Consider the following 144,179-nt stretch of genomic DNA (forward strand, 5'->3'; position numbering starts at 1 on the left):
TCTGGACAGTGCAAGCAAGACAGGTCATTTGAAAACAATGAGTGCCAATTCTACCAAAATGTGAACAGAGGAAAAACAAATACAGAACGACCAAACCCAACGAAAACAAAACTCTTCTGGAGTAAATATGGGAAGAAAGACGGTACCACAATAGAAATGCCGAATGACTGAAAGACACGAAAGAAGAGTTACAACACATCGAAGAGGGAACAGTGAATGAAATCAGCAAGGAAGATGTATTCAGCAAACAAACGTGCCAGATTGGATGACAAAAGGTACGGCCACACTGATACAGAATGACACATAGAAAAGAATGTTCCCTAGTAACTATTGCTCGATCACATGATTACCCAATATGTGGAAAATATTAACAGCACAACTGAGGGAAAAAATCTGCCACTCCCTGAATAATCCCGAGGAACAAAAAGAATGCCAAAAAAAAAAAACAAAAAAAACGAGGAACACATGGTCTGCTATATATAGATCAAATGATCCTAAAAGAGGTAAAAAGAAGGAAAAAGAATTTGGCCTAGCAAAAATTAAAACCTACGACAGCATCCCTCAAGCCTAGATAATAGAATGCTTAAAAATGTATAAAATACCAAGCAGGATCATCAATGTGATAGAAAATGCAATGAGAACATGGAGACTGGAATTGACAGCTGATGGAAAACACAAAAAAAAAAAAAAAAAATTAGAAACCAAGCAAATACACAGAGCAAGCCAGAGAGCTGAAAGAAATATGGATGATGAAGAAAATAAAGATAATGCCTATAATAGTAGGAGCACTAGGAACAATCCTGAAAAACTTTGAAAAAGAATTAGAGAAATTGAAATCAGAGGAATGGCTGGAAAGATACAGTGAACAACAGTTATGAAAATGTAAATGAAGCAATGAAATATGTGAAATGTAAGAGCATCACAGAAAAGAGATGAACGCCAAAATAGAAATGAACCAAGATGGATATAAGATGGTAGAAAAAATAAGAAAGGATGTAAATTTGCTTGAAAGAGGTTGGAAAGGACCTTTGGGTGCGAGGAAGACAGGGAACTTCGAACTTATTAGTACAGAATGAAAAGAAAGGGAAAAAAACCCAGAGGAGAGCAAACAAAGAATGCGAGCAAAAGTGCAAAAGTGAAGAGATCTCAAGAGAGAACTCAATAGTGCAGAAAGAATAGATCATTAGGCCAGAAGAAGCTTTATGAAGTACTTAATAGATGATAAAATTACGTAAATGAAGTATCAAATTTAGAAGAGTGTACAAAGTTTTGGAGCGATATTTTAAGTGTAACAAAGAAACATAATGGAAGTACTTTGTGGCTGGAAGATGTGAGGAATGAAACACAAAGTAAGTTAAATCAACATCAAGATGTAGTGAAAATGAGCAAAGAGAAAGTCGGAACAGATGCTGTACATGGGTATTGGTTAAAAACCTTTACAACCTTGCATGGAAAGATTGCATCGCAAAGTGATGGAATATTGACATGTAATTCCTGAATGGAGCACATGTGGAAGAATAGCACTTTGACAGAAGGATATTTTAAAGGGCACTGTGGTTGTTAACTATCAGCTTATTACCTGCCTTTCACTGAATTTGAAACTGCTGACAAGCATTTGGCAGATGAGAATTACAAGATGAACAGCAAGAGATCTTACCAGAGGAACAAAAGGAATGTAGTAGAGGGGCCAAGGATCAGTTGCTTATTGATAGAATAATACTTCGGGATTGTTAGAGAAGATTCATGCCATGGATAAATTACCGCAACACATATGATTCGGTTCCACATAAGTTACGTTCAGAAATGTATTGAAACATATGGAATAGCGATGAATGTGGGAGATTTCTTGCAAAAAATTGAAAGTGTCACTAACATTAAACAGAGAAGATTTCACGAAGCTTATATAAAGAAATGAATTTTTCACGGGGACAGCTTGTCGTCATTGTTGTTTGTTTTGAGTATGGTACCCTTGTCGTTCATATTCCAAAAGTTAAATGCATGTTACAAGTAAGGAAAGAAGTTGTATGCAAAGAACAATGACCAACTACATATGCTTGTAAGAACTGTTCAAATGTTCAGTCATGATATAGATATGGAATTTTGCATGAAGAACAGTGGCGCCTTGAAATTGAAAAGCGAAAATTGTTGAAAGTAAAGGAATACAACTTTTAAATGGGAAAATGATAAAAGAGTTGGAGAAGAAGGATATACCTCCTTAGGAATTGTGGAATTAGATAAAATAATAGAAGCTGAAATAAAGAATAATAGAAAAATAATACAAGCGAAGACCATGGTTGGTTTTTAGTTCAAGATCGAATGGGAGAAACAAAATATCCACAGTAAACACATAGGCAGGAGCTATATTTCGATATGGGACGGGTATGGGGCGGGTATTATTGAATGGAAAGGAAATTAACTAAAAGATATAGACAGGAATACAAGGAAAAGAATGACTTTGAATGGAGCTCTTCACCCAAAGAGGAATGTTGATAGGTCATATGCAGGTCATATGTAAAAAGAAAAGAGGGAAGATGAAGACTAATAGGTGTAGAACGATGCGTAAAAGGAGAAAAATAGTCTGAAAGTTTACATTTCCAATTGTAATGAAAAGTTTATAAAGTGTGTATTAAAATTTGAAAAATTGCAAGAGAGCGAACTAGTAAGAAGCAAGGAATTTAAGGAAATAAATGAACAAAAAATGAAAGACAAGTGGATTGAGAAGAAGATGCATGGCCAGTTCAGAAAAGATCTATGAAAGCCAGTGGACCAGGGAAAACCCTGCCCATGGTTGTCAAAATGTGATTTGAAGATTGGGACAGAAGGCCTTATATGTGCCACGCAGGAGCAAGTGCTCAGAACAAATTATGTGAAGTATCACATTAATAAAACTGCTAAAAACCCCTATGTCAACAATGTAGACAGAAAGATGAGAATGTGTAATGCGTCATCAGTAGTTTTGAGAATTAGCTCAAAAGAAATACAAGTTATAGTATGACAATATTACAAGAAAGGCCCATTGGAATACATGCGAAAAAAGAGGGTTGGACTTCACTGAAAAATGGAACGAGCATGTTTCAGAAAGGGTGGTGAAAATTATTGTGGGATATAAATGTGTGTATGTGATAATGTGATTGAAGCAAGGAGACCAGATTTAGTCTTGTTGGCAAAAAAAGAAAACCAAGACGATGATCATATAGCAGTGCCAGCTGATGCGAATGTGAAGGAAAAAGAAAAGGTGAAGGTCCAAAAGCATCAAGACTTGAAAATGGAAATAAAAAGATTGTAGAAGTTGAAGAAGGTGGAAGTTGTACCTATCGTGATGGGATCCCTGGTATGTGTAACAAACGGATTTGACAAGTGGATTGAGAAAATTGGGATTTATTGCGATGTTGGAGTACTTCAAAAGACTGTTTTGTTGGGAATCGTCAGAATCTATCAGAAAAGCTGGAAGACTAAGAAAAGAAAATGCTGATAGCCTATTTTCATTTGTTATGATCCTCCTGTCAGTATAAAATCGGCAATACAAACAACCAGACCCGAAATGTGAAGAATGATGATGATGATGATGATGATGATGATGATGATGATGATAATAATAATGATGATGATGATGATGAACAATTCCGAAAAAACTTCGAAAAAAGAATGTCAGAAATTGGAATCAGAGGAATAACTGCAAAAGTACAATGACCAACGATAATGAAAATGACTGAAATATTAAGAAAAACCTTGAATGCGGAGAATAATACAAGACAATATAACGAATAAGCGTTACAGGCTATAAAGAACACCGAAACTGCATATTTACAAGTTCTACACCCCCATCATGCATCCTCCCTATTATTTCATCACCGCCCCCCTCCCTCAAAAAAATGATACCAAAGGGCCAAGAAGGGTCAATAAGGACTGAAAGACCGAGGAGCGAGCGCCAATCAGACCTCGGCTGGACAAGCACAAAGTGAACTGGGACCTTGGGGAGGCTGAGTGCCACTTAAATTCCAGTATAAACCAATGGCCACTACCAGCGAGAAATCAATGGTAAGCGGCTGTTGCGATGATGTAAATTCATTTGTAAATGCTATCTAAGGAGGTGGAGAGAGCTGGACGTCTGGGGAGACTTGTTGTCATTCAGCTTCCAGAGAACACTACAGATTTCCAATCAGATCGTTTGTTGACTTGTGTGAAAACTCCATGTGATCCAATAATAATAATGTGGCATCTCGACCAGAAGATCAGAAAACTCATGATTATGCAAAATGTACTACACACAAAGGATGATACTGGCTGACTATGTGAAGAGGAAAGATGGAGGAAGAGAACTGGGTTGTATAGACCACTGTTTAAACATAATGCAGGACACTGAAAGAATAATGACCGAAGCAAGAAAACTGAAAAAAAAAAAAAAAAATAGAAAAACAAGTGAGGGAAGAGAAAGGAAAGAAATGGGGAGAGAAAAAGCTATATCGGCGATTTATAAGGTTTACAAATAATGAGAAAATAACAAAAATACGGCAAAAAGGAAACCTAAAACGAGAAACCTGTATCCCTAAATACAGCCACACAAGATTACACAATTAGAACTAACCACATCAAAGCAAGGATCGCCAAGACACGAGAAAGCAGCAAATGCAGACTCTGTGGACAAAGGGACGAAACAATTAAGTATATAATAAAAGAATACAGCAAATTAACCCAAAGAGAATATAAAAAGGCGATCAAGTGAGGCAGTACACTGGGAATTATGCAGATTACTGCATCTTGAAAAACCTAACAAATGCAACAAGCACAAATCCGCAGCAATTCTTGAAAACGAAATTTACAAAATCCTATGGGACATGGATATACAAACGAATAAACCCATCCAAGCAAAAAGATCGGATATCATAATAGTAAGCAAGAAGGAAAAGTCCCGCCAGATTGTAGATTTTGACATTCCAATGGACCACTGAGTCAGGATCAAGGAGAAAGAGAAGTGAGCAAATACACGGACCTAGTCAGAGAACCCAAAACAATCTGGAAGATGAAGAATGTCAACCTTACTCTAATAATAGTAGAGGCACTAGGAACAATCTTAAAAACTTTCGAAAAAATAATAGGTGAGATTGCAATCGGAGGTATGGCAGAGAAGATAACAATAATGAAAATGGCTAAAACCTTTGAGTGCGAACACGTGAGCTGCAGGTGCTAACTGGACATAAACAGTGTGTATCGCTTTATTGTAGGTCAATATTATTTTAATTTTGAAATTACTATGAAACGCAGAGATGTAAAATTTGGAACACTGGAAGAGCATAACAAGGTGCCTTATTTCCCTGATTTTTATGGAATTTGAACAAATATTTTGAAAATTATGCTACATTTGATATTTTCTGATAAGTGTATTAAGGCCAGCATTTAATCAACACTATCAGTTCTGCCTGCTTTAATGGCTACAAACTCTAGTATATATATATATTATATATATTATATACATATATCTATATATCTATAAAACTGAAAGTGTCTGTCTGTCTGTGTCGGTCTGCCTGCGTACATTTCCCTACATAATAACTCTGTCAGTTTTCAGTCTACAGACTAGAAATTTAATATACAGGGTATGGAGATTTGGGAAAATCTTTGTAATCCGTTTTCGGACAGAAATTTGGCTGTTAAGGGGTCAAAGTTCAACGATTTGACCTTTAAGAACTCTACCACACTCCTCCGCCAAACTGGGTATAAACAATTGAAATTTTAGATATAAGTTCCTTGGATATGGATCTAACTTAATAACTTGATTTGAGCCCAAAACAATAAATGTTAAGGGGTCATAATAAGGGTCAAATTTAAAAAAAATTGACCTCTGTGTCTCTATTAAATTACTCAGACAATTTCTGGTCTAAACATTTGAAATTTTACATAAAGGCTATTCAGAGATAGGGCAAGCTTTTAAATCGGTTTGGGTCGAAAATTTTAGCTACCAATATATAAATGTATGTATGTATGTATGTTTGCATGTCTGCCTAAAACTTTCGACAGAGGTGGTGGATTTTCAGAAGATCAGTATCGTTTTGAAGCTCGACCCTTCAGACGACAAATACCGAAAAATTGGCTAAAAACATTCATTTCTTCACCCTCAACTGGACACTTTTCTTCAGGGAGGGGCCGCTTTTTTCATCGATATTATCGAAAGTCATCCCCTATTTTCGATTGTCTAGCCTTAATTTAAACCTACGTCACTTCCGATTTGCCGGTGGTCGTAACAGCAAAGAGGTCACGTTTTTTTTCACGTTCTCTTCCTCCTTAACGGTACGGGTTCGAGCCTGCCTTCCTACTACCACTTTTTTTTTGCTCAACACACACATCCAAACACCCAGGCTAGTATATATATATGGGTGTCCATTTAAATAGACATTCCGACGAGTTATTTACGGGCATCGATTCCATGGTCGAGTGGGAGAACTGCCGACTGTCAACACGACGTTTCTAGGTTCAATCCTTGGCTTGGGAGAGATGCTAGTCTAGCGGCACTGATGATTTGTGATACAACAAAACAGGACTGTATGTCGATGACTAGAAATATATATATATATATATATATATGTATATATATATATATATATATATATATATTAGATTGGTTAAGAAAGCTCTTGCGGAATTTCTAAATTTGATTTCAAATGATGTATTTTCAAATAATTTTTCGTTATAATACCTTTACTTTATATATAATTTCAAAGAGCGTTTCCTGCTTTATCTAATCGTTTTAATTACAATTGTGTTAAAAAATTATGCTTGTTTTTAGGAGGTTGAATGCAAGATGGAAAAAAGCACATTCGCACAATTTTTTTTATTTCAATTCAAGCTAGGTTAAAAAGCTGGTGAAACAGCTCTCGGTAACAACCAACAACTGAACGCACAAAAAAATTAAAAAGAACTGCCACGAGATGATAAGCGTAGTGGTCGGCCATCGGATGCTGACAACGATAAATTTAGTTAGAGCCAATCCACGCACAACTGTTCGAGAACTTGCTTCTGAATTAGATGTAACGTATACAACGATTTCCATCTACTTGAGAGAGATTGGAAAGACAAAAACTTAATAAATGGATGCCTCATGAATTGAATGACAACCACAAGAAACGTCGTTATGAAGTCTCAATCTTCCTTCTTTAACGCAACAAGAACAACCCGTTTCTTTACTGAATTGTAAATTACAATGGCAAGTAGTTTCTTTAGGACGCTCAACTTAGTAGTTGGTGGCCGACGAAGCTCCACAACACTTCTCGAAGCCAGAGTTGCACCAAAATAAAGTCATATTGAGTGTTTTTTGTGGTCTCCAACCGGTCTAATTCATTACAGTAATTTGAGCGTAGGTGAAACTATTACGGTAACAAATGACTGAAATGCATTAGAAACTTCGAAAATAACACCCAGCATTAGGCCAAATTCTCCTTCATGAGAGTGCACGACTGCACATTGCTAAACTGACCCTGCAGAAGTTGGATGAATTGGGCTACGAAATTCTGTCTCATCCACCATACTCTCTAAACCCCTCACCTACTGACTACCATCATCTCAACAACTTTCTGCATGAGAAACGATTCAAAAACCTAAGCGAGAACAAAAATGCCTTTAGCAAATTCATCGCCACCAGAATGCAAGATTTTTTTACGTTACTGACATGAATACATTTGCTTTGTGTTGGCAAAAATGTGTTGATTCTAATGGTGCTTATTTGGATCAATGAACTTTTGTTTGAGCTGAGATATGTTATACACAGCAAGAACTTTCTTTTCATCCTGGTATTTACTCTAGGTTATAGTTATTCAAAAGTGAAAGCCAATGACTTTAACAACGTTATTAAAAGTGCTAAATAAAAGAAGAGCAAGATATATATAATATAAACAAATTTACAATAAATTTGTTTATATTAATAAAAACACACACACACACACACACACACACACACACACACACACACACATATATATAATTATTTATAACAATAATTATTAAATACCTACAGACACTGGTGTTTCAGCCTTTCGTGAATCATCAGTGCAGGGTATCACGATTAACACCAGTCGATAGATCCGAATCCGCCTACAGAAGGCATCCTTGGATTCATTAGCAAGGACCCAATCCATTCAGTTAACCGCGAGAAATCCTGTTGAATTTTAAACATTTATTTTTTAAATGCTACTTATCTTCTGTCAGAGTGATCTAATCATTATATGATAATCTATGCATAAGAGCTAAATTGACCGACTTTAATTCCACTCAAAGTGCTCAACGATTAAAAACTCGTTTCTTAAAGGGGCTAACATAATTATTTACTATTAAATACCTACAGATACTAGTGTGATATATATACTTATTTATTTAGGTATTTTAAAAAAATATATATATATATATATTGGATTATTTATCTTCCACCAGACTATCCATTCATGTGTAATCACCTTTTTCTTCACCATATTCCCTCTGCTTCACTTTTTTTGTTTTCAAGTAAGATCTTTGACTTACTTGTTGTTTCATCAAATACTTTTGCATACAAATTCGATCCCGCATTTCTACCCTCTGATGAGAAGGAAAGTATTTCTTCGAAACTCCGTGGATTAAGGACTATCCACTTATATAGTGTTTCCTTTTCAGATAGAATATGTTTTTAACTCATTTCAAAGTGTTTTTTAACATGTTTTATTAACTGTTTGCTCGTATATATATATATATATATATATATATATATATATATATATATATATATATATATATATATATATATATATATATATAATGTTAAAAGTCCTCGTATGTTTCTAGAATAGTGATTTAAAGGTTATGGGGTTTTTTGAAGCATGAAAACGATGTTACTTTTTGTATTTAATATTATTATTGCTATTTTTTATATTTCAAGCGGACATCCGCTCTTGCTCACAAAGAAGTATCGAAATTTACAAGAAAGCCGTTGAAAAAATTGGAATTTTGTAGTATGGACAGCATTCATTCCTGGCAACAATGTTCGAAAGATATGCTCATCAACATTATCAGCATTACATGGACAGAAATATACATATATAAATACACACATAAAGATATCATAGAAGCACATACATATAAATTATATACACATATGCACACACACACACACACACATATATATATATATATATATATATAAATTATGATATATATATATTTATATAAATTATAAATAATAAAATTAATGCATATATACATACAAATAACAATAAAAATATTGAATACAAAAAGTAACACCGTTTTCATGCTTCAAAACCTCTAATTTAAATCAATATATATATATATATATATATATATATATATATATATATATATATATACTAGCAAAAGTACCCGTCGTTGACTGGGTTCAAAAACAGCATACAGAAAATGGACTCTGATTTATGAAAGTATTATAGGTTATGAAAAGGAAGGGTTCTAAATTTGGGTTGAATTTGGGGGTATCAAAACCAAAGCAAAATATGATGAAAGTAAAAATAAAATAGATAAACCCCATAATTTATTATACCATACCTGTTCACACTGAAACACTTATCACAATATTCTGTGCATCTATATTAAAAAACCCTGTTAAACTTTGTGACATATTTCCATTCTATAGAGGTCAGGCGCGAACGCAGAGCCCACAATTTTTATTATATCATCCCTATTTAAGTTAAAACATTATTTATCAAACTATTCTTATGTACATCTATATCAGAAGCACTTGTAAACGTTTTTTTTTTAATTTTTAAATTTTTTATTTCAATACTTTGTAGACCATATATATATATATATATATATATATATTTATATATATATATATATATATATATATATATATATATATATATAACTTGGTAATAGTTGTTTGTCATATTTTTTCACAGGGTTGTGAACATTTTTCTATTTTTAGAATCTCGATTGAAATTATTTTGTTTATTACAATTACTTAATAAACGTGCAATTTTTATTACAATTACTTAATATACGTGCCATTTTTTATTACAATTACTGAACAGAGTGCCATTTTTTACAATTACTTAATAGACGTGCAATTTTGTATTACAATTTCTTAATAGACGTGCCATTTTTATTACAATTAATTAGTAGACGTGCCATTACTTAATAGACGTGCCATTTTTTATTACAATTACTTAAGAGACGCGTCATTTTTTATTGCAATTACTTAATAGAGGTGCCATTTTTATTACAATTACTTAATAGAGGTACAATTTTTTTAATACAATTACTTAATAGACGTGTCATTACTTAATAGACGTGCCATTTTTTTTATAAAGATTACTTAATAGACGTACCATTACTTAATAGACTTGCTATATTTATTACAAGTACTTAATAGGCGTGCCATTTTTTATTACAATTACTTAACAGACGTGCCATTTTTTATTACAATTACTTAACAGACGTGCCATTTATTTTATAAAGATTACTTAATAGACGTACCATTACTTAATAGACTTGCTATATTTATTAAAATTACTTAACAGACGTGCCATTTTTTATTACAATTACTTAACAGACGTGCCATTTATTTTATAAAGATTACTTAATAGACGTACCATTACTTAATAGACTTGCTATATTTATTAAAATTACTTAACAGACGTGCCATTTTTTATTACAATTACTTAACAGACGTGCCATTTATTTTATAAAGATTACTTAATAGACGTACCATTACTTAATAGACTTACTATATTTATTACAATTACTTAATAGACGTGCCATTTTTTATTACAATTACTTAATTGACGTGTCATTTTTAATTACAATTACTTAACAGACGTGCCATTTTTTATTACAATTACTTAACAGACGTGCCATTTATTTTATAAAGATTACTTAATAGACGTACCATTACTTAATAGACTTGCTATATTTATTAAAATTACTTAATAGACGTGCCATTTTTTATTACAATTACTTAACCGACGTGCCACTTTTTATTACAATTATTTAATAGACGTGCCATTACTTAATAGACGTGTCATTACTTAATAGACATTTCATTTTTATTACAATTGCTTAATAGACGTGCCATTACTTAATAGACGTGTCATTACTTAATAGACATGCAATTTTTATTAAAATTACTTAATAGGCGTCTCATTACTTAATAGAGGTGCCATTACTTAATAGACTTGCCATTTTTTATTACAATTTCTTAATAGACGCGCCATTTTTTATTACAATTAATTAACCGACGTGCCATTTTTATTACAATTACTTAATAGGCGTGCCATTACTTAATAGAGGCGCCATTACATAAAAGACGTGCCATTACTTAATAGACGTGCTAGTACTAAACTGATATGCCATTACTTTATAGACTTTATAGATTTTTTGTTACAATTACTTAGGAGACGTGTGATTTTTATTCCAATTACTTTATAGACGTGCCATTTTTTATTACAATTACTAAACAGACGTGCCATTTTTTTTACAATTAATAGACGTGAAATTTTTTATTACAATTTCTTGATAGACGTGCCATTTTTATTACAATTAATTAGTAGACGTGCCATTACTTAATAGACGTGCCATTTTTTATTACAATTAGTTAATAGAGGTGCCATTTTTTATTACAATTACTTAATAGAGGTGCAATTTTTATTACAATTACGTAATAGACGTGCATTTTTATTAAAATTACTTAACAGACGTACAATTTTTTAATACAATTACTTAATAGACGTGCCATTACTTAATAGTCGTGCCATTTTTTATTACAATTACTTAACAGACGTGCCATTCTTTTATAAAGATTACAGGGTATGGCATGACGGTCTCCTCAGGAAAATCAGATTATGCGGTATCACTGGTAGAATACTTAACATAATTAAATCCTTCTTAGATAAGAGAAAAATCCAGGTTGTCCTCGACGGTCGTACATCTAAACAATATGATATAAATGCGGGGGTGCCCCAGGGTTCTATCCTTGGACCTTTATTGTTCCTGATATTCATAAATTACCTCCCGACAAAATTGCCTCTGAGATGGGTATATATGCTGATGACACTACACTCTATGGCAGGCACGACAGGAAGACGAATGAACACATTTCTAAAGAAATGGCAGAAACACTAGAGGAAGACCTCCAATCTGTAGTGGAATGGGGACAAAAGTGGTTGGTCGCCTTCAATGCTGCCAAGACTAAACTAGTTTCATTCAATAATTACAAGAAACCCTCTCTACCACCCATAGCAATGGCCAACGACTCTTTATCTGAGAGTCCATCTTTCAAACTCCTTGGCCTAACGTTCACAGGAAACATGAGTTGGAACAATTACATTGCAGGCATTGCCAGGGCCACTGCAAGAAAGGTGGGCTCTGTCTACCGTGCTAGAAAACTACTAACACCCGAAAGTATCCTGTACCTCTATAAGGCCACCATTCGCCCATGTATGGAGTATTGCTGCCACATCTGGGCTGGTGCATCTGCTACTAGTCTCTCGCTCCTTGACAAGGTTCAAAAGAGAGTCGTAAACCTGATAGGCCCTGAACTGGCATCTAAGCTTCAGCCTCTGTCCCATCGGCGAAATGTTGCATCCCTCTGCCTTTTCTACAAGTATTTTAGTGGTGAATGCTCTGACGAACTGCAATCACTTGTGCCCCCACGACGTGAGCACCCTCGACAAACCCGACAGGCTGCTAAATCCCACCCCCACACTGTAGAGATCCCTAGATGTAAAAGATCTTTTGTAATAAAAAAAACAAACTTAATAGACTTGCCATCTTTATTACAATTACTTAATAGACGTTCCATTTTTTATTACAATTACTTAATAGACGTGCCATTACTTAATAGACGTGCCATTACTTAATAGAATTGTTATTATTTAACAGACGTGGCATTACTTAATAGTCGTGCCATTTTTCATTACACTTACTTAATACACGTGCCATTTTTCATTACAATTACTTAATAGACGTGCCATAACTTAATAGACGTGACATTTTTTATTACAATTACTTAATAGATGTGCGTGCCATTAGTTAATAGACGTGCAATTACTTAATAGACATGCCATTATTAATAGACGTGCCATTATTAATAGGCGTGCCATTTTTTATTACAATTACTTAATAGACATGCCATTACTTAATAGACGTGCCATTACTTAATAGACGTTCAATTTTTTTTATTACAATTACTTAATAGACGTGCCATTACTTAATAGGCGTGCCATTACTTAATAGATGTGTTATTATTTAATAGACATGGCATTACTTAATAGGCGTGCCATTTTCCATTACAATTACTTAATACACGTGCCATTTTTCATTACAATTACTTAATAGACGTGTCATTAGTTAATAGACGTGCCATTACTTCATAGACTTGCCCTTTCTTAATAGACGTGCCATTATTTAGTAGACGTACTATTTTTATTACAATTACGTAATAGACGGACCATTACTTAATAGACGAACCATTTTCTATTACAATTACTTAATAGACGTGCCATTTTCCTTACAATTACTTAATAGACGTTCCATTACTTAATAGACGTGCACTTTTTTATTACAATTGCTCAATAGACGTGCTATTTTTATTAAAATTATTTAATAGACGTGCCATTACTTAATAGACGTGTCATTTTTCTTTACAATTACTTAATAGGCGTGCCATTTTTTATTACAATTACTTAATAGACATGCCATAACTTAATAGACGTGCTATTACTTAATAGACGTGCCATTTTTTATTACAATTACTTAATAGACGTGCCATTACTTTATATATGTGAAATTACGTAATAGACATGCCATAACTTAATAGACGTGCCATTGCTTAATAGACGTGCCATTTTTTACTACAGATATTTAATAGAGCTGTCATTACTTAATAGAAGTGCCATTACTTAATAGACGTGCCATTTTTTATTACAATTACTTAATAGATGTGCCATTACTTGATAGACGTGGCATTACTTAATAGACGTGTCATTTTCATTACAATTAATTAATAGACGTGCCATTACTTAATAGACGTGCCATTACTTAATAGACGTGCGATTGTTTATTACAATTACTTAATAGACGTGCCATTACTTAGTAGACGTGCCATTACTTAATAGGCGTGACATTACTTAATAGACGTGTCATTACTTAATAGACGTGATATTATTAATAGACATGCCATTACTTAATAGAGGTGCCATTTTTTATTACAAATACTTGATAGATGTGCGATTTTTTATTACAATTACTTAATAGGTTGTGAAAAATTCTCCCACTCTTTATCTGTGCCTAAATCAAAACGTGGATTCCATGAACAAAGCTTCTTTCTTTGAACTGCACGCCTGTGGAACTCTGTTTCGTCTGCCTTCTTTCCACCTGACTACAACTTGGATGTCTTCAAGTCCAACGTTAACAAATTCCTAATGAACCGCCCCCTTAAGTAAACACTTCATCAAATCTCCACACTAACGTAATGTACTTGCAATAACCCTTATCCCTGAGTGGCTTCCGGGCCTTGATAAGTGGTGACCACTGTGTAAAAAAAAATAGACGTGCCATTACTTAACAGACGTTCCATTACTTAATAGACGTGCCATTTTTTATTACAATTACTTAATAGGCGTGCTATTTTTTATTACAATTACTTAATAGGCATGCTATTTTTGTTACAATTACTTAATAGACGTGTCATTACTTAATAGACGTGTCATTTTTTTTATTACAATTACTTAATAGACGTGGTATTTTTGTTACAATTACTTAATAGACGTGCTATTTTTGTTACAATTACTTAATAGACGTGTCATTACTTAATAGACGTGCCATTTTTTATTACAATTACTTAATAGACGTGCTATTTTTGTTACAATTACTTAATAGGCGTGCTATTTTTTATTACAATTACTTAATAGACGTGCCATTTTTTATTACAATTACTTAATAGGCGTGCTATTTTTTATTACAATTACTTAATAGGCATGCTATTTTTGTTACAATTACTTAATAGACGTGTCATTACTTAATAGACGTGTCATTTTTTTTATTACAATTACTTAATAGACGTGCTATTTTTGTTACAATTACTTAATAGACGTGCTATTTTTGTTACAATTACTTAATAGACGTGCTATCTTCTCTTCTATTCTTCTTCTATCTTTCTTCTTCTTCTATCTTTTCTTCTATTCTTTTCTCTCTATCTTCTCTTCTCTTCTTTCTATTCTATCTTCTTCTATTCTCTTATATATATATATATATATTATTATTATTATTATTATTATTATTATTATATAAATAAAATGAACTCATTTTTTCCCGTCTGATTTTGACATTAATAGGATTAAAAATCAAGATATTTCATGCAAATATAATATGCACAAACGGCAGAACAATATCTGAGGTGTGTTATAGGCTTATTATTTCTCAAATTCCTCGATAATCTTAGATTTCTATACTTTTTCTGCTGAGAAGTCACGGCCAAAATCGGTTAAAATCAATGGAAGTGGTAAAATATTTTCTCTCTAATAAATTCCTCCTCCCCCTGCCACCAGTTAACACCGTTTAGGGATCGTTCACAAGGAACAGTTGAGAAGAGAACACCGGTTTGGCTTCGTAGTTCTTTCATGTGAAGTTATTTAAAATCACTAAACTAAGCTGCAGTGCTCTGTGGCGTAGTGGTTAGCGTGCTGGACAATTCACATTATATTTTCACGTTCGCGCCAACCTACCGTAGTCGTTTTTTTTTTTTCCTAAACAACTGGAATGGACTTTTCTTGGCGGCCGAACTGTTAACGTTGCAGATGTTTTTTTGTTTTTTTTCACACTTTATTTTCCTACTTTTACTCATGACTCCGGGTTTGATCCTTCCTACTTACCTACCATAACATTTTTTTAAAACTCCCCCCCCCCGTCCAGGAAACAAACACTCGGGCAACGCCGGGTACCCCCGCTAGTTACTTAATAGACGTGTCATCCTAACACTTAACCTTTTTCTTTGACCCTACGATACTTTAAATATTTGGGCTGGAAATTGTATTCTTCTAACCTGTATTAATTAGACGACTTCAAATATTTACTAATTCTTATACAACTGTCGATTCTGTTCTTAATTTCCAATTCCGATACAAGTACCGATTCCGATTCTTTTAAAATTCCTAGGCATTTATTTCAAGATTCGATGTTTTTTTTAAAATGTTCAAATGACTGTACACTGTAAGCGGGATTGATCACCCATTTTGTTGCACTTTAGTGTCATGTTGAATATGGCCAACTTCTAAAAATTGAAATTATGTTTGTTTCATTTTTTTATTGCCAAGAAAAAATAAAAGAGTCGTTTTCGAATCGGAAATTAAGCTAAATAATGTTATATTCCAATACTGATTCCGGTACTCAAAAAGTTCCGATTCTCGATTCTGAATAATCGTCCCAACACTAATATCTAGACCTCCATTGCAACATAGCGTTAAAGAATACTGATCACTATGTGTACTTCTATTGTTTAACATAACAACCGTTGTTAATTAATGTTAGTCTTAAATATTATTCTGATCTTTACTCGTACATATGCAAACGCACTATGGTTATTATAGTACACCTGACCATTTTCGTCATGTCTCACAAGGAAAGCCTGCAGTCTGTTCTTCTTGCAATCACCCTCACCAATTATACTTCCCGCTGTTTACTACTTTTCTTGTGTGCGTAATCTATCATGCCAACTTCTGGTAATTATATCTTTGTCAACAAGAGTCTAATTAGTTGAAATTCTTAAGTCATTCGGGTCGCACACTATTGCGCAGGTGTGCTGTATAGTTTAAATCCCTTGAGTGATTCTTGTTGCATTAAATTATTATCTCGCGCCCGTCCTTTCTGCACTGATAAAAGGGTGTTAGTATGTTCAAATAGTTGACTTATATATACACATATATGGCAGAAGTAAATAGACATACATATAAACTTAATTGATTCTTTCAAATAATAATTATATAGTGAAAATTTAAGAATAGGTACGCATACTAATACTTTACTAATACTTCGTTCTTCGTTGTCTTTCTCTTTACATTTTTTTACTACAAAAGAACAAGTCATTTGTTCACGGACATTATCTTCAAGGATTTCCAACCATGTTTCTTAAAAGCTCTGCTTTAATGTTTTTCCTTCGAATTATTATTACATTTTTTGTTTCGTTGTAGAATATGAATTTACATGGCTGTTTTCCAAACACGTTGAACTAAGGTCTATTTGTCTATTTACAAACGTCGTCTATATTTTCTCTTGTCTACTTTTCGACGATCCTACTTGTATTTTACTGCTAGGTACGGGTAATAATGGCGGAAAAATGATATAGACATAGTTCTGAAACCGATTTATCATATTTTTTGTAGGTTTCAAACTCCTTTTTGATTGTATTTAAAAGATTAAAACCTAAAGTTTATTTCCAAACGGAAAAAAATATTTGTACACGTGAAAAAAAAAAGTTATAACTTTCTTTTTCACGTGTACAAATATTTTTTTTTCCGTTTGGAAATGTTTTCACCGCGACATTCGAAAATTGACAAGTTCAGCTAAATTTTGAAGTTAAATAAATACATTGTAAAAATCCCTTAAAAGATAAATATTCGTTTTCTAAGGCTATTTCAAAGATAATTAGTAAAGTCCCAAGATATTAACTTAAAATACACTTTGTTTGTACAAAAAAGCTTAATTAGCTCCTAAAAACGAGAGATTTTGGCTTCACACAAAAACAAAACGAAGTCGTCTAAGCATGGACTTTACGGGGGAAAAATGGCAGAAAGATGACTGAAAATGAAGTTAGATAGTTGAAGGGATGTAAAGAGTGCTGGGTTTCTTTTTTTTTCCAGCCATGCATCCGTACATGCCTAATGTGAATGTTTGTATATTTTTTTTTTATCATTTTTAAAATTTAATTATTTGCCTGTGCTCCTACTTTTAAATAAATTCTTTCATTTTTTTTATATTTCAAGACGATATAAAAATTATGTTACGCTGAAAGTTACACATCCATTCAAACGAGGGAAATATTAGAATCTTGCATATAAAATTACGCAAAAAATGTAATCATAAAAAAAGACCAAATACTTTTTTGCAATTATAATTTTGTGTGTGAAAATATAGAATAAACAATGATTAATTCAATGATAATATTGGTAGTTCGAGAAATGAATTTTTCTTCAAGTTCATTAATACGAATTTAGGGGCTTTTTTATAATGTTCCTGAAAAAATATTTTTATTGCTACAATTTACGATGCTTTATTTTCATAAAAAAGCAAAAATAAATTTATTCAATTTTTTTTTTACTACTGAAAACCGTAACATTAATAAAGATATTTTTTGTTTAAAAAATGATACATTTCCATTAAGATTCCAATAAAAATAATGGATTCTTTATATTTTGTGATCATTATTTGATAAATACTGAAAATTTTATTAAAATTGGTTAATTTCCTGATGATTTTTGTAAAAAACCGTGTGAGTAAAGGAAGGGCTCAAAATGTTGATACATTTTGAGCATCGATTATTCATTTTGCACGTACCTATTTACTGCAAAGTTCCACACACACTGGAACCTTTAACGTGGCCAAATAATCTGAAAATCATAGATATTTCCGGAATCACAATGTTTCGACAATCCTGCGATAGCGACTTAATTGTGAAACATTAATCCATTACTTTTTAAAGGAGTTTGGAAAATTTCCTTTTTAATATCGCCTAGAGATGTTTAATAACATTCGTACCTGCCAACTGAATTTATCACGGGAGATTTTGATTTGCATTGTGATAAAACCAATATTATGCGTTTTTAGTAACAAGGAATCACACTTTCAATAAGTAAGTATTGACGCTTCATCATTGCCTCTGTTAAGCTCAATACGTCCCCGATTAATGCGGCACCAGATACCAAATATCAGGCTTCTGTATGAGAAAAAGATTTCTCAAACATCTCAATTTCCTCCCGCAGAAGCAAAAGAATCCACAAATACAAAAGCCATACCTTTTAAACTCGAAATTTATTCACAAGTAACAGCAATGAAAGTTCTTTGGTTCTGATATAGTCATTTGCAAAACGGTGGCCCGATTTTGTTTCCATATGCATGCAGCCTTTAGTTCGAATTCCTATTGTTGGAATGTTAGTTCGTTGTCCCTCGTAAGGATCCATGAATGTTCATGAAAAACTCGGCGGGAATGATGGCGCCTATAATTAGGCATAATATGAGCCCCTTAGGACTCAAGATGAAATGAGATAAGATCCAATATTTGGTAAATAAACGTGCAGAACTGTTCTTGAATGCCATCCTCAATTAGGATAAATACAGCAATATAAGTTGTCTCTGCTTGTAAAGATGTGGCCTTCGTTCACCAACTGCTTGGGGTTCATGAAGGAATTGTCTTAGTTCCCTCCAGTGTTTTGAGTCTATCCCGGTGCCGAGTTACTGCTAGACTGAAAAATAAAAGCATGATACAAGAAAGGGCGCCAAGCTATTTACTTGACTCATTCAAAATTAACCAATCACGAACCGGCTACTAGAACTGTGTGGCTGGCCTAAACAAGAAAGATGGCGGTTGTATATGAAATTTCTCACATCTGGTCATAGAATAAGTTCCATGATGAGGAGCCCGATCTGCAATAGAATGAATAGTGGTAGAATGATAAAACATGAGTCGTAACAAAATATATTGTTGATTACTTCAATCACATAACACAAAAGTAACTTTCGGTCTCTTTCTTTCTCTCTCACCCTAATTGCTGTTATTTATGGAAAACAATAGAAATTAGGCAATTTTATTTATGATTTAAATAAAATATTTAAATAGACATGAAACTCTTTTTTAGAAGTAAATTAAGGAATTGGCCACACGAGAAAAATACTTATTAGTTGAAATCCTTGAAGGAGTTATGTTTTAGTCGCCATGTACACCAGGCAAATGATAATAAAATGTCAATTTTATTTTTTGAAACACTGGGAGCCGATGTCAAAAAGGGGGCTTTGGTTGAGGGGACAGTTGAGGGTGAGTATGTACTGGTATTGTGTAATGGTATGTGTGGGGGTATAGTGAAAACCTCACGTTCTCCCTCACTTTTTTTCTTTATTCGAGAGCTAGAAGGAAACATGATTTGCTGATACTAATAATATTAATAAAAAAAAGATTTGCTGATACTAATAATATTAATAAAAAATGATTTGCTGATACTAATAATATTAATAAAAAATGATTTGCTGATACTAATAATATTAATAAAAAAAGATACGGGTTTGTATTACTGTACGCATAGATTCGAAAAAGTTGTCGAAAAACAAATATATAACAAATAAATGTTATCAAAGGCAAGATAAGTTACTTTTCTACCTAACTGGATATATATTTTGTGTTTTTATTCAATGTAACATGTTTATTCAGCTCGAAAAACATACAGTGTTTACCGATGTATTGGAAAATTCAAGATGGCGTTTGACTCCCTCTTTAACATGGTAAGTTTCGGAAAAAGTGTTATAAATAAAAAACTAGACAAAATACGGTTAAAAAACTGCCGAATATATGTCAACCTATGTCACGATAACATTTATTGAGCGAGTTTTAACAGTATTTTATCCAATTTTTTATTTATAACACCTTTTCCGAAACTTACAGTGTTAAAGAGAGAGTCAGACGCCATCTTGAATTTTCTAATACATCGGTAAACACTATATGGTTTTCGAGCTGAATAAACATGTTACATTGAATAAAAACACAAAAAATATATCCAGTTAGGTAGAAAAGTAACTTATCTTGCCTTTGATAACATTTATTTGTTATATGTTTGTTTTTTGACAACTGTTTCGAATCTATGTGTACAGTAATAAAAACCCAAAGATACATATGTGTGTGTATCTATGTCTCACATCCGGGGAACTGATTGCGGTTCCCAGGACGTTTCTCAAACTAGTAACACTCCGAAAAACGACCGTGTCATACTAGTATGTATAGAAAAGATAACATATTATTTATAGAATTTCGAACGAAACTTAATCTAATAAGTCAACGGGTGCGGGAGATTTGCAACTTGACTTATTTGTTGATGTTGTCAAATAAAAATATCTGAAAGCGGTTTATAATGTTACTGTTTTAAAAACAAGCAGATATTTAAAGGTGCCTGTGAATTTTATTTCCTTTTTGATTGATTGATTGGTTGGTGTTCGCCATCGAAAGTACGACCCTCTTGCACTTTAGGCAACTGGAAATTAGGAAGATAGAAAAGGGACAGCAGTCGTCTGACACCGGTTGAAAGAATGCCATTGATTGGATAGAGAAATTATGACATCATTTTATAAATAAATAATTTCTTAAACAATTTTTTACGCGCAATTTAAATTAATTAGAAACGATAAAAAGATACGATATTGAAATTGACAGTATTAGAAAACAATTTTTTTAAAAATAAATGATAGTTTTAGAAATAAATAAATACATGCATGATAAAAAGGTACTTTTTTTTATTTAGTATAAAACAGTTTTTTTAACCAACCAAAGATAATTATAACTGATATTGTTCTCTGATACATATTATTATACGCGGAAATATTTAATTTAATATAAAATATAGTTTAAAACAAAAGGAAAATAGTTCACAATGAGTCAGCGATCGAATTGCTTCTACATTAATTATTTTTATTATTAAATACTTATTTACAATACTTTCAATTCATAAATTCTAGCTGAACTTTAAAAAATTCTTTTAACTGGAAAACTAATTAACGTTTTTTAAATTTAAAATAAAAGTAAAATAGTTCACTATAAATCAGCGATCGAATTGTTACTTAAATGACTAACTTTTAAAAATGCTTCTACATTAATTATTTTTATACTATTATTAAATGCTTATTAAATTCTTTTACAATAATTTCAATTCTTAAATTCTATCTTAACTTAAAATTTTTTTTTTAATTTGTGCCAGTTGACACGATTAAGATTCGGATTAAAAATTGTTATAAAATTAAATACAATTCAGGCGCGCAGTATGATTATGATTATGTTGACGCGTAAAAAATAAAAAATAACTTCCACGCAAATTCCGGCGTGGCCTTATATATTAAATCGACTCAAAACTAGCGGACGTAGTACAGAGCACCCCACGTGATGTTTCCATCCAATGGGATTTCTCCAAGGACATTTTTCTAAACTTTTCTTTTTAAGCTCGCTGGGAGCCGGTCCAAATAGTATTTAATCACACACAAACATCAAATCGCTCTCTCCACTGCATTCTCATTCGGACGTTCCACGCGTGTTACTATCACTCTTCCATTTTTACCGCTCCGCGCGCTTCATACAATTTCACAGGCGAACATTAACTATTGCCTCTCTTAACATGTTTTAACATATGAACAGTTCAACAAAAAAAGACATTATCCTTTTTTTATATGAACACTTAAAAAGGACTTCTGAACTCATTATAAAGAGAATTATATTTTATTTGTTAATGGTTGGTTTCTGTGAATAAACCTCCGTTTGTTTTGCATGTAAGTTTTCTTCTTTTTATTTTTATTTATTTGTGAAGGAAGTTAGTATCTAAAAAGGCCTGACGACCCCCACAAGTTGGTGACCCGACTTAGAACATTGCATGCACAACGGAATCTCCTTACAAGCTACACGCGGTTTCCTAACCTACTTGCTATAGCATGCGTGCGGTAACACTCAAAGGAAGTAAAAAAGACGACGCGAATCTCAAGGGATGATACAAGCCGTCAAACGAAGCGTGGATCTCAGTAAAATATAGCAACAAATTAGCGAGTTATGCCGATAGTCGCTATAAAATCGAAAATTAAACAAATCATGTCTCAGCGTCAAAACAGCACTTTTGCTCATCAAGCACCCCCCAACAACGAGTTGGTAATAAATAACGCGTAATGAACACACACGGCTATAATTCAGCCGATCCAAACGTGAACACGAGCGTGTAAAACCCCTCGGAAAATAATCTACCATAATCTCGAATTTCACTCGGCAGTTTAACAGACCTCAGAAACACAGACCCTAGCAAAAGCAACATTTTTTTTCGATCACGATTTCAAGCTTCGCGTACTCGAAAACAAGTCTACCGACAGTTTAAAGACTTTAAAATCACTTTCAAACGAAAAACAGAAAAATGGAACCTCCCCATGCTGAAACACCTCTGGCTACATTAACGCTAAATATACCAGCTTTTAATCCCACCAATATAAAGACGTGGTTTATCCAGATCTAGGCCCTTTTCGACGCAAAACGGATTACGTCTCAGCGAACCAAGTATTGTTATTTGGTTGAAAAACTCCCGGCAGACGTCGTCAAAGAGGTGACTGATTTATTGGAGAACGTACCAGAAAATAATCCATACGATAAACTTAAAGAGGCCATTTTGAGACGGACTGGGTTATCAAACGAGACAATGTTAAGCAATCTCTTCACCCAAGTAGAATTGGGATATCACACACTGTCGCAACTTTTACGATACATGCGATCATTGCTAGGGGACAACAAAATATCCGAAAATATAATGAGAAGTTTGTGGCTGGATAAACTCCCAGACACAACAGTACAAATTATGGCACCCATAACGGAAGAGACAAGCACTGAAAAGCTCGCCGACATGGAAGACCGAATTCATGAAAATCTAAGGAACCGCAAAGTAAACTCAGCACAAGCACAGCCAAAACAGACGAGAGACGACGAAGTAGCCGGACTAAAAACTACGGTCAAAATTCTCACTCGTCAATTGTAGGAATTAATGCAAATAAACCGTCGTTACTCATGTAATAAACGACCTAACTACCGAAAACGAAGTTTTAGTAGAGGTCAAAGAAACACACGAGAACGAGCGAACGAAATCTGTTTTTACCACAAAAAATTCGGCACAGAAGCGAGGCGTTGCACTTATCCTTGTTCTTTTAAAAACAAGAACCAGGGAAACGGTCATTCCAGCCAGTAGTGACGACAACTATCGCTGGATTTTCCACTAAAGGTCGTCTATTTTTTATTCGTGACAGTAATCACGGATATAACTTCTTAACTGGAGCCGAAATAAGCGTGATACCACCGCTACGTAAACAGAAAGCTACTCCACAGCCTTACCACCTCCAGGCAGCTAATGGCACACAAATACCGACATACGGTGAAAAGTACTTAAGCGTCAATCTCGGACGCGTCGCACATTTTCGTGGATTTTTACCATAGCCAACGTGACGACACCAATATTAGGAGCAGATTTCCTAGCACAATTTAATCTATCAGTAGACATGACTAATCGCACACTGACTGATAACCAAACAAAAGTCGTAATTAAAGGTATCACCAAAAGATACTAGTCTAATGGGATTAGTTCTGCCTTACCTGAAGAGACGTACATTCGTCGGCTGTTTCAAAAATACCCACAACTTACTCAGCCATTCAAAGTCACGGATAATATTAAACATAATGCAATAAAACGAATAGACAACCAGTCTACGCCACCCCCAGACGTCTGAAGCCGGATAAGTACAAGATCGCAAAAGACGAATTTCAACGCATGTTACAACAAGGAATTATCCGACCTTCCAAAAGTGCGTGGTCATCTCCTCTACATATGGTACAGAAATCAGGCGCGACGACATGGTGTCCTTGCGGCGATTTCAGGAGATTAAATGCACAAACCGTACCGGATAGATACCCTATCCCACACATTCACGATTTCGCAATCGGACTGCAAAATGCCACGGTATTTTCCAAACTGGATTTAGTAAAAGCATATTACAAAATACCGGTGGCGGAAGAAGATATCCATAAAACAGCACTGACCACGCCATTTGGACTTTACGAATTCGTCAGAATGCCATTCGGACTTAGAAACGCTTGTCAAACCTTCCAAAGGTTAATAGACGAGGTTTTTAGGGACCTTCCATTCGTATTCGCATACGTGGACGATGTCCTAATTGCTAGTAGAAACCTCGACGAACATAAACAACACTTGGAACAAGCTTTCCAAAAACTGTCCGATTACGGTTTAAAATTAAACTTGGACAAATGTATTTTCGGTCAGCAAGAAGTAAATTTCCTCGGACATTCAATTGATAAGGATGGTATATCACCATTACCCGAAAAAGTAAGTGCCATTACGAATTTTCCACAACCTACATCTGTTAGACAAGTTCGTCGCTTCATAAGTGTAATTAATTATTACAGACGATTTTTACCCAACTGTTCCACAATCCTTGCACCGTTAACATCATTATTGAAGAACAAAACGAAAAACCAACAATTAAAACTCGAAGGGTCAGCTTTAAAAGCTTTCCATCAAGCTAAAACTGCCTTAGTCAATTTCACAAAATTGAATTATATTAAGGACAGTGAAGAATCGAAACTTACACTTACAACAGACACATCAGACATAGCTGTAGGAGCAGTTATGCATCAACTGACAGGGGATACAATGACCCCTATATCGTTTTTCTCAGCCAAACTGAGCAAGACACAGACAAAGTACAGTACCTTTTCAAGGGAGCTATTAGCAATTTATTTGTCAATTAAACATTTTAGACATCTGTTAGAGGGAAGAAACTTTTGTATTTACACTGACCATAAACCGTTAACATATGCACTGCATACACATGTAGATAAATATGGTCCAAGAGAAATCAGACATGTTGATTATATTGCTCAATATTCCACAGACATCAGATACGTCAAGAGACAAGAAAACATCGTGGCGGACGCATTATCACGAGCTGCAATAACTTCGCTAAATTCCAGTTCGCTGAGTATGGAATTTATTGCACAAGAATAAAAGGCGGACGAGACACTCACTGACGTACAACAGAAAACGTCTTTGCAACTGAAGGAAATGCCCGTACCTTTTAGTACAACAACATTTTATTGTGATACAGCAAAAAACAACCACGTCCATACATACCGCCAAGCATCAGACGACATGTTTTTCAACATTTTCACAATTTATCTCATCCAGGCAAACGAGCCACTGTAAAAATAACAGCAGACCGCTTTGTTTAGCCGAAAATGAATACAGATATTCGAAATTGGACCAAGACGTGTGTATCCTGTCAAAAGAATAAAATACACAGGCACACAAAGTCACCGCTGGGCACTTTCAGTACGCCCGATGCTAGGTTTACCAATATCCATGTTGACTTGGTGGGGCCATTACCCCCCTCAAAAGGACACACCCACATTCTCACCATAGTCGACAGGTTCAGCAGATGGCCAACAGCCATACCCGTGAAGGACACATCGGCGGCGACAGTAGCTGGAACAATACTAAAAGACTGGATAGCGATTTTTGGAGTACCGTCAGTACTCACAACGGACAGAGGCTCGCAATTTCAATCGAAACTCTTCGCAGAGTTCAACCAATTGTTGGGAACAACCCACATAAAGACAACGGCTTATCATCCTTGTTCGAACCGCCTCGTCAAACGCTTTCACAGACAGCTAAAAACTTCTTTGGCTACGAGTCTTAATAACGCAGACTGGTCAGATAATTTACCATTAATCCTATTAATGATCCGAAACACGATAAAAGAGGATTTACAAAGCACGCCAGCGGAGGTAGTTTTTGGATCAGCAGTCACACTACATGGACAATATTTTAATGCATACACAGACATTTCAGCCACAGCTACGTTTGTGACGGAATTAAAGAGAAAAATGTCTTCTCTCAAATTTACACCCACCAGGAGGGCTGACAAACAAACAAACATATATGCCGAATGACCTTCACACATGCAAATATGTATTTATTAGGAATGATACAGTCAAAAAGCCATTTTGTCCAAATTACACAGGTCCAGAGCAAGTTTTGGACAGAAGTGAAAAATATTTTACTGTCCAAAAGAAAGACAGGAAAGACAACATCGCGATCGACCGAATTAAACCAGCATACATTGAGGAATACCTTCAGACAATTTCCCCACCAGAGCAAATTCCCTTAGAACATGGGAGTCCAGCAGAAAATGACGGGAACATCAAACCTACGACAAAAACAGGTAGGAAAGTCCACTGGCCGAAACATTTCAAGGAATACATTACATATTGAAAAAAAAAATTTTTTTTTTTCAATCTGGGGGGGAGTATTGTGCCAGTTGACACGGTTAAGATTCGGATTAAAAATTGTTATAAAATTAAATACAATTCAGGCGCGCAGTATGATTATGATTATGTTGGCGCGTGAAAAATAAAAAATAACTCCCACGCAAATTCCGGCGTGGCCTTATATATTAAATCGACTCAAAACTAGCGGACGTAGTACAGAGCACCCCACGTGATGTTTCCATCCAATGGGATTTCTCCAAGGACATTTTTCTAAACTTTTCTTTTTATTAAGCTCGCTGGGAGCCGGTCCAAATAGTATTTAATCACACACAAACATCAAATCGCTCTCTCCACTGCATTCTCATTCGGACGTTCCACGCGTGTTACTATCACTCTTCCATTTTTACCGCTCCGCGCGCTTCATACAATTTCACAGGCGAACATTACCTATTGCCTCTCTTAACATGTTTTAACATGTGAACAGTTCGTATAAAAAAAGACATTCTCCTTTTTTTATACGAACACTTAAAAAGGACTTCTGAACTCATTATAAAGAGAATTATATTTTATTTGTTAATGGTTGGTTTCTGTGAATAAACCTCCGTTTGTTTTGCATGTAAGTTTTCTTCTTTTTATTTTTATTTATTTGTGGAGGAAGTTAGTTCCTAAAAAGGCCTGACGACCCCCACAAATTCTAAAAATACTATTAATTATTAAATACTTAGTTATTAAATTCTTTTCCAATTCTTTTTCAACAATTCCAATTTTTATCAATATTTTATAGTAATGACGTCATAATTTCTCTATCCAATCAAATTGCATTCTTTCAACCGGTGTCAGACGACTGCTGTTCCCGTTCTATCTTGCTAATTTCCAGTTGCCTAAAGTGCAAGAGGGCCCAACTCCATACTCAACCAGAGGTAATTAATGTAAGGAAAATCGTAAATGTTTATCTTTCTCTTTTTAATGCTGAGTAGATGTTCACAGACTAACAATTGTATTGGATACCAAAATAATAGAAAATAAATAAAATAAAAACATAATAAATAGACCGTTAAAGTAAGCGAAGTTTAACTGTAGCACAAAAGACGGACAACAGAAAATAGATACCGATAACTTACGGAAAAGGCAATTTCTATTCTGTGTTTCGGATGTCGGTCTCTAAGTGGCTCAAGGTCACTTTTTAATGCTTCGTTAAATATCTACACATCTCTCTCTATACATATCTTTATGATAATTATTACGTTTAGTGACATTAATTATTTTAAAGAAAAAACAAATTCAATATCAGTCAAAAGCAGTTGGTTTTGATTTACCTATTTGTGTGTGACTTATTTGCGTTCAAAATAGTAGTATTCAATAGACGTAAAAAGCAATTTACTTCCACATAAATAGCCACTGTTTGTAAAATAATGTAATAATGGAAATAGTTTTTTAATTCATAGTTATTGTTTATGATGAAAGCAATTACTTTATAATTTTTTAAAACTTAAATATTGTAAACACAAGTAGGTCAAAAATGATTAGGTAAAGTAATATATATATATATATATATATATATACGCACATACACACACGCACACATATATATATATACATATATATGTATATATACATATATATGCGTGTGTGTATGTGCGTATATATATATACTCTTCAGAATAGTTTTTATTTAACAATCAGTTGTTATGGAAACGTGAGATTGTAGGTTTACAAAATATTACTGGCAGTAATATTCTATAAGTTATCCCATCGAAACAGGAATTCCTCGATATGCAAAATAGAGCAAACAAATCAAATTGTAATTCAATGAATTTAAAAAAAAAACTCTCATTGAAATGAAATGAAGTGGTTGAGTTTGATATCAAATAATTTTTATTATTCTTAGCAAGACAAAGAATGCTTTAGAAAATTAATCTCCTTAACCTATAGGGTTTCGATGTCTACCATCTCAGCAGAGGAGTGAAAATATTAGCAAATACTTATAAAGGTATGCACCCTATTTGCTAAAGTCAGTGAGACATGGAAAGTCAAAGTGGAAATAATGCATTTATCAGAAGTCCTGTATCAGGAGGATTTGAGGAAAAAGGATATGAATGTTTCTTAGATCCAGCTTGCTTGGTAAAATCCATGTTATACGTTCTCTACATCCGTTTGGTAATAATGTCCAAGCTATATATTGGGTAATCCGCATAGCTGTGTAGATATCCGAATCGGGCAAGTGTTTGTATAAATTTGTTTGTGGGTCCAGCGATAATAATTCAATGTCTGTTGGAAGCCTTTTCATTAGAAGTCTATATTATTTTTAGTGGTGCGAAGTGTTAGGGAGAGTAGGCAGTGGTAGGAAGTGGGGTGAAACATATGTGCATATTCATCCCCATACATATATGAACACACATATACATACATACATACATACATACATACATACATATATACATACACACATACACATACACATATATATATATATACACATAGACACATATGTATAAACATATATATATATATATATATATATATATATATATATATATATATATACACACATACACACATACATACATATATATATAAATAGATATCTCTTCAAATAGAATTCAAAGAATCATAAAGTTTGACCGGTCGCTTAATTGAGGTCAGGTCGTGTACTAGATATATAGACTTAGTTCGGGAAAGGGAAGAGGGGAACAAAAAGAATATAGAGATAAGAACAAAAAACAAAAATAAAGATAAAATAAAATAAAATAAAAGGATGGGCCAAATACGTAAATGGAATAATTCGTTTTTTCCAGATTTTTCCTAGTTTCATCTCAAATCTCATTGTCAGTTTAAATTGTATTTGTTCCGTCAACTCAAGTTATATATACTGCCCATGAGGTGCTAATTATTATTAATTTTATACGTATCTATATTTCCCTTAGAAAGGAGGATTGACATAAGGTTTAGAATATACTAATGTTTATGAGCTAATTGTGAAACCAATCCTAAGATTATTGGTGGAACGTTTTATCTTTGTTTTATGATCCTTACGGTAATAGTTCAATGCTAAATAAGCTAAAACAAAGGTAATAAAGTAATGATAATACCTTACTGAAAAACGTTTAAAATCAGTAATATCCATAACATTATGCTATTTCATAATATTTAACTGGGGAAATTTTCTACAACTGCATTCAAATATACACAAAGTTACCTATAAATACATGAACACACACACACACACACACACACACACACACACACACACACACACACACACACACACACACACATATATATATACACGTACACATGCATGCACGCATACAATATATATTTTTACATACACGCACCCATTGACTTTAGCAAATAGGGTGCATACCTTTATAACTATTTGCTAATATTTTATCTCCTCTAATGAGATGGTAGACATCGAAACCCTATAGGTTAAAGAGATTAATTTTCTAAAGCATTCTTTGTATTCCTAAGAATAATAAAAGTTCTTTGATATGAAACTCAACCACTTCATTTCATTTCAATGAGAATTTTTTTAAATTCATTGAATTACAATTTAATATATATATATATATATATATATATATATATATATATATATATATATATATATATATATATAATTTTTGTGAAGTATTAAATTCATAAATAGTAATGATAAAGGGAAATGTTTAGAAATTCATGGTTAAAAGTATGGAAAAAAGGAAGTCCAGCTGATCGGTTTCGCCCGAACTCTTCTATAACTGGGTTGATGGATATTGTTATTTATAAAGCGATAAAAACCCATGATGGAAAGTATTAAGTGGCGTTATATAGAATAAACGGAGAGGAACAGCTAAAAAAAAAAAAAAACGGGGAGAAACTATATACCTAAAATAAACTACGTCTTATTTATGTAAATGATATAATCTCGTAGAGACTAATCACGTTCATACCTAAGAGGCATTCTTTCTGTTTACAAAAAGAAGATCTCTTCAAATGGACGTAAATGATCTCCAAGGTTTTCAGATGAAAGTCCGAATGAGTACGATTCAAAATAGTAAAAGAGTTTGTAGCGCATGACGGGGTTTTAAACAAATCACTATTGAAGACGCGGATGTGTTACTAATGCCGTAGATTTATGCTAGCGCATAAATTTTATTTCATAGACATTTAATACGAGGGAGACATTTATACTTACATTTTTTTAATAAATCTTCTTATATGGATACTTTCTATATCCATTGAAATTGGGGACGGGTGTCTCTATGCTCGACTTCGTATAAGCTTTGAAATAACATTGTTTAAAGTCTTTTCTGAAAATTAGCTGCTTAAAGTAGTCAAAATTTGACGCCCTGTAGAACCGAAAAACTGATTGTCGTTAAAGAGGATCCGCGTAAATGCTCGTGGAGGTATGTGAAGGCGTGTGACGGCATTAGAAGAAAGCAGAGATAGTGTTGCAACGGAAGAGACAGATGGCATATGTCCACAAAGGGTCATTTCCTTATAAAGCCTCTTCAATCCCTTCGATTTATTGATTGTACAATTTTCACTTATTAAATCTATTAGTGTCTATTATAATGGACCAGGCATTACATTCTCTTTACTATTACAATAAATTGGCAGAAGTCTATCATCTGCAACATATTAGAAATACAATGTACGTTCATCGGATCCAATTATCACAGCTCCCAGATTAAATAGAATGATATCAATTTATACGTGTCTGTCGGTCCTTTCATCTTTTCCTCAGAAATTGATAACTGGAATTTTTATATGCACTTTGTCATGATAAAATGTAGCAAAATAAATTATATCCGTTCGAGGTTAGGGATTAATAGAAATTAATATGTAAATGGGAATTAACAGCCGCCACACTTACCATAGAAGTTTTCTCTATGCTGACCCGCTTGAAATTTTGTCTAGACCTTTGTTATGATGGGGTGCAGCAAACTAAGTATTATTATATTCGTTGGATGCACAGTTACAGATCAATAGCGATTAAAAGTTTGTATTTAACTTTATCTAACCATTAATTCGACATAAGTACACATACTTATTCACCGACTATAACTTTTTTTAACAGGTAAAGAATGTATACATCCCATATATATATATATATATATATATATATATATATATATATATATATATGTATGTGTCTGTGTGTGTGTGTGTGTGTGTGTGATGTCACTTGAAGAATGTATTGATATTATGTAATCACTACATATTTTGGTTTATTTGCGACTAAACCAATTCTCCTATCGGCCTTGACTGTAAAGAAATAATAAGTAGCTAGTCCACTATTGTTACAAGCCGGCAGAGCCTAAGACCGTAAGGCAATTTCCCCTTTCATAACAATCTGCGACTCTGCATATCGTTCGCTATTAACCTTGCGTTGTTACAACACTTGATAAAAAAGATCAAAGGTGATGTCACGATATGTTATGACACTTTGTCTGCTTCATAGATGCTTTATCCTCATTCAACCGTTAATCGATGCCAACGAACAGCAAAAATAACAGAACACATGGTTAAAAAATGTAAAATGGATTGTATTAATATAAGGCAATTTATCCTAAGGGATTTCATCAAAACAAACTTAACATGCCAAGTGGAAGTTGAACAGGATTCCTTCTATGAGAAGCGATGGTATTATATATGGTATTATATATGTTATACGAACAAAAATCATTAAAATCGGACATGCAGGGCATCACATTAGTATGAACATTTAACCAACAGAGGATTTGAAGACAAGATGAAAATAATATGTAATTAGTTTTGTGAAGAAGAAAAAAAAAACCCCAAAACATCGGGTCATAAAGTCTTCTGTGAAATTTCTAGAAGATCGAATATGGAATCATAGTTCGTATATTGTCCTATCTCCCCCTTTCCTTTTTGTCTGTTCTTATTTAGTTCACCTCTCATCGTCCCGCTCTCTCTTTATATATATATATATATATATATATATATATATATATATATATATATATATATATATATATATATATATATATGATTTTCGGAGTGTGAGAGATTGTATATAATAAATTCCACAACGTCAACGTCGCTGCCCACAAGAGCCATGACAGTCAAAGAACCGGAAATCCAAGACTCGAGTTTCGCCCTCATTTGGGCTCATCAGTTAGACACAATATATATATATATATATATATATATATATATGTATGTGTGTGTGTGTGTGTGTGTGTGTGTGTGTGTGTGTATTCTTAGGTAGCAAGACATCAATTATATTTTTAGCAAGCAAGACACCAATTTACTATTATCCTTTCAAAAGTTCTAACTGGTTTAGATCTAGTTTTTTTTTGTTTTTTTTACACAAGAATCACCACTTATTAAGACCCGGAGGCTACGGGAGGATAAGGGTTTATGGGTATAGATTAATCAATGTTATTATGGTGCAGTAAACATAAGTAGTAGGCATTTTGTAAATAGGATTGCTTAGGAGGACGGTTCATCAAGAACCTGTTTACGTTGCACTTGAAGACAATCAGATTCTAGTCAGCTGGAAAGCAGGCAATCGGAAGAGAGTTCCACAGGCGTTCAGGTCTAAGAATGAAGCTTTGTTCATGGAATCTGTATTTAGGTTTAGAGACGGATAAAGAGTGTGGGAAATTATTGATAGTGGTTTTGGCTAGACGAGTGTTTTTCGTGAAAGTTTGGCGAGGGGGACCATGGATTGAAGCTCAGCTAAGCATGCTTACTTCCTTCAATATCGGGATTTATATAGTTCTCCGACCTTAGATTAATGTTGTATCTCTATTCTATGTTTGGAGTCGTTTGCGGTCGGGAATCTTCCATCTCGTCAATTCAGCTGGAAATCCTAACAGAATACTTTCTAGTAGGGTCATCTCTTGAGTTATTATTTCATGATGCTATATTGTCATCGCGAGGATTCTCAATATGCTGATTTAATATGAGAGTTTTAGGATAAAAGTTCATCTGACTTTCCGGCTTCGAATAGAATAATTTCAATAAAATTTCAATAAATTTCAATAAAATTTTTGGAAATTGTTTGGAGCGAGGAGGTCTCGGCGGATTGTTTAGAAAATGTTAACCATGATACTATCAATAAAAATGAAATGTGAAAAAAGTCCGGATAAAACTACATCTAATGTCAACGGCTATTGTAATTTGTACGCGCTTTTTACAGTTTTCAGCAGCTAACTGCCCAGGAATGGATCCAGTACAATAATCATCAGGAGGAACAGTTTCGGCCCCCACTCCTCCACTGCATTTCTGAAATGCCCCCCCCACAACCGGAGATCATATTGATGCTGGTGTAAGCCACTTTTCTCGCCAACACTCATCTTACTTTTTTAATCAGATCCAGTATGATGCCGTCTGCGCGTCAATTACTATTTTTTTGTGTTTGTTCAACAAAAACGATGTCGCAGAATGTTGATTGCTTTCGATAAACATATCCTCGAGTCCCTGCAGCCAAATAATAATATTTCACATTCCATCGTTTTTATTTTCTGGCACTCAATCACTATATCGATTGTATTTTCTGTCTTCTGCAGTTGCTAAATCATCCTCCCAACATGACACACTCTGGTCTTCTCTGTGTAAGGGCCAGTGAGATACATACGTATTCTGGATGTCTTGATGTCAAGTTCCATTTTTTTGCCATCTTTCATCAGTTAACTGTGTCCTTGAATGACTTAAAATATTAACTTGCTTAGTAAACTGTGATTAAATTAATATCTTGTAGCCACATGTATCTATAGAACAGCATTCGTTGTCTTGATTTCACTTTCTATAAGAAGGTATTGCTGGGATTTGCTTAGACATTGAGTATCCGCCTGTACCTCGATCGGGTAAATAAACGTTTCACTGCATAGCCATGTTCGATGGTTACTGGGGCCGGATTTTCACCGTTGGATTCGACGGCGAAATATACAACGTACATACAAGCATATAAGCGTATGCTTATTAGTTGACTGACCATAAAGAATTTTGAAAGATGTGTATTATTGGGATGATTCGGAATATAAATATTCTCACAACGTTTCAGCTGAAGTAACTTCTGTGTTTCTTTAGGCGTGTCTTATTATACATGTAGGAACGTATATACTGAACGCATGAATTTATAAGGGATTTTTAATGGAATCATTTATTTATCCAGTAGAGTAGATTGTTCTCGTTATACATAGAAACTAGACGTAACACATAAAAGCCGTGAAATATGTGTTACGCAAGCTCCATTATCTCTAAGTGAAAAACCTCTAACGGTTCGAAATAAACTTTCTTTCTCGACTGTTTACAAACAGAATCTTTCCACAGATTTAGATTACACACATTTTGGATTTTTAATTTGGATCTACCTGTCACCATCAAATATCCGACTTCTTCAAATGGTCATTTCGTGTTAAAAATATTTAAGTAATCCATATCATTTCATCTGGGATTTTAATCTTTAATTTTTATTCACTTTTTTATTTTTCATTTCCTTTCTCCATTTTAGAATCAAAGAATGCCGATTCAATTTATGCAAGTACCACCAAATTTGTAGCTTCGCTATAATATTTATTTGCTAATATCATTCCTCTGATGAGAAGAACGCATTGTTTTGAAATTTTCGAATTAAAAAATCATACTATTTCTTATTTGAATATCTTGTCGAACAATAAATTTATATAAAGTATAATTTACTGTCTATAATTGTATTCTTATATATATATATACTAGCGGGGCTACCCGGCGTTGCGCGGGACCGTATACACAATGAAAAAATTGAATTTGGTTTTGTAATATATTTATTATTCTTATGAGAGAGGAATTTTGTATGTTTATGCATCATTTCCTATTTCAAGCAAAAGAATATTTTACCTACATAAGACGGGTATTACACATATGAAATAATTGTATCTTACCTAGGGTAGGTAATTTACAGCATGTATATGCAAGGACAGGTAATATGCAACACATTTATCTCATCAAATTCCAAGCGATGCCAGGTATTTTGCTAATATATATTCTCACCTATTTATTCAATCCCGGGTAATGCTGAGTATTTTGCTACTATATATCTCAATCAATCTCATGAAATCCTGGGTGACGCAAGGTATTCTGTTAGTATATATTTCAATCAATCTAGTTCAATCCAAGGAAACGCCAAGTATTCTGCTAGTATATATTTGCATCTATCTCATTACATCCCAGCTGACCATGTATTCTGCTTGCATACATTTGCATGTATCTCATTGAATCCAGGGTGACTCCTGGTAATCTGTAAGTATATATGTTAACGTATCTCGTTGAATCCCATAATTCTTGGATTGTTACACATTTCGACAATTTAATCCACATTATCGCTCACCTGTCTAAAATAATAACGTTAAGACATTGTCTTGGCTCGTTTTTCATTACAAACACATCATCCAAATAACTCTTTCATCATTTTTCATAATTTTTTGATATGTTACTAATTTCAACAACCATGTCTCATGATTTAACTTACATTATCGCCTCCACTCTTACTAAAATAAAAACATTGATACATAGGCTATGGTATGTTACTAATTTCTGCTATCATTTTTCATGAGTAAATCCACATTATCGCCCCCTTCTATCACTAAAATAATAACTTTTAGACATTGTATGGCTGGTTATTTCATTACAAACCCACCAACAAAGTAACTCACATTATATCATTTTTTTAAATTCTTGAATATGTTACTAATTTCGAGGATTATTTTTAATGAAGTAACCCAAATAATCGCCACCTCTTGCTAAAATAATTACTTTCATAAATTGTCTGGTATGTCTACTTCATTATGAATATACCAATCAAATAACTCACATTTCATCATTTTTCATAATTTTTGGATATGTTGCTAATTTCAAACGTCATTTTTTCTGAGTTCAATCACATAATCCCTCTCCTCTTATTTCTCAGCTGTTTATTTCATTACAAACACATCAATAAAATACCTCACACTTCATCATTTTTTCATAATTCTTGGATATGTTATGAATTTTGACAATCAAATTTAATGAGTGCGCACATGTAATCACCCAATTCTTATTAAAACCATACATTTGCTACATTGACTGGGCTGTTTATTTCATTATAAACACACCCATCAACTAACTAAAACTTCATTTTTCATAATTCTTGGATGTGTTACTAATTTCGACAATAATTTTTCAAGAGTGAATCCACATAATCGCCACCTCCTATTACTAAAATAATAACTTTCAGACATTGTATGGCTGTTTTATTTTCCATTACAAACACACCTATCAAGTTACTCACATTTTACCATTTTTCATAATTCTTGGATATGTTACTAATTTCGAGAATTATTTTTAATAAAGTAACCCAAATGATCGCCCCCTCATTAACCGACATGATCCCGTTCCTCTTACAAAAATAACAACTTTGATACATCTTCTAGCCTGTCTATTTCATTACGAACACACCAATCAAATAACTCACATTTAATCATTTTTCATTATTCTATGATATGTTACTAATTTCGACAATCATTGTTTAAGATTTAACCCGCATAATCGACCCCCTCTTACTAAAATAAAAACTTTCAGACAATATCTGGGCTGTTTATTTCATTATATAAACACACCAATCAAATAACTCATATTTTATCATTTTTCATAATTCTTAGATATGTTACAAATTTTGACAATCGTTTTATTTTATTTAACCCACATAATCCCCTCACCTCTTGCTAAACAATAACTTTGATATATTGTCTTGCTGGTTATTTCATTATAAACACATCAATCAAATAACTCACATTTTATAATTTTTCATAATTCTTGGATATGTTACTAATTTCAACAATCATTTTTAATTATGTAACCCACATAATCGAACCATCCTTACTAAAATATTAACTTTAAGACTATATCTGGCCTATTCATTTCATTATAAACACATCAATCCAATAACTTACATTTAATCACTTTTCATAATTCTTGGATATGTTACTAATTTCGACAATCATTTTCGATGATTTAACACGCATAATCGCTTCTCTCTTACTAAAATAACAACCATGCGACATTGTCTAGGGTGTCTATTTCATTACAAATATGCACATCCAATAACTAACATTCCATAATTTTTCATAATTCTTGGATATGTTATTAATTTCGACAATCATGTTTCATGAGTTAACCAACATAATCCCCTTCCTCTTACTAAATTGACACATTTGAGACATTGTCTGTGCTGGTAATTTCATTACAAACACACAAATCACATAACTCACATTTCATCCTTTTTCACTTTTCTTGGATATGTTACTAATTTCTACAATCATTTTTAATGATGTAACCCACATAATCGACCCCCTCTTAATAAAATATTAACTTTAAGACTATATCTGGTCTGTCCATTTCATTATAAAACCCCAATCCAATAACTTACATTTAATCACTTTTCATAATTCTTAGATATGTTACTAATTTCGACAATCGTTTTTCATAATTTAGCCCACATAATATCCTTTCCTTTGCTAAAATAATTATTTGTGGCGTTGCTCGGGACCGTATAAACAAGGAGAAAATTGAAGTTGATTTTGAACATATTTGTTATTCTTTGGATAGAGAAATTTTTAATGTCTATGTATCATTAGCTTTTTCGAGCAAATGAATATTTTACCTACCCTAGGACGGGTATTACACGTATCAAATAATTGCACCATACCAAGGATAAGTAATTTATAGCATGTATATGAAATAATGTTACCTTTGCGGGGATAGGTAATATACACCACATATTTAAAATAATTTTACCTACCCTCAGACGGGTAATTTAACTACATACATGAAACAATTTCACATACTATCGACAGGTATAGTACAACATGTTCCTATTTACAATGCCTCCCCACGGGACACAGTTTGACACCAGGGTCTTTTTTTTTAACGTGGAGAAAAGGAACAAAAATTGTCTCAGTCGTGAAGGATTTCTCCTCCACTGACAGAACAAGAAATTGAAGTGCAGCATCTGAAGAACAGATACTTTGATTTTGTTTATATATTTTATTGCTTTTAAAATTTTGTAAATACAATTAAGTAAAAAACAAAAGATTCTTAAACAACAAAATTAGGCACAAGGCCCTACAAGAGATTGGGGAGGGGAAGGGTTCAGGGTCTTTGTGACTAAAGTGATTAAAAGTAATAAATGTAGACTTTGGAGTCTTACTCTTGACTGGCAACATTTACCAAAATACCTCATTCACTCTATGGATCTTAATCTAACTAATAAATCCCCAGCGTTTAAGAATCCCGAAGGCCAAACATGTTAAATAATTTCATTTAGCATTTAAATACATTATCTTTGTTAAAGGCAACCATTGCTTCATAAATTTCAACATTACTGGTTTTTTTCCTTCGTCACTAAAATTGCTCGGAATTGTATAAAACAATGAGAAAATTAAAGTTAATTTTGAACATTAAAACTGTCTATCCAAAGATTAACTAATTTCTATGCATTATTTCCTATTAAAAAAAAAATATATTTTACCTACTCTAGCATGTTGTCTGAGTGCGTAGAGGTGGTGTATTAAGGATCTTGAGCAGCAAAAACAGACCACTCCTTGTATAAAACTGCCCAGTTGAGGGTGAATGAATTAATGTTTTTCGCTAATTTTTCGATATTTGCTTCAAAACGATGCATGTTTGGTCACCTTCCGATGTGTCTGTCACGAGTTCTAAGCGGTGCTCGGAAAACTCGTCCCGGGAAAACTCGTCCCGGGAAAACTCGTCTCGGGAAAACCCGTCTCGGGAAAACTCGTCTCGGGAAAACTCGTCCCCTTTCGCTAGGTAGGAAAACTGGTCCCTTATTGAATAAATATCGATTGAAAACACATTTTATGATCGTTCTTGAAGGAGATATTGTTTTTTAAAATAAACTATAGCCCCCCCCCTAATATTTAAAAAAAAATATTTTTACTTGTTTAATGTTTTTTTTTTTTTTTTCTTTTTTTTTTTAAATAAAATCGATTTTCTAAGTGTCCGTTTTCTACCTAACCGGCTAAGTTCTTAGTGATTTAACTTATTTTAAAGCGTTTATTATGTTCATACAAAGTTAATTACAAATTTTTTTTTGTTCTTATTTTAACGATGTTTTTTGGAGTCATAAAAACAATAAAAAAAACAAAACCCAAAAATTAAAAAACAGGGAGCGATTCGATTCTTCGTTACGCTTTTGGTTTTGTTTTTTAATTATGATAGTTTTTTGTTGTTATGTTTTTGTTTTCTGTCATACCAAATGCACTCATGCGTTATTTAAAATTATGATTTTATCAATTATCAACATTTATTGTCGTCCTGTCAAATTTTGCAAAAATTAACTAATAAATTAAAAGCGAAATATTTTTTTGGCGCGAGAGATGCCATGTGTGCTAACAATCTCTCGTTAACTCATTTTTAATTTTTTAAATTTTTACTTCAAAATTCTAAAATCAATCATTAAGAGAGAAAGTAATCACTAAATAAATTTATTAATCAATTTTATTGAAAACTCCGCTATCGTTTATCAAGAATCTTTTTAATTTCATTTTTTGTTGGTTGCTTTTCGAAGGGAGGTTTTATCCCCCCCTCTCTCTCTAAATTATATTTTAAAAAATATTAAAATTTATTATTTTCTTTTTAAAACCAAATCTCCCTCAGTAATTTCTTTAATTTTCTATTTTTTTAGCGATTATCAAGACCCCCTCGTTCTCCCGTAACACTCGACCGACATGTTTTTTGTTTGTTTTCTGTTTTTTTTTTCTTTACCAAATAAACGATTCAAAATAAATTAAATAAACAAAATAGTCGGCGAGGTAGAAAAATCGATTTTACCCTTTTATAAGCAACAGTATATAAGTAAATTATTTTCATATTAATATAAAAAAAATATGCGGTCTCGTTTATGAACATAATAAACGCTTTTATTAAAAACACAAAAAAACATTAAACAAGTAAAAATATTTTTTTTAAAATATTAGGGGGGGGGGGGCTATAGTTTATTTTAAAAAAACAATATCTCCTTCAAGAACGATCATAAAATGTGTTTTCAATCGATATTTATTCAATAAGGGACCAGTTTTCCTACCTAGCGAAAGGGGACGAGTTTTCCCGAGACGAGTTTTCCGGAGACGAGTTTTCCGGAGACGAGTTTTCCGGAGACGAGTTTTCCCGGGACGAGTTTTCCCGGCACCGTTATAAATAATAAACTAGACAAAATACTATTAAAAAAAACACCGAATATATGTCAAACCTATGTCACGGTAATATATATTGAGCGAATTTCTAACAGTATCTTGTCTAGTTTATTATTTTTCGAATCTATGTGTACAGTAATACAAACCAAAATTTTAATATTTTTTGAAATATAATTTAGAGAGGTGTGTGTGGGGGGGGGTTATATCTCCCTCGGAAAAACAACCAACAAAAAATGAAATTAAAAAGATTCTTGATAAACGATAGCGGAGTTTTCAATAAAATTGATTAATAAATTTATTTAGTGATTACTTTTTCTCTGAATGATTGATTTTAGAATTTTGAAGTAAAAATTAAAAAAATTAAAAATGAGTTAACGAGAGATTGTTAGCACATGGCATCTCTCGCGCCAAAAAATATTTCGCTTTTGATTTATTAGTTAATTTTTGCAAAATTTGACAGGACGACAATAAATGTTGATAATTGATAGAATTATAATTTTAAATAACGCATGAGTGCATTTGGTATGAGAGAAAACGAAAACATAAACAACAAAAAACTATCATAATTAAAAAACCAAAACAAAAAAGTAACGCTCCCAATTTTTAATTTTTTTGTTTTGTTTTTTTTATTATTGTTTTTATGTCTCCAAACACATCGTTAAAATAAGAACCAAAAATTTGTTTAATTAACTTTGTATGAACATAATAAACGCTTTAAAATAAGTGAAACCACTAAGAACTTAGCCAGTTAGGTAGAAAAAAAAACAAAAAAAACATTAAACAAATAAAAATATTTTTTAAAAATATTATGGGGGGGGGCTATAGTCTATTTTAAAAATAATATCTCCTTCAAGAACGATCATAAAATGTGTTTTCAATCGATATTTATTCAATACGGGACTAGTTTTCCTACCTAGCGAAAGGGGACGAGTTTTCCCGAGACGAGTTTTCCGGAGACGAGTTTTCCCGAGACGAGTTTTCCCGAGACGAGTTTTCCGGGGACGAGTTTTCCTAAATTCGGTAACCTAACCAGCTTTGAATGCAACAGGTTTGCATTTGCTTTCGATTCTCATTGATGGCACCCAAATACGTAATGAAACTTTTTTTACTTTTGAAATCACAGGTCTATGATAATATATACGAAATCTGGACAAATTAAAATATATTTAAGAGTATTTTACGATCGGGCAAAGCCGTGCAACCCCATCCGCTACTATGAATAATTATTTTTAATACCTACAGACACTAATATTTCTCGATTTTGGAATCATCAGTGCGGTAGGTTACGACTGTTGCTAGTCGAGGGATTCGAGCTCCACAATGAAGTCACCTCTGTCTCCATTTGCAACGAACCCCATAGTCAGCATCAACTGTAACGATATTCAAGTAAGATTAAACATTTATAACGGCATAAACGTTATTAAATATCGATATACGGTGGTCAAGCGATCTAAGGTAAGGTAACTGACCGACTTTTCTTTCACAAGCAGTACTCCACTGCTAAAAAACATACTTCTTAAAAGGGCGGAAATAATAATAATTATAAATAATTATTTTTATTACCTACACTTCCGAAATAATCAGTGAAAGATGTTAGCAGCCATCTCAGTCTCCATTTGCAAGGAATACAACCCCAGGGCCACCATCAACCTCAACGATATTCAGGTGAAATTAAACATTTATCAAGGTATAAACGTCATTAAATGTCGACGTACAGTGATCAAGCGACTGGGAGGTCGCGATCTCGCACGTAGGCAAACTGACCGATTATTCTTTCACAAACTATAATCAACGATTAAGAAACATGCTTCTTAAAGATTACAGTAAGAGCAATAATATAAGGAACGAAAACAAGAAAGTCATAAGTGTATTACTTAATAATAATGCATGATTAGCAATGCCGTTTTTACCTAATAATGATTAGGGTGTAATATGATTAGCAATGCCGTTTTTACCTAATAAGGATTAGGGTGTAATGCATGAATATCATACAAAATTTTAAAAAATGTATATAATACTTTTTTAAAATAAAGATTAAAGTAAACAACATAATTTTATTTTACTTAAGGAGTCACTACTTATCAAGGCATGAAGACCACTCGAGGATAAGGGTTAATAAGTGTAAGGTGGTAGTGTAGCAATCGTTAATGGTGTGAATTGGGTAAAATTTGATTATGGGAACGGCTCAAACAGTGTTCCACAGTCGGGCAGTTCTGGGAAAGAAGCTTTGTCTATGGAATTCTCGTTTAGATTTAGACACAGATAAAGAGTGGGGAAAATAGTTGTGGAGTGTTTTTTGTGAAAGTTTGGCAAATGGGGGGTGGGGGCCATACATTGGAATTCAGTCGAACACTTGCCATGGAAATAATAGCAGAGACAGGCTCGAATATTTCTTTTGTGGGAAAGCGGCTGAAAGGAAGAGAATAGCGCAATACCTACTAGTTTCGAAGCTGGTTTGGAACTTTATAATTAGTTTTTTTAGACAAAAGTAAACCAACAATGCAAGAACATTTCATGTTAAACATCTCGATGGAGTAATATTTTATATACCATTAGGACTTTATTTTTAATTAATATGACAAATTCTACACAAAAAAATCTTCGTTTGAAGAAAATGGCATTATCGCTAACTATCGAGTTTAAATTGACTTTCATAAAATTCTTATATTGTTCGTAGGTTTGCCATTGTTTTTCATCGTGTAATTATCGGCTTTAAAACTAATAAAATGTTGGATGCAAACAGAAAATCAGCAAATTTCCAAAAACATCCCAAAAAAAGAAGATCGAAAAATTGTTAGAATAATTACAAAACATCGTTTTTAAACTTTTGCATTGTGCGATGATGCAGAAAAGTCATTGGAAATAAGAGGGTGCTTAATAAATATTAAACTTTGTTCACAATCAAGTATAAAGGTGATCGTTACGAAACGTTTGTTCAGTATTTTATTTCCTTTCACATTCCTCAACATTCACACCATGTTCACCATGTACAACATGGATCCTTCTAAAAGGAAATCCGAAATAACATTCCCACAGAGGAATCAAACTAAAGGCTCCATGCGTATGGATAACAAATTCAGCCACTGTTTTTGCACAGGATTTACCGTGACCAAAGAACTTTAATTTCTGATGCATTGTGAATAAAATTTGAATTTTAAAGGTATGGCTTTGTTTGTGGAATTTCATTTGCTATCTGCAGGGAGGAAATTGGGTGAGTGGGAAAGAAATTTCTTACATATAAAATTTTCTTTTCTGCCTTCTCGTCACGGGTTCGAGCCTGCCTGCCTACTACCATTTTTTTTCTTTTTTTTTTGCTCAACACACGCCCAGGAAACGCTGGACACCCAGGTTAGTCAGCTATAATCGAAACCCAAACCAAAACTTATGAAGAATTCTTGGTAATATTATTTATTACAAGAAATGGAAGTATATAACAATTAAACGAGGTGGATGTAATCGCGACACAGAAAATAAAACACATGCTATCGTATATATTATATAGATAATAATAATAATAATAATAATAATAATAATAATAATAATACAATCTCAAAATGGATATAATTAATTTATCGTTATTATAATTAAAAATTATCATTATGAATAATGATAAATATTGCTGTAATCAATGTGTGTATCCACCATCACATTCTATAATTAATAATTATTAACACAATTACAGTATCTAAGCATGGAATTACATTAATTATATAGATTTGGAGATGTTATTATTTTATTGCTATACAACTTTCAAAGCTTCGCGTAGTAAATAAGTTATAAGCTATGATGAGAGATGAGAGTTTGGGTGAAGGAGTAGACGGTGATAGGCGAAGAGTAGGAAGGAGAAAGTCATGCCTTAGAATCACCACAAATAATTATTCATGCTTTCTCCTTTTCATTCTATCTCTTTCCGTTTCTTTACATTCTCCCTTTCTTTCTTTTTCTTTCCTTCTTTTCTACCCTGCAGTATTTCCTTTTCTTCTCTATCTCTTTACCGCTGCAATAATGTATGTAGGGATGATAGTGGCGGGGCTGGCACATACAAGAGACAACATAAGTTGTAAAGTTTTAGACAATGTAAAAATATATAATCTAATTAAAATCATTTTATAACTGAATAACTCCGATTAAATCTGAAACTCCTTTTAGCATAGATATGTCCAAATCTACATTCTCCTGATGATTGAATCTATACACATTAGTATGTTAAAGATTTAGAGCAGCCACGCATACAAATACTATTTTTCAAGTCTTTCATTACCATCTTGATCTTTAACCCTTCATCATCTCCCATGCATAAGTTAACACAGACTAAAATCCGCGCTCAAATTGGGTCTTATTCACATACGACCAAATCTTATTTTTCACATTTGACAGAACATCCTGATATTAAATCCCTGTGATAAGAAAGACCTGCTATCTTCATTACAAACTTTTCTTTTGTATAAGCTGTATCGCCTGAAGAGGTCTCTAGTTACTAGTAACTAGCTGACGGAAAAATACTCATAACTGTGTAGAAACATGTTACTGCTTATGTAAAAACAAATAGAGTGTATACTCTGCCCTCGAGTTTCTTCTATTAACCTCGTTAAACTTCATTAACCTCTCGAAAACCTTTAGAACACACACACACACACACACACACATATATATATATATATATATATATATATATGTGTGTGTGTGTGTGTGTGTGTGTGTGTGTGTGTGAGTGTGTGTCTTGTTTACGAAAATAATTTCCGGTTCAGTATTTTAGAGTGCAAAATAGACTCGTTTTATTTCCTTGTCAGTTATTGCCTTTGGCTTCTGATGACTTCACTATTCTTTATACTTCGGTGGCGGAGATTATAATCACTACTTTGCAACTATTCATCCTCATCGTTTTTTTACTTGTTTTTATTTTTTTATGTATATTCCTTGCTTTCATTCAACAATTTTTTCATTGCTTTATTCATTTTTATAATCGTTGTTTTCCCCTCGTTATTCGCTATATTTTATGTAATTCATTCTTTCTCCTCATCCTATACACATTCTTTTGTTTCACTCATTTTCTCACTTATTTTGTTATCTTTTAGAACGTTTACCCCAGACTTTCATTAATAATTTTTCGTTATTTTCCTTTCATCTTGTTACTTATAAGATTCTTGCTATAGACACTATTAGATTTTGATTACTTCATTCTTCCATTTATTCATTTTTAGTTTATCTTCTTATTTCATTCATATTTTTAGTTACTTTGTTCTTCTTTTGTTATTTTAATTTCATTTTTCCTGATTCCCAGTCTTTCATTTATCCTCATTTCTACCATATTTCATCATACCTTCTTCCCTCTTTCTTTTTCTCATCTTTTATTTTATATTGTCTCAGATTTTACAATTACCTTTTAGTTCGTTCTTATATATCCCATGCTTATAATTGTTTCTAATTATTTAATTCTTGTTTATTAATTCATATTTTAGCGCTATTTTATAATTGTTTTTTCCTTCCTTTTTTATTATTACATCCTTTTTACATATTAATTATTTTGCCTCTTATTTTGCCAAATGCTTCATTCCTTCATTTTATTTCCAATTCATACTTTTCTCATATTTGTCTATATATTTAAATCCTTTGTTTTACCTATCACCTCTTCTATTTCGTTCTTTTTATTTCTTTACCTCATCTTTATCCATTTTGCCTCTCAAGTGCATTTAAATTTTTTATTTTGCTATGTTATAACCAACGGCTTATTTTGCAATTCAATGTTTCTGCCTCTGATTCCTTGACCCCGCTCAATTACCTTCTCGTCACGTCTCCATTCTTCTTTGTCTTCTCACCAATTTCCCAACTTTTTATCGATACTCAGACCTCGAAAAATAGATTCAACAATTTCCCCTTTTTTTCTATCGACATTCGCCTTTCCCCGACACTGCTTGTCCCCCCCCCCATGTAGCCTGCCGCAAACCATACGCTAGACAAGCAGTCGAAACACAACTGATCGGATACAGGTTCTCCGTAGGGCCAGGTTAGCTGAGAAATATTAAAACAATAAACACGCGTTTATTTATTGTAACTGGTTACGTTGTTACAAAATTATGAAGCTCTGATATATGTGTTAAACAGTAAAATATACAGTCTAAATTTTGTATGTGTTAAACAGTAAAATATACAGTCTAAATTTTGTATGTGTTAAACAGTAAAATATACAGTCTAAATTTTGTATGTGTTAAACAGTAAAATATACAGTCTAAATTTTTTATGTGTTAAACAGTAAAATATACAGTCTAAATTTTGTATGTGTTAAACAGCAAAATATACAGTCTAAATTTTGTATGTGTTTAACAGCAAAATATACAGTCTAAATTTTGTATGTGTTAAACAGCAAAATATACAGTCTAAATTTTGTATGTGTTAAACAGTAAACTATACAGTCTAAATTTTGTATGTGTTTAACAGCAAAATATACAGTCTAAATTTTGTATGTGTCAAACAGTAAAATATACAGTCTAAATTTTGTATGTGTTAAACAGTAAAATATACAGTCTAAATTTTGTATGTGTTAAACAGTAAAATATACAGTCTAAATTTTGTATGTGTTAAACAGTAAAATATACAGTCTAAATTTTGTATGTGTTTAACAGCAAAATATACAGTCTAAATTTTGTATGTGTTAAACAGCAAAATATACAGTGGTAATTTTGTATGTGTTAAACAGCAAAATATAAAGTCTAAATTTTGTATGTGTTAAACAGCAAAATATACAGTCTAAATTTTGTATGTGTGAAACAGTAAAATATACAGTCTAAATTTTGTATGTGTTTAACAGCAAAATATACAGTCTAAATTTGGAATGTGTTTAACAGCAAAATATACAGTCTAAATTTTGTATGTGTTAAACAGCAAAATATACAGTCCAAATTTTGTATGTGTTTAACAGCAAAATATACAGTCTAAATTTTGTATGTGTTTAACAGCAAAATATACAGTCTAAATTTTGTATGTGTTAAACAGCAAAATATACAGTCTAAATTTTGTATGTGTTAAACAGCAAAATATACAGTCTAAATTTTGTATGTGTTTAACAGCAAAATATACAGTCTAAATTTTGTATGTGTTTAACAGCAAAATATACAGTCTAAATTTTGTATGTGTTTAACAGTTAAATATACAGTCTAAATTTTGTATGTCTTAAGCAGTAAAATATACAGTCTAAATTTTGTATGTGTTAAACAGCAAAATATACAGTCTAAATTTTGTATGTGTTAAACAGCAAAATATACAGTCTTAATTTTGTATGTGTTAAACAGCAAAATATACAGTCTAAATCTTGTATGTGTTAAACAGTAAAATATACAGTCTAAATTTTGTATGTGTTAAACAGCAAAATATACAGTCTTAATTTTGTATGTGTTAAACAGCAAAATATACAGTCTAAATTTTGTATGTGTTAAACAGTAAAAAATACAGTCTAAATTTTTTATGTGTCAAACAGTAAAATATACAGTCTAAATTTTGTATGTGTTAAACAGTAAAATATACAGTCTAAATTTTGTATGTGTTAAACAGTAAAATATACAGTCTAAATTTTGTATGTGTTAAACAGTAAAATATACAGTCTAAATTTTGTATGTGTTTAACAGCAAAATATACAGTCTAAATTTTGTATGTGTTAAACAGCAAAATATACAGTCGTAATTTTGTATGTGTTAAACAGCAAAATATACAGTCTAAATTTTGTATGTGTTAAACAGTAAAATATACAGTCTAAATTTTGTATGTGTTAAACAGTAAAATATACAGTCTAAATTTTGTATGTGTTAAACAGCAAAATATACAGTCTAAATTTGGTATGTGTTTAACAGCAAAATATACAGTCTAAATTTTGTATGTGTTAAACAGCAAAATATACAGTCCAAATTTTGTATGTGTTTAACAGCAAAATATACAGTCCGAATTTTGTATGTGTTTAACAGCAAAATATACAGTCGTAATTTTGTATGTGTTAAACAGCAAAATATACAGTCTAAATTTTGTATGTGTTCAACAGTAAAATATACAGTCTAAATTTTGTATGTATTTAAAGCAAAATATACAGTCTAAATTTTGTATGTGTTTAACAGCAAAATATACAGTCTAAATTTTGTATGTGTTAAACAGCAAAATATACAGTCTAAATTTTGTATGTGTTAAACAGCAAAATATGCAGTCAAAATTTTGTATGTGTTTAACAGCAAAATATACAGTCTAAATTTTGTATGTGTCAAACAGTAAAATATACAGTCTAAATTTTGTATGTGTTAAACAGTAAAATATACAGTCTAAATTTTGTATGTGTTAAACAGTAAAATATACAGTCTAAATTTAGTATGTGTTAAACAGTAAAATATACAGTCTAAATTTTGTATTTGTTTAACAGCAAAATATACAGTCTAAATTTTGTATGTGTTAAACAGCAAAATATACAGTGGTAATTTTGTATGTGTAAAACAGCAAAATATAAAGTCTAAATTTTGTATGTGTTAAACAGTAAAATATACAGTCTAAATTTTGTATGTGTGAAACAGTAAAATATACAGTCTAAATTTTGTATGTGTTTAACAGCAAAATATACAGTCTAAATTTTGTATGTGTTAAACAGCAAAATATACAGTCCAAATTTTGTATGTGTTTAACAGCAAAATATACAGTCTAAATTTTGTATGTGTTTAACAGCAAAATATACAGTCTAAATTTTGTATGTGTTAAACAGCAAAATATACAGTCTAAATTTTGTATGTGTTAAACAGCAAAATATACAGTCTAAATTTTGTATGTGTTTAACAGCAAAATATACAGTCTAAATTTTGTATGTGTTTAACAGCAAAATATACAGTCTAAATTTTGTATGTGTTTAACAGTTAAATATACAGTCTAAATTTTGTATGTCTTAAGCAGTAAAATATACAGTCTAAATTTTGTATGTGTTAAACAGCAAAATATACAGTCTAAATTTTGTATGTGTTAAACAGCAAAATATACAGTCTTAATTTTGTATGTGTTAAACAGCAAAATATACAGTCTAAATCTTGTATGTGTTAAACAGTAAAATATACAGTCTAAATTTTGTATGTGTTAAACAGCAAAATATACAGTCTTAATTTTGTATGTGTTAAACAGCAAAATATACAGTTGTAATTTTGTATGTGTTAAACAGCAAAATATACAGTCTAAATTTTGTATGTGTTAAACAGTAAAATATACAGTCTAAATTTTGTATGTGTGAAACAGTAAAATATACAGTCTAAATTTTGTATGTGTTTAACAGCAAAATATACAGTCTAAATTTGGTATGTGTTTAACAGCAAAATATACAGTCTAAATTTTGTATGTGTTAAACAGCAAAATATACAGTCCAAATTTTGTATGTGTTTAACAGCAAAATATACAGTCCGAATTTTGTATGTGTTTAACAGCAAAATATACAGTCTAAATTTTGTATGTGTTAAACAGCAAAATATACAGTCTAAATTTTGTATGTGTTCAACAGTAAAATATACAGTCTAAATTTTGTATGTGTTTAACAGCAAAATATACAGTCTAAATTTTGTATGTGTTTAACAGCAAAATATACAGTCTAAATTTTGTATGTGTTAAACAGCAAAATATACAGTCTAAATTTTGTATGTGTTAAACAGCAAAATATACAGTCAAAATTTTGTATGTGTTTAACAGGAAAATATACAGTCTAAATTTGGTATGTGTTTAACAGTTAAATATACAGTCTAAATTTTGTATGTCTTAAGCAGTAAAATATACAGTCTAAATTTTGTATGTGTTAAACAGCAAAATATACAGTCTAAATTTTGTATGTGTTAAACAGCAAAATATACAGTCTAAATTTTGTATGTGTTAAACAGCAAAATATACAGTCTAAATCTTGTATGTGTTAAACAGCAAAATATACAGTCTTAATTTTGTATGTGTTAAACAGCAAAATATACAGTCTAAATTTTGTATGTGTTAAACAGTAAAATATACAGTCTAAATTTTGTATGTGTTAAACAGTAAAATATACAGTCTAAATTTTGTATGTGTTAAACAGTAAAATATACAGTCTAAATTTTGTATGTGTTAAACAGCAAAATATACAGTCTAAATTTTGTATGTGTTAAACAGCAAAATATACAGTCTAAATTTTGTATGTGTTAAACAGCAAAATATACAGTCTAAATTTTGTATGTGTTAAACAGTACAATATACAGTCTAAATTTTGTATGTGTTAAACAGTAAAATATACAGTCTAAATTTTGTATGTGTTAAACAGTAAAATATACAGTCTAAATTTTGTATGTGTTAAACAGTAAAATATACAGTCTTAATTTTGTATGTGTTAAACAGTAAAATATACAGTCTAAATTTTGTATGTGTTAAACAGCAAAATATACAGTCCAAATTTTGTATGTGTTAAACAGCAAAATATACAGTCTAAATTTTGTATGTGTTAAACAGTAAAATATACAGTCTAAATTTTGTATGTGTTAAACAGTAAAATATTCAGTCTAAATTTTGTATGTGTTAAACAGTAAAATATACAGTCTAAATTTTGTATGTCTTAAGCAGTAAAATATACAGTCTAAATTTTGTATGTGTTAAACAGCAAAATATACAGTCTAAATTTTGTATGTGTTAAACAGCAAAATATACAGTCTTAATTTTGTATGTGTTAAACAGCAAAATATACAGTCTAAATCTTGTATGTGTTAAACAGTAAAATATACAGTCTAAATTTTGTATGTGTTAAACAGCAAAATATACAGTCTTAATTTTGTATGTGTTAAACAGCAAAATATACAGTCTAAATTTTGTATGTGTTAAACCGTAAAAAATACAGTCTTAATTTTTTATGTGTCAAACAGTAAAATATACAGTCTAAATTTTGTATGTGTTAAACAGTAAAATATACAGTCTAAATTTTGTATGTGTTAAACAGTAAAATATACAGTCTAAATTTTGTATGTGTTAAACAGCAAAATATACAGTCCAAATTTTGTATGTGTTTAACAGCAAAATAACCAGTCCAAATTTTGTATGTGTTTAACAGCAAAATATACAGTCTAAATTTTGTATGTGTTAAACAGCAAAATATACAGTCTAAATTTTGTTTGTGTTCAACAGTAAAATATACAGTCTAAATTTTGTATGTGTTTAAAGCAAAATATACAGTCTAAATTTTGTATGTGTTTAACAGCAAAATATACAGTCTAAATTTTGTATGTGTTAAACAGCAAAATATACAGTCTAAATTTTGTATGTGTTAAACAGCAAAATATACAGTCAAAATTTTGTATGTGTTAAACAGCAAAATATACAGTCTAAATTTGGTATGTGTTTAACAGTTAAATATACAGTCTAAATTTTGTATGTCTTAAGCAGTAAAATATACAGTCTAAATTTTGTATGTGTTAAACAGCAAAATATACAGTCTAAATTTTGTATGTGTTAAACAGCAAAATATACAGTCTACATTTTGTATGTGTTAAACAGCAAAATATACAGTCTAAATCTTGTATGTGTTAAACAGTAAAATATACAGTCTAAATTTTGTATGTGTTAAACAGCAAAATATACAGTCTTAATTTTGTATGTGTTAAACAGCAAAATATACAGTCTAAATTTTGTATGTGTTAAACAGTAAAATATACAGTCTAAATTTTGTATGTGTTAAACAGTAAAATATACAGTCTAAATTTTGTATGTGTTAAACAGCCAAATATACAGTCTAAATTTTGTATGTGTTACACAGCAAAATATACAGTCTAAATTTTGTATGTGTTAAACAGCAAAATATACAGTCCAAATTTTGTATGTGTTAAACAGCAAAATATACAGTCTAAATTTTGTATGTGTTAAACAGTACAATATACAGTCTAAATTTTGTATGTGTTAAACAGTAAAATATACAGTCTAAATTTTGTATGTGTTAAACAGTAAAATATACAGTCTAAATTTTGTATGTGTAAAACAGTAAAATATACAGTCTTAATTTTGTATGTGTTAAACAGTAAAATATACAGTCTAAATTTTGAATGTGTTAAACAGCAAAATATACAGTCCAAATTTTGTATGTGTTAAACAGCAAAATATACAGTCTAAATTTTGTATGTGTTAAACAGTAAAATATACAGTCTAAATTTTGTATGTGTTAAACAGTAAAATATACAGTCTAAATTTTGTATGTGTTAAACAGTAAAATATACAGTCTAAATTTTGTAAGTGTTAAACAGTAAAATATACAGTCTAAATTTTGTATGTGTTAAACAGTAAAATATACAGTCTAAATTTTGTATGTGTTAAACAGTAAAATATACAGTCTAAATTTTGTATGTGTTAAACAGTAAAATATACAGTCTAAATTTTGTATGTGTTAAACAGTACAATATACAGTCTAAATTTTGTATGTGTTAAACAGTAAAATATACAGTCTAAATTTTGTATGTGTTAAACAGTAAAATATACAGTCTAAATTTTGTATGTGTTAAACAGTAAAATATACAGTCTTAATTTTGTATGTGTTAAACAGTAAAATATACAGTCTAAATTTTGAATGTGTTAAACAGTAAAATATACAGTTTAAATTTTGTATGTATTAAACAGTAAAATATACAGTCTAAATTTTGTATGTGTTAAACAGCAAAATATACAGTCTAAATTTTGTATGTGTTAAACAGCAAAATATACAGTCTAAATTTTGTATGTGTTTAGTAGCAAAATATACAGTCTAAATTTTGTATGTGTTTAACAGCAAAATATACAGTCTAAATTTTGTATGTTTTTAACAGTAAAATATACAGTCTAAATTTTGTATGTGTTAAACAGTAAACTATACAGTCTAAATTTTGTATGTGTTTAACAGCAAAATATATAGTCTAAATTTTGTATGTGTGAAACAGTAAAATATACAGTCTTAATTTTGTATGTGTTTAACAGCAAAATATACAGTCTAAATTTTGTATGTGTTTAACAGCAAAATATACAGTCTAAATTTTTTATGTGTTTAACAGTAAAATATACAGTCTAAATTTTGTATGTGTTAAACAGTAAAATATACAGTCTAAATTTTGTATGTGTTAAACAGTAAAATATACAGTCTAAATTTTGTATGTGTTAAACAGTAAAATATACAGTCTTAATTTTGTATGTGTTAAACAGTAAAATATACAGTCTAAATTTTGAATGTGTTAAACAGCAAAATATACAGTCCAAATTTTGTATGTGTTAAACAGCAAAATATACAGTCTAAATTTTGTATGTGTTAAACAGTAAAATATACAGTCTAAATTTTGTATGTGTTAAACAGTAAAATATTCAGTCTAAATTTTGTATGTGTTAAACAGTAAAATATACAGTCTAAATTTTGTATGTCTTAAGCAGTAAAATATACAGTCTAAATTTTGTATGTGTTAAACAGCAAAATATACAGTCTAAATTTTGTATGTGTTAAACAACAAAATATACAGTCTTAATTTTGTATGTGTTAAACAGCAAAATATACAGTCTAAATCTTGTATGTGTTAAACAGTAAAATATACAGTCTAAATTTTGTATGTGTTAAACAGCAAAATATACAGTCTTAATTTTGTATGTGTTAAACAGCAAAATATACAGTCTAAATTTTGTATGTGTTAAACCGTAAAAAATACAGTCCTAATTTTTTATGTGTCAAACAGTAAAATATACAGTCTAAATTTTGTATGTGTTAAACAGTAAAATATACAGTCTAAATTTTGTATGTGTTAAACAGTAAAATATACAGTCTAAATTTTGTATGTGTTAAACAGTAAAATATACAGTCTAAATTTTGTATGTGTTTAACAGCAAAATATACAGTCTAAATTTTGTATGTGTTTAACAGCAAAATATACAGTCTAAATTTTGTATGTGTTAAACAGCAAAATATACAGTCTAAATTTTGTATGTGTTAAACAGCAAAATATACAGTCAAAATTTTGTATGTGTTAAACAGCAAAATATACAGTCTAAATTTGGTATGTGTTTAACAGTTAAATATACAGTCTAAATTTTGTATGTCTTAAGCAGTAAAATATACAGTCTAAATTTTGTATGTGTTAAACAGCAAAATATACAGTCTAAATTTTGTATGTGTTAAACAGCAAAATATACAGTCTACATTTTGTATGTGTTAAACAGCAAAATATACAGTCTAAATCTTGTATGTGTTAAACAGTAAAATATACAGTCTAAATTTTGTATGTGTTAAACAGCAAAATATACAGTCTTAATTTTGTATGTGTTAAACAGCAAAATATACAGTCTAAATTTTGTATGTGTTAAACAGTAAAATATACAGTCTAAATTTTGTATGTGTTAAACAGTAAAATATACAGTCTAAATTTTGTATGTGTTAAACAGCCAAATATACAGTCTAAATTTTGTATGTGTTACACAGCAAAATATACAGTCTAAATTTTGTATGTGTTAAACAGCAAAATATACAGTCCAAATTTTGTATGTGTTAAACAGCAAAATATACAGTCTAAATTTTGTATGTGTTAAACAGTACAATATACAGTCTAAATTTTGTATGTGTTAAACAGTAAAATATACAGTCTAAATTTTGTATGTGTTAAACAGTAAAATATACAGTCTAAATTTTGTATGTGTAAAACAGTAAAATATACAGTCTTAATTTTGTATGTGTTAAACAGTAAAATATACAGTCTAAATTTTGAATGTGTTAAACAGCAAAATATACAGTCCAAATTTTGTATGTGTTAAACAGCAAAATATACAGTCTAAATTTTGTATGTGTTAAACAGTAAAATATACAGTCTAAATTTTGTATGTGTTAAACAGTAAAATATACAGTCTAAATTTTGTATGTGTTAAACAGTAAAATATACAGTCTAAATTTTGTAAGTGTTAAACAGTAAAATATACAGTCTAAATTTTGTATGTGTTAAACAGTAAAATATACAGTCTAAATTTTGTATGTGTTAAACAGTAAAATATACAGTCTAAATTTTGTATGTGTTAAACAGTAAAATATACAGTCTAAATTTTGTATGTGTTAAACAGTACAATATACAGTCTAAATTTTGTATGTGTTAAACAGTAAAATATACAGTCTAAATTTTGTATGTGTTAAACAGTAAAATATACAGTCTAAATTTTGTATGTGTTAAACAGTAAAATATACAGTCTTAATTTTGTATGTGTTAAACAGTAAAATATACAGTCTAAATTTTGAATGTGTTAAACAGTAAAATATACAGTTTAAATTTTGTATGTATTAAACAGTAAAATATACAGTCTAAATTTTGTATGTGTTAAACAGCAAAATATACAGTCTAAATTTTGTATGTGTTAAACAGCAAAATATACAGTCTAAATTTTGTATGTGTTTAGTAGCAAAATATACAGTCTAAATTTTGTATGTGTTTAACAGCAAAATATACAGTCTAAATTTTGTATGTTTTTAACAGTAAAATATACAGTCTAAATTTTGTATGTGTTAAACAGTAAACTATACAGTCTAAATTTTGTATGTGTTTAACAGCAAAATATATAGTCTAAATTTTGTATGTGTTAAACAGTAAAATATACAGTCTAAATTTTGTATGTGTTTAACAGCAAAATATACAGTCTAAATTTTGTATGTGTTTAACAGCAAAATATACAGTCTAAATTTTTTATGTGTTTAACAGTAAAATATACAGTCTAAATTTTGTATGTGTTAAACAGTAAAATATACAGTCTAAATTTTGTATGTGTTAAACAGTAAAATATACAGTCTAAATTTTGTATGTGTTAAACAGTAAAATATACAGTCTTAATTTTGTATGTGTTAAACAGTAAAATATACAGTCTAAATTTTGAATGTGTTAAACAGCAAAATATACAGTCCAAATTTTGTATGTGTTAAACAGCAAAATATACAGTCTAAATTTTGTATGTGTTAAACAGTAAAATATACAGTCTAAATTTTGTATGTGTTAAACAGTAAAATATTCAGTCTAAATTTTGTATGTGTTAAACAGTAAAATATACAGTCTAAATTTTGTATGTCTTAAGCAGTAAAATATACAGTCTAAATTTTGTATGTGTTAAACAGCAAAATATACAGTCTAAATTTTGTATGTGTTAAACAACAAAATATACAGTCTTAATTTTGTATGTGTTAAACAGCAAAATATACAGTCTAAATCTTGTATGTGTTAAACAGTAAAATATACAGTCTAAATTTTGTATGTGTTAAACAGCAAAATATACAGTCTTAATTTTGTATGTGTTAAACAGCAAAATATACAGTCTAAATTTTGTATGTGTTAAACCGTAAAAAATACAGTCTTAATTTTTTATGTGTCAAACAGTAAAATATACAGTCTAAATTTTGTATGTGTTAAACAGTAAAATATACAGTCTAAATTTTGTATGTGTTAAACAGTAAAATATACAGTCTAAATTTTGTATGTGTTAAACAGTAAAATATACAGTCTAAATTTTGTATGTGTTTAACAGCAAAATATACAGTCTAAATTTTGTATGTGTTAAACAGCAAAATATACAGTCGTAATTTTGTATGTGTTAAACAGCAAAATATAAAGTCTAAATTTTGTATGTGTTAAACAGTAAAATATACAGTCTAAATTTTGTATGTGTAAAACAGCAAAATATACAGTCCAAATTTTGTATGTGTTTAACAGCAAAATATACAGTCCAAATTTTGTATGTGTTTAACAGCAAAATATACAGTCTAAATTTTGTATGTGTTAAACAGCAAAATATACAGTCTAAATTTTGTTTGTGTTCAACAGTAAAATATACAGTCTAAATTTTGTATGTGTTTAAAGCAAAATATACAGTCTAAATTTTGTATGTGTTTAACAGCAAAATATACAGTCTAAATTTTGTATGTGTTAAACAGCAAAATATACAGTCTAAATTTTGTATGTGTTAAACAGCAAAATATACAGTCAAAATTTTGTATGTGTTTAACAGCAAAATATACAGTCTAAATTTGGTATGTGTTTAACAGTTAAATATACAGTCTAAATTTTGTATGTCTTAAGCAGTAAAATATACAGTCTAAATTTTGTATGTGTTAAACAGCAAAATATACAGTCTAAATTTTGTATGTGTTAAACAGCAAAATATACAGTCTAAATTTTGTATGTGTTAAACAGCAAAATATACAGTCTAAATCTTGTATGTGTTAAACAGTAAAATATACAGTCTAAATTTTGTATGTGTTTAACAGCAAAATATACAGTCTTAATTTTGTATGTGTTAAACAGCAAAATATACAGTCTAAATTTTGTATGTGTTAAACAGTAAAATATACAGTCTAAATTTTGTATGTGTTAAACAGTAAAATATACAGTCTAAATTTTGTATGTGTTAAACAGCCAAATATACAGTCTAAATTTTGTATGTGTTACACAGCAAAATATACAGTCTAAATTTTGTATGTGTTAAACAGCAAAATATACAGTCCAAATTTTGTATGTGTTAAACAGCAAAATATACAGTCTAAATTTTGTATGTGTTAAACAGTACAATATACAGTCTAAATTTTGTATGTGTTAAACAGTAAAATATACAGTCTAAATTTTGTATGTGTTAAACAGTAAAATATACAGTCTAAATTTTGTATGTGTAAAACAGTAAAATATACAGTCTTAATTTTGTATGTGTTTAACAGCAAAATATACAGTCTAAATTTTGTATGTGTTAAACAGCAAAATATACAGTCGTAATTTTGTATGTGTTAAACAGCAAAATATAAAGTCTAAATTTTGTATGTGTGAAACAGTAAAATATACAGTCTAAATTTTGTATGTGTTAAACAGCAAAATATACAGTCCAAATTTTGTATGTGTTTAACAGCAAAATATACAGTCCAAATTTTGTATGTGTTTAACAGCAAAATATACAGTCTAAATTTTGTATGTGTTAAACAGCAAAATATACAGTCTAAATTTTGTTTGTGTTCAACAGTAAAATATACAGTCTAAATTTTGTATGTGTTTAAAGCAAAATATACAGTCTAAATTTTGTATGTGTTTAACAGCAAAATATACAGTCTAAATTTTGTATGTGTTAAACAGCAAAATATACAGTCTAAATTTTGTATGTGTTAAACAGCAAAATATACAGTCAAAATTTTGTATGTGTTTAACAGCAAAATATACAGTCTAAATTTGGTATGTGTTTAACAGTTAAATATACAGTCTAAATTTTGTATGTCTTAAGCAGTAAAATATACAGTCTAAATTTTGTATGTGTTAAACAGCAAAATATACAGTCTAAATTTTGTATGTGTTAAACAGCAAAATATACAGTCTAAATTTTGTATGTGTTAAACAGCAAAATATACAGTCTAAATCTTGTATGTGTTAAACAGTAAAATATACAGTCTAAATTTTGTATGTGTTAAACAGCAAAATATACAGTCTTAATTTTGTATGTGTTAAACAGCAAAATATACAGTCTAAATTTTGTATGTGTTAAACAGTAAAATATACAGTCTAAATTTTGTATGTGTTAAACAGTAAAATATACAGTGTAAATTTTGTATGTGTTAAACAGCCAAATATACAGTCTAAATTTTGTATGTGTTACACAGCAAAATATACAGTCTAAATTTTGTATGTGTTAAACAGCAAAATATACAGTCCCAATTTTGTATGTGTTAAACAGCAAAATATACAGTCTAAATTTTGTATGTGTTAAACAGTACAATATACAGTCTAAATTTTGTATGTGTTAAACAGTAAAATATACAGTCTAAATTTTGTATGTGTTAAACAGTAAAATATACAGTCTAAATTTTGAATGTGTAAAACAGTAAAATATACAGTCTTAATTTTGTATGTGTTAAACAGTAAAATATACAGTCTAAATTTTGAATGTGTTAAACAGCAAAATACACAGTCCAAATTTTGTATGTGTTAAACAGCAAAATATACAGTCTAAATTTTGTATGTGTTAAACAGTAAAATATACAGTCTAAATTTTGTATGTGTTAAACAGTAAAATATACAGTCTAAATTTTGTATGTGTTAAACAGTAAAATATACAGTCTAAATTTTGTAAGTGTTAAACAGTAAAATATACAGTCTAAATTTTGTATGTGTTAAACAGTAAAATATACAGTCTAAATTTAGTATGTGTTAAACAGTAAAATATACAGTCTAAATTTTGTATGTGTTAAACAGTAAAATATACAGTCTAAATTTTGTATGTGTTAAACAGTACAATATACAGTCTAAATTTTGTATGTGTTAAACAGTAAAATATACAGTCTAAATTTTGTATGTGTTAAACAGTAAAATATACAGTCTAAATTTTGTATGTGTTAAACAGTAAAATATACAGTCTTAATTTTGTATGTGTTAAACAGTAAAATATACAGTCTAAATTTTGAATGTGTTAAACAGTAAAATATACAGTTTAAATTTTGTATGTATTAAACAGTAAAATATACAGTCTAAATTTTGTATGTGTTAAACAGCAAAATATACAGTCTAAATTTTGTATGTGTTAAACAGCAAAATATACAGTCTAAATTTTGTATGTGTTTAGTAGCAAAATATACAGTCTAAATTTTGTATGTGTTTAACAGCAAAATATACAGTCTAAATTTTGTATGTTTTTAACAGTAAAATATACAGTCTAAATTTTGTATGTGTTAAACAGTAAACTATACAGTCTAAATTTTGTATGTGTTTAACAGCAAAATATATAGTCTAAATTTTGTATGTGTTAAACAGTAAAATATACAGTCTAAATTTTGTATGTGTTTAACAGCAAAATATACAGTCTAAATTTTGTATGTGTTTAACAGCAAAATATACAGTCTAAATTTTTTATGTGTTTAACAGTAAAATATACAGTCTAAATTTTGTATGTGTTAAACAGTAAAATATACAGTCTAAATTTTGTATGTGTTAAACAGCAAAATATACAGTCTAAATTTTGTATGTGTTAAACAGCAAAATATACAGTCTAAATTTTGTATGTGTTAAACAGCAAAATATACAGTCTAAATTTTTTATGTGTTTAACAGCAAAATATACAGTCTAAATTTTGTATGTGTTAAACAGTAAAATATACAGTCTAAATTTTGTATGTGTTAAACAGTAAAATATACAGTCTAAATTTTGTATGTGTTAAACAGTAAAATATACAGTCTAAATTTTGTATGTGTTAAACAGCAAAATATACAGTCTAAATTTTGTATGTGTTAAACAGCAAAATATACAGTCTAAATTTTGTATGTGTTAAACAGCAAAATATACAGTCTAAATTTTGTATGTGTTAAACAGCAAAATATACAGTCTAAATTTTGTATGTGTTAAACAGCAAAATATACAGTCTAAATTTTGTATGTGTTAAACAGTAAAATATACAGTCTAAATTTTGTATGTGTTAAACAGCAAAATATACAGTCTAAATTTTGTATATGTTAAACAGCAAAATATACAGTCTAAATTTTGTATGTGTTAAACAGCAAAATATACAGTCTAAATTTTGTATGTGTTAAACAGCAAAATATACAGTCTAAATTTTGTATGTGTTAAACAGCAAAATATACAGTCTAAATTTTGTATGTGTTAAAGAATAAAATATACAGTCTTAATTTTGTATGTGTTAAACAAGAAAATATACAGTCTAAATTTTGTATGTGTTAAACAGCAAAATATACAGTCTAAATTTTGTATGTGTTAAACAGTAAAATATACAGTCGAAGTTTTGTATGTGTTAAACAGCAAAATATACAGTCTAAATTTTGTATGTGTTTAACAGTAAAATATACAGTCTAAATTTTTTATGTGTTAAACAGTAAAATATACAGTCTAAATTTTGTATGTGTTTAACAGCAAAATATACAGTCTAAATTTTGTATGTGTTAAACAGAAAAATATACAGTCTAAATTTTGTATGTGTTAAACCGCAAAATATACAGTCTAAATTTTGTATGTGTTTAACAGCAAAATATACAGTCTAAATTTTGTATGTGTTTAACAGTAAAATATACAGTCTAAATTTTGTATGTGTTTAACAGTAAAATATACAGTCTAAATCTTGTATGTGTTAAACAGTAAAATATACAGTCTAAATTTTGTATGTGTTAAACAGCAAAATATACAGTCTTAATTTTGTATGTGTTAAACAGCAAAATATACAGTCTAAATTTTGTATGTGTTAAACAGTAAAATATACAGTCTAAATTTTGTATGTGTTAAACAGTAAAATATACAGTCTAAATTTTGTATGTGTTAAACAGCCAAATATACAGTCTAAATTTTGTATGTGTTAAACAGCAAAATATACAGTCTAAATTTTGTATGTGTTAAACAGCAAAATATACAGTCCAAATTTTGTATGTGTTAAACAGCAAAATATACAGTCTAAATTTTGTATGTGTTAAACAGTACAATATACAGTCTAAATTTTGTATGTGTTAAACAGTAAAATATACAGTCTAAATTTTGTATGTGTTAAACAGTAAAATATACAGTCTAAATTTTGTATGTGTTAAACAGTAAAATATACAGTCTTAATTTTGTATGTGTTAAACAGTAAAATATACAGTCTAAATTTTCAATGTGTTAAACAGCAAAATATACAGTCCAAATTTTGTATGTGTTAAACAGCAAAATATACAGTCTAAATTTTGTATGTGTTAAACAGTAAAATATACAGTCTAAATTTTGTATGTGTTAAACAGTAAAATATACAGTCTAAATTTTGTATGTGTTAAACAGTAAAATATACAGTCTAAATTTTGTATGTATTTAACAGTAAAATATACAGTCTAAATTTTGTATGTGTTAAACAGTAAAATATACAGTTTAAATTTTGTATGTATTAAACAGTAAAATATACAGTCTAAATTTTGTATGTGTTAAACAGCAAAATATACAGTCTAAATTTTGTATGTGTTAAACAGCAAAATATACAGTCTAAATTTTGTATGTGTTTAACAGCAAAATATACAGTCTAAATTTTGTATGTGTTTAACAGCAAAATATACAGTCTAAATTTTGTATGTTTTTAACAGTAAAATATACAGTCTAAATTTTGTATGTGTTAAACAGTAAACTATACAGTCTAAATTTTGTATGTGTTTAACAGCAAAATATACAGTCTAAATTTTGTATGTGTTTAACAGTAAAATATACAGTCTAAATTTTGTATGTGTTTAACAGCAAAATATACAGTCTAAATTTTGTATGTTTTTAACAGCAAAATATACAGTCTAAATTTTGTATGTGTTTAACAGTAAAATATACAGTCTAAATTTTGTATGTGTTAAACAGTAAAATATACAGTCTAAATTTTGTATGTGTTAAACAGCAAAATATACAGTCTAAATTTTGTATGTGTTAAACAGCAAAATATACAGTCTTAATTTTGTATGTGTTAAACAGCAAAATATACAGTCTAAATTTTGTATGTGTTTAACAGCAAAATATACAGTCTAAATTTTGTATGTGTTAAACAGTAAAATATACAGTCTAAATTTTGTATGTGTTAAACAGTAAAATATACAGTCTAAATTTTGTATGTGTTAAACAGTAAAATATACAGTCTAAATTTTGTATGTGTTAAACAGCAAAATATACAGTCTAAATTTTGTATGTGTTAAACAGCAAAATATACAGTCTAAATTTTGTATGTGTTAAACAGCAAAATATACAGTCTAAATTTTGTATGTGTTAAACAGCAAAATATACAGTCTAAATTTTGTATGTGTTAAACAGCAAAATATACAGTCTAAATTTTGTATGTGTTAAACAGTAAAATATACAGTCTAAATTTTGTATGTGTTAAACAGTAAAATATACAGTCTAAATTTTGTATGTGTTAAACAATAAAGTATACAGTCTAAATTTTGTATATGTTAAACAGCAAAATATACAGTCTAAATTTTGTATGTGTTAAACAGCAAAATATACAGTCTAAATTTTGTATGTGTTAAACAGCAAAATATACAGTCTAAATTTTGTATGTGTTAAACAGCAAAATATACAGTCTAAATTTTGTATGTGTTAAAGAATAAAATATACAGTCTTAATTTTGTATGTGTTAAACAATAAAATATACAGTCTAAATTTTGTATGTGTTAAACAGCAAAATATACAGTCTAAATTTTGTATGTGTTAAACAGTAAAATATACAGTCTAAATTTTGTATGTGTTAAACAGCAAAATATACAGTCTAAATTTTGTATGTGTTAAACAGTAAAATATACAGTCTAAATTTTGTATGTGTTTAACAGCAAAATATACAGTCTAAATTTTGTATGTGTTAAACAGCAAAATATACAGTCTTAATTTTGTATGTGTTAAACAGCAAAATATACAGTCTAAATTTTGTATGTGTTTAACAGCAAAATATACAGTCTAAATTTTGTATGTGTTTATCAGTAAAATATACAGTCTAAATTTTGTATGTGTTTAACAGCTAAATATACAGTCTAAATTTTGTATGTGTTTAACAGCAAAATATACAGTCTAAATTTTGTATGTGTTTAACAGTAAAATATACAGTCTAAGTTTTGTATGTGTTTAACAGTAAAATATACAGTCTAAATTTTGTATGTGTTAAACAGTAAAATATACAGTCTAAATTTTGTATGTATTTAACAGTAAAATATACAGTCTAAATTTTGTATGTGTTAAACAGTAAAATATACAGTTTAAATTTTGTATGTATTAAACAGTAAAATATACAGTCTAAATTTTGTATGTGTTAAACAGCAAAATATACAGTCTAAATTTTGTATGTGTTAAACAGCAAAATATACAGTCTAAATTTTGTATGTGTTTAACAGCAAAATATACAGTCTAAATTTTGTATGTGTTTAACAGCAAAATATACAGTCTAAATTTTGTATGTTTTTAACAGTAAAATATACAGTCTAAATTTTGTATGTGTTAAACAGTAAACTATACAGTCTAAATTTTGTATGTGTTTAACAGCAAAATATACAGTCTAAATTTTGTATGTGTTTAACAGTAAAATATACAGTCTAAATTTTGTATGTGTTTAACAGCAAAATATACAGTCTAAATTTTGTATGTTTTTAACAGCAAAATATACAGTCTAAATTTTGTATGTGTTTAACAGTAAAATATACAGTCTAAATTTTGTATGTGTTAAACAGTAAAATATACAGTCTAAATTTTGTATGTGTTAAACAGCAAAATATACAGTCTAAATTTTGTATGTGTTAAACAGCAAAATATACAGTCTAAATTTTGTATGTGTTAAACAGCAAAATATACAGTCTAAATTTTGTATGTGTTTAACAGCAAAATATACAGTCTAAATTTTGTATGTGTTAAACAGTAAAATATACAGTCTAAATTTTGTATGTGTTAAACAGTAAAATATACAGTCTAAATTTTGTATGTGTTAAACAGTAAAATATACAGTCTAAATTTTGTATGTGTTAAACAGCAAAATATACAGTCTAAATTTTGTATGTGTTAAACAGCAAAATATACAGTCTAAATTTTGTATGTGTTAAACAGCAAAATATACAGTCTAAATTTTGTATGTGTTAAACAGCAAAATATACAGTCTAAATTTTGTATGTGTTAAACAGCAAAATATACAGTCTAAATTTTGTATGTGTTAAACAGTAAAATATACAGTCTAAATTTTGTATGTGTTAAACAGTAAAATATACAGTCTAAATTTTGTATGTGTTAAACAATAAAGTATACAGTCTAAATTTTGTATATGTTAAACAGCAAAATATACAGTCTAAATTTTGTATGTGTTAAACAGCAAAATATACAGTCTAAATTTTGTATGTGTTAAACAGCAAAATATACAGTCTAAATTTTGTATGTGTTAAACAGCAAAATATACAGTCTAAATTTTGTATGTGTTAAAGAATAAAATATACAGTCTTAATTTTGTATGTGTTAAACAATAAAATATACAGTCTAAATTTTGTATGTGTTAAACAGCAAAATATACAGTCTAAATTTTGTATGTGTTAAACAGTAAAATATACAGTCTAAATTTTGTATGTGTTAAACAGCAAAATATACAGTCTAAATTTTGTATGTGTTAAACAGTAAAATATACAGTCTAAATTTTGTATGTGTTTAACAGCAAAATATACAGTCTAAATTTTGTATGTGTTAAACAGCAAAATATACAGTCTTAATTTTGTATGTGTTAAACAGCAAAATATACAGTCTAAATTTTGTATGTGTTTAACAGCAAAATATACAGTCTAAATTTTGTATGTGTTTATCAGTAAAATATACAGTCTAAATTTTGTATGTGTTTAACAGCAAAATATACAGTCTAAATTTTGTATGTGTTTAACAGCAAAATATACAGTCTAAATTTTGTATGTGTTTAACAGTAAAATATACAGTCTAAGTTTTGTATGTGTTTAACAGTAAAATATACAGTCTAAATTTTGTATGTGTTAAACAGTAAAATATACAGTCTAAATTTTGTATGTGTTAAACAGCAAAATATACAGTCTAAATTTTGTATGTGTTAAACAGTAAAATATACAGTCTAAATTTTGTATGTGTTTAACAGTAAAATATACAGTCTAAATTTTGTATGTGTTAAACAGTAAAATATACAGTCTAAATTTTGTATGTGTTAAACAGTAAAATATACAGTCTAAATTTTGTATGTATTAAACAGTAAAATATACAGTCTAAATTTTGCATGTGTTAAACAGCAAAATATACAGTCTACATTTTGTATGTGTTTAACAGCAAAATATACAGTCTAAATTTTGTATGTGTTAAACAGCAAAATATACAGTCTAAATTTTGTATGTGTTAAACAGCAAAATATACAGTCTTAATTTTGTATGTGTTAAACAGTAAAAAATACAGTCTTAATTTTGTATGTGTCAAACAGTAAAATATACAGTCTAAATTTTGTATGTGTTAAACAGTAAAATATACAGTCTAAATTTCTATGTGTTAAACAGTAAAATATACAGTCTAAATTTTGTATGTGTTTAACAGTAAAATATACAGTCTAAATTTTGTATGTGTTTAACAGCAAAATATACAGTCTAAATTTTGTATGTGTTAAACAGAAAAATATACAGTCGTAATTTTGTATGTGTTAAACAGCAAAATATAAAGTCTAAATTTTGTATGTGTTAAACAGTAAAATATACAGTCTAAATTTTGTATGTGTGAAACAGTAAAATATACAGTCTAAATTTTGTATGTGTTTAACAGCAAAATATACAGTCTAAATTTTGTATGTGTTTAACAGCAAAATATACAGTCTAAATTTTGTATGTGTTAAACAGCAAAATATACAGTCAAAATTTTGTATGTGTTAAACAGCAAAATATACAGTCTAAATTTTGTATGTGTTACACAGTAAAATATACAGTCTAAATTTTGTATGTGTTTAACAGCAAAATATACAGTCTAAATTTTGTATGTGTTTAACAGCAAAATATACAGTCTAAATTTTGTATGTGTTTAACAGTAAAATATACAGTCTAAATTTTGTATGTGTTAAACAGTAAAATATACAGTCTAAATTTTGTATGTGTTAAACAGTAAAATATACAGTCTAAATTTTGTATGTGTTAAACAGTAAAATATACAGTCTAAATTTTGTATGTGTTAAACAGCAAAATATACAGTCTAAATTTTGTATGTGTTAAACAGCAAAATATACAGTCTAAATTTTGTATGTGTTAAACAGCAAAATATACAGTCTAAATTTTGTATGTGTTAAACAGCAAAATATACAGTCTAAATTTTGTATGTGTTAAACAGCAAAATATACAGTCTAAATTTTGTATGTGTTAAACAGTAAAATATACAGTCTAAATTTTGTACGTGTTAAACAGTAAAATATACAGTCTAAATTTTGTATATGTTAAACAGCAAAATATACAGTCTAAATTTTGTATGTGTTAAACAGCAAAATATACAGTCTAAATTTTGTATGTGTTAAACAGCAAAATATACAGTCTAAATTTTGTATGTGTTAAACAGCAAAATATAGAGTCTAAATTTTGTATGTGTTAAAGAATAAAATATACAGTCTTAATTTTGTATGTGTTAAACAATAAAATATACAGTCTAAATTTTGTATGTGTTAAACAGCAAAATATACAGTCTAAATTTTGTATGTGTTAAACAGTAAAATATACAGTCTAAATTTTGTATGTGTTAAACAGCAAAATATACAGTCTAAATTTTGTATGTGTTTAACAGTAAAATATACAGTCTAAATTTTTTATGTGTTAAACTGTAAAATATACAGTCTAAATTTTGTATGTGTTTAACAGCAAAATATACAGTCTAAATTTTGTATGTGTTAAACAGAAAAATATACAGTCTAAATTTTGTATGTGTTAAACCGCAAAATATACAGTCTAAATTTTGTATGTGTTTAACAGCAAAATATACAGTCTAAATTTTGTATGTGTTTAACAGTAAAATATACAGTCTAAATTTTGTATGTGTTTAACAGTAAAATATACAGTCTAAATCTTGTATGTGTTAAACAGTAAAATATACAGTCTAAATTTTGTATGTGTTAAACAGCAAAATATACAGTCTTAATTTTGTATGTGTTAAACAGCAAAATATACAGTCTAAATTTTGTATGTGTTAAACAGTAAAATATACAGTCTAAATTTTGTATGTGTTAAACAGTAAAATATACAGTCTAAATTTTGTATGTGTTAAACAGCCAAATATACAGTCTAAATTTTGTATGTGTTAAACAGCAAAATATACAGTCTAAATTTTGTATGTGTTAAACAGCAAAATATACAGTCCAAATTTTGTATGTGTTAAACAGTACAATATACAGTCTAAATTTTGTATGTGTTAAACAGTAAAATATACAGTCTAAATTTTTTATGTGTTAAACAGTAAAATATACAGTCTTAATTTTGTATGTGTTAAACAGTAAAATATACAGTCTAAATTTTCAATGTGTTAAACAGCAAAATAAACAGTCCAAATTTTGTATGTGTTAAACAGCAAAATATACAGTCTAAATTTTGTATGTGTTAAACAGTAAAATATACAGTCTAAATTTTGTATGTGTTAAACAGTAAAATATACAGTCTAAATTTTGTATGTGTTAAACAGTAAAATATACAGTCTAAATTTTGTATGTATTTAACAGTAAAATATACAGTCTAAATTTTGTATGTGTTAAACAGTAAAATATACAGTTTAAATTTTGTATGTATTAAACAGTAAAATATACAGTCTAAATTTTGTATGTGTTAAACAGCAAAATATACAGTCTAAATTTTGTATGTGTTAAACAGCAAAATATACAGTCTAAATTTTGTATGTGTTTAACAGCAAAATATACAGTCTAAATTTTGTATGTGTTTAACAGCAAAATATACAGTCTAAATTTTGTATGTTTTTAACAGTAAAATATACAGTCTAAATTTTGTATGTGTTAAACAGTAAACTATACAGTCTAAATTTTTTATGTGTTAAACAGCAAAATATACAGTCTAAATTTTGTATGTGTTAAACAGTAAAATATACAGTCTAAATTTTGTATGTGTTTAACAGCAAAATATACAGTCTAAATTTTGTATGTTTTTAACAGCAAAATATACAGTCTAAATTTTGTATGTGTTTAACAGTAAAATATACAGTCTAAATTTTGTATGTGTTAAACAGTAAAATATACAGTCTAAATTTTGTATGTGTTAAACAGCAAAATATACAGTCTAAATTTTGTATGTGTTAAACAGCAAAATATACAGTCTAAATTTTGTATGTGTTAAACAGCAAAATATACAGTCTAAATTTTGTATGTGTTTAACAGAAAAATATACAGTCTAAATTTTGTATGTGTTAAACAGTAACATATACAGTCTAAATTTTGTATGTGTTAAACAGCAAAATATACGGTCTAAATTTTGAATGTGTGAAACAGTAAAATATACAGTCTAAATTTTGTATGTGTTAAACAGCAAAATATACAGTCTAAATTTTGTATGTGTTAAACAGCAAAATATACAGTCTAAATTTTGTATGTGTTAAACAGCAACATATACAGTCTAAATTTTGTATGTGTTAAACAGCAAAATATACAGTCTAAATTTTGTATGTGTTAAACAGCAAAATATACAGTCGAAATTTTGTATGTGTTAAACAGTAAAATATACAGTCTAAATTTTGTATGTGTTAAACAGTAAAATATACAGTCTAAATTTTGTATGTGGTAAACAGTAAAATATACAGTCTAAATTTTGTATATGTTAAACAGCAAAATATACAGTCTAAATTTTGTATGTGTTAAACAGCAAAATATACAGTCTAAATTTTGTATGTGTTAAACAGCAAAATATACAGTCTAAATTATGTATGTGTTAAACAGCAAAATATACAGTCTAAATTTTGTATGTGTTAAAGAATAAAATTTACAGTCTTAATTTTGTATGTGTTAAACAATAAAATATACAGTCTAAATTTTGTATGTGTTAAACAGCAAAATATACAGTCTAAATTTTGTATGTGTTAAACAGTAAAATATACAGTCTAAATTTTGTATGTGTTAAACAGCAAAATATACAGTCTAAATTTTGTATGTGTTAAACAGTAAAATATACAGTCTAAATTTTGTATGTGTTTAACAGCAAAATATACAGTCTAAATTTTGTATGTGTTTATCAGTAAAATATACAGTCTAAATTTTGTATGTGTTTAACAGCAAAATATACAGTCTAAATTTTGTATGTGTTTAACAGCAAAATATACAGTCTAAATTTTGTATGTGTTTAACAGTAAAATATACAGTCTAAATTTTGTATGTGTTTAACAGTAAAATATACAGTCTAAATTTTGTATGTGTTTAACAGCAAAATATACAGTCTAAATTTTGTATGTGTTAAACAGCAAAATATACAGTCTAAATTTTGTATGTGTTAAACAGTAAAATATACAGTCTAAATTTTGTATGTGTTAAACAGCAAAATATACAGTCTAAATTTTGTATGTGTTAAACAGTAAAATATACAGTCTAAATTTTGTATGTGTTAAACAGCAAAATATACAGTCTAAATTTTGTATGTGTTAAACAGTAAAATATACAGTCTAAATTTTGTATGTATTAAACAGTAAAATATACAGTCTAAATTTTGCATGTGTTAAACAGCAAAATATACAGTCTACATTTTGTATGTGTTTAACAGCAAAATATACAGTCTAAATTTTGTATGTGTTAAACAGCAAAATATACAGTCTAAATTTTGTATGTGTTAAACAGCAAAATATACAGTCTTAATTTTGTATGTGTTAAACAGTAAAGAATACAGTCTTAATTTTGTATGTGTCAAACAGTAAAATATACAGTCTAAATTTTGTATGTGTTAAACAGTAAAATATACAGTCTAAATTTCTATGTGTTAAACAGTAAAATATACAGTCTAAATTTTGTATGTGTTTAACAGTAAAATATACAGTCTAAATTTTGTATGTGTTTAACAGCAAAATATACAGTCTAAATTTTGTATGTGTTAAACAGCAAAATATACAGTCGTAATTTTGTATGTGTTAAACAGCAAAATATAAAGTCTAAATTTTGTATGTGTTAAACAGTAAAATATACAGTCTAAATTTTGTATGTGTGAAACAGTAAAATATACAGTCTAAATTTTGTATGTGTTTAACAGCAAAATATACAGTCTAAATTTTGTATGTGTTTAACAGCAAAATATACAGTCTAAATTTTGTATGTGTTAAACAGCAAAATATACAGTCAAAATTTTGTATGTGTTAAACAGCAAAATATACAGTCTAAATTTTGTATGTGTTACACAGTAAAATATACAGTCTAAATTTTGTATGTGTTTAACAGCAAAATATACAGTCTAAATTTTGTATGTGTTTAACAGTAAAATATACAGTCTATATTTTGTATGTGTTAAACAGTAAAATATACAGTCTAAATTTTGTATGTGTTAAATAGCAAAATATACAGTCTAAATTTTGTATGTGTTAAACAGCAAAATATACAGTCTAAATTTTGTATGTGTTAAACAGTAAAATATACAGTCTAAATTTTGTATGTGTTAAACAGTAAAATATACAGTCTAAATTTTGTATGTGTTAAACAGTAAAATATACAGTCTAAATTTTGTATGTGTTAAACAGTAAAATATACAGTCTAAATTTTGTATGTATTTAACTGTAAAATATACAGTCTAAATTTTGTATGTGTTAAACAGTAAAATATACAGTTTAAATTTTGTATGTATTAAACAGTAAAATATACAGTCTTAATTTTGTATGTGTTAAACAGCAAAATATACAGTCTAAATTTTGTATGTGTTAAACAGCAAAATATACAGTCTAAATTTTGTATGTGTTTAACAGCAAAATATACAGTCTAAATTTTGTATGTGTTTAACAGCAAAATATACAGTCTAAATTTTGTATGTTTTTAACAGTAAAATATACAGTCTAAATTTTGTATGTGTTAAACAGTAAACTATACAGTCTAAATTTTGTATGTGTTTAACAGCAAAATATACAGTCTAAATTTTGTATGTGTTAAACAGTAAAATATACAGTCTAAATTTTGTATGTGTTTATCAGCAAAATGTACAGTCTAAATTTTGTATGTTTTTAACAGCAAAATATACAGTCTAAATTTTGTATGTGTTTAACAGTAACATATACAGTCTAAATTTTGTATGTGTTAAACAGTAAAATATACAGTCTAAATTTTGTATGTGTTAAACAGCAAAATATACAGTCTAAATTTTGTATGTGTTAAACAGCAAAATATACAGTCTAAATTTTGTATGTGTTAAACAGCAAAATATACAGTCTAAATTTTGTATGTGTTTAACAGAAAAATATACAGTCTAAATTTTGTATGTGTTAAACAGTAACATATACAGTCTAAATTTTGTATGTGTTAAACAGCAAAATATACGGTCTAAATTTTGAATGTGTGAAACAGTAAAATATACAGTCTAAATTTTGTATGTGTTAAACAGCAAAATATACAGTCTAAATTTTGTATGTGTTAAACAGCAAAATATACAGTCTAAATTTTGTATGTGTTAAACAGCAACATATACAGTCTAAATTTTGTATGTGTTAAACAGCAAAATATACAGTCTAAATTTTGTATGTGTTAAACAGCAAAATATACAGTCGAAATTTTGTATGTGTTAAACAGTAAAATATACAGTCTAAATTTTGTATGTGTTAAACAGTAAAATATACAGTCTAAATTTTGTATGTGGTAAACAGTAAAATATACAGTCTAAATTTTGTATATGTTAAACAGCAAAATATACAGTCTAAATTTTGTATGTGTTAAACAGCAAAATATACAGTCTAAATTTTGTATGTGTTAAACAGCAAAATATACAGTCTAAATTTTGTATGTGTTAAACAGCAAAATATACAGTCTAAATTTTGTATGTGTTAAAGAATAAAATATACAGTCTTAATTTTGTATGTGTTAAACAATAAAATATACAGTCTAAATTTTGTATGTGTTAAACAGCAAAATATACAGTCTAAATTTTGTATGTGTTAAACAGTAAAATATACAGTCTAAATTTTGTATGTGTTAAACAGCAAAATATACAGTCTAAATTTTGTATGTGTTAAACAGTAAAATATACAGTCTAAATTTTGTATGTGTTTAACAGCAAAATATACAGTCTAAATTTTGTATGTGTTAAACAGCAAAATATACAGTCTAAATTTTGTATGTGTTAAACAGCAAAATATACAGTCTAAATTTTGTATGTGTTAAACAGCAAAATATACAGTCTAAATTTTGTATGTGTTTATCAGTAAAATATACAGTCTAAATTTTGTATGTGTTTAACAGCAAAATATACAGTCTAAATTTTGTATGTGTTTAACAGCAAAATATACAGTCTAAATTTTGTATGTGTTTAACAGTAAAATATACAGTCTTAATTTTGTATGTGTTTAACAGTAAAATATACAGTCTAAATTTTGTATGTGTTTAACAGCAAAATATACAGTCTAAATTTTGTATGTGTTAAACAGCAAAATATACAGTCTAAATTTTGTATGTGTTAAACAGTAAAATATACAGTCTAAATTTTGTATGTGTTAAACAGCAAAATATACAGTCTAAATTTTGTATGTGTTAAACAGTAAAATATACAGTCTAAATTTTGTATGTGTTAAACAGCAAAATATACAGTCTAAATTTTGTATGTGTTAAACAGTAAAATATACAGTCTAAATTTTGTATGTATTAAACAGTAAAATATACAGTCTAAATTTTGCATGTGTTAAACAGCAAAATATACAGTCTACATTTTGTATGTGTTTAACAGCAAAATATACAGTCTAAATTTTGTATGTGTTAAACAGCAAAATATACAGTCTAAATTTTGTATGTGTTAAACAGCAAAATATACAGTCTTAATTTTGTATGTGTTAAACAGTAAAAAATACAGTCTTAATTTTGTATGTGTCAAACAGTAAAATATACAGTCTAAATTTTGTATGTGTTAAACAGTAAAATATACAGTCTAAATTTCTATGTGTTAAACAGTAAAATATACAGTCTAAATTTTGTATGTGTTTAACAGTAAAATATACAGTCTAAATTTTGTATGTGTTTAACAGCAAAATATACAGTCTAAATTTTGTATGTGTTAAACAGCAAAATATACAGTCGTAATTTTGTATGTGTTAAACAGCAAAATATAAAGTCTAAATTTTGTATGTGTTAAACAGTAAAATATACAGTCTAAATTTTGTATGTGTGAAACAGTAAAATATACAGTCTAAATTTTGTATGTGTTTAACAGCAAAATATACAGTCTAAATTTTGTATGTGTTTAACAGCAAAATATACAGTCTAAATTTTGTATGTGTTAAACAGCAAAATATACAGTCAAAATTTTGTATGTGTTAAACAGCAAAATATACAGTCTAAATTTTGTATGTGTTACACAGTAAAATATACAGTCTAAATTTTGTATGTGTTTAACAGCAAAATATACAGTCTAAATTTTGTATGTGTTTAACAGTAAAATATACAGTCTATATTTTGTATGTGTTAAACAGTAAAATATACAGTCTAAATTTTGTATGTGTTAAATAGCAAAATATATAGTCCAAATTTTGTATGTGTTAAACAGCAAAATATACAGTCTAAATTTTGTATGTGTTAAACAGTAAAATATACAGTCTAAATTTTGTATGTGTTAAACAGTAAAATATACAGTCTAAATTTTGTATGTGTTAAACAGTAAAATATACAGTCTAAATTTTGTATGTATTAAACAGTAAAATATACAGTCTAAATTTTGTATGTGTTAAACAGCAAAATATACAGTCTACATTTTGTATGTGTTTAACAGCAAAATATACAGTCTAAATTTTGTATGTGTTAAACAGCAAAATATACAGTCTAAATTTTGTATGTGTTAAACAGCAAATTATACAGTCTAAATTTTGTATGTGTTAAACAGTAAAAAATACAGTCTAAATTTTGTATGTGTCAAACAGTAAAATATACAGTCTAAATTTTGTATGTGTTAAACAGTAAAATATACAGTCTAAATTTTGTATGTGTTAAACAGTAAAATATACAGTCTAAATTTTGTATGTGTTAAACAGTAAAATATACAGTCTAAATTTTTTATGTGTTTAACAGCAAAATATACAGTCTAAATTTTGTATGTGTTAAACAGTAAAATATACAGTCTAAATTTTGTATGTGTGAAACAGTAAAATATACAGTCTAAATTTTGTATGTGTTTAACAGCAAAATATACAGTCTAAATTTGGTATGTGTTAAACAGTAAAATATACAGTCTAAATTTTGTATGTATTAAACAGTAAAATATACAGTCTAAATTTTGTATGTGTTAAACAGCAAAATATACAGTCTAAATTTTGTATGTGTTAAACAGCAAAATATACAGTCCAAATTTTGTATGTGTTTAACAGCAAAATATACAGTCTAAATTTTGTATGTTTTTAACAGCAAAATATACAGTCTAAATTTTGTATGTGTTAAACAGCAAAATATACAGTCTAAATTTTGTATGTGTTTAACAGCAAAATATACAGTCCAAATTTTGTATGTGTTTAACAGCAAAATATACAGTCTAAATTTTGTATGTGTTAAACAGCAAAATATACAGTCTAAATTTTGTATGTGTTCAACAGTAAAATATACAGTCTAAATTTTGTATGTGTTTAAAGCAAAATATACAGTCTAAATTTTGTATGTGTTTAACAGCAAAATATACAGTCTAAATTTTGTATGTGTTAAACAGCAAAATATACAGTCTAAATTTTGTATGTGTTTAACAGCAAAATATACAGTCTAAATTTTGTATGTGTTTAACAGCAAAATATACAGTCTAAATTTTGTATGTGTTAAACAGCAAAATATACAGTCTAAATTTTGTATGTGTTAAACAGCAAAATATACAGTCTAAATTTTGTATGTGTTAAACAGTAAAAAATACAGTCTAAATTTTGTATGTGTCAAACAGTAAAATATACAGTCTAAATTTTGTATGTGTTAAACAGTAAAATATACAGTCTAAATTTTGTATGTGTTAAACAGTAAAATATACAGTCTAAATTTTGTATGTGTTAAACAGTAAAATATACAGTCTAAATTTTTTATGTGTTTAACAGCAAAATATACAGTCTAAATTTTGTATGTGTTAAACAGTAAAATATACAGTCTAAATTTTGTATGTGTGAAACAGTAAAATATACAGTCTAAATTTTGTATGTGTTTAACAGCAAAATATACAGTCTAAATTTGGTATGTGTTAAACAGTAAAATATACAGTCTAAATTTTGTATGTATTAAACAGTAAAATATACAGTCTAAATTTTGTATGTGTTAAACAGCAAAATATACAGTCTAAATTTTGTATGTGTTAAACAGCAAAATATACAGTCCAAATTTTGTATGTGTTTAACAGCAAAATATACAGTCTAAATTTTGTATGTTTTTAACAGCAAAATATACAGTCTAAATTTTGTATGTGTTAAACAGCAAAATATACAGTCTAAATTTTGTATGTGTTTAACAGCAAAATATACAGTCCAAATTTTGTATGTGTTTAACAGCAAAATATACAGTCTAAATTTTGTATGTGTTAAACAGCAAAATATACAGTCTAAATTTTGTATGTGTTCAACAGTAAAATATACAGTCTAAATTTTGTATGTGTTTAAAGCAAAATATACAGTCTAAATTTTGTATGTGTTTAACAGCAAAATATACAGTCTAAATTTTGTATGTGTTAAACAGCAAAATATACAGTCTAAATTTTGTATGTGTTTAACAGCAAAATATACAGTCTAAATTTTGTATGTGTTTAACAGCAAAATATACAGTCTAAATTTTGTATGTGTTTAACAGTTAAATATACAGTCTAAATTTTGTATGTCTTAAGCAGTAAAATATACAGTCTAAATTTTGTATGTGTTAAACAGCAAAATATACAGTCTAAATTTTGTATGTGTTAAACAGCAAAATATACAGTCTAAATTTTGTATGTGTTAAACAGTAAAATATACAGTCTAAATTTTGTATGTGTTTAACAGCAAAATATACAGTCTTAATTTTGTATGTGTTAAACAGCAAAATATACAGTCTAAATTTTGTATGTGTTAAACAGTAAAATATACAGTCTAAATTTTGTATGTGTGAAACAGTAAAATATACAGTCTAAATTTTGTATGTGTTTAACAGCAAAATATACAGTCTAAATTTGGTATGTGTTAAACAGTAAAATATACAGTCTAAATTTTGTATGTATTAAACAGTAAAATATACAGTCTAAATTTTGTATGTGTTAAACAGCAAAATATACAGTCTAAATTTTGTATGTGTTAAACAGCAAAATATACAGTCCAAATGTTGTATGTGTTTAACAGCAAAATATACAGTCTAAATTTTGTATGTGTTAAACAGCAAAATATACAGTCTAAATTTTGTATGTGTTTAACAGCAAAATATACAGTCCAAATTTTGTATGTGTTTAACAGCAAAATATACAGTCTAAATTTTGTATGTGTTAAACAGCAAAATATACAGTCTAAATTTTGTATGTGTTCAACAGTAAAATATACAGTCTAAATTTTGTATGTGTTTAAAGCAAAATATACAGTCTAAATTTTGTATGTGTTTAACAGCAAAATATACAGTCTAAATTTTGTATGTGTTAAACAGCAAAATATACAGTCTAAATTTTGTATGTGTTTAACAGCAAAATATACAGTAAAAATTTTGTATGTGTTTAACAGCAAAATATACAGTCTAAATTTTGTATGTGTTTAACAGTTAAATATACAGTCTAAATTTTGTATGTCTTAAGCAGTAAAATATACAGTCTAAATTTTGTATGTGTTAAACAGCAAAATATACAGTCTAAATTTTGTATGTGTTAAACAGCAAAATATACAGTCTAAATTTTGTATGTGTTAAACAGCAAAATATACAGTCTAAATTTTGTATTTGTTAAACAGTAAAATATACAGTCTAAATTTTGTATGTGTTTAACAGCAAAATATACAGTCTTAATTTTGTATGTGTTAAACAGCAAAATATACAGTCTAAATTTTGTATGTGTTAAACAGTAAAATATACAGTCTAAATTTTGTATGTGTTAAACAGTAAAATATACAGTCTAAATTTTGTATGTGTTAAACAGCAAAATATACAGTCTAAATTTTGTATGTGTTAAACAGCAAAATATACAGTCTAAATTTTGTATGTGTTAAACAGTAAAATATACAGTCTAAATTTTGTATGTGTTAAACAGCAAAATATACAGTCTAAATTTTGTATGTGTTTAACAGCAAAATATACAGTCTAAATTTTGTATGTGTTAAACAGTAAAATATACAGTCTAAATTTTGTATGTGTTAAACAGTAAAATATACAGTCTAAATTTTGTATGTGTTAAACAGTAAAATATACAGTCTTAATTTTGTATGTGTTAAACAGTAAAATATACAGTCTAAATTTTGAATGTGTTTAACAGCAAAATATACAGTCCAAATTTTGTATGTGTTAAACAGCAAAATATACAGTCTAAATTTTGTATGTGTTAAACAGTAAAATATACAGTCTAAATTTTGTATGTGTTTAACAGTAAAATATACAGTCTAAATTTTGTATGTGTTAAACAGTAAAATATACAGTCTAAATTTTGTAAGTGTTAAACAGTAAAATATACAGTCTAAATTTTGTATGTGTTAAACAGTAAAATATACAGTTTAAATTTTGTATGTATTAAACAGTAAAATATACAGTCTAAATTTTGTATGTGTTTAAAAGCAAAATATACAGTCGTAATTTTGTATGTGTTTAACAGCAAAATATACAGTCACATTTTTGTATGTTTTTAACAGCAAAATATACAGTCTAAATTTTGTATGTGTTAAACAGCAAAATATACAGTCTAAATTTTGTATGTGTTCAACAGTAAAATATACAGTCTAAATTTTGTATGTGTTTAAAGCAAAATATACAGTCTAAATTTTGTATGTGTTTAACAGCAAAATATACAGTCTAAATTTTGTATGTGTTTAACAGTTAAATATACAGTCTAAATTTTGTATGTGTTAAACAGTAAAATATACAGTCTAAATTTTGTATGTGTTAAACAGCAAAATATACAGTCTAAATTTTTTATGTGTTAAACAGCAAAATATACAGTCTAAATTTTGTATGTGTTAAACAGCAAAATATACAGTCTAAATTTTGTATGTGTTAAACAGCAAAATATACAGTCCAAATTTTGTATGTGTTAAACAGCAAAATATACAGTCTAAATTTTGTATGTGTTAAACAGTAAAATATACAGTCTAAATTTTGTATGTGTTGAACAGTAAAATATACAGTCTAAATTTTGTATGTGTTAAACCGTAAAATATACAGTCTAAATTTTGTAAGTGTTAAACAGTAAAATATACAGTCTAAATTTTGTATGTGTTAAACAGTAAAATATACAGTTTAAATTTTGTATGTATTAAACAGTAAAATATACAGTCTAAATTTTGTATGTGTTAAACAGCAAAATATACAGTCTAAATTTTGTATTTGTTAAACAGCAAAATATACAGTCTAAACTTTGTATGTGTTAAACAGCAAAATATACAGTCTGAATTTTGTATGTGTTAAACAGCAAAATATACAGTCTAAATTTTGTATGTGTTAAACAGCAAAATATACAGTCTAAATTTTGTATGTGTTAAACAATAAAATATACAGTCTAAATTTTGTATGTGTTAAACAGTAAAATATACGGTCTAAATTTTGTATGTGTTAAACAGTAAAATATACAGTCTAAATTTTGTATGTGTTAAACAGTAAAATATACAGTCTAAATTTTGTATGTGTTAAACAGTAAAATATACAGTCTAAATTTTGTATGTGTTAAACAGTAAAATATACAGTCGAAATTTTGTATGTGTTGATCAGTAAAATATACAGTCTAAATTTTGTATGTGTTAAACAGTAAAATATACAGTCTAAATTTTGTATGTGTTAAACAGTAAAATATACAGTCTAAATTTTGTATGTGTTAAACAGTAAAATATACAGTCTAAATTTTGTATGTGTTAAACAGCAAAATATACAGTCTAAATTTTGTATGTGTTAAACAGCAAAATATACAGTCTAAATTTTGTATGTGTTAAACAGTAAAATATACAGTCTAAATTTTGTATGTGTTAAACAGTAAAATATACAGTCTAAATTTTGTATGTGTTAAACAGTAAAATATACAGTCTAAATTTTGTATGTGTTAAACAGCAAAATATACAGTCTACATTTTGTATGTGTTTAACAGCAAAATATACAGTCTAAATTTTGTATGTGTTAAACAGCAAAATATACAGTCTAAATTTTGTATGTGTTAAACAGCAAAATATACAGTCTAAATTTTGTATGTGTTAAACAGTAAAAAATACAGTCTAAATTTTGTATGTGTCAAACAGTAAAATATACAGTCTAAATTTTGTATGTGTTAAACAGTAAAATATACAGTCTAAATTTTGTATGTGTTAAACAGTAAAATATACAGTCTAAATTTTGTATGTGTTAAACAGTAAAATATACAGTCTAAATTTTGTATGTGTTTAACAGCAAAATATACAGTCTAAATTTTGTATGTGTTAAACAGCAAAATATACAGTCGTAATTTTGTATGTGTTAAACAGCAAAATATAAAGTCTTAATTTTGTATGTGTTAAACAGTAAAATATACAGTCTAAATTTTGTATGTGTGAAACAGTAAAATATACAGTCTAAATTTTGTATTTGTTTAACAGCAAAATATACAGTCTAAATTTGGTATGTGTTTAACAGCAAAATTTACAGTCTAAATTTTGTATGTGTTAAACAGCAAAATATACAGTCCAAATTTTGTATGTGTTTAACAGCAAAATATACAGTCTAAATTTTGTATGTTTTTAACAGCAAAATATACAGTCTAAATTTTGTATGTGTTAACAGCAAAATATACAGTCCAAATTTTGTATGTGTTTAACAGCAAAATATACAGTCCAAATTTTGTATGTGTTTAACAGCAAAATATACAGTATAAATTTTGTATGTGTTAAACAGCAAAATATACAGTCTAAATTTTGTATGTGTTCAAAGCAAAATATACAGTCTAAATTTTGTATGTGTTCAAAGCAAAATATACAGTCTAAATTTTGTATGTGTTTAACAGCAAAATATACAGTCTAAATTTTGTATGTGTTAAACAGCAAAATATACAGTCTAAATTTTGTATGTGTTTAACAGCAAAATATACAGTCTAAATTTTGTATGTGTTTAACAGCAAAATATACAGTCTAAATTTTGTATGTGTTTAACAGTTAAATATACAGTCTAAATTTTGTATGTGTTAAACAGTAAAATATACAGTCTAAATTTTGTATGTGTTAAACAGTAAAATATACAGTCGAAATTTTGTATGTGTTGATCAGTAAAATATACAGTCTAAATTTTGTATGTGTTAAACAGTAAAATATACAGTCTAAATTTTGTATGTGTTAAACAGTAAAATATACAGTCTAAATTTTGTATGTGTTAAACAGTAAAATATACAGTCTAAATTTTGTATGTGTTAAACAGCAAAATATACAGTCTAAATTTTGTATGTGTTAAACAGCAAAATATACAGTCTAAATTTTGTATGTGTTAAACAGTAAAATATACAGTCTAAATTTTGTATGTGTTAAACAGTAAAATATACAGTCTAAATTTTGTATGTGTTAAACAGTAAAATATACAGTCTAAATTTTGTATGTGTTAAACAGCAAAATATACAGTCTACATTTTGTATGTGTTTAACAGCAAAATATACAGTCTAAATTTTGTATGTGTTAAACAGCAAAATATACAGTCTAAATTTTGTATGTGTTAAACAGCAAAATATACAGTCTAAATTTTGTATGTGTTAAACAGTAAAATATACAGTCTAAATTTTGTATGTGTCAAACAGTAAAATATACAGTCTAAATTTTGTATGTGTTAAACAGTAAAATATACAGTCTAAATTTTGTATGTGTTAAACAGTAAAATATACAGTCTAAATTTTGTATGTGTTAAACAGTAAAATATACAGTTTAAATTTTGTATGTATTAAACAGTAAAATATACAGTCTAAATTTTGTATGTGTTAAACAGCAAAATATACAGTCTAAATTTTGTATGTGTTAAACAGCAAAATATACAGTCTAAATTTTGTATGTGTTAAACAGTAAAATATACAGTCTAAATTTTGTATGTGTTAAACAGCAAAATATACAGTCTAAATTTTGTATGTGTTAAACAGCAAAATATACAGTCTAAATTTTGTATGTGTTTAACAGCAAAATATACAGTCTAAATTTTGTATGTGTTAAACAGTAAAATATACAGTCTAAATTTTGTATGTGTTAAACAGTAAAATATACAGTCTAAATTTTGTATGTGTTAAACAGTAAAATATACAGTCTAAATTTTTTATGTGTTAAACAGCAAAATATACAGTCTAAATTTTGTATGTGTTAAACAGCAAAATATACAGTCTAAATTTTGTATGTGTTAAACAGCAAAATATACAGTCTAAATTTTGTATGTGTTAAACAGCAAAATATACAGTCTAAATTTTGTATGTGTTAAACAGCAAAATATACAGTCTAAATTTTGTATGTGTTAAACAGTAAAATATACAGTCTAAATTTTGTATGTGTTAAACAGTAAAATATACAGTCTAAATTTTGTATGTGTTAAACAGTAAAATATACAGTCTAAATTTTGTATATGTTAAACCGCAAAATATACAGTCTAAATTTTGTATGTGTTAAACAGCAAAATATACAGTCTAAATTTTGTATGTGTTAAATAGCAAAATATACAGTCTAAATTTTGTATGTGTTAAACAGTAAAATATACAGTCTAAATTTTGTATGTGTGAAACAATAAAATATACAGTCTAAATTTTGTATGTGTTAAACAGCAAAATATACAGTCTAAATTTTGTATGTGTTAAACAGTAAAATATACAGTCTAAATTTTGTATGTGTTAAACAGCAAAATATACAGTCTAAATTTTGTATGTGTTTAACAGCAAAATATACAGTCTAAATTTTGTATGTGTTTAACAGTTAAATATACAGTCTAAATTTTGTATGTGTTAAACAGTAAAATATACAGTCTAAATTTTGTATGTGTTAAACAGCAAAATATACAGTCTAAATTTTTTATGTGTTAAACAGCAAAATATACAGTCTAAATTTTGTATGTGTTAAACAGCAAAATATACAGTCTAAATTTTGTATGTGTTAAACAGCAAAATATACAGTCCAAATTTTGTATGTGTTAAACAGCAAAATATACAGTCTAAATTTTGTATGTGTTAAACAGTAAAATATACAGTCTAAATTTTGTATGTGTTGAACAGTAAAATATACAGTCTAAATTTTGTATGTGTTAAACCGTAAAATATACAGTCTAAATTTTGTAAGTGTTAAACAGTAAAATATACAGTCTAAATTTTGTATGTGTTAAACAGTAAAATATACAGTTTAAATTTTGTATGTATTAAACAGTAAAATATACAGTCTAAATTTTGTATGTGTTAAACAGCAAAATATACAGTCTAAATTTTGTATTTGTTAAACAGCAAAATATACAGTCTAAACTTTGTATGTGTTAAACAGCAAAATATACAGTCTGAATTTTGTATGTGTTAAACAGCAAAATATACAGTCTAAATTTTGTATGTGTTAAACAGCAAAATATACAGTCTAAATTTTGTATGTGTTAAACAATAAAATATACAGTCTAAATTTTGTATGTGTTAAACAGTAAAATATACGGTCTAAATTTTGTATGTGTTAAACAGTAAAATATACAGTCTAAATTTTGTATGTGTTAAACAGTAAAATATACAGTCTAAATTTTGTATGTGTTAAACAGTAAAATATACAGTCTAAATTTTGTATGTGTTAAACAGTAAAATATACAGTCGAAATTTTGTATGTGTTGATCAGTAAAATATACAGTCTAAATTTTGTATGTGTTAAACAGTAAAATATACAGTCTAAATTTTGTATGTGTTAAACAGTAAAATATACAGTCTAAATTTTGTATGTGTTAAACAGTAAAATATACAGTCTAAATTTTGTATGTGTTAAACAGCAAAATATACAGTCTAAATTTTGTATGTGTTAAACAGCAAAATATACAGTCTAAATTTTGTATGTGTTAAACAGTAAAATATACAGTCTAAATTTTGTATGTGTTAAACAGTAAAATATACAGTCTAAATTTTGTATGTGTTAAACAGTAAAATATACAGTCTAAATTTTGTATGTGTTAAACAGCAAAATATACAGTCTACATTTTGTATGTGTTTAACAGCAAAATATACAGTCTAAATTTTGTATGTGTTAAACAGCAAAATATACAGTCTAAATTTTGTATGTGTTAAACAGCAAAATATACAGTCTAAATTTTGTATGTGTTAAACAGTAAAAAATACAGTCTAAATTTTGTATGTGTCAAACAGTAAAATATACAGTCTAAATTTTGTATGTGTTAAACAGTAAAATATACAGTCTAAATTTTGTATGTGTTAAACAGTAAAATATACAGTCTAAATTTTGTATGTGTTAAACAGTAAAATATACAGTTTAAATTTTGTATGTATTAAACAGCAAAATATACAGTCTAAATTTTGTATGTGTTAAACAGCAAAATATACAGTCGTAATTTTGTATGTGTTAAACAGCAAAATATAAAGTCTTAATTTTGTATGTGTTAAACAGTAAAATATACAGTCTAAATTTTGTATGTGTGAAACAGTAAAATATACAGTCTAAATTTTGTATTTGTTTAACAGCAAAATATACAGTCTAAATTTGGTATGTGTTTAACAGCAAAATATACAGTCTAAATTTTGTATGTGTTAAACAGCAAAATATACAGTCCAAATTTTGTATGTGTTTAACAGCAAAATATACAGTCTAAATTTTGTATGTTTTTAACAGCAAAATATACAGTCTAAATTTTGTATGTGTTAACAGCAAAATATACAGTCCAAATTTTGTATGTGTTTAACAGCAAAATATACAGTCCAAATTTTGTATGTGTTTAACAGCAAAATATACAGTATAAATTTTGTATGTGTTAAACAGCAAAATATACAGTCTAAATTTTGTATGTGTTCAAAGCAAAATATACAGTCTAAATTTTGTATGTGTTCAAAGCAAAATATACAGTCTAAATTTTGTATGTGTTTAACAGCAAAATATACAGTCTAAATTTTGTATGTGTTAAACAGCAAAATATACAGTCTAAATTTTGTATGTGTTTAACAGCAAAATATACAGTCTAAATTTTGTATGTGTTTAACAGCAAAATATACAGTCTAAATTTTGTATGTGTTTAACAGTTAAATATACAGTCTAAATTTTGTATGTCTTAAGCAGTACAATATACAGTCTAAATTTTGTATGTGTTAAACAGCAAAATATACAGTCTAAATTTTGTATGTGTTAAACAGCAAAATATACAGTCTAAATTTTGTATGTGTTAAACAGAAAATATACAGTCTTAATTTTGTATGTGTTAAACAGTAAAATATACAGTCTAAATTTTGTATGTGTTTAACAGCAAAATATACAGTCTTAATTTTGTATGTGTTAAACAGCAAAATATACAGTCTAAATTTTGTATGTGTTAAACAGTAAAATATACAGTCTAAATTTTGTATGTGTTAAACAGTAAAATATACAGTCTAAATTTTGTATGTGTTAAACAGCCAAATATACAGTCTAAATTTTGTATGTGTTAAACAGCAAAATATACAGTCTAAATTTTGTATGTGTTAAACAGCAAAATATACAGTCTAAATTTAGTATGTGTTAAACAGCAAAATATACAGTCTAAATTTTGTATGTGTTAAACAGTACAATATACAGTCTAAATTTTGTATGTGTTAAACAGTAAAATATACAGTCTAAATTTTGTATGTGTTAAACAGTAAAATATACAGTCTAAATTTTGTATGTGTTAAACAGTAAAATATACAGTCTTAATTTGTATGTGTTAAACAGTAAAATATACAGTCTAAATTTTGTATGTGTTAAACAGCAAAATATACAGTCCAAATTTTGTATGTGTTAAACAGTAAAATATACAGTTTAAATTTTGTATGTATTAAACAGTAAAATATACAGTCTAAATTTTGTATGTGTTAAACAGCAAAATATACAGTCTAAATTTTGTATGTGTTAAACAGCAAAATATACAGTCTAAATTTTGTATGTGTTAAACAGTAAAATATACAGTCTAAATTTTGTATGTGTTAAACAGCAAAATATACAGTCTAAATTTTGTATGTGTTAAACAGCAAAATATACAGTCTAAATTTTGTATGTGTTTAACAGCAAAATATACAGTCTAAATTTTGTATGTGTTAAACAGTAAAATATACAGTCTAAATTTTGTATGTGTTAAACAGTAAAATATACAGTCTAAATTTTGTATGTGTTAAACAGTAAAATATACAGTCTAAATTTTTTATGTGTTAAACAGCAAAATATACAGTCTAAATTTTGTATGTGTTAAACAGCAAAATATACAGTCTAAATTTTGTATGTGTTAAACAGCAAAATATACAGTCTAAATTTTGTATGTGTTAAACAGCAAAATATACAGTCTAAATTTTGTATGTGTTAAACAGCAAAATATACAGTCTAAATTTTGTATGTGTTAAACAGTAAAATATACAGTCTAAATTTTGTATGTGTTAAACAGTAAAATATACAGTCTAAATTTTGTATGTGTTAAACAGTAAAATATACAGTCTAAATTTTGTATATGTTAAACCGCAAAATATACAGTCTAAATTTTGTATGTGTTAAACAGCAAAATATACAGTCTAAATTTTGTATGTGTTAAATAGCAAAATATACAGTCTAAATTTTGTATGTGTTAAACAGTAAAATATACAGTCTAAATTTTGTATGTGTGAAACAATAAAATATACAGTCTAAATTTTGTATGTGTTAAACAGCAAAATATACAGTCTAAATTTTGTATGTGTTGAACAGTAAAATATACAGTCTAAATTTTGTATGTGTTAAACAGCAAAATATACAGTCTAAATTTTGTATGTGTTTAACAGTAAAATATACAGTCTAAATTTTGTATGTGTTAAACAGTAAAATATACAGTCTAAATTTTGTATGTGTTTAACATCAAAATATACAGTCTAAATTTTGTATGTGTTAAACAGCAAAATATACAGTCTAAATTTTGTATGTGTTAAACAGCAAAATATACAGTCTAAATTTTGTATGTGTTAAACAGTAAAATATACAGTCTAAATTTTGTATGTGTTAAACAGTAAAATATACAGTCTAAATTTTGTATGTGTTAAACAGTAAAATATACAGTCTAAATTTTGTATGTGTTAAACAGCAAAATATACAGTCTACATTTTGTATGTGTTTAACAGCAAAATATACAGTCTAAATTTTGTATGTGTTAAACAGCAAAATATACAGTCTAAATTTTGTATGTGTTAAACAGCAAAATATACAGTCTAAATTTTGTATGTGTTAAACAGTAAAAAATACAGTCTAAATTTTGTATGTGTCAAACAGTAAAATATACAGTCTAAATTTTGTATGTGTTAAACAGTAAAATATACAGTCTAAATTTTGTATGTGTTAAACAGTAAAATATACAGTCTAAATTTTGTATGTGTTAAACAGTAAAATATACAGTTTAAATTTTGTATGTATTAAACAGCAAAATATACAGTCTAAATTTTGTATGTGTTAAACAGCAAAATATACAGTCGTAATTTTGTATGTGTTAAACAGCAAAATATAAAGTCTTAATTTTGTATGTGTTAAACAGTAAAATATACAGTCTAAATTTTGTATGTGTGAAACAGTAAAATATACAGTCTAAATTTTGTATTTGTTTAACAGCAAAATATACAGTCTAAATTTGGTATGTGTTTAACAGCAAAATATACAGTCTAAATTTTGTATGTGTTAAACAGCAAAATATACAGTCCAAATTTTGTATGTGTTTAACAGCAAAATATACAGTCTAAATTTTGTATGTTTTTAACAGCAAAATATACAGTCTAAATTTTGTATGTGTTAACAGCAAAATATACAGTCCAAATTTTGTATGTGTTTAACAGCAAAATATACAGTCCAAATTTTGTATGTGTTTAACAGCAAAATATACAGTATAAATTTTGTATGTGTTAAACAGCAAAATATACAGTCTAAATTTTGTATGTGTTCAAAGCAAAATATACAGTCTAAATTTTGTATGTGTTCAAAGCAAAATATACAGTCTAAATTTTGTATGTGTTTAACAGCAAAATATACAGTCTAAATTTTGTATGTGTTAAACAGCAAAATATACAGTCTAAATTTTGTATGTGTTTAACAGCAAAATATACAGTCTAAATTTTGTATGTGTTTAACAGCAAAATATACAGTCTAAATTTTGTATGTGTTTAACAGTTAAATATACAGTCTAAATTTTGTATGTCTTAAGCAGTACAATATACAGTCTAAATTTTGTATGTGTTAAACAGCAAAATATACAGTCTAAATTTTGTATGTGTTAAACAGCAAAATATACAGTCTAAATTTTGTATGTGTTAAACAGAAAATATACAGTCTTAATTTTGTATGTGTTAAACAGTAAAATATACAGTCTAAATTTTGTATGTGTTTAACAGCAAAATATACAGTCTTAATTTTGTATGTGTTAAACAGCAAAATATACAGTCTAAATTTTGTATGTGTTAAACAGTAAAATATACAGTCTAAATTTTGTATGTGTTAAACAGTAAAATATACAGTCTAAATTTTGTATGTGTTAAACAGCCAAATATACAGTCTAAATTTTGTATGTGTTAAACAGCAAAATATACAGTCTAAATTTTGTATGTGTTAAACAGCAAAATATACAGTCTAAATTTAGTATGTGTTAAACAGCAAAATATACAGTCTAAATTTTGTATGTGTTAAACAGTACAATATACAGTCTAAATTTTGTATGTGTTAAACAGTAAAATATACAGTCTAAATTTTGTATGTGTTAAACAGTAAAATATACAGTCTAAATTTTGTATGTGTTAAACAGTAAAATATACAGTCTTAATTTTGTATGTGTTAAACAGTAAAATATACAGTCTAAATTTTGTATGTGTTAAACAGCAAAATATACAGTCCAAATTTTGTATGTGTTAAACAGTAAAATATACAGTTTAAATTTTGTATGTATTAAACAGTAAAATATACAGTCTAAATTTTGTATGTGTTAAACAGCAAAATATACAGTCTAAATTTTGTATGTGTTAAACAGCAAAATATACAGTCTAAATTTTGTATGTGTTAAACAGTAAAATATACAGTCTAAATTTTGTATGTGTTAAACAGCAAAATATACAGTCTAAATTTTGTATGTGTTAAACAGCAAAATATACAGTCTAAATTTTGTATGTGTTTAACAGCAAAATATACAGTCTAAATTTTGTATGTGTTAAACAGTAAAATATACAGTCTAAATTTTGTATGTGTTAAACAGTAAAATATACAGTCTAAATTTTGTATGTGTTAAACAGTAAAATATACAGTCTAAATTTTTTATGTGTTAAACAGCAAAATATACAGTCTAAATTTTGTATGTGTTAAACAGCAAAATATACAGTCTAAATTTTGTATGTGTTAAACAGCAAAATATACAGTCTAAATTTTGTATGTGTTAAACAGCAAAATATACAGTCTAAATTTTGTATGTGTTAAACAGCAAAATATACAGTCTAAATTTTGTATGTGTTAAACAGTAAAATATACAGTCTAAATTTTGTATGTGTTAAACAGTAAAATATACAGTCTAAATTTTGTATGTGTTAAACAGTAAAATATACAGTCTAAATTTTGTATATGTTAAACCGCAAAATATACAGTCTAAATTTTGTATGTGTTAAACAGCAAAATATACAGTCTAAATTTTGTATGTGTTAAATAGCAAAATATACAGTCTAAATTTTGTATGTGTTAAACAGTAAAATATACAGTCTAAATTTTGTATGTGTGAAACAATAAAATATACAGTCTAAATTTTGTATGTGTTAAACAGCAAAATATACAGTCTAAATTTTGTATGTGTTGAACAGTAAAATATACAGTCTAAATTTTGTATGTGTTAAACAGCAAAATATACAGTCTAAATTTTGTATGTGTTTAACAGTAAAATATACAGTCTAAATTTTGTATGTGTTAAACAGTAAAATATACAGTCTAAATTTTGTATGTGTTTAACATCAAAATATACAGTCTAAATTTTGTATGTGTTAAACAGCAAAATATACAGTCTAAATTTTGTATGTGTTAAACAGCAAAATATACAGTCTAAATTTTGTATGTGTTAAACAGCAAAATATACAGTCTAAATTTTGTATGTGTTAAACAGTAAAATATACAGTCTAAATTTTGTATGTTTTTAACAGCAAAATATACAGTCTAAATTTTGTATGTGGTAAACAGCAAAATATACAGTCTAAATTTTGTATGTGTTAAACAGCAAAATATACAGTCTAAATTTTGTATGTGTTTAACAGCAAAATATACAGTCTAAATTTTGTATGTGTTTAACAGTAAAATATACAGTCTAAATTTTGTATGTGTTTAACAGCAAAATATACAGTCTAAATTTTGTATGTGTTTTGTATGTAACAGCAAAATATACAGTCTAAATTTTGTATGTGTTTAACAGAAAAATATACAGTCTAAATTTTGTATGTGTTTAACAGTAAAATATACAGTCTAAATTTTGTATGTGTTAAACAGTAAAATATACAGTCTAAATTTTGTATGTGTTAAACAGCAAAATATACAGTCTAAATTTTGTATGTGTTAAACAGTAAAATATACAGTCTAAATTTTTTATGTGTTAAACAGCTAAATATACAGTCTTAATTTGTTATGTGTTAAACAGTAAAATATACAGTCTAAATTTTGTATGTGTTACACAGTAAACTATACAGTCTAAATTTTGTATGTGTTAAACAGTACAATATACAGTCTAAATTTTGTATGTGTTAAACAGTAAAATATACAGTCTAAATTTTGTATGTGTTTAACAGCAAAATATACAGTCTAAATTTTGTATGTGTTAAACAGCAAAATATACAGTCGTAATTTTGTATGTGTTAAACAGCAAAATATAAAGTCTAAATTTTGTACGTGTTAAACAGTAAAATATACAGTCTAAATTTTGTATGTGTGAAACAGTAAAATATACAGTCTAAATTTTGTATGTGTTTAACAGCAAATATACAGTCTAAATTTTGTATGTGTTTAACAGCAAAATATACAGTCTACATTTTGTATGTGTTAAACAGCAAAATATACAGTCCAAATTTTGTATGTGTTAAACAGCAAAATATACATTCTAAATTTTGTATGTGTTAAACAGTAAAATATACAGTCTAAATTTTGTATGTGTTTAACAGCAAAATATACAGTCTAAATTTTGTATGTGTTTAAACGCAAAATATACAGTCTAAATTTTGTATGTGTTAAACAGCAAAATATACAGTCTTAATTTTGTATGTGTTTAACAGCAAAATATACAGTCTAAATTTTGTATGTGTTAAACAGTAAAATATACAGTCTAAATTTTGTATGTGTTAAACAGTAAAATATACAGTCTAAATTTTGTATGTGTTAAACAGTAAAATATACAGTCTAAATTTTTTATGTGTTAAACAGCAAAATATACAGTCTAAATTTTGTATGTGTTAAACAGCAAAATATACAGTCTAAATTTTGTATGTGTTAAACAGCAAAATATACAGTCTAAATTTTGTATGTGTTAAACAGCAAAATATACAGTCTAAATTTTGTATGTGTTAAACAGCAAAATATACAGTCTAAATTTTGTATGTGTTAAACAGTAAAATATACAGTCTAAATTTTGTATGTGTTAAACAGTAAAATATACAGTCTAAATTTTGTATGTGTTAAACAGTAAAATATACAGTCTTAATTTTGTATATGTTAAACCGCAAAATATACAGTCTAAATTTTGTATGTGTTAAACAGCAAAATATACAGTCTAAATTTTGTATGTGTTAAATAGCAAAATATACAGTCTAAATTTTGTATGTGTTAAACAGTAAAATATACAGTCTAAATTTTGTATGTGTGAAACAATAAAATATACAGTCTAAATTTTGTATGTGTTAAACAGCAAAATATACAGTCTAAATTTTGTATGTGTTAAACAGTAAAATATACAGTCTAAATTTTGTATGTGTTAAACAGCAAAATATACAGTCTAAATTTTGTATGTGTTTAACAGTAAAATATACAGTCTAAATTTTGTATGTGTTAAACAGTAAAATATACAGTCTAAATTTTGTATGTGTTTAACATCAAAATATACAGTCTAAATTTTGTATGTGTTAAACAGCAAAATATACAGTCTAAATTTTGTATGTGTTAAACAGCAAAATATACAGTCTAAATTTTGTATGTGTTAAACAGCAAAATATACAGTCTAAATTTTGTATGTGTAAAACAGTAAAATATACAGTCTAAATTTTGTATGTTTTTAACAGCAAAATATACAGTCTAAATTTTGTATGTGGTAAACAGCAAAATATACAGTCTAAATTTTGTATGTGTTAAACAGCAAAATATACAGTCTAAATTTTGTATGTGTTTAACAGCAAAATATACAGTCTAAATTTTGTATGTGTTTAACAGTAAAATATACAGTCTAAATTTTGTATGTGTTTAACAGCAAAATATACAGTCTAAATTTTGTATGTGTTTTGTATGTAACAGCAAAATATACAGTCTAAATTTTGTATGTGTTTAACAGAAAAATATACAGTCTAAATTTTGTATGTGTTTAACAGTAAAATATACAGTCTAAATTTTGTATGTGTTAAACAGTAAAATATACAGTCTAAATTTTGTATGTGTTAAACAGCAAAATATACAGTCTAAATTTTGTATGTGTTAAACAGTAAAATATACAGTCTAAATTTTTTATGTGTTAAACAGCAAAATATACAGTCTTAATTTGTTATGTGTTAAACAGTAAAATATACAGTCTAAATTTTGTATGTGTTACACAGTAAACTATACAGTCTAAATTTTGTATGTGTTAAACAGTACAATATACAGTCTAAATTTTGTATGTGTTAAACAGTAAAATATACAGTCTAAATTTTGTATGTGTTTAACAGCAAAATATACAGTCTAAATTTTGTATGTGTTAAACAGCAAAATATACAGTCGTAATTTTGTATGTGTTAAACAGCAAAATATACAGTAAAAATTTTGTATGTGTTAAACAGCAAAATATACATTCTAAATTTTGTATGTGTTAAACAGTAAAATATACAGTCTAAATTTTGTATGTGTTTAACAGCAAAATATACAGTCTAAATTTTGTATGTGTTTAAACGCAAAATATACAGTCTAAATTTTGTATGTGTTAAACAGCAAAATATACAGTCTAAATTTTGTATGTGTTTAACAGCAAAATATACAGTCTAAATTTTGTATGTGTTTAACAGCAAACTATACAGTCTAAATTTTGTATGTGTTTAACAGTTAAATATACAGTCTAAATTTTGTATGTCTTAAGCAGTAAAATATACAGTCTAAATTTTGTATGTGTTAAACAGCAAAATATACAGTCTAAATTTTGTATGTGTTAAACAGCAAAATATACAGTCTTAATTTTGTATGTGTTAAACAGCAAAATATACAGTCTAAATCTTGTATGTGTTAAACAGTAAAATATACAGTCTAAATTTTGTATGTGTTAAACAGCAAAATATACAGTCTTTATTTTGTATGTGTTAAACAGCAAAATATACAGTCTAAATTTTGTATGTGTTAAACAGTAAAATATACAGTCTAAATTTTGTATGTTTTTAACAGCAAAATATACAGTCGTAATTTTGTATGTGTTAAACAGCAAAATATACAGTCTAAATTTTGTATGTGTTTAACAGCAAAATATACAGTCTAAATTTTGTATGTGTTTTGTATGTAACAGCAAAATATACAGTCTAAATTTTGTATGTGTTTAACAGAAAAATATACAGTCTAAATTTTGTATGTGTTTAACAGTAAAATATACAGTCTAAATTTTGTATGTGTTAAACAGTAAAATATACAGTCTAAATTTTGTATGTGTTAAACAGCAAAATATACAGTCTAAATTTTGTATGTGTTAAACAGTAAAATATACAGTCTAAATTTTTTATGTGTTAAACAGCTAAATATACAGTCTTAATTTGTTATGTGTTAAACAGTAAAATATACAGTCTAAATTTTGTATGTGTTACACAGTAAACTATACAGTCTAAATTTTGTATGTGTTAAACAGTACAATATACAGTCTAAATTTTGTATGTGTTAAACAGTAAAATATACAGTCTAAATTTTGTATGTGTTTAACAGCAAAATATACAGTCTAAATTTTGTATGTGTTAAACAGCAAAATATACAGTCGTAATTTTGTATGTGTTAAACAGCAAAATATAAAGTCTAAATTTTGTACGTGTTAAACAGTAAAATATACAGTCTAAATTTTGTATGTGTGAAACAGTAAAATATACAGTCTAAATTTTGTATGTGTTTAACAGCAAATATACAGTCTAAATTTTGTATGTGTTTAACAGCAAAATATACAGTCTACATTTTGTATGTGTTAAACAGCAAAATATACAGTCCAAATTTTGTATGTGTTAAACAGCAAAATATACATTCTAAATTTTGTATGTGTTAAACAGTAAAATATACAGTCTAAATTTTGTATGTGTTTAACAGCAAAATATACAGTCTAAATTTTGTATGTGTTTAAACGCAAAATATACAGTCTAAATTTTGTATGTGTTAAACAGCAAAATATACAGTCTTAATTTTGTATGTGTTTAACAGCAAAATATACAGTCTAAATTTTGTATGTGTTAAACAGTAAAATATACAGTCTAAATTTTGTATGTGTTAAACAGTAAAATATACAGTCTAAATTTTGTATGTGTTAAACAGTAAAATATACAGTCTAAATTTTTTATGTGTTAAACAGCAAAATATACAGTCTAAATTTTGTATGTGTTAAACAGCAAAATATACAGTCTAAATTTTGTATGTGTTAAACAGCAAAATATACAGTCTAAATTTTGTATGTGTTAAACAGCAAAATATACAGTCTAAATTTTGTATGTGTTAAACAGCAAAATATACAGTCTAAATTTTGTATGTGTTAAACAGTAAAATATACAGTCTAAATTTTGTATGTGTTAAACAGTAAAATATACAGTCTAAATTTTGTATGTGTTAAACAGTAAAATATACAGTCTTAATTTTGTATATGTTAAACCGCAAAATATACAGTCTAAATTTTGTATGTGTTAAACAGCAAAATATACAGTCTAAATTTTGTATGTGTTAAATAGCAAAATATACAGTCTAAATTTTGTATGTGTTAAACAGTAAAATATACAGTCTAAATTTTGTATGTGTGAAACAATAAAATATACAGTCTAAATTTTGTATGTGTTAAACAGCAAAATATACAGTCTAAATTTTGTATGTGTTAAACAGTAAAATATACAGTCTAAATTTTGTATGTGTTAAACAGCAAAATATACAGTCTAAATTTTGTATGTGTTTAACAGTAAAATATACAGTCTAAATTTTGTATGTGTTAAACAGTAAAATATACAGTCTAAATTTTGTATGTGTTTAACATCAAAATATACAGTCTAAATTTTGTATGTGTTAAACAGCAAAATATACAGTCTAAATTTTGTATGTGTTAAACAGCAAAATATACAGTCTAAATTTTGTATGTGTTAAACAGCAAAATATACAGTCTAAATTTTGTATGTGTAAAACAGTAAAATATACAGTCTAAATTTTGTATGTTTTTAACAGCAAAATATACAGTCTAAATTTTGTATGTGGTAAACAGCAAAATATACAGTCTAAATTTTGTATGTGTTAAACAGCAAAATATACAGTCTAAATTTTGTATGTGTTTAACAGCAAAATATACAGTCTAAATTTTGTATGTGTTTAACAGTAAAATATACAGTCTAAATTTTGTATGTGTTTAACAGCAAAATATACAGTCTAAATTTTGTATGTGTTTTGTATGTAACAGCAAAATATACAGTCTAAATTTTGTATGTGTTTAACAGAAAAATATACAGTCTAAATTTTGTATGTGTTTAACAGTAAAATATACAGTCTAAATTTTGTATGTGTTAAACAGTAAAATATACAGTCTAAATTTTGTATGTGTTAAACAGCAAAATATACAGTCTAAATTTTGTATGTGTTAAACAGTAAAATATACAGTCTAAATTTTTTATGTGTTAAACAGCAAAATATACAGTCTTAATTTGTTATGTGTTAAACAGTAAAATATACAGTCTAAATTTTGTATGTGTTACACAGTAAACTATACAGTCTAAATTTTGTATGTGTTAAACAGTACAATATACAGTCTAAATTTTGTATGTGTTAAACAGTAAAATATACAGTCTAAATTTTGTATGTGTTTAACAGCAAAATATACAGTCTAAATTTTGTATGTGTTAAACAGCAAAATATACAGTCGTAATTTTGTATGTGTTAAACAGCAAAATATACAGTAAAAATTTTGTATGTGTTAAACAGCAAAATATACATTCTAAATTTTGTATGTGTTAAACAGTAAAATATACAGTCTAAATTTTGTATGTGTTTAACAGCAAAATATACAGTCTAAATTTTGTATGTGTTTAAACGCAAAATATACAGTCTAAATTTTGTATGTGTTAAACAGCAAAATATACAGTCTAAATTTTGTATGTGTTTAACAGCAAAATATACAGTCTAAATTTTGTATGTGTTTAACAGCAAACTATACAGTCTAAATTTTGTATGTGTTTAACAGTTAAATATACAGTCTAAATTTTGTATGTCTTAAGCAGTAAAATATACAGTCTAAATTTTGTATGTGTTAAACAGCAAAATATACAGTCTAAATTTTGTATGTGTTAAACAGCAAAATATACAGTCTTAATTTTGTATGTGTTAAACAGCAAAATATACAGTCTAAATCTTGTATGTGTTAAACAGTAAAATATACAGTCTAAATTTTGTATGTGTTAAACAGCAAAATATACAGTCTTTATTTTGTATGTGTTAAACAGCAAAATATACAGTCTAAATTTTGTATGTGTTAAACAGTAAAATATACAGTCTAAATTTTGTATGTTTTTAACAGCAAAATATACAGTCGTAATTTTGTATGTGTTAAACAGCAAAATATACAGTCTAAATTTTGTATGTGTTAAACAGCAAAATATACAGTCTACATTTTGTATGTGTTTAACAGCAAAATATACAGTCTAAATTTTGTATGTGTTTAACAGTAAAATATACAGTCTAAATTTTGTATGTGTTTAACAGCAAAATATACAGTCTAAATTTTGTATGTGTTTAACAGTAAAATATACAGTCTAAATTTTGTATGTGTTTAACAGTTAAATATACAGTCTAACTTTTGTATGTGTTAAACAGTAAAATATACAGTCTAAATTTTGTATGTGTTAAACAGACAAAATATACAGTCTAAATTTTGTATGTGTTAAACAGTAAAATATACAGTCTAAATTTTGTATGTGTTAAACAGCAAAATATACAGTCTAAATTTTGTATGTGTTAAACAGTAAAATATACAGTCTTAATTTTGTATGTGTTAAACAGCAAAATATACAGTCTAAATTTTGTATGTGTTAAACAGTAAAATATACAGTCTAAATTTTGTATGTATTAAACAGTAAAATATACAGTCTAAATTTTTTATGTGTTAAACAGCAAAATATACAGTCTACATTTTGTATGTGTTTAACAGCAAAATATACAGTCTAAATTTTGTATGTGTTAAACAGCAAAATATACAGTCTAAATTTTGTATGTGTTTAACAGTTAAATATACAGTCTAAATTTTGTATGTCTTAAGCAGTAAAATATACAGTCTAAATTTTGTATGTATCAAACAGTAAAATATACAGTCTAAATTTTTTATGTGTTAAACAGCAAAATATACAGTCTAAATTTTGTATGTGTTAAACAGTAAAAAATACAGTCTAAATTTTGTATGTATCAAACAGTAAAATATACAGTCTAAATTTTGTATGTGTTAAACAGTAAAATATACAGTCTAAATTTTGTATGTGTTAAACAGTAAAATATACAGTCTAAATTTTGTATGTGTTAAACAGTAAAATATACAGTCTAAATTTTGTATGTGTTTAACAGCAAAATATACAGTCTAAATTTTGTATGTGTTAAACAGCAAAATATACAGTCGTAATTTTGTATGTGTTAAACAGCAAAATATAAAGTCTAAATTTTGTATGTGTTAAACAGTAAAATATACAGTCTAAATTTTGTATGTGTGAAACAGTAAAATATACAGTCTAAATTTTGTATGTGTTTAACAGCAAATATACAGTCTAAATTTTGTATGTGTTTAACAGCAAAATATACAGTCTAAATTTTGTATGTGTTAAACAGCAAAATATACAGTCCAAATTTTGTATGTGTTAAACAGCAAAATATACATTGTAAATTTTGTATGTGTTAAACAGCAAAATATACAGTCTAAATTTTGTATGTGTTAAATAGCAAAATATACAGTCTAAATTTTGTATGTGTTAAACAGTAAAATATACAGTCTAAATTTTGTATGTGTGAAACAATAAAATATACAGTCTAAATTTTGTATGTGTTAAACAGCAAAATATACAGTCTAAATTTTGTATGTGTTAAACAGTAAAATATACAGTCTAAATTTTGTATGTGTTAAACAGCAAAATATACAGTCTAAATTTTGTATGTGTTTAACAGTAAAATATACAGTCTAAATTTTGTATGTGTTAAACAGTAAAATATACAGTCTAAATTTTGTATGTGTTTAACATCAAAATATACAGTCTAAATTTTGTATGTGTTAAACAGCAAAATATACAGTCTAAATTTTGTATGTGTTAAACAGCAAAATATACAGTCTAAATTTTGTATGTGTTAAACAGCAAAATATACAGTCTAAATTTTGTATGTGTTAAACAGTAAAATATACAGTCTAAATTTTGTATGTTTTTAACAGCAAAATATACAGTCTAAATTTTGTATGTGGTAAACAGCAAAATATACAGTCTAAATTTTGTATGTGTTAAACAGCAAAATATACAGTCTAAATTTTGTATGTGTTTAACAGCAAAATATACAGTCTAAATTTTGTATGTGTTTAACAGTAAAATATACAGTCTAAATTTTGTATGTGTTAAACAGCAAAATATACAGTCTAAATTTTGTATGTGTTTTGTATGTAACAGCAAAATATACAGTCTAAATTTTGTATGTGTTTAACAGAAAAATATACAGTCTAAATTTTGTATGTGTTTAACAGTAAAATATACAGTCTAAATTTTGTATGTGTTAAACAGTAAAATATACAGTCTAAATTTTGTATGTGTTAAACAGCAAAATATACAGTCTAAATTTTGTATGTGTTAAACAGTAAAATATACAGTCTAAATTTTTTATGTGTTAAACAGCAAAATATACAGTCTTAATTTGTTATGTGTTAAACAGTAAAATATACAGTCTAAATTTTGTATGTGTTACACAGTAAACTATACAGTCTAAATTTTGTATGTGTTAAACAGTACAATATACAGTCTAAATTTTGTATGTGTTAAACAGTAAAATATACAGTCTAAATTTTGTATGTGTTTAACAGCAAAATATACAGTCTAAATTTTGTATGTGTTAAACAGCAAAATATACAGTCGTAATTTTGTATGTGTTAAACAGCAAAATATACAGTAAAAATTTTGTATGTGTTAAACAGCAAAATATACATTCTAAATTTTGTATGTGTTAAACAGTAAAATATACAGTCTAAATTTTGTATGTGTTTAACAGCAAAATATACAGTCTAAATTTTGTATGTGTTTAAACGCAAAATATACAGTCTAAATTTTGTATGTGTTAAACAGCAAAATATACAGTCTAAATTTTGTATGTGTTTAACAGCAAAATATACAGTCTAAATTTTGTATGTGTTTAACAGCAAAATATACAGTCTAAATTTTGTATGTGTTTAACAGTTAAATATACAGTCTAAATTTTGTATGTCTTAAGCAGTAAAATATACAGTCTAAATTTTGTATGTGTTAAACAGCAAAATATACAGTCTAAATTTTGTATGTGTTAAACAGCAAAATATACAGTCTTAATTTTGTATGTGTTAAACAGCAAAATATACAGTCTAAATCTTGTATGTGTTAAACAGTAAAATATACAGTCTAAATTTTGTATGTTTTAAACAGCAAAATATACAGTCTTTATTTTGTATGTGTTAAACAGCAAAATATACAGTCTAAATTTTGTATGTGTTAAACAGTAAAATATACAGTCTAAATTTTGTATGTTTTTAACAGCAAAATATACAGTCGTAATTTTGTATGTGTTAAACAGCAAAATATACAGTCTAAATTTTGTATGTGTTAAACAGCAAAATATACAGTCTACATTTTGTATGTGTTTAACAGCAAAATATACAGTCTAAATTTTGTATGTGTTTAACAGTAAAATATACAGTCTAAATTTTGTATGTGTTTAACAGCAAAATATACAGTCTAAATTTTGTATGTGTTTAACAGTAAAATATACAGTCTAAATTTTGTATGTGTTTAACAGTTAAATATACAGTCTAACTTTTGTATGTGTTAAACAGTAAAATATACAGTCTAAATTTTGTATGTGTTAAACAGACAAAATATACAGTCTAAATTTTGTATGTGTTAAACAGTAAAATATACAGTCTAAATTTTGTATGTGTTAAACAGCAAAATATACAGTCTAAATTTTGTATGTGTTAAACAGTAAAATATACAGTCTTAATTTTGTATGTGTTAAACAGCAAAATATACAGTCTAAATTTTGTATGTGTTAAACAGTAAAATATACAGTCTAAATTTTGTATGTATTAAACAGTAAAATATACAGTCTAAATTTTTTATGTGTTAAACAGCAAAATATACAGTCTACATTTTGTATGTGTTTAACAGCAAAATATACAGTCTAAATTTTGTATGTGTTAAACAGCAAAATATACAGTCTAAATTTTGTATGTGTTTAACAGTTAAATATACAGTCTAAATTTTGTATGTCTTAAGCAGTAAAATATACAGTCTAAATTTTGTATGTATCAAACAGTAAAATATACAGTCTAAATTTTTTATGTGTTAAACAGCAAAATATACAGTCTAAATTTTGTATGTGTTAAACAGTAAAAAATACAGTCTAAATTTTGTATGTATCAAACAGTAAAATATACAGTCTAAATTTTGTATGTGTTAAACAGTAAAATATACAGTCTAAATTTTGTATGTGTTAAACAGTAAAATATACAGTCTAAATTTTGTATGTGTTAAACAGTAAAATATACAGTCTAAATTTTGTATGTGTTTAACAGCAAAATATACAGTCTAAATTTTGTATGTGTTAAACAGCAAAATATACAGTCGTAATTTTGTATGTGTTAAACAGCAAAATATAAAGTCTAAATTTTGTATGTGTTAAACAGTAAAATATACAGTCTAAATTTTGTATGTGTGAAACAGTAAAATATACAGTCTAAATTTTGTATGTGTTTAACAGCAAATATACAGTCTAAATTTTGTATGTGTTTAACAGCAAAATATACAGTCTAAATTTTGTATGTGTTAAACAGCAAAATATACAGTCCAAATTTTGTATGTGTTAAACAGCAAAATATACATTCTAAATTTTGTATGTGTTTAACAGTAAAATATACAGTCTAAATTTTGTATGTGTTTAACAGCAAAATATACAGTCTAAATTTTGTATGTGTTTAAACGCAAAATATACAGTCTAAATTTTGTATGTGTTAAACAGCAAAATATACAGTCTAAATTTTGTATGTGTTTAACAGCAAAATATACAGTCTAAATTTTGTATGTGTTTAACAGCAAAATATACAGTCTAAATTTTGTATGTGTTTAACAGTTAAATATACAGTCTAAATTTTGTATGTCTTAGGCAGTAAAATATACAGTCTAAATTTTTTATGTGTTAAACAGCAAAATATACAGTCTAAATTTTGTATGTTTTAAACAGCAAAATATACAGTCTTAATTTTGTATGTGTTAAACAGCAAAATATACAGTCTAAATCTTGTATGTGTTAAACAGTAAAATATACAGTCTAAATTTTGTATGTGTTAAACAGCAAAATATACAGTCTTAATTTTGTATGTGTTAAACAGCAAAATATACAGTCTAAATTTTGTATGTGTTAAACTGTAAAAAATACAGTCTAAATTTTGTATGTGTCAAACAGTAAAATATACAGTCTAAATTTTGTATGTGTTAAACAGTAAAATATACAGTCTAAATTTTGTATGTGTTAAACAGTAAAATATACAGTCTAAATTTTGTATGTGTTAAACAGTAAAATATACAGTGTAAATTTTGTATGCGTTTAACAGCAAAATATACAGTCTAAATTTTGTATGTGTTAAACAGCAAAATATACAGTCGTAATTTTGTATGTGTTAAACAGCAAAATATAAAGTCTAAATTGTGTATGTGTTAAACAGCAAAATATACAGTCTAAATCTTGTATGTGTTAAACAGTAAAATATACAGTCTAAATTTTGTATGTGTTAAACAGCAAAATATACAGTCTTAATTTTGTATGTGTTAAACAGCAAAATATACAGTCTAAATTTTGTATGTGTTAAACAGTAAAATATACAGTCTAAATTTTGTATGTGTTAAACAGTAAAATATACAGTCTAAATTTTGTATGTGTTAAACAGCAAAATATACAGTCTAAATTTTGTATGTGTTAAACAGCAAAATATACAGTCTAAATTTTGTATGTGTTAAACAGCAAAATATACAGTCTAAATTTTGTATGTGTTAAACAGCAAAATATACAGTCTAAATTTTGTATGTGTTAAACAGTACAATATACAGTCTAAATTTTGTATGTGTTAAACAGTAAAATATACAGTCTAAATTTTGTATGTGTTAAACAGTAAAATATACAGTCTAAATTTTGTATGTGTTAAACAGTAAAATATACAGTCTTAATTTTGTATGTGTTTAACAGTAAAATATACAGTCTAAATTTTGAATGTGTTAAACAGCAAAATATACAGTCCAAATTTTGTATGTGTTAAACAGCAAAATATACAGTCTAAATTTTGTATGTGTTAAACAGTAAAATATACAGTCTAAATTTTGTATGTGTTGAACAGTAAAATATACAGTCTAAATTTTGTATGTGTTAAACAGTAAAATATACAGTCTAAATTTTGTAAGTGTTAAACAGTAAAATATACAGTCTAAATTTTGTATGTGTTAAACAGTAAAATATACAGTTTAAATTTTGTATGTATTAAACAGTAAAATATACAGTCTAAATTTTGTATGTGTTAAACAGCAAAATATACAGTCTAAATTTTGTATGTGTTAAACAGCAAAATATACAGTCTAAACTTTGTATGTGTTAAACAGCAAAATATACAGTCTAAATTTTGTATGTGTTAAACAGCAAAATATACAGTCTAAATTTTGTATGTGTTAAACAGCAAAATATACAGTCTAAATTTTGTATGTGTTTAACAGTAAAATATACAGTCTAAATTTTGTATGTGTTAAACAGTAAAATATACAGTCTAAATTTTGTATGTGTTAAACAGTAAAATATACAGTCTAAATTTTGTATGTGTTAAACAGTAAAATATACAGTCTAAATTTTGTATGTGTTAAACAGTAAAATATACAGTCTAAATTTTGTATGTGTTAAACAGTAAAATATAAAGTCTAAATTTTGTATGTGTTGAACAGTAAAATATACAGTCTAAATTTTGTATGTGTTAAACAGTAAAATATACAGTCTAAATTTTGTATGTGTAAAACAGTAAAATATACAGTCTAAATTTTGTATGTGTTAAACAGTAAAATATACAGTCTAAATTTTGTATGTGTTAAACAGCAAAATATACAGTCTAAATTTTGTATGTGTTAAACAGCAAAATATACAGTCTAAATTTTGTATGTGTTAAACAGTAAAATATACAGTCTAAATTTTGTATGTGTTAAACAGTAAAATATACAGTCTAAATTTTGTATGTGTTAAACAGTAAAATATACAGTCTAAATTTTGTATGTGTTAAACAGCAAAATATACAGTCTAAATTTTGTATGTGTTAAACAGTAAAATATACAGTCTAAATTTTGTATGTATTAAACAGTAAAATATACAGTCTAAATTTTGTATGTGTTAAACAGTAAAATATACAGTCTAAATTTTGTATGTGTTAAACAGCAAAATATACAGTCTAAATTTTGTATGTGTTAAACAGCAAAATATACAGTCTAAATTTTGTATGTCTTAAACAGTAAAATATACAGTCTAAATTTTGTATGTGTTAAACAGTAAAAAATACAGTCTCAATTTTGTATGTATCAAACAGTAAAATATACAGTCTAAATTTTGTATGTGTTAAACAGTAAAATATACAGTCTAAATTTTGTATGTGTTAAACAGTATAATATACAGTCTAAATTTTGTATGTGTTAAACAGTAAAATATACAGTCTAAATTTTGTATGTGTTTAACAGCAAAGTATACAGTCTAAATTTTGTATGTGTTAAACAGCAAAATATACAGTCGTAATTTTGTATGTGTTAAACAGCAAAATATAAAGTCTAAATTTTGTATGTGTTAAACAGTAAAATATACAGTCTAAATTTTGTATGTGTGAAACAGTAAAATATACAGTCTTAATTTTGTATGTGTTTAACAGCAAATATACAGTCTAAATTTTGTATGTGTTTAACAGCAAAATATACAGTCTAAATTTTGTATGTGTTAAACAGCAAAATATACAGTCCAAATTTTGTATGTGTTTAACAGCAAAATATACATTCTAAATTTTGTATGTGTTAAACAGTAAAATATACAGTCTAAATTTTGTATGTGTTTAACAACAAAATATACAGTCTAAATTTTGTATGTGTTTAAACGCAAAATATACAGTCTAAATTTTGTATGTGTTAAACAGCAAAATATACAGTCTAAATTTTGTATGTGTTTAACAGCAAAATATACAGTCTAAATTTTGTATGTGTTTAACAGCAAAATATACAGTCTAAATTTTGTATGTGTTTAACAGTTAAATATACAGTCTAAATTTTGTATGTCTTAAGCAGTAAAATATACAGTCTAAATTTTGTATGTGTTAAACAGCAAAATATTCAGTCTAAATTTTGTATGTGTTAAACAGCAAAATATACAGTCTAAATTTTGTATGTGTTAAACAGCAAAATATACAGTCTAAATCTTGTATGTGTTAAACAGTAAAATATACAGTCTAAATTTTGTATGTGTTAAACAGCAAAATATACAGTCTTAATTTTGTATGTGTTAAACAGCAAAATATACAGTCTAAATTTTGTATGTGTTCAACTGTAAAAAATACAGTCTAAATTTTGTATGTGTCAAACAGTAAAATATACAGTCTAAATTTTGTATGTGTTAAACAGTAAAATATACAGTCTAAATTTTGTATGTGTTAAACAGTAAAATATACAGTCTAAATTATGTATGTGTTAAACAGTAAAATATACAGTCTAAATTTTGTATGCGTTTAACAGCAAAATATACAGTCTAAATTTTGTATGTGTTAAACAGCAAAATATACAGTCGTAATTTTGTATGTGTTAAACAGCAAAATATACAGTCTAAATTTTGTATGTGTTAAACAGTAAAATATACAGTCTAAATTTTGTATGTGTGAAACAGTAAAATATACAGTCTAAATTTTGTATGTGTTTAACAGCAAAATATACAGTCTAAATTTGGTATGTGTTTAACAGCAAAATATACAGTCTAAATTTTGTATGTGTTAAACAGCAAAATATACAGTCCAAATTTTGTATGTGTTTAACAGCAAAATATACAGTCCAAATTTTGTATGTTTTTAACAGCAAAATATACAGTCTAAATTTTGTATGTGTTAAACAGCAAAATATACAGTCTAAATTTTGTATGTGTTCAACAGTAAAATATACAGTCTAAATTTTGTATGTGTTTAAAGCAAAATATACAGTCGTAATTTTGTATGTGTTTAACAGCAAAATATACAGTCTAAATTTTGTATGTGTTTAACAGTTAAATATACAGTCTAAATTTTGTATGTCTTAAGCAGTAAAATATACAGTCTAAATTTTGTATGTGTTAAACAGCAAAATATACAGTCTAAATTTTGTATGTGTTAAACAGCAAAATATACAGTCTAAATTTTGTATGTGTTAAACAGCAAAATATACAGTCCAAATCTTGTATGTGTTAAACAGTAAAATATACAGTCTAAATTTTGTATGTGTTAAACAGCAAAATATACAGTCTTAATTTTGTATGTGTTAAACAGCAAAATATACAGTCTAAATTTTGTATGTGTTAAACAGTAAAATATACAGTCTAAATTTTGTATGTGTTAAACAGTAAAATATACAGTCTAAATTTTGTATGTGTTAAACAGCAAAATATACAGTCTAAATTTTGTATGTGTTAAACAGCAAAATATACAGTCTAAATTTTGTATGTGTTAAACAGCAAAATATACAGTCTAAATTTTATATGTGTTAAACAGCAAAATATACAGTCTAAATTTTGTATGTGTTAAACAGTACAATATACAGTCTAAATTTTGTATGTGTTAAACAGTAAAATATACAGTCTAAATTTTGTATGTGTTAAACAGTAAAATATACAGTCTAAATTTTGTATGTGTTTAACAGTAAAATATACAGTCTTAATTTTGTATGTGTTTAACAGTAAAATATACAGTCTAAATTTTGAATGTGTTAAACAGCAAAATATACAGTCCAAATTTTGTATGTGTTAAACAGCAAAATATACAGTCTAAATTTTGTATGTGTTAAACAGTAAAATATACAGTCTAAATTTTGTATGTGTTGAACAGTAAAATATACAGTCTAAATTTTGTATGTGTTAAACAGTAAAATATACAGTCTAAATTTTGTAAGTGTTAAACAGTAAAATATACAGTCTAAATTTTGTATGTGTTAAACAGTAAAATATACAGTTTAAATTTTGTATGTATTAAACAGTAAAATATACAGTCTAAATTTTGTATGTGTTAAACAGTAAAATATACAGTCTAAATTTTGTATGTGTTAAACAGCAAAATATACAGTCTAAACTTTGTATGTGTTAAATAGCAAAATATACAGTCTAAATTTTGTATGTGTTAAACAGCAAAATATACAGTCTAAATGTTGTATGTGTTAAACAGCAAAATATACAGTCTAAATTTTGTATGTGTTAAACAGTAAAATATACAGTCTAAATTTTGTATGTGTTAAACAGTAAAATATACAGTCTAAATTTTGTATGTGTTAAACAGTAAAATATACAGTCTAAATCTTGTATGTGTTAAACAGTAAAATATACAGTCTAAATTTTGTATGTGTTAAACAGCAAAATATACAGTCTTAATTTTGTATGTGTTAAACAGCAAAATATACAGTCTAAATTTTGTATGTGTTAAACTGTAAAAAATACAGTCTAAATTTTGTATGTGTCAAACAGTAAAATATACAGTCTAAATTTTGTATGTGTTAACCAGTAAAATATACAGTCTAAATTTTGTATGTGTTAAACAGTAAAATATACAGTCTAAATTATGTATGTGTTAAACAGTAAAATATACAGTCTAAATTTTGTATGCGTTTAACAGCAAAATATACAGTCTAAATTTTGTATGTGTTAAACAGCAAAATATACAGTCGTAATTTTGTATGTGTTAAACAGCAATATATACAGTCTAAATTTTGTATGTGTTAAACAGTAAAATATACAGTCTAAATTTTGTATGTGTGAAACAGTAAAATATACAGTCTAAATTTTGTATGTGTTTAACAGCAAAATATACAGTCTAAATTTGGTATGTGTTTAACAGCAATATATACAGTCTAAATTTTGTATGTGTTAAACAGCAAAATATACAGTCTAAATTTTGTATGTGTTTAACAGCAAAATATACAGTCCAAATTTTGTATGTTTTTAACAGCAAAATATACAGTCTAAATTTTGTATGTGTTAAACAGCAAAATATACAGTCTAAATTTTGTATGTGTTCAACAGTAAAATATACAGTCTAAATTTTGTATGTGTTTAAAGCAAAATATACAGTCGTAATTTTGTATGTGTTTAACAGCAAAATATACAGTCTAAATTTTGTATGTGTTTAACAGTTAAATATACAGTCTAAATTTTGTATGTCTTAAGCAGTAAAATATACAGTCTAAATTTTGTATGTGTTAAACAGCAAAATATACAGTCTAAATTTTGTATGTGTTAAACAGCAAAATATACAGTCTAAATTTTGTATGTGTTAAACAGCAAAATATACAGTCTAAATCTTGTATGTGTTAAACAGTAAAATATACAGTCTAAATTTTGTATGTGTTAAACAGCAAAATATACAGTCTTAATTTTGTATGTGTTAAACAGCAAAATATACAGTCTAAATTTTGTATGTGTTAAACAGTAAAATATACAGTCTAAATTTTGTATGTGTTAAACAGTAAAATATACAGTCTAAATTTTGTATGTGTTAAACAGCAAAATATACAGTCTAAATTTTGTATGTGTTAAACAGCAAAATATACAGTCTAAATTTTGTATGTGTTAAACAGCAAAATATACAGTCTAAATTTTATATGTGTTAAACAGCAAAATATACAGTCTAAATTTTGTATGTGTTAAACAGTACAATATACAGTCTAAATTTTGTATGTGTTAAACAGTAAAATATACAGTCTAAATTTTGTATGTGTTAAACAGTAAAATATACAGTCTAAATTTTGTATGTGTTAAACAGTAAAATATACAGTCTTAATTTTGTATGTGTTTAACAGTAAAATATACAGTCTTAATTTTGAATGTGTTAAACAGCAAAATATACAGTCTTAATTTTGTATGTGTTAAACAGCAAAATATACAGTCTAAATTTTGTATGTGTTAAACAGTAAAATATACAGTCTAAATTTTGTATGTGTTGAACAGTAAAATATACAGTCTAAATTTTGTATGTGTTAAACAGTAAAATATACAGTCTAAATTTTGTAAGTGTTAAACAGTAAAATATACAGTCTAAATTTTGTATGTGTTAAACAGTAAAATATACAGTTTAAATTTTGTATGTATTAAACAGTAAAATATACAGTCTAAATTTTGTATGTGTTAAACAGCAAAATATACAGTCTAAATTTTGTATGTGTTAAACAGCAAAATATACAGTCTAAACTTTGTATGTGTTAAACAGCAAAATATACAGTCTAAATTTTGTATGTGTTAAACAGCAAAATATACAGTCTAAATTTTGTATGTGTTAAACAGCAAAATATACAGTCTAAATTTTGTATGTGTTAAACAGTAAAATATACAGTCTAAATTTTGTATGTGTTAAACAGTAAAATATACAGTCTAAATTTTGTATGTGTTAAACAGTAAAATATACAGTCTAAATTTTGTATGTGTTAAACAGTAAAATATACAGTCTAAATTTTGTATGTGTTAAACAGTACAATATACAGTCTAAATTTTGTATGTGTTAAACAGTAAAATATACAGTCTAAATTTTGTATGTGTTGAACAGTAAAATATACAGTCTAAATTTTGTATGTGTTAAACAGTAAAATATACAGTCTAAGATTTGTATGTGTTAAACAGTAAAATATACAGTCTAAATTTTGTATGTGTTAAACAGTAAAATATACAGTCTAAATTTTGTATGTGTTAAACAGCAAAATATACAGTCTAAATTTTGTATGTGTTAAACAGCAAAATATACAGTCTAAATTTTTTATGTGTTAAACAGTAAAATATACAGTCTAAATTTTGTATGTGTTAAACAGTAAAATATACAGTCTAAATTTTGTATGTGTTAAACAGTAAAATATACAGTCTAAATTGTGTATGTGTTAAACAGTAAAATATACAGTCTAAATTTTGTATGTGTTAAACAGTAAAATATACAGTCTAAATTTTGTATGTGTTAAACAGCAAAATATACACTCTAAATTTTGTATGTGTTAAACAGTAAAATATACAGTCTAAATTTTGTATGTGTTAAACAGCAAAATATACAGTCTAAATTTTGTATGTGTTAAACAGCAAAATATACAGTCTAAATTTTGTATGTCTTAAACAGTAAAATATACAGTCTAAATTTTTTGTGTGTTAAAGAATAAAATATAAAGTGTGGATTTTATATTTGTTGAAAAGTAAATTAAATGCTGAGAATTTTGTGTGAAAAAATACATGTAGTAATTTTGTATTTGTTAAAAGGTAAAATATAGTGTATGAAGTTTGTATGTGTTGAACAGTTAACTATACTATGTAAAATTTGTATGTGTTTAAGAGTAAAATATAAAGTGTGCAATTTTTTTGCATGGTGGTCACCACTTCTCAAGGCCCAGAAGCCACTCGGGGATAAGGGTTATTGTGTGTATAGTAATCAATGGGATAGTATCGTAGTAATCGTTAGTATTGGATATTTTGTAAAGTGTCTTACTTAAGGGGGCGGTTCATCAGGAATTTGTTTGTTTTGGATTTGAAGACATCTAGGTTGAAGTCGGCGGGAAAACAAACAAGGAGCAGAGAGTTCCACAGGCGTGCAGTTCTAAGAAAAAAGCTTTGTTCATGGAATCTACGTTTTGATTTAGGCACGGATAAAGAGTGGGGAAAATTATTGACAGTGGTTTCAGCTAGTCGGGTGTTTTTCGTGAAAGATTGGCCAGAGGGACCAGATAATGGAGCTCAGACGAGCATGGAAATAACGATAAAACAGAGACAGGCTCGCAACATCTCTTCTGTGGCTTGCAGGGAAGAGAAAATGGCATCCCCCACCAAGCCACGAAGTCTATTTTGTACTCTGTCAAGGCAGGATAGACTGTATTTAGCAGCTCCTGCCCAGATGTGGAGATATCTTCTGGAGCGGTAGAAGGATCCCACCATCTCCCCAGCGACCTTGGCCACCAACTGGATGTATGTGTTCCATTTCAGATCAGAAGTAAAGGTCAAACCCAGAAGCTTATCAAAACATGGGGCCTCCCCTAGACAAGAGTCATTCATTTCAATCGATGCCAGATGGGGATCAGAGCGTTTATGATGTAATGATAGGAGCTTGGTCTTTGATGTATTAAAGGTAACCAGCCACCTTTTCCCCCACTGTACCACGCGCTCAAGATCTGAGGAGAGAGAATCAGAGAGAACTTTTTCACTAACGGCCTTTGATGTGTTGCTATAGATAGTCGTGTCATCAGCATAGATGTCAACGAATGATTTTAGTATGTGTTTAGGGAGATCATTGATGTAGATCAAGAAGAGAGTTGGGCCCAGGATGGACCCCTGAGGGACTCCAGTATTACTGTGGGCCTCTGATGTCTGCCTATCAACCACTACTCTTATGAGCCTATCAGAGAGAAATGATTTAATGATTGAGAAAACATTTCCAGTTATACCGTAGCTGGAAATCTTGTGAAGTAGGCCTTTATGCCATACCCTATCGAAGGCCTTTGATATGTCAAGAGCAATTGCCCTAGAATAAAGATGAAGCCTTTGTCGAGAGATTCGCTAATTCTATGAGATATAACCGTTAGCACGTCCGCTGTAGATCTAACAGAACGGAAACCATATTGCGTGCCACTAAGAAGGTTATTTCTGCTGCGGTGGTTGATTACTTTTCTATTTACATAGGTGTTTATATTTGTAGGAGACAATGTGAACTTCTTATGTGTAAAACGAGTAAAATGCGATGAGGATTTTGTATGTGTTAAGAGTAAAATATACGGTGAAGATTTTGTATGGTTTTAACGGAATAAAATCCGGCGTGAGTTTAGTATGTGATAAAAAGTAAAATATAGAGTGTGAATTTTGTATGAGTAAAAATGTAAAATATAAGGTGTGAATTGTTTTTGTTAAAAATAAAATATACCGTATGTGTTAAAAGTGAAATATATGTGAATATTTTATGTGTTATACGGCGTGCAGTTTGTATGGTTTGTAGGGTAAAATATATGGTATAGACTTAGAATTTTGTATGTGTTAAAAACTAAATTATGCAGTGAGCATTTTTATATCTTTAAAAGTAACATCTTATAATAGTGAATTTTGTAAAACGTAAATTATACGGAGTGAATTTCCATATGTTAAATAGTATAATATACGCCAAGAATTTGGCATATGTTAAAAAATTAAAAAAATATTGTTTGGATTTTGTAGGTGAAAAGACTAAAATACGCAGTTTGAATTTTGTATGTGTTAACGAGCCCAACATATGGTGTAGATTGTGTATGTGTTTAAGAGTGTGAATTTTGTATGTGGTAAAAAGGAAAATATTCGTGTGAATTTTATATATGTTAAAGAATAAAATATTCTATGGGAAGTTGTATTATTTACTGTGTAAATTGAGGTTATGTTAAAGTGTAAAATATACGGTGTGAATTTAGTATGTGTTAAGAAGTATACTATAGACTGTGAATTTTACATAAGTTGTGAATTTCATCTGTGTTTATTAGTAATTTATAAATGCTAAAAGTAAGCGATGTGAATTTTGTATGCATTGAAAGGGTTAGTTTTGTATGCGTTAAAAAGTAAATCATACAGTGTGAATTTTGTTTTTTTACTGGTTAATATTTTACTTAAAGCTGACCAGAACTGCCATGAGTAAAATTATTTATTTGTATTGATGGAAAACGTATAGTTTTCTTATCATTTCATTATTCTTTTAAATTTTCTAACGTCTTCAATAGATTTGTACGGAAATTTCGTGTGATATTTAATAATTGCACCGTTTTGGAGTTACGTTAAACTTTCAAACATATATTAATGCAATTGTAACAAAATATATACGTCAAGTTTAAGTATGAACCGCCCAGGGCGCATGTTATTCAACCAGACGATAAATGTTTATTATAGCTACAAATACTGTGGACAATTTCCCATACTCTCTAACTGTACCTAAAACTAAGCGCAGATTCTATGAACAAAGTTTATTTCCGAGAACTGGCCTTATGTAGAACTTTATACAATAGGATTGCTTTTCAGCTGATTACAACATGGTAGTTCAATGTAAACAAGTAGTGGTTGAAATCAAATTCTACCCAATTTCCACTACAACAAATTTTCTTTATCCTCGAATATCCTTCGGACCTTGATAAGCATTGAGCCCCTTGTAAAAAATATATGAAAATACATACACGACGTATACATACCATTCAATAAATTTAACAAAAATATAATGGCGATACATTCATAAATGACGAACAAAAATACAAATGACTGATAAAAGTTGCAAACACGAAAAAAAGTTTTATGATTATCAATAGTTTGTTTTGTTAGAAAATCACGATAGAGAAGAACATCTGGTATATTGACGAGATTAGCCTCCAAAGAACCTACCATAACTTAGTGAATAGTTTTATCTGTTTTTCGCGTGGTTTGCAAGTCAAAGTAATCCACCTTAGAAACTCGTCCAAATATTAATTCGTTTTTTGAGTTTTGCAAATAATATTTTTTAAATAACTTTTAACGTGAATTCATTTCGCGGCGTCGATGTATGAAAGACATCTTCCTCTGCATTATTCTATATTGAGTACATTTTTTGTGGAATGTATTTTAATTATTATTATACACTATTTATTTTTTTGTGGAATGTATTTTAATTATTATTATACACTGTTTATTTTTTTGTGGAATGTATTTTAATTATTATTATACACTGTTTAATTGTTTGTGGAATGTATTTTAATTATTATTATACACTGTTTAATTTTTTGTGGAATCTATTTTAATTATTATTATAAACTGTTTAATTTTTTGTGGAATGTATTTTAATTATTATTATACACTGTTTAATTTTTTGTGGAATGTATTTTAATTATTATTATACACTGTTTAATTGTTTGTGGAATGTATTTTAATTATTATTATACACTGTTTAATTGTTTGTGGAATTGTATTATTATTATAATAAATATTATAATTATTTTATAATTATAATATTTATAATAGTGGAATTTTATTATTATTATAAAAAATATTATAATTATTTTATAATTATTATTATACACGGTTTTATTTTTTGTGGAATGTATTTTAATTATTATTATACACTGTTTAATTTTTTGTGGAATGTATTTTAATTATTATTATACACTGTTTAATTTTTTGTGGAATATATTTTAATTATTATTATACACTGTTTAATTGTTTGTGGAATGTATTTTAATTATTATTATACACTGTTTAATTTTTTGTGGAATGTATTTTAATTATTATTTTACACTGTTTAATTTTTTGTGGAATGTATTTTAATTATTATTATACACTGTTTAATTTTTTGTGGAATGTATTTTAATTATTATTATAAACTGTTTAATCTTTTGTGGAATGTATTTTAATTATTATTATACACTGTTTAATTTTTTGTGGAATGTATTTTAATTATTATTATACACTGTTTAATTTTTTGTGGAATGTATTTTAATTATTATTATAAACTGTTTAATTTTTTGTGGAATGTATTTTAATTATTATTATACACTGTTTAATTTTTTGTGGAATGTATTTTAATTATTATTATACACTGTTTAATTTTTTGTGGAATATATTTTAATTATTATTATACACTGTTTAATTGTTTGTGGAATGTATTTTAATTATTATTATACACTGTTTAATTTTTTGTGGAATGTATTTTAATTATTATTATACACTGTTTAATTTTTTGTGGAATGTATTTTAATAATTATTATACACTGTTTAATTTTTTGTGGAATGTATTTTAATTATTATTATAAACTGTTTAATTTTTTGTGGAATATATTTTAATTATTATTATACACTGTTTAATTTTTTGTGGAATGTATTTTAATTATTATTATAAACTGTTTAATTTTTTGTGGAATGTATTTTAATTATTATTATACACTGTTTAATTGTTTGTGGAATTGTATTATTATTATAATAAATATTATAATTATTTTATAATTATAATATTTATAATAGTGGAATTTTATTATTATTATAATAAATATTATAATTAGTTTATAATTATTATTATACACTGTTTAATTTTTTGTGGAATGTATTTTAATTATTATTATACACTGTTTAATTGTTTGTGGAATTGTATTATTATTATAATAAATATTATAATTATTTTATAATTATAATATTTGTAATAGTGGAATTTTATTATTATTATAATAAATATTATAATTAGTTTATAATTATTATTATACACTGTTTAATTTTTTGTGGAATGTATTTTAATTATTATTATACACTGTTTAATTTTTTGTGGAATGTATTTTAATTATTATTATACACTGTTTTATTTGTTGTGGAATGTATTTTAATTATTATTATACACTGTTTAATTTTTTGTGGAATGTATTTTAATTATTATTATACACTGTTTAATTTTGTTGTTTTGTATAAAATTATGCATATCTTATCATTACAACTGACCAAAATACGCCAGAAAACAAATTATACGCAATATAATAAAAAATAAATTAATTTAATTTATTTGCTCAGTTACAATTTTGAAAAGCACAAAAATAGGCAAGAAAATACAGTAGCATGTTGGGGAGATGATCACTTAAATATACACGTTATATCGCCTTGAATAAGAAGAATCATTTATTACAAATATCGAATAGCTTTTTTATAGAAATTGTGTGTCTACATTTACTAGTTTATATTAAAAACGGAAATTTACGCGTTAGTTTTGCTAAAAGGTTGTGCATCATATAGAAAGAAAGTGTTTGTAATGCATGAATTTATAAATAAAATCAATGAAATAAAGATTATTATTGTTCATGACAATATTCCAACGACCTGCAAACATTTGGATTTAGTCAATTGCTTCTTAAAGTTGATTTAATCTTTCAAATCTATGGCATAAGATGCGGCATTGTTCGCAATAGGTCGTATTAAGGTGGCGCAATGTCTCAAATATAGGGAGAATGCGGCAGGAATTTTAAATCGTCTAGTTCTTCAATTTTGTTGCTAATATCCAACAACAATTTTGTTGTTGATATCCAACAACAATTTTGTTGTTGATATCCAACAACAATACAATTGCAACTTTGACTATTTTGTAAAAAAACAAAACAAACAAAAAAAAACACATACACACATTCAGACAAACACTGAGTTTTTCGTGTTCAGGTTAGGGTTAGGGTTTGGATCAAAATGAAGTACCTTTTCTGTCCTCGATCACTGAAGGAAAATATTTTTAAGCTGAGGTAATTTTATTTGAATGCATGATTTGCATAATTACTTTATTGTCTTATTTATCAATTTCTGTGTAATAGTTTATCGATATTAACAATAAATAATTTCAACTATTTAATTAAAAACACATAGATTATTAAAAACGTTCAAAAAATTTAATTAAATATAATTTTAATATTTATTATTTTTAACCGATAATACTTAGCTTTAAATATAAGGTTTTATGTTGATAAATACTCTACTAATTGACTATACATTAATTATTATAATTTACTAAATAAATGTATGCAGTTAAAACTAAAGTTTTAATGACTCTCAATCTATTATTAGGCATGGGTTATTGTTGTAGACCCGTGCTAGGGATCACAAATGAAAGAAACGACAAGTAGTATAAAGTGTATAAAATATAATATGTATTTATCATAAAGAATACAGGAGCCACTAAAGTGGTATGAGAGGAACGTGTTCGTAGCATGCGGTTAAACATGGTATGAATGTCTCCATTTAGTCTCTGAAACCAGTTGTATTCATAGGACTGGTTGATTCCACTTAGTTCTGCAATAGAGGTGATTTGTTCCTCACAACACCTCCTTCCGAGCTTTTCATTCCCCTAGGATGATCGTATAGCTCTTTTTCCTGAGGTTGATCTCAATCGGGTCGGCCATTTTCCTTTTCCTGGAGGACCGGCATTGTCCGGCTGCTTGTGGTGTTACCAAGTCGAACGTGTCATATATCTGGTTCATTACTTCTTCTTGTTAAGCAGGCGGTTGTCTTTCGTCATCAGTTACACGTTTCCGAATTTGGTTTGAATGTTTCTTGTGCGTAAATCTTGGACCTTCGATAATGTAGACCATCCGCCGATCCTTTTCTTGACCTTTCCTAGTACCCACATTGTGCTATTATTTTTGTGTACCTCGAAAATACCTTTTCACCAGGTAAATACCTCTTTTTAGGAATTATAGTATTTGGCGGTTTCATCTGTTTTGGTAAAAGTTTCTCGAAGACCGGCCTAATTTTCCTCGCGAATATTAACTCTACCGGCGACATCTTCAATGGGGTCCTTTCATTTGACGTAATTTGGTAAACTTGTAAAAACTGCTGTAACGCCTTTTCTGAGGGCGTTCTTTTAGCCCTCTCGAGGGCTCTTTTCAACGTGTCTACAAACCCGTCTGCCTGACCGTTCGATCGGAGATGATAGGTTGGCGTCTAACCTGAAAATCTTCGCAGGAACTTTTAAAATCTGCCTCCCAAATCTTCCAAAGTGACTGGTAGTTCCTTGATTGTATTACATTGTATTTGTATATAATTCTTTTCACTTTGTAGTGACGCTATTACTGTGTCTTCTAGCGGTTCCCTTGATTTCGGGATTAATCGCGACAATCCGTCTGCGTGACTTAACTTCGCAGATGTAAGAAGTTCCATACTTAAATCGTAATTCAGTATAATGGTCCCCCATATTTGCAGTCTGTTGACTGTGTAAGTTGGCAGACCTTTTTTAGAGCCAAAGATTATTATAAGCGGCTTATGGTAAGTTTGCAATTAAAAATCGTGTCAAAATCGGTGAAATTTTGTAATATGATCCCCAGTGCTTCCTTCTCGATTTTGGAGTAAGTTTTCTCGGTAGGAAGTAAAATTCTTGACGCATGGGCGATTTGCTTAGCGGGCCCATCAGGCATCTTGTGTAGAATGCACGCCCCGATCCCATAAGAACTTGTATCAGTTGCGACAATAATCTCTTGTTTCGGATTGAAATGAGTCAGGGATAAATCTGACGTTAATAAATCTTTTAATTTCTTAAACGCTGCCTGGCACTCAGGGGTCCAGTCTCATTTTTTGTTCTTTTTTGAAAGTACATTCAATAGCGTACGCAATTCATGCATTTTCTTAATGAACGTCTGATAATAGTTCGCGAGCCCTAAAAAGAATGTAGTTACATTATGAGGTTCTGGCATGTCTTTTATAGCTGGGGACCTGTCTGGATCAGGTTTCCTCCCGATATATATGGTGATATGACCCAGGTATTAAAATCGTTCCAAAAAAATTTGCATTTTCCTTCCTTCAATGTGAAACCATATTCGTTTATTCTGTCAAACACTTGAAATACATGATCTCTATGTTGTTCAACATTTTAACTACGCATAAGAATATCGTCCAGATAGCCTATTGCGAAATTCAAACGATTAACAAAGTATCAATTATCTGTTGGAAAATTGCAAGTGCTACTTTTACACCAAATGCTAATCTATTGAATTTATAAAGTCCTTTGTGCGTTGAGATATGCAAAAGTTTCGAGCTATCTTTCTCTACTTGTATTTGTAGGTACGCCTCGCTTAAGTCTATTTAGGAAAAAAAATATTTTCCGCCATTTAACAGCGAATATTTCGTCTGGGTTTGGTAACGGGTAGTGATGGTCCTTGAGCGCCGCATTCAATCTGGTCGAGAAGCCCGCGCATAACCTAATCTCTTTAGAGTTTTTTTTTTCAGGTATACGGTGGGGGCTGCCCACTCACTATAGTTGACAGAGGTTAAAATCTCAGTGCTAACTAATCTTTCCAATTCTTTTTCAATTTTTCTCTCGACGCGAACGCTCCGTGGCTTTTTGAATATTGGTTTTTCTTTGTCCATTAATTCGAATTTCGCCTTTATTTTATTTTTTTGCAGCATCCAAGCTTTGCAGAGAAAACACTTGGGAAAGATTTTTTGAGGCCCTTTTTGATTTTGTCGGCTTCGGCCGTTAAGTGTTCAATTTTGTGACAAAATAACTCATTGGCGAGTCCCATAATTCATATTCCCTAATCCAATCGGTGCCGAATAAGTTCTTTGCGTTCCTTAGAACGAACACTTTTAGCTTTTTTTTCGTTCTTTTTAGTGACATATTAATTACTAGCTCACCCTCAAAATTTATTTTTTCACCAGTTACCGATCTTGCGACTTTATTTGTCTTGGACTTTCCTATTCTCTTCCACGTGTAAAAATTTATAATTGATAAATCCGACTCTGAATCGAGCTGCAGTTTTACTTCTTTATTTCTGATTCTCACCATAACATACTTCCGTATGTTCTCTGTTGGTGAAGGGTCTATTTTTGCAGTTTGTACGTAGCTCTTTTTTTGCGATTTTTGCTCTGCAATATAGAGCCTTGTAGCTTTGCATAAATAACATGTTATTTTCCTTTCGTACTGATATGCATTGAGGTCCTCCACATTTGCTACAAGGAGTCCTAGGATTTTGTTATCCTGATAATTTTGTGAAGGGTTCTTTTTGCCTCTTCGTTGGTAATTACTGGCGTGCAGGTGTCCTTTATTTTTGAAGCGTATTTTTTTAATGTGAGCAATACCTGTTTCCTGTATGTTTCGGGAATCTTGCTTCATTGCCACGAACCGCTGACAATTTTCAGCCAGTCTCTTAAGCGTCAAATCAGGTTTTAATTCCAATTTATTTAGAGCACGACGTTTATATCGGCGTCTTTTGTGGCTATCAAACCTTGTGTTAATATTAAGCATTTGAAATTGTCAGCCGTTAATGACGACAATTTGAAATCGTCACAGTGCTTATTAACTATAAACGCAAAAGTCGTAAAGTCCTGACTCTCCTTACGTGTAAGATTCATGCATTTACATCTTTTATGAAAAATGATTCTTTTTGGGCAGTATAACTCCATTAATTTTTCGACTGCCTCGTGAAACGACAATTCGTTGTTTTTTCTTGGTAAAATATAGTCCACGAGTTTGTTATGTTCGGATGTACCTAACTTTCGTAACAATAAACGAACCTTCTCTTGATCCGTCCATGCACTGCAATCAATTTTGTAAAAGGTCTTCAAATCTTCTGAAATATGCATCAAACGTTAGGTTTTCCTCAGGAGCATAGTGAAATGTATCAATAGCTGACCTGATCGCATTTTGGGAAAAAAACCGTATTGGTTTCTTCTCCGCTTCCCTTGTTCAATAAAACTTTCGTTATTAAATTCATTTTTTTATCTCACTGGTTTTGTTGCTCTAAATGCCATTTTCTCAATTCCAATATTTGTTCATTCAATTCTTCCTTTCTCTTTCCTGATTATCCTCGAAGAATTTCATTAAATCTTACTGCTTTTCCAATATTTGTTCGTTCATTTCTTTCTTTTCTCTTCCTCGTTTTTCTTCGAGATATTTTATTAAATTTAACTGTTTCTCTTCGTTTTGTTTCTGTATTGCTAATTATTTCTCTTCGTTTTGTTTCTGTATTGCCAATTATTTCTCTTCGTTTTGTTTCTGTATTGCCAATTATTTCTCTTCGTTTTGTTTCTGTATTGCCAATTATTTCTCTTCGTTTTGTTTCTGTATTGCCAATTATTTCTCTTCGTTTTGTTTCTCTATTGCCAATTGTTTCTCTTCGTTTTGTTTCTCTATTGCCAATTGTTTCTCTTCGTTTTGTTTCTGTATTGCCAATTGTTTCTCTTCGTTTTGTTTCTGTATTGCCAATTGTTTCTCTTCGTTTTGTTTCTCTATTGCCAATTGTTTCTCTTCGTTTTGTTTCTCTATTGCCAATTGTTTCTCTTCGTTTTGTTTCTGTATTGCCAATTATTTCTCTTCGTTTTGTTTCTCTATTGCCAATTGTTTCTCTTCGTTTTGTTTCTGTATTGCCAATTGTTTCTCTTCGTTTTGTTTCTGTATTGCCAATTGTTTCTCTTCGTTTTGTTTCTGTATTGCCAATTGTTTCTCTTCGTTTTGTTTCTCTATTGCCAATTGTTTCTCTTCGTTTTGTTTCTGTATTGCCAATTATTTCTCTTCGTTTTGTTTCTCTATTGCCAATTGTTTCTCTTCGTTTTGTTTCTGTATTGCCAATTATTTCTCTTCGTTTTGTTTCTCTATTGCCAATTGTTTCTCTTCGTTTTGTTTCTGTATTGCCAATTGTTTCTCTTCGTTTTGTTTCTGTATTGCCAATTGTTTCTCTTCGTTTTGTTTCTGTATTGCCAATTGTTTCTCTTCGTTTTGTTTCTGTATTGCCAATTGTTTCTCTTCGTTTTGTTTCTGTATTGCCAATTGTGTCTCTTCGTTTTGTTTCTGTATTGCCAATTGTTTCTCTTCGTTTTGTTTCTGTATTGCCAATTGTTTCTCTTCGTTTTGTTTCTGTATTGCCAATTGTTTCTCTTCGTCTTGTTTCTCTATTGCCAATTGCTCTTCTCTGAACCTTTTTGTCAAGTTCTAATTGTTGACTTTGTTGGAATTTCGCTATTTCCAAAATGTGTTTTGCCAACTCGTCCATTTTGATTTTTTTGGATGGCGTGAAATTACTTAATAACAAAATGAGATTTTTCAGAAACAACATAATTCGTTGATTTACTTTTTCTTATTGTACCAACTCTATAGAAAAAATATTTACAAAATTCGTACCTGGTTATTTAACCAATATTTTGTTCGTATATTTATTTTCTCGGGTAGCAATTTTTCTGAGAAAATAATTCGGCGTTTGCATTCATACAGAAAACAGTAGACTTCGTTGGTCATTTTTCAATTTTCATAACGTATAGGTACTGGGTTCAATTCCTTGTTAACTCTAAATATTTTGCCCCTTCTTTCTTTAAAAAGAAAAAGTTACTTATCTGTAAAAGAGAGTTTATAGCATTTGTTTTATATTGGCTATTCTTTTTGATCTCTGTGCGAAAAAGAATGTCCTTTTCTCGTAAACACTTTATTTATCTTGCTTACCAAAATCGGTTTTTCTTCTTCGGTGTCGACCAGTAAAAAGTTTATTTTGATCGGATTAAAATCCGACGTCTTTTTTTAATTCGTGCAAGTACTCGCTTTAGCCAATAAAATAAAATATATCATTTACTTTTGCAGGAGTTTTTCCTTTTTTCCAATGTTAATGCCTTTTAAACATAAGACGTATTAGCAAGACATGCTTTTTAGAACGACGATTTTTTTGTACTTACTGAAAACTTGGTCTCGTTTATTCAGTAATAATTATTCGCCACGCCATTCGTCTTATGAGTTCTTTTTCAACTCGTAGTTTACGTTTTAGTAGGTTTTTAACAGCAAGATAAAGCTTTTTGACGATGTATTTGTAAAATCCTTTTTCGGCAAGAATTGTTGTCCTTTTTTCGAAGTGTTTTTAGATCCCGTCTTTGTGGATTTTTAAGTTCGAATGTTGTTTTTTCCCGATGTAGACAAGTAATTTTTCCCCGTTCTTCACCGAACTTTTGAAAAAGAAATACTTTTGAAGTTTCGAATGTCCCCCGAGTGTAGAAAAAATTATTTCGAATATCCGCGTGTGTTCGTTTTTCTTGAATCTTTTTGGTCGTTAAATGTCTTCCAATGGCTGTTTTTTAGAGTGAATTCGTTGCCTGAATGTTCGTCATTCAATTGTTGTTAGCAATTATTGTAGATTGATCCGGGAAGTTCTTAAATCATCCTCATCAGCCAGTTGTTGCAGACCCGTGCTAGGGGTTATAAATGAAAGACACCACAACTAGTGTAACGTGTATAAAATATAATATGCATTTATCATAAAGAATACAGGATAGTGGTATGAGAGGAACGTGTTCGTAGAATGCGGTTAAACATGGTATGAATGCCTCAATTTAGTCTTTGAAACCAGTGGTATTCATAGGACTGGTTGATTCCACTTAGTTTTCAAATAAGGGTGATTTTTACCCCACAACAGTTATTTATTTGGGTTAATATTTAATGCATAACTAAATAACAAAAGATAAAATAGATAATAAAAATTTTGTGGGGAAGTTTAAATACAAAGTCATAATAACCCAGATGATTAACTTAAATATAATGATAGAATATCTGTGAAATCTTAAGTTGTAACGATGTTTTGTTTAGTAAATTAGAAAAGGTAATGCATAGTTCATGAGTAGTGTATTTATAACATGAAATCTTTGATTTAAACTTGATAGTTATGAGTTGAAAATAATAAATAATCAAATTATATATAATTAAAAATATTTTTTTAAATAAATAAAGGAATGGTGGGTGTTGGTTAAAATATTAATTTAAAATGACCTATATAAATAACTATATAAATTTAATAATAGCAGCATTGGGATTTAGTCTTTAATTGTACCTATTTACAATCCCCACGGGACAGAGTTAGACACCAGGGTCGTTTTTTAACGTGGAAAAAAGGTACAAAAATAAAAATTGTCTCAGTCGTGAAGTAACAGCATGTAGATATTCAATAAATTGGAATAAGTAATGTATAATAAAAGAGTAATGTAATTAAAAAATAAATGTAAGTACAAATTGACTATATTTGTGTTCAGCAAATTAGGTTAGTCACTGTATACATATGTGAAGCTAAATATGGTTCTGTTTGAAGTGAATAATCCTAATATTATAATAGCATAATTGTATTGAATATTAAGTCATAATAGCAGCATTGGCATTCATAAAAGAAATGGTAAGAAGTAAATTTAACGATACATATAATAGAACATTTTTTATATATTCCAGTTTAGTAGATTAGTTTAGACAAATATATTTATTTGAAGCAAATTACAATTTATAAATTAAACTGCGACATAAGATCATTAATGGGTTAAATATAATAACTATTAAAGATTATACCAGTAATAAATAAAAGCATGTATATGAAAATGAATTAGTTTACAGTGAATTAATTGATTAAAAATAACATAAATAAATAAAAAACAAAAAAATTAGTAGAAAACATTATTTAATTAGTACACTTGAAACTCATAAAACATCTAATAATAATTGTATGCAAGGGAGATAATTCAATATACTTCTAATATTGTAATGCGTCCATTAAAAAATAAAAATAAACAAACGTAGCGATAAATTACGAAATCGCTTAGATTAATGAGAATAAATTGTTAATTAAGTCTAAAAAAATTGAAATAATTAACATATGTTTGTTTAAACGTACAAATATACATAACAAAAATAGTTATGCAGTATAATAATCTAGTAAACGCAGAGCAAATATTTAAATAAAAGTTTAAAAAAAAGTTTTTTAATTAATTTCGCATAAAAAACTAAATACATACATTCTAGATTTAACTATTGTTAACATTATCTAAAAGCAGAAATATAAACTATTTAAAATAATAAATTAAAAGTTATTATATCAGATATTTTATAATTGTATACCTTATACAAGATATAAGTATAAGTAGTACAAGAACTAGGCTAGATTAAACTTTTCTAGCGATAGATAAAGAGGGATGCGTGCGGTTTAGGACGTGTGCGTTATAATGCCTTCAATTAATGCCTTTTTTAAGAGCCTATCTCTCAGACAGAAAAAGCAGGCAGAAGTTAATGGTTGACAGGTGTTAGTTTTTTTTAAATCTCCCAGTTTACAATTAGTGTCAAATTATTTCTCATCAATTCTCTAAAATATGAAGCAAGTGATGTCTTTCACAAGAACAAATTCTAGTGAAAGACATAACTTGCTTCATAGTTTTCATAAAGAAAGATAATTTATGGCCAGTATATATTTGTTTAAAAGTATTGCTTGTTTTACCTATATAAAATTTGCTAATGATAGTATCAGCAGCTATAAAAAAAATTGAAACTACACAAAATGCGACCAGATTTAGAAAAGTACGTTAAAGAAATATCATTTAGTTTTTCACCTTCCTGACGTAAAATGGGGGGGGGGGGGTTCACCTCAAATACACAAACGGAATGTTCAAGAAAGATTATCGCTACAGTCCTCTGTCTCTTCTCTCTTGGCTGGCCGGGAATCATCTCCCAGCACCCAGAAATGAACATCGTTTTATAGGTTCCATCTTCACGCACACACGAGATTATACGAGAACGGACGAAATAAAAATGCTGGCCGCCATGTTTTTTCTTCCTTTTCTTCGCCTGTACTCACTCGCTGAGCACCCACGGTAAGACTTCTCTTTCTTGCTTCTAACCACATGCCTCCCTTATCTCAAGATCACATTTCATAGTCTCTCATCCACTGTGGCGGTCGCCTCTCTCTACTTGGCCTCTGAGGTGTCTCGTCCTCCTCCTGTGGCTGCACACTCCCCTCCACTGCTTCGCCCTCAACTGGTCTGACGTCAAGAATGTGCCTCGGGACTCCTCCCACCACAATGTTGTTACTAGTGTTCCTCCCAGTCACGCGACCCCTACTCCATTGTGTGGTGCAGCGCGCCCCCGGTGGCTTCACCCATACCTCATCTCCGAGTTTAATTGTCCCTGTGGCCTCTACTTCTCGGCTTGCCGGCTCCACCCTGGGATGCCTCCAGGAATATGCAAACATTGACAGTTGCGGGACCGTCTCTGGTACTTGTCCCAGTTTAGGCGACATGTTATACCAGAAGACGGCTTGCTCAGGTGAGGTGCCTCCTCTTTCCGCAACTGCCTTTATGGTGCGGTGGTTTCTCTCTACGATCCCGTTGCCACTAGGTCTGTAGGCAGCTCTGAAAAATTGTTGGATCTTCCATTTCTTCAGTACTTCTGTCACTGCTACTGACTTGAACGCAGTCCCGTTGTCGGTTAACAACTCTTCCACGGGGCCTCGCTCCAAAAACACCTCATCAAAGATTGCCGCTATTTCATTGCCTGTTCCTCCACGTAGCTTCTTCCATAGGGCAAATCGCCCGGGCCCACAGTCAATCATGGTAAGGTAAAGTCCACCCCTGTAATGGGTGACATCGCATGCCAGTCTCTCCCAGGTCCCACTCACCTCCAAATGGCCAGCTTCATGTGTGCTTGGAGCAGGATCAATCGACTGACATCTGTCGCATGTCCTGACCACTTGCCTCACCTGCTCCTTGGTGATTCTTGGGTCGACTTTTTTCACTAAGTACCAAGTCCTCTTTACCCCCATATGGTGCAAATTGTGCAGTTCTCGCACACCAACATCATCTAGATCCGATGCAGCAACAACATCTTTCTTTGGCAACAGCCAACTCTTCTTCACTCTTGTGAGAGCATCTGCTCGGTTCTTTTCAGAAGCCACCATGTCTACGCGAAGCTTCAAACAAAACTCTTGCATCAGCTCAGCCAGCACCCCAAGCCTGCGCTTCACTAACATCTCAGCAGTCCCTCTCGTTTTTATCCTTTTTTCGCTTGAAATGAGAGACTTTAGCCAAGTAAACACCGTGGCGGAGTCTGTTTTGATGCAGATGTCACGTAGTCCCCATTTCAAGGCCAGATTGACTCCTTTTATTGTCGCGTCTAATTCCGCCACATTGATGTGGCTGACGTCATTCTTTTTCCTCAACCAGGCTGCATCTTCTGCAACTACTCCTCCAATTTCCAAAACGACCCCTGTTGCAATGCTGCTCGCATCGCACCACACGACTCCATCCAATGTTCGCGGTATGTTCCAGGTTCCCCGGACTGGGTCTTGCCGTTCTGCTTCTTTCAGGAGCTCTTCCATCATGGCGACCGTTCTTTCTCCCACCTTATCATTCCATCCTTGTCCTTCGGCGTGTCTCTTTATGTAGCTGCATGCTGGTCTAAGCCAGCTAGCAATGGGGTAATGTCCGATCAACTTTCCGCATATGGAAAAAAGTTCACGTCTGTTGAGCTCCTGCTTCAGTTGTGGGATTTCGTTTCCCCTGCGAAACTCTAGGCCGCCTGACGCACCTCGTTTCAGTTTTAGGCCCAAAGCAGCCCCTCCGTCTAATTTTTCCGGCTCTTTGGCGACCAACCCGAATTTCTTCAAATGAGCTACCACCTCCTTGGCAGTTACCACCGTTTTATTCACCAGAATGTCGTCTATGTATGAGCTCACTACCCCATCTCCCTTTCCCATTGTCTCCAGAATCTTCCTGAGGATAGTTGACATAATCTTGGGTGCCGAATTTAACCCGAACCCTACTCGTGTAAGGCAGTAGGTTTTGCCTTTGTACTTGACTAACTGATATTTCCAGAGCTTCTTGGCAACATGGAGTTGCAAATAGGCAGATTTTAGATCTACCAATGTAGATGCCTCATTCATCTGCCTCCATTCCCTAATGGTCTCACTGCACACATCTACGGTGTCGCCTCCCGTATGGCACTTAACATGGCCGTTCAGCTCTCGGAAATCCAGGACCGGTCTTACTTTCCCTTTAGTTGTTTGCAGAACGGCCATCAACGGCAAAATGCCCGACTCCACATCATCCGTCCAAGGCATCAGTATCCCTTCCTCAATCCATCGGTCGACTTCCTGCTCAAACTCCTTTCTCGCCCCTCCTCTAAGCGAATTTGTGTAGCACGCCACCCTGTTTGTCAGCGATGGCGCTTGATGTTTCCATGCCCACTCCACCGTCCACCGCTCTCCGTCGAATTCGGCTCGGAAGTCCTGATCTTTGATCGACAATTTTCTTTCCTCCCCGGCCTTGTTGATCCCTCTGGGGGCGTTCTCCATCACCGCGCACTCAGCTAGTCCGAACCTCACATTGTCACATGTGATGGTAACACCTCCAAGGCGGCATATAACATCCATTCCAATGATGGCTTGGACACCAGGCACCAGGCGATCAGTGACAATTGCATGGACCCTCATCCGACGTTCAGCAATATCAATAGTGACGGTCTTCTTCCCTCGACACTTCACTCGCGACCCATCGAATGCCACTACTTCACCCTTCCCTTTCCATCTTCCGACCAGGGTAGTGTGCACCATGGTAGTGGTGCAGCCAGTGTCAATCAGGGCCATAATTTCCCGTCCTTCCACCGCAATCTTCTGTTTGGGCATTTGCTGCGGGTGCGCCTCTATTCTCGAATCGGGGCGGCCGCTGGCGCGTCGGCCTCCCCTCGCCAGTTTCCCGAACTTGTGCATTTTACCGCTAAATGGCCTCTTCGATTGCATTTGTAACACACTGTCCGTTGCAAGAACTTCCTGCAGTCTCTTCTCATGTGTGGTCCCCCGCATTCGAAACATGCGATCCCCGGGTTTGGCAGATTCCTGACCACATCCTGCTGTACCGTTGCTGTCGTTCCTCCAGGCTCCGTGGGCTGGGTGCTCACTAAAATTTTCGCAGTTCTAAGCAGCTCACTCACATCCAGCGTCTCCACCCCCGGTACCTGCTGCAACCTTTTCGATATTTCTTCCGGGAACCCGGTAACAAAAGTCATCTTGACTACGTGACTCGTGGCATGTCCTCTGATGCCCGACAACTCAACCAATCTCCTTATCTCATTCGCATAGACATCCACAGATTCACCAGTCCACCTCCTCTCTTTCAACTTATTAAAGGCCTCGAAAGGCCCCTCTGCGAAAGCTTCGATCAGTCGACCCTTGATGGCGTCTGCATCACCCTGTTCCCGCTCGCTGAGCTCCAAATAGAGGGCCAGTGCGTCCCCTTCCAGAAACAGTGGTATTACTGCGGCCACATCATCCAGCTTCTGAATCCTTGCTACAAGGTCCACTTTTTTAAGCCACGCCACCACATCACCGTCGCCATTAAAAGGCTTAATCATATTGCTTAAACCTGCGTTGGCCATCGCCGAAATAGCTTGACGTAAAATGGGGGGGGTTCACCTCAAATACACAAACGGAATGTTCAAGAAAGATTATCGCTACAGTCCTCTGTCTCTTCTCTCTTGGCTGGCCGGGAATCATCTCCCAGCACCCAGAAATGAACATCGTTTTATAGGTTCCATCTTCACGCACACACGAGATTATACGAGAACGGACGAAATAAAAATGCTGGCCGCCATGTTTGTTCTTCCTTTTCTTCGCCTGTACTCACTCGCTGAGCACCCACGGTAAGACTTCTCTTTCTTGCTTCTAACCACAACGCTAATCCAAGTAAATAAATTAAAATTTCATTTAGCTACACTTCTCTGGCATAATATTGTCCACAAAATGTTTAATAAAAACGCTATTGAATTAAGCTTTATCTGGAGTACAAGCTAAGAAAAAATAATTAAAAAAAACACAATCATAAAATTATAAATAATAACACAGAATTTAACCAAAGTAAAAAAAAAACAAAAAACATAAACTTATAGTTGTATTAGTAAATTTTACTGTCCCCTCAAAGAAAACTGTTTTAACAACCTCTGTTATTTGTCAAGCTAACATTTGAGTACAGGAATATGCTACCGTCAGCAAATTGATATAGGTCAAACAAGCAATACTTTCAAACAAATATATACTGACCATATATGTTCCTAATATTGTGATAAGACATCACTTACTTCATATTGTAGAGAACTGATAATTGTAAACAGGAAAATTTTTAAAAATATGTCAATCTGTGGTGTAAATGAAGAAAAAAGAAACAAGAACGACCGACCGCGTTTTTGTGTGGCTTACCTCGTGTTCTTAATGAAGAAGAAAGAAACAAAAATGGCTGCCCTGTTTCTTTATATGCCTACAGGGTGACCACGAGGTATGCAAATGAGATGCTCCTGATTGGAGATAAAAAAGGAGTGATTTGGGGAAGGAAGGCATTCTGAAGTTAGATTGCGAGCAGAGAAGTTGTATTTGTAGAAGAGAAAAGTCGGATTCGGGGAGAGAAAAGCTAAAGTTGCAGAAGTTCGTTTTGGAGTGGGAGAGAAGACGCGTCAAGTGGTAACCAGAAGGTGAAAGTTCGAACAGCAGTGTCACGCAAACGACAAGCTATTTCGGCGCATCAAGCAAATTAACATGGCTGAGTGGAGACTGAGCACTCAGATGTTGAGACCCTTTACTGGGGAGGGTGACCTGATTAAGTGGCTGGAGAAATTAAAAATGGTGGCGAAGCTGCAAAATATAGAAGATGTGGTCACCCTGCTGCCGCTATACTTAGAGGGGGAAGCCCTCACGATTTACTAGCAGATGCGAGATTAAGACAAGGAAGACCTTGCCTTCGTGGAGCAAAGGCTGAAATTGGCCTTCGCTGAGGGCCCATTTGAAGCACTTGGCAAGCTGTCAAGTTTGAGGTGGACCGGCGAGTCCGTTGACGTCTTTGCGGCAGAGATCAGGAGACTGGCAGGGTTGGATGGTTACGTGCCTGGAGATGACGGTAAAGCTGTACCTAGTGAACGGCTTCCCAAAGGAAATCTCTGCGAACATGCAGAGAATCACGGGGATCCATTCTATGGAAGTGGACGATCTCTTAGTCCTAGTGAAAAATGTTAAAAGCCCAATCGTGGCTGCAGCTGTGAGTGGAAATATGTGCATGAGGCCTCACTTGAATGAGAGGCAGCCGGCGAGGCGACAGGAGGGGAGACCTGCCATCAAGTGTTTCCGGTGCCAGGGTCCTCATCTGATCAAGGACTGCAAAGAGCCGAGACCGGGGATCACGTGCTACCGATGTGGACAAGTGGGGCATATTAGCCGCTATTGTGTTGCTGCACGGGACCAGGGAAACGACTGAAGGGGAGCTATTGCGCCAGTGGTTACCCCTTCTGTGTGGAAATGGCGCATGATGGAACATTACCTCGGTTAACGGTGGTAGTCAATGGGAAGAGAGCCATAGCCCTTGTCGACACAGGCTGCACTACAACGTTGTTAGCGAGGAATGTCGCGAGGTCATGGAGCGGAACCAGGATTATTAGGACCGTGGATGGCAGGGATGTGAAATGCCTAGGAGAGACGACAGCGGAAGTAATGGTGCAAGGGGTGCCCATTGGACTGCAAGCCCTAGTGTTGAATCATCTGGTCGGTGGTGTCGACGTGATTATAGGTATGAGTGCAATTAACCGACTTGGGGGCGCTACGTTAAGAGGGGGTCAAGTGACGTTTGGACGTCTCGGCGCAGTGGGGATGGCAGGAGTGGAAGGTGATAGAACCGTCAGAACCCCAAAACCGGAGGTTTGCTGCATTGAGGACAAAGATTTCCTGGCGAAGTTTGATGGCGTGAGGTGGACGGTGGAATGGAAATGGATCTCCGGGCCCCCAGAACTACAGAATAAGGTGGGCTGCTACGAAAACACCCTGCGAGGAGAAATAAGAAAAGGATTCGAGGAAGAAGTGGAGAGGTGGATAAAAGAAGGAATTCTGAAACCGTGGACAGGGGAAGAAAAAAGAGTGTTGCCACTACTGGCGGTTGTTCAGCCTACCAAAAACAAGATTAGGCCCGTGCTGGATTTTAGGGAATTGAACAGACACGTAGCCTGCCACACTGGAACGGGGATCGACGTATGTGAGGATGTCATGAGGAAATGGAGAAGAATGGGGCGGGCCACTAAGATTGTCGATCTGAAATCGGCATATCTGCAGATCCATGTAGATGAAAAACTCTGGCAGTACCAACTGGTCCGGTACAAGGAGCGGGTGTATTGTCTGACGAGGTTAGGCTTTGGGCTGAGTTCAGCCCCCAAAATTATGACTGCCGTGCTGAAGACAGTGCTGAGCAAAGACTGTACAGTGGAGGAGGCCACTAGTTCGTACATTGACGACATCCTGGTGGAGGAGGCAGAGGTGACAGCAGAGAAAGTAAGAAGCCATGTCGAGAAGTATGGGTTAACTGCAAAACCGGCGGAGGCCCTAGATGGAGGAGCGGTGCTGGGGTTGAAACTAAGGCGAGATGGAAAAGAAAGCCTTGTCTTCGAACGAGGGAATGCAATACCCGAAGTCGGATCTGAGCTGACGAGGCGAGAACTCTTCTCAGTCTGCGGGAGGCTGGTCGGGCACTATCCTATCGCTGGCTGGCTAAGGATAGCATGCAGCTTTATTAAACGACAAACAGGCACTGATGGCTGGGAGGGCCGTGTGACGAAGGAGGTCATGAACATGCTGCAAGAAGTCATTGCGAGAGTGAGGAATGAGGACCCAGTGAAAGGGAAATGGTATGTCAGCGGCGAAGACGCGGGCGTGGTTTGGTGCGATGCCAGTAACCTGGCGTTGGGCGTCGTACTAGAGATAGGAGGTGTAACTGTGGAGGATGCGGCGTGGCTAAGAAAAAACAACGACTTCTCCTATATCAACGTAGCAGAACTAGATGCCGCTATAAAAGGAATCAATCTGGCCCTGAAATGGGATTGAAAATAATTGAAGTCAAAACCGATTCGGCAACGGTAGTGTCGTGGATTCGGTCGGCAGTAACTGGCGATAAGAGAGTTAAGACCAGGGGTGCTGCGGAAATGCTGATCAAGCGCAGACTCGGAGCGCTCACCGACCTGATAGCGGAATTCCAGTTGAGAGTATCTGTTGTGTTGGTCCCGTCAGAAAAAAACAAGGCGGATTCGATGACACGCGTGAAGAAGGCCTGGCTGCAGGAGGGAAAGGAGGTCTCCTCGGTATGCTGTGCAGGGGTAGAAGTCAAAGAGTCACACGAAATGCACCACTTTGGTCGAGAACGAACGTTATTCCTAGCCAGAGAGGTTTACCCGGAGACCACCGAGGAGGAGGTTAGGGAGGTGGTGGAGAACTGTCGAGAGTGCCAATCAATTGACCCTGGACCGTCCAGACACGAAGCAGGAGAGCTACACGTTGCGGAGGACTGGAAGCGATTGGCCATTGATGTGACACACTATCGCCACAAATTGTATCTGTCGATGGTCGACTGTGGACCGGGAAGGTTTGCCATCTGGAGAGAGATCAGGGCAGAAGCTGCATGGGTGATCGAAGGGGTCATCGAGGAGATATTTTGGGGGAGAGGGCCGGTTGAGGAACTCTTAATGGACAATGGCCCCGCTTTCCGATCAGAAGCCTTTAAAGGGGTGTGCGATAAGTGGGGAGTATAGCAATTTTTCAGAGCAGCGTATCGGTCGAGTGGCAACGGAATAGTGGAGAGGAATCATCGCACCATTAAAGCCGCTGCGGAAAAAAGCAACGTATCACCCATAGAGGCGGTGTTTTGGTATAACATCTCGCCGAAGACCAAACAAGATGAGACAACTGTGCCTCATAGGGCCGTTTTCACATATAAGTGGCGGCATCCGTGCAACAAAACAGCAGGAATTGAGAGTGAAGAAGCCACTATCAAAGTAGGTCAAGAGGTGTGGGTGAAACCCCCCAATGCACTGTGTACCACTCGTTGGAAAAGAGGGGTCGTAACAGGATTGCAGTCGAATAACAATGTGATGGTGAATGGCGTTCCCCGGCATATCTTAGACCTGCGTCGTGTGACATTGCCGGTATGCAGTGAGGGCAGTGAAGAAGGGGAAATCGAGGGCCACCGAGAAGCAAATGATGCTGCTCGACCTGACTTAGGCCCGCGTTGTAGTGAACCTGAAAACGTTAACCCCCGAGAAGTTGTCCCCTAGAGGCCTCGACGTGAGAGGAGGCGGCCTGCTTGGATGGAGGATTACGAAGTATCCTATTGATCTCGAAGATCGGGGGGGGGCGTGTGGTGTAAATGAAGAAAAAAGAAACAAGAACGACCGACCGCGTTTTTGTGTGGCTTACCTCGTGTTCATAATGAAGAAGAAAGAAACAAAAATGGCTGCCCTGTTTCTTTATATGCCTACAGGGTGACCACGAGGTATGCAAATGAGATGCTCCTGATTGGAAAGAGGAGTGATTTGGGGAAGGAAGGCATTCTGAAGTTAGATTGCGAGCAGAGAAGTTGTATTTGTAGAAGAGAAAAGTCGGATTCGGGGAGAGAAAAGCTAAAGTTGCAGAAGTTCGTTTTGGAGTGGGAGAGAAGACGCGTCAAGTGGTAATCAGAAAGTGGAAGTTCGGACAGCAGTGTCACGCAAACGACACAATCATTACCTTTACCTTGTTTTCTCTGAATGAAAAGATTTTATCACAAACAAAAAATATAGAGATAGTCTCTTTAATAAAATCAAACGACATCAATTATAAAGCACACTCCAAGCCTTTTAATCTTTCATTAGAAAATTCTAATATAACTATCTATACTTATATCTTTAAGTACTGCTCCTATTTACTGAAATCTTCATAATTTAGTAAATTTACTTATAACTGCATAATTCTTATTGCTGCTTTGTACTATCATTTTTAAGATTATTATATTACATATTATATTACATTTTAACTTTAATTTTAATTTCTTGATTATTGATTGAAATCATTAAGTGTTTTCTCGTATTATAAAAATAACTAAATGTTTTAAACATGATTTCTAATTTATCAATCTTAATCTTGAGCAATTTTTATTTATAATAATTACAAGGCGTATTTTAAATTAAAAAACTAAATGATATGCACTTTTATATTACATGAACGTAAATATATATTGACACTGTAATGCTTTATATTTTATATAAATATTTAAACAAATAATTAATATTTTTAAAATTATATCGTAAAATAAATTAATTATGATCATTATTACCATTTTAATAATTTTATATTTATTATTACCATTATAGTTTCATCATCACCATTATATTGGTTATTATTCTTACTTCTACGCTGGTAGTCGTTAATATCATTATTACCAATATTATCAGTATTGTTATCGATTACTATTTCTATCATTCATTATATTTTTCTTATTATTTTAATCAATAATTTGGTATTTTCTTATTAATTATAATTGTATAATTCAAAAAGTATTTGTTTTTTAAATTGTAATGATTTTTTATGGCGTATTTTTATGATTATTACCGTAGTTCTTCTTAGAGTTATTTTGATTATCATCATTTTTACAATTATTATTATTTACTCAATAGTAATAGTCACATATCAAATATTTCTCTATATTCTGAATGAGAATTCGTCACCTCAATTTTTCCAGTACTCTCCGCCTCCTTTAATAATCTTTGCTGAAATTCGTCAACTCCCTCCCCCTCATACGGACAAAACTCTGTTCACTCATTCCAAGTAAACTAGCGGAAAAAAGCCTAGGCAAAGTAAATTCCGGAATTTATCACAAACCTGGATTTATTTTTTCTTACATTTGAAGATAGGACTTTTTAACCCCACCCCAAAGTAAAAATTAACAGCGTAACGAAGAATATTATTCTATAAATAGATAAATACACGTGCACGCAATGTCCGGTTAATAGAAATTACCATTCCACCTATAGAAAATATGGTCAAATTCTCCTTCGGCCAAGCAAAACGGGCTTGGATCCATGGTGTCTAAAAAAAACGATAAGTGCTAATTTTAAAATTCATCTTTATCCTAACAGAATGTATACATGCTGCCTCATTTGTTTTTGTTTTTCTCTTGTCTTGTTTTATTTATATTTATTTGTTGTCTTTATTTTTCTTGTTTTGCAAACTTTCTCTTGTCCTAAGCTGAAATTCGCCCCCCCCCCACTCGTACAGGCAAAACATTGTTCACTCCTACTATATTCCAAGTAAACTAGTGAACAAAAAAAAAAAGCCTAGGCAAAGTAAATTCCAGAATTTATCACCAACCCGGGCTTATTTTTCCTACATTAGAAGATAGTTCTTTATTTAAGTAATATACTTAATATCTACAATTACTATAAGCTCGCTTGTATTGAAAATGTGATTTCCTTACTATCTATATCAAACGACTGAATATAGTTTGCCTTACTTTAAATTATATTTGTACCTAAAATATACAGTGATCCTAGAGTTGGCAAAAAGACGGCGGACAGAACATTATGGCAAACACGTTAAGTATTTTTAAAATTCATCTTAAATGTTTTTATGTTACCTTGTTTAAACTTATTTTTCTTGCTTTATTTATGTATTTGTCTCTATTTTCCTGTCTTATTCATCAGCCCCCATGCTACAAGTAAACTAACGATAGAAAAAAAGCAAAAACTAAATGCCGGGAATTATTAACTCTATTAAAGTAGATAAAGTTGGACTTTATACAAAAACAGTAATGACTTTTTTTAACAATAAAAAAAATGTAAATTAAATATTTTACACGTCTGAACGTAACGACTTTTATTCTATAAATAGATAGGCACTCGTTAAAGTTATCCGGAAATAGAAATCTTCTTATGCTCTAGAAAGACACGACGACATGCCAGCTGCAAGTTGGCAAAAAGACGGCGGACGGAACATTATGGCAAACACGTTAAGTATTTTTAAAATCCATCCTAAATATTTTTCATGTTACCTTGTTTAAACTTGTTCGTCTTGTTTTATTTATGTATTTGTCTCTATTTTCCTGTCTTATTCGTCACCCCCCATGCTACAAATTAAACCTACGATAAAAAATGCCGGGAATTATTTTCTCTATTAGAGTAAGGTTTTGTCATGATTTTGCCATTGCTTATGACCTCACTCAGATTGTTTGTGAACCCATCCATGTGCCCGATACACCCGGTAAATATGCAAGCCTCCTAGACCTCCTAGACCTTTTTTTCTCAACTTCCCCTGAGCTATGTTCATGTTCCGTTCATTTTCCTCTAGGATCCTCCGACCACTCCGTCGTATCAGTTAAGATAAAAACGAAATGTAATAATTCCCCAGACGTACCCCTCCACCATACTGTATACCGATACTCTATGGCTGACTGGGATAGCTTCCGTACATTCATATCTGATTTACCTCTGCACCCCATGTTTAAAAGGAAGTCTCCTCTATAGTATCAGATCCGACCGAATGGTTAATTGTAGGCATAGACCAATTCATACCATCTAAAAAATTCCAACAAAAACCTAACAGCCAGTCATGGTTCTCCCCAGAATGTGCTGCTGCTATAGCGCACAGAAATCACTTTTTCCATAACTACCAACGTAATAGCTGCTTTCAGGACTGCCAGCAGCCACTGTAAAAGAGTAATAAAAAATACAAGAGAGCTATATGCCCAGTCTGTTAAATCCAAGGTAGCTGATCAGCGGCTTGGTTCCCACCTGTTTTGGCAAATAACAAATAGGACCCTGAACAGAAGTGTGCGTTCTATCCCAACCATTATCAATGGACCAGAGGTCATCTCGTCAGCGTCAGACAAGGCCAAACTATTTGCGAAGAATTTTGCAGCTAATTCTACCAGATGCGACGAAGGCCATCAACTCCCCATATTTCCTCCTATAACACAGAACAAGCTAGGTAACATACAAATATCCGTGCATGAGGTCGCCAAGCTAATAAAAAACCTAGATTCCAGTAAAGCAACTGGCCCTGATGGCATCCCAATTATAGTGTTAAAAAAGCTTCAACCAGAACTCGCTCCCATACTTACGAAACTATTTAAGCGCTGCCTTAAGGAGAAGTGCTTTCCGACTCCCTGGAAGACCTCATCAGTTTGCCTTGTATTTAAGAATTCAGGTGATAAGTCATCTCCCTCTCAGTACAGACCAATAAGCCTCCTGTGTGTCATGAGTAAGTTGCTGGAATCCATATTAAATAGAGAAATAGTCAACCACCTCAGAAGAAACAACCTTCTTAGTGATACACAATATGGTTTCCGCTCTGCAAGATCTACCGCAGGTGTGCTGACGGTTATATCTCACAGGATTAGTGAATCTCTTGACAAAGGCTTCCCTTCTAGGGCAATTGCTCTTGACATATCAAAGCCCTTCGACAAGATATGGCATAAGGGTCTACTTCACAAAATTTCCAATTACGGTATAACTGGAAATGTTTTCTCAATCATTAAATCATTTCTCTCCGAAAGGCTCATAAGAGTAGTGGTCGATGGACAAAAATCGGAGGCCTGCAGTATTAATGTTGGAGTCCCTCAGGGGTCAATCCTGGGCCCAACTCTCTTCCTGATCTACATCAATGACCTCCCTAAACACATACTTAAGTCATTCGTTGACATCTATGCTGATGACACGACCATCTACGGCAACACATCAAAGGCTGTAAATGACAAAGTTCTCTCTGATTCTCTCTCCTCTGATCTCGAGCGCATGGTTCAGTTGGGGAAGACGTGGCTGGTTACCTTTAATGCATCCAAAACCAAACTCCTATCCTTACATCATCAACGCTCTGATCCCCATCTGGCATCAATTGTGATGGATGGCTCTCGTCTGGGAGAGGCCCCGTGTTTTAACAAGCTTCTGGTTTAAATAGATACGTCATCAAGACTATTTTTAAATAGATACACAATGCTTTGTGCCTGACCTAACTGACTGTATTTAACTACGAATTCCGACGCGCCATGTACTAATAGTTTCTCTCATTACGGTACAAACACTCCTGCTTGCTTGCTACGTATATATATATATATATATATATATATATATATATATATATATATATATATATATATATATATATATATATATATATTTAACCGACATAAGTCCAGTTCAAACAGACAGAAGTATATAGAAGCCAGAAGAAACTGTAAGAAAGAAATAGAGACAGGTAAGAGAGAATTTACGGAAACCACAAAAAAAAAAAACAAAAAAAACGCGTCGAAGCACAGAAATTAGGAACCCGTGACTTCTGGAAAATCTACAGCAGTGTAGTAACTTAAGGGCAATAAACAATTCTCCCACTATCCAACAATCATGAGGTTGTTTGCTCAGCAACCGAGAAGGCTAACATGGTTGCCTTTCGGTTTGCCTCCAACTCCACACGAGACCCTGCTAATACTCCCCTTTCTGACTTTCCTTTGCGGACAGATGCAACACTAGACGATCTGAAAATCACCCCTTCTCAAGTGCATGCTATCATAAGAAATCTTGACACTTCAAAAGCATGCGGACCCAATCTCATCCCTGCTGTGCTATTAAAAAAATGTTCCGCCAAAGTTGCTCCAGTTCTCTCCAAACTTTACAACAAATGCCTTAATGAATCTTGGTTTCCTGCCTGCTGAAAAACTGCTTATGTGGTACCAGTTTTCAAGAATTCTGGGAAAAGAACTGACCCAGTAAATGATGGTCCCATTAGCCTCCTTCCACTTTTTGCCAAAATATTTGAATCTATAATAATAAAAAGCTCTAGTCCATCACCTTACAGATGCTAAACTTCGGACCAACCAACAATATGGATTTAGGCAAGCCCGTTCCACAGCAGACATCCTAACTGTAATCTCTGAACGCATATATATTCACTGGATAAAGCAAGGGAGGGAAGAGCGATAGCTCTAGATTTATCTAAGGCTTTTGACAGGGTATGGCATGAAGGTCTTCTCAGGAAAATCAAAGCATATGGTATCATTGGAAGAATACTTAACATAATTAAATCCTTCTTAGATAAGAGAATAATCCAGGTTATCCTCGACGGGGAACATCTAAACAATATGATATAAATGCGGGAGTGCCTCAATGATCTATCCTTGGAACTCTATTATTCCTAATATTCATAAATGACCTCCCTGACAAAATTTTCTGTGAGATGGGTATATATGCTGATGACACCATGCTCTATAACAAACACGTCAGGAAAACAAATGAACACATATCTAAAACAAAATGGCAGAAACACTAGAGGATGACCTCCAATCTGTAGTGGAATGGGGACAAAAATGTATGGTCACATTCAATGCTGCCAAGACTAAACTTTTTCCTTCAATAAATACAAGAAACCATGATACCACCAATAATCAAGACAAAAGACTCTTTATCTGAAAGTACATATTTTAAACTTCTCGGCCTAATGTTCCCAGGAAACATTAGTTGGAACAATTACATTGAGAGCATTGCCAGGACTCTGCGAAGAAGGTAGGTTCTCTCTACCGTGCTAGAAAGTTACAGAATGACCCCAAAAAACGAGCCCCATGTACACTTTATGTGATATCTCCATTATTTATTCACCGATTGCCCTTATTTTACAGAACATGACAGAATCAACGACCCTGAGTACACCAACACTCCAGTGGGAGCTGGGACAAAGAATATACTGTGTTATAATCAATAAAACTACAAGACAGGCTCGTTTAAGAAAACCCAGGACAGTTTCATGCGTCATTTCGAATGTGAAAAAGCTCCGCCCAAAAGCAAAATTCAGAACTGAGTGGACCACTTTGAGAAGTATGGGACCGCGGAGAACGTCAACGCTGCCAGAGAGCACCGTCCAAGCCACACGGGACGTCCCAAGAAGCGAACAGCCGAGCTAGTCACAAGAGTGAGAGAGTCTCTCCAGCAGAGTCCAAGGCGCTCTGTGCGTAAGCGAAGTCAGTCTCTCGGTATGTCCCGTGAGACTTGCAGGAGAGTGCTGGTGAACGATATCAGGGTTTACCCATACAGAATACAGACACTGCCGACCCTTACAGCCTCAGACAAGAAGAGGAGGGCTATGGCAGTCAAGATGCTCGAGAAGATCGTGGAGACACCAAGTTTCCTTAACCTCCTTTGGACCTCAGATGAAGCCCACTTCCATCTTGATGGAAAGGCGAACTCCAAGACAAATATCTTCTGGGGGTCCTCCAGACCCAATAAAGTAGCCACTAAACCCCTGCACTCTCCTAAGTGCACGGTGTCGGCTGCAATCTCGGCCAGAGGCATCATCGGACTAATCTTCATCGAAGAACTGGCGCAGCAGTGACAGTCACCAAGGAGCGGTATGTGGAGGTCCTCAAACCCTTCAAGAGTGAGCTCCAAACCATCTACCCGTCGCCCATGAGCAAGTTCTGGTTCCAGCAGGACGGAGCAAGTTCTCACACCTCAAACCTGTCCCGAGATTGGCTGAAAGAGAACTTCAGAGGCCGAGTGATCAGTTTCAAGGCTGGTTTTGAGTGGGCACCCCATAGCCCGGACCTAAGCCCCCCAGATTTTTTTCTTTGGGGCTATCTTAAGGATAGAGTCTACGCAGGGAAACTCAGAACTATCACGGAACTCAAGGAAGCCATCAGGGAGGAGATGAGAGCCATTACCAATTCAGTCTGTAAGAACATCATGGACAACTTCGTGCTGCGCCTCAAGAAATGCATGGAGCTAAATGGAGGCCATCTAGAACATATGCTGTAGAACGGTGAAAAAAGGCCAAAGACCCTAGTGTTTTGATGTGCTGTTTTGAATATAGTAAACTAGTTATGACCAAAGTGTCATTTCATTCAGATAAAACACTAAGAAACAGGGCCTAATTAGAGTTGGGTCCTTTTTTTGGGATCACCCTGTATTAACGCCGAAAAGTATCCTGTACCTCTACAAGACCACCATTCGCCTATGTATGAAGTATTGTTGTCATATTTGGGATGGTGCATCTGCTGCTTGTCTCTCGCTCCTAGACAAGGGTCAAAAGAGAGTTGACAACTTGATAGGTCCTGAACTGTCATCTAAGCTTCAGCCTCTGTCTCATCGACGAAATATAGCATCTCTCCGCCTGTTCTACAAGTACTTTAACGGTTAATGCTCTAACAAACTGCAAGCACTTGTACCCCTTCGACGTAAATACCCCCGACAAACCCAATAAGATGCTAAATTCCACCCCTTCACAGTAGAGATCCCTAGTTGTAAGAGAGCCTTGTACTCCAGTAGTTTCTTCTCCAGAACCGTTAGACTTTGGAATTCCCATCCTGGTTTCTGCTTCCTCAACTGTACTGATATGCAAATGTTCAAGTGTAACGTGAACTGAGATCTTGCTGCCCAACTCCCCACATAGTACCCCTGTATCTTATGCCCCTGATAGTAGCCCCCTACATGAAAGTGGCAATGTGCCTTGTTTGGAGTGAAAATATAATAATAAAGAATTGTTTTCACAATAGCTGTGTACCATTGATTTCCAGTTGGCGGCCACCGAATTTTGGTTGGCAATAAACATTATTATTATTATTATTATTATTATTATTATTATTATTATTATTATTATTATTATTATTTTGTAGTTGTAGAGGCAGTTGTGGTGGTGGTCCTAGTAGAAATAGTTGTGGTAGTAGTTTATTATGGCTATAGTGAATTCTTTTAATTCTTTACTTTTTTATCAAATTATTAGCAAATTAAAGAAGTATATTTAATCGTTGACCTATTTGCTTCGTTACTAACATAATCGTTGTTGGTGTCATGCGCAGTGCTGAATGTGACACCGATCACAAGTTAGTGAGAGGAAAGTTTAATCTACGAATCCATAAGAAAGTTCGTCACAATTGTGTTAAGTGTTCGTCACAATGGTGTATTGCTGTCGCCAAGTTTAAGTTGCCTGAAGTTCAAAAGAGTATGGCGGAAAAGCTTGATAATCTTGCATTTGATGGTACGTTGGTGAATTTTAAGACTCAGGTTTATTCTGCTGCTGCTGAAGTTCTTGGCTCAAGGATTGTTTTGATGACAACAATCTTGAAATTAATCAGTTGCTGATGAATAAACAGACAATTTATGAATCTTAACTTCGCGAAGATCATTCTAATCATACAACTAATTTGCGACAATACAAAGAGGTCAAAGCAACATTGCAACGTGAGCTAAGAAAAATGAAAAAACAATGGTGGATTTCATAAAAAGAAGCAGATCCAAAAGGCGTTTGACACAAAGAATTCGAAATAATTTTATGGACCTCTGCACCAAGTATTTGGTCCCTCTACCTCTTCAATATCTCCCCTGATGTCGAAAGATGGTTTTGCTGTCATTAAGGACCCATAAAATATCTTGAAAAGATGGCAAGAGCACTTTAATGATGTGTTTCACAATCCCTAAGCAGTATCATATTCAGAATGGATCCTTTGCCTAGTCTGGTTGAGGTGCAATTAGCTATCGCACAAGTCAGCGGTGGCAAGGCACCTAGATTGAATGGTGTTTCGGTGGAACTTCTTAAGATTGGAGGTGTGAATATTGCTAATGCTATCCATGGTTTTGTTGAGAAAATCTGGGAAGGTATCCCTGTTCCACAGGATTGGATTGATGGTGTCTTGGTGACCCTGATAAAAGGAAAGGGACAGAAGAATGTTTGTGACCACTACCGTGGGATCACGCTTTTGGAATCTTCTGGGAATATTCTCTCACGACTTCTATTAAACAGGTTACTGGAGGATGTTTGTCCTAATACTATTCCACAGTCACAAAATGGCTTTAGGTCTGGCGAAGGAACTATGGATATGATTTTTTCAGCCCAACAAGTCCGGGAGAAATGCATTGAACAACAGATACCGCTGTATCAAGTGTTTGTGGATCTAACAAAAGCATTTGACATCGTAAAGATGGATGCTCTCTGGTTGATCGTAGAGAAAGTAGGGTCTCCTCCAACCTTTGTTAGAATATTCAAGGAACGTCACAGGGGCATAAAAGCTCGAGTTTTGTTAAACGGAAAATTGTCTGATGAAACTTGTTAAACAAGGTGATATCCCTGCCCTTACTCTTTTCTGTATATATTTTGGTGCCTTACTTGCTCATGCGTTTCGGGATTGCGA

Source organism: Euprymna scolopes, chromosome 17 (genome assembly GCF_053919585.1).
Source record: "Euprymna scolopes isolate OS-2025 chromosome 17, ASM5391958v1, whole genome shotgun sequence".
In the NCBI taxonomy this organism is placed as follows: domain Eukaryota; kingdom Metazoa; phylum Mollusca; class Cephalopoda; order Sepiida; family Sepiolidae; genus Euprymna; species Euprymna scolopes.